General features: G+C 37.1%; 11 protein-coding genes and 1 long non-coding RNA gene across 23 annotated transcripts; 4 read left to right on the top strand and 8 right to left on the bottom strand.

Annotated features, from left to right (window-relative positions):
• Positions 1-2,083: 2,083 nt before the first annotated feature.
• tbx16l (T-box transcription factor 16, like) lies at positions 2,084-8,570 on the top strand (the record flags this gene model as incomplete). The annotated part of the gene is made up of 9 exons (XM_079816330.1): positions 2,084-2,162; positions 2,364-2,529; positions 3,230-3,332; positions 4,040-4,204; positions 4,336-4,485; positions 4,913-4,983; positions 5,339-5,409; positions 5,604-5,814; positions 7,323-8,570. 9 exons carry the CDS (start codon positions 2,084-2,086, stop codon positions 7,957-7,959), a joined length of 1,653 nt encoding a protein of 550 aa, XP_079672456.1. The 3' UTR covers positions 7,960-8,570.
• Positions 8,571-8,682: 112 nt separating this feature from the next.
• On the bottom strand, positions 8,683-43,468 carry LOC307126012 (flotillin-2a). Of its 3 annotated transcripts, none has more exons than XM_079816331.1 (11): positions 43,210-43,468; positions 35,616-35,697; positions 27,599-27,689; positions 18,247-18,370; positions 16,393-16,511; positions 16,153-16,266; positions 15,564-15,683; positions 15,209-15,423; positions 13,350-13,533; positions 12,465-12,614; positions 8,683-10,685 (listed from the first exon to the last, which is right to left on the bottom strand). In XM_079816331.1, exons 1-11 carry the CDS (start codon positions 43,256-43,258, stop codon positions 10,647-10,649), a joined length of 1,287 nt encoding a protein of 428 aa, XP_079672457.1. In that variant the 5' UTR covers positions 43,259-43,468; the 3' UTR covers positions 8,683-10,646. The 3 variants fall into 3 exon arrangements, with proteins under 3 accessions (XP_079672457.1, XP_079672459.1, XP_079672458.1); XM_079816333.1 differs by lacking the exon at positions 27,599-27,689 and adding an exon at positions 28,265-28,355 and having other exon boundaries at positions 43,210-43,430; XM_079816332.1 differs by lacking the exon at positions 27,599-27,689 and having other exon boundaries at positions 43,210-43,430.
• A 1,031-nt stretch (positions 43,469-44,499) lies between these two features.
• Positions 44,500-46,092, bottom strand: LOC307124804 (C-X-C motif chemokine 11-6-like). Its single transcript, XM_079814252.1, has 4 exons — positions 45,981-46,092; positions 45,763-45,889; positions 45,565-45,654; positions 44,500-45,411 (listed from the first exon to the last, which is right to left on the bottom strand). The coding sequence occupies exons 1-4, from the start codon at positions 46,036-46,038 to the stop codon at positions 45,390-45,392; spliced, it is 297 nt and encodes a 98-aa protein (XP_079670378.1). The 5' UTR covers positions 46,039-46,092; the 3' UTR covers positions 44,500-45,389.
• Positions 46,093-48,704: 2,612 nt separating this feature from the next.
• Positions 48,705-49,742, bottom strand: LOC307124941 (C-X-C motif chemokine 11-6-like). Its single transcript, XM_079814448.1, has 4 exons — positions 49,638-49,742; positions 49,416-49,542; positions 49,226-49,312; positions 48,705-49,068 (listed from the first exon to the last, which is right to left on the bottom strand). The coding sequence occupies exons 1-4, from the start codon at positions 49,693-49,695 to the stop codon at positions 48,975-48,977; spliced, it is 366 nt and encodes a 121-aa protein (XP_079670574.1). The 5' UTR covers positions 49,696-49,742; the 3' UTR covers positions 48,705-48,974.
• Positions 49,743-54,195: 4,453 nt separating this feature from the next.
• On the bottom strand, positions 54,196-55,257 carry LOC307125200 (C-X-C motif chemokine 11-6-like). The gene is made up of 4 exons (XM_079814885.1): positions 55,151-55,257; positions 54,929-55,055; positions 54,736-54,825; positions 54,196-54,578 (listed from the first exon to the last, which is right to left on the bottom strand). The coding sequence occupies exons 1-4, from the start codon at positions 55,206-55,208 to the stop codon at positions 54,572-54,574; spliced, it is 282 nt and encodes a 93-aa protein (XP_079671011.1). The 5' UTR covers positions 55,209-55,257; the 3' UTR covers positions 54,196-54,571.
• A 2,946-nt stretch (positions 55,258-58,203) lies between these two features.
• On the top strand, positions 58,204-59,847 carry LOC307124729. Its single transcript, XR_013816294.1, has 3 exons — positions 58,204-58,311; positions 58,863-58,996; positions 59,581-59,847. It is a non-coding gene; the product is annotated as an uncharacterized lncRNA (long non-coding RNA).
• Positions 59,848-70,393: 10,546 nt separating this feature from the next.
• On the bottom strand, positions 70,394-71,376 carry LOC307124727 (C-X-C motif chemokine 11-6-like). The gene is made up of 4 exons (XM_079814152.1): positions 71,285-71,376; positions 71,052-71,178; positions 70,842-70,928; positions 70,394-70,699 (listed from the first exon to the last, which is right to left on the bottom strand). The coding sequence occupies exons 1-4, from the start codon at positions 71,340-71,342 to the stop codon at positions 70,687-70,689; spliced, it is 285 nt and encodes a 94-aa protein (XP_079670278.1). The 5' UTR covers positions 71,343-71,376; the 3' UTR covers positions 70,394-70,686.
• A 4,263-nt stretch (positions 71,377-75,639) lies between these two features.
• On the bottom strand, positions 75,640-76,569 carry cxcl11.1 (chemokine (C-X-C motif) ligand 11, duplicate 1). The gene is made up of 4 exons (XM_079814494.1): positions 76,465-76,569; positions 76,230-76,356; positions 76,008-76,100; positions 75,640-75,896 (listed from the first exon to the last, which is right to left on the bottom strand). Exons 1-4 carry the CDS (start codon positions 76,517-76,519, stop codon positions 75,884-75,886), a joined length of 288 nt encoding a protein of 95 aa, XP_079670620.1. The 5' UTR covers positions 76,520-76,569; the 3' UTR covers positions 75,640-75,883.
• Positions 76,570-78,279: 1,710 nt separating this feature from the next.
• cxcl20 (chemokine (C-X-C motif) ligand 20) lies at positions 78,280-80,471 on the bottom strand. The gene is made up of 4 exons (XM_079814296.1): positions 80,359-80,471; positions 79,275-79,401; positions 79,023-79,124; positions 78,280-78,911 (listed from the first exon to the last, which is right to left on the bottom strand). The coding sequence occupies exons 1-4, from the start codon at positions 80,423-80,425 to the stop codon at positions 78,863-78,865; spliced, it is 345 nt and encodes a 114-aa protein (XP_079670422.1). The 5' UTR covers positions 80,426-80,471; the 3' UTR covers positions 78,280-78,862.
• Positions 80,472-85,195: 4,724 nt separating this feature from the next.
• rufy3 (RUN and FYVE domain containing 3) lies at positions 85,196-105,442 on the top strand. Of its 10 annotated transcripts, none has more exons than XM_079815100.1 (19): positions 85,297-85,675; positions 92,543-92,602; positions 93,991-94,164; positions 95,614-95,731; positions 95,815-95,916; positions 96,018-96,141; positions 96,228-96,292; positions 96,401-96,466; positions 96,572-96,641; positions 97,167-97,259; positions 97,447-97,530; positions 97,657-97,824; positions 98,369-98,466; positions 101,192-101,311; positions 103,259-103,382; positions 103,477-103,526; positions 103,612-103,636; positions 103,728-103,805; positions 104,719-105,438. In XM_079815100.1, exons 1-19 carry the CDS (start codon positions 85,336-85,338, stop codon positions 104,860-104,862), a joined length of 2,103 nt encoding a protein of 700 aa, XP_079671226.1. In that variant the 5' UTR covers positions 85,297-85,335; the 3' UTR covers positions 104,863-105,438. The 10 variants fall into 10 exon arrangements, with proteins under 10 accessions (XP_079671228.1, XP_079671233.1, XP_079671226.1 ...); XM_079815103.1 differs by lacking the exon at positions 85,297-85,675 and adding an exon at positions 89,665-90,211; XM_079815105.1 differs by lacking the exon at positions 85,297-85,675 and adding an exon at positions 91,807-91,843.
• grsf1 (G-rich RNA sequence binding factor 1) lies at positions 105,270-113,659 on the bottom strand. Its single transcript, XM_079815113.1, has 9 exons — positions 111,306-113,659; positions 111,088-111,229; positions 110,341-110,496; positions 110,084-110,218; positions 109,854-109,992; positions 109,180-109,298; positions 108,646-108,731; positions 105,911-106,046; positions 105,270-105,787 (listed from the first exon to the last, which is right to left on the bottom strand). The coding sequence occupies exons 1-9, from the start codon at positions 111,519-111,521 to the stop codon at positions 105,732-105,734; spliced, it is 1,185 nt and encodes a 394-aa protein (XP_079671239.1). The 5' UTR covers positions 111,522-113,659; the 3' UTR covers positions 105,270-105,731.
• Positions 113,660-113,996: 337 nt separating this feature from the next.
• Positions 113,997-126,055, top strand: mob1ba (MOB kinase activator 1Ba). The gene is made up of 6 exons (XM_079814364.1): positions 113,997-114,708; positions 118,714-118,880; positions 119,770-119,863; positions 121,681-121,814; positions 124,191-124,354; positions 124,481-126,055. The coding sequence occupies exons 1-6, from the start codon at positions 114,695-114,697 to the stop codon at positions 124,556-124,558; spliced, it is 651 nt and encodes a 216-aa protein (XP_079670490.1). The 5' UTR covers positions 113,997-114,694; the 3' UTR covers positions 124,559-126,055.
• The last annotated feature ends 18,124 nt before the right edge of the window (positions 126,056-144,179 follow it).

The following is a 144,179-nucleotide window of genomic DNA, read 5'->3' as shown; positions in this document are numbered from 1 at the left end:
AATGTAAAATAAATCATTTGTATTTATTTTTCATTTATATTGATATACAGAGACAATACAGTATAAGTGTACATTTAATTTGACTTTTATTGAATTTATGAAAACAAATATTACAGGAAGAACAATGAAACATAAGCTTAATTAACGCAACATTTAATTTTTAATTTTTTCAAAATTGTTTTGAGTTCAAACAGTGGACCCCCTGTTGAAGACCCATGTTCTAGACATGAGAGAGAACTAACTGCTATTTCGTGCAAAACATAATTGCCTTTAAAAAAAAATAAAAATTATTGTACTATATTTTAGTTCAATAATATTTTTGTATGTAATATTTTGTTCACAGACTGAAGTTCTCTTTTTAAAGAATACACTTGACAGATTATTGCGGCAGTGAAAAAAGTTTAAAAAAGTGAACTTTTACAGAAAGTTTACATTTATTGTAATGGAAAAAAATGACAAAAATACCATTTTCAATTTTTATATGAAATATATATTTTCCAAAACACATTTTACTCTAAAACTGTGAGAAATCTAAACAAAATGTGTTCCAAATTTGAGGTTAATATCTAAAAAAATATGACCTTTCAAGAAGACTTTGTTTGGAGCTGTCCCAAACATTTCCAATAGATGAAATTCGTCTCCCATCCTTTTTGAAATAGATACAAGTGTGACTATTTTTTTCAGGACCATTTAACCTTTTTCCAATCATGCCCATGATTTTTGTCTGTGTGTGTGTGTTAAATCAGCAAGTGCCAAAACTAAACATAACATTTTTCAATCAAAAAGGTCCAAACAGCAGCGGAGAGTTAAATAGTCTAAACTATTTAAAAAGTTTTTGTCAGGTGTTTTAAATTAAATGTGCATCATATTTAACTCTGTTTATCGAATTCGAATGTGATCTAGTCATTTTAATAGGAATTCATGCAATCATTACAATGAAAAAAAAAAAAATAATGAAACATTTTCATATTGGTCATGCAGAATTGAAAATGACAACAACAAGACAATGCTCCTGCCCAAATTGCAACAACAACCAAGAAGTGGCTGGTCCATCATGCTCATGTTTTGGCCAGATTTGAACCCTACAGTGAATATTTAAACTCAAACTAACTGGGAAACATTTTTCAACTATGAACTGTTTGAAGCCATCAACTTTGAGTGGAACAACTCTTCCTCCAGTAAAAAAGGTGTCTGCAAGCACACGGCTTAAACAAAACAAATGGGAAGGCTATTCCATGCTAAGTTAATTTATCTACAGTGTTTGTGCAATTCTTCCTAATTTCCTGACCAGTGATTTGTGATTAAAATGGATTAAAGACCACTAAATATTACAACGTTTGACATGGCCCACTTTTTGTTTTTCCCTGGAGAGTGCAACTAACCTTTTTTGCCCACAAAAGTTTGCTAGTGTCCACATGTTAAGAGTACAGTCTTAAGGTCTTTACTACTTGAAAATAAACTTGGAGGTGTTTAGCAAGATGGTTTGAAGTGTTTAACTGCCTAAACACATTAAAAAACAGTATATAATTGCACTTAAGTTGCCATACTGCTGTCCAGGATTATTCTGGCCTTTTTTTGATAGAGAAGAGAAGCCCTTAGCAAATGACCTGAAACCATATTTAATGCATGATTTCAATGTTCAAGATTGGAAATTACCCACTGAATGCGCAACTTGGACAGTTCAACCAAGAGCCAATAAATAGTGAAGACTTCCTGCAGTAATGAGGGGACAAACTGCTGGGGTGATTAACACCAATATGTGTGTGTCTGTATGGGTTTGGAGGAAGTGTTAGGGAACCCTTGGCCTCCAAAGTAAGATACACCCCCCTTTCCCCCAGATCCAGAGAATGTTGTTTCTGCACACCTTTGTTGGCAGGCTGGAGCACAAACTGGGAACTGGGAGAGACAAAGAGACAGATCAAAGACGCGACTGATGTTTTGACAGAAGTGCACATACACACCTCTGTCCTCTTTGAAGTGTTGGAAAGGTAGCAACCTAAGGAAAGTCCTAGCATGTCATTGGCTTTGGAAGCTACAAACCTCTGGACAAGTCTCTTTAGTTTGTTGCTCCAGGCTCATGGTCATGTATCTCCCAGAGGAATGGCTGGACTTACCTTACCAAATGAATCATTTGGCTAATAACTATGGATATTATCCACAAGGTAAGACTGTCTTTACATTACTCGCATTTCGAGAAGTTCAAATTCAATTTCAGGTATGAATTATGAGTTTTTCAAAAGACTTTAAAGAGGGAGAACCCTCAAAAAAGTGTTCAACAAACAAGTGTCATGCTGGACAACTAATGTTGTAAATATGTAACATTTTGGTGAATGAAAATGTGAAATGATTATATTATTGTTTAGACTGTAAGGAACCCATCTGCCGAACTCAGCACAGCACCAATGGCAGAATGAGCAGTGCTGAAGCGGAACTTACCTCACTTCCAGTTCACGTATCACTGCAAGATCGAGAGCTTTGGGACAAATTCAGCAGTATCGGCACAGAGATGCTGATTACTAAATCTGGCAGGTATGCACTTATTCGGTATCGGTGCCTTTATGTCTGGTTTCACAGATCAGACCTAAGCCTAGACTAGGGTGACCATATTTTGATTACCGAAAACAGGACACTCGGCCCGGCAATGAGATACTCAAATGATACTCGAAGTTTACTCAAAGATTCCTTATTAATTTCAATACATTTAAAGTATGCCCTCTCTGTATGGATAGAAAATTGTTATATTCGGGCCAGGACAGGACTTCAAAACAGGACGTTTGGTCACCCTAGCCTAGACTAAAATACATGTTTGAGCTGTCTTTTACTACTCAAACTTAAATTAAAATATGTCAGTGCCATTGTTTTGTCTCAAGATGCACACCAGTATATTTTTTTGTCCAAGGCATGTTTATAAAAGCTATAATTGTCCTAATTGAAATAAGGCCTAACCCTGGCTTAATCTAAACCAGGCCATAATAGTGATATAACAAATGTAAAATGGAATTATGTTGGGATTTACACTTATTTAGCGCAAGAAATATTTGTCAATAGTCAGGTTACAACGTGAAAAGGAGCTGTTCTTAAATGCATTCAGTGAACCGTTCATTTTGTTGAATAGATAAGCACATGAATCCTACAAGAATTACCGATCAAAAATTCACTTTATGGAGGGCGTCTTCTAATATGTGATGACTAATTGTTATGGTGTGTTTCCGGTGTACTTTTATTTCAGGCGGATGTTTCCCAGCTGCAAAGTAACAGTGACAGGACTGAATCCTAAAGTCAAGTATTTGGTGATAATGGATATGGTGCCGTTTGATAACCGCAAGTACAAGGTACCTCCCCTTCACCCCTCCCAAATGGCACATACACACGTATTCAATTCAACCCCCTCCATTCTCCCTCACAAACACACATACACTACCATTCAAAAGTTTAGGGTCAGTAAGAATTGTAAAAAAAAAAAAAAAAAAAAAAAGTATACTTTTGCACATGTTACAAAAGATTTAAAATAAATGCTGCTCTTTTGACCTTTTTATTTATCAAAGATTCCTGAAAAACATGTCTCACAGTTTCCACAGAAATATTAAGCTGCACAACTGTTTTCAACATTGATGATAATAATAAGAAATGTGTCTTGGGCACCAAATCATCAAATTAGAATCATTTCTGAAGGATCATGTGACACTGAAGACTGGATTAATGACTGATGAAAATTTTGCTTAGTCATCACAGAAATAAATGGTTTTACTGTATTTTGGTCAAAAACTTTAGTCTTGGTGAGCATAAGAAACTTCTTTCAAAAACATTTTGAGTTTAATATTAAACTATTTTAAGTCTCTATCTCCTTAGTTCTATTCCTTAATATGAATAATTTAACCGTACCACATGACATCTTTAGCTCCAGATGAATAACGATGTCCAGATGATATAGCGAATTTTTATCGAAGTTAAAACCAAAGACCTAAAAAAAAAAAATTATGAATGGACGAGTATTGATAGATTAACGATTGTTGTATTCTATGTTCTTATATTGTTACAGTGGAATAAGGATCGTTGGGAAGTGAACGGTTCAACTGATCCACACCTGCCCAATCGGTTCTTCATCCATCCAGACTCTCCAGCACCTGGAGAGAAATGGATGCAGTATCCACTCTCCTTCCACAAGCTCAAACTGACCAACAACACGCTCAACTCCAATGGCCTGGTGAGCTTTTAGAAATGGGGAAAATGTTTTGGTTGAAAGGTTCATAAAGAAAGCTTATTCAGAGAAAGTATTTAATGTTTTCAGGATTACATCTGACCGTTTATACTTCTGTTTCTCTCCACATTCATTAGGTGGTTCTCCATTCCATGCACAAATACCAGCCCCGTCTACACATAGTCCAGTCTCCAGACCCATATAACCCTCACAACTCTGGCGGTTACCTGCGCTTCACCTTCCCTGAAGCTGCTTTTATAGCCGTCACAGCCTACCAGAACCAGGAGGTGAGGACCGACATTTCACATGTGATGAATACTGTATGGGAAAAATAGGAAATTTAGAACTGGCCTTCAAATAGGCTATGCTTCTTTTTTTTTTGGAGTTCCACTGCCATCTAGTGGCTCGAATTCACGAATCCAAAGATTCAACGTATGCATGAAGTATGTATCCTAATTAAAAATGGATACAATAATATAATCTAGTATCCAGTGCAAAAGTATTTGAGGCTTGTATCTTGCATTTTTCTAATTTCAAATTTTTTTTTAATCTCAAAATAATTTAAGTGAAAGTTGAAAAATGTGCCAGACTTCAAAGTGTCTCTCATTTGGCGCTTGATTCATTATTTTCTATAAGTCTTTAAAAAAAAAAGTGTTAACCAGCATGTCTGTGGTTTTTGCTGATGGTACACTTTATGTTTCTTCCTCAACACAGATCACAAAACTCAAGATTGACAACAACCCCTTTGCCAAAGGCTTTCGTGACAGTGGACTGAACAGGAAAAGGTGAGAGACAATTCATTAGAGATGATTCATAAGGTCAGGTCAGTTAGAGATGATTACTATAGCAGGTCACCACAAAAAGTGATAGAGAGCTATTTTCATCATTTCTTTCTTTAATTCGGGAAAATTCATTCAAATGTCTCCTTTAGAGAATATGACAGTTTCAGGGCTGATTAATTATAATTCTTTTCAACCATTCGAGTAAATGAGCTAGATTTTCATAATTCCAAAGGGCATAGTGTATTTAATAGAATTTACATATTGTTTCCTGTCCTGACTGTTGAAATGACCTTCACCCTGATGAGTAATTCTGATATTTTTTTATTCATTATAACTTTATATAATTTCTCCTCATTAGGTTTAGAGTTAAAGAGACCCAAGAGACCCAGGATTCAGATGGACAGGTCAAACAAGATTTGACACCAAATGGTATGGTTTCCATAAAGATTTTTTTTATTGTTGCTTTACATCATGTGCATTAGTGTTGCTTGATGTTTCTGTTTTGATGACCTGTTGCCAGCAGCAAAGGGGATTTTTACCCTCAATCATGAGGGTCACCTTGATGTGCCCTACATTTTACTTACTTAATTATTGTGTACATTTTTTCTTTTGTCCAATACTAGTGGGACGGTCACAGAAAGACGAGGATGTGGATGTGGATGTGACCGTGTCCAGCTCTGTTGACTGCAGCAGTACCCTGCATTTTTCAGATGTGGCTTCCTCTGTCACCCCAAACCCTTTTATATCAGCCTTCATAAACCTCAGCACGACTGGAGGACCTTCACCCCAGCAGACCCACACCATTCTCAGCCTCAGTAACAGACACCTGAACAGGTGAGTCTGGCTTTGTGTGATGCAGTGAATATAGCAATATAATCATACGATAATATTTTGCTGCAGTCACTCACACTGTAAAATAATCATTCTTGCTCTAAACCTGTATTACATTTTATCATAGCTATTCAGAGGTGAAAAGGGTGACAAAGATGAAAACCCCCTTGGAAAGAAAGTATCAGCCAAGCTATAAAATGTGGACTTCCAGTAAATTTTAGCATGGAGATATAGGAATAAAACCCAGTCTATACCCCATATAAAGTAAAAAAAACAACAAACAAAAAAACACTTCTCTTCACTTCAGTTGTCATAGGCCACACTGTTGCATTTATAAAACCTATTTAATTAAATATGACAATACAATGCTACTTCTGCTTATACTACTACTACTACTACTACTAATAATAATAATAATGAACATGCAGACTTGTAAAACGTTTGAAATTTAAGTGTTTTTGATAATGGAACACATTGATTGACTATTTGCTAATTCTATAATAATTCTAATAATTACACAAATCAATAAAGAAATATATTACTAAAGTAATGAAACTATTGTACTGTAAAATATAATTTATTTATTAATAATAATAACAATGATCATTATAATTTCATTTTACAGAACTAAAATAACAGAGTAAAATTACAAGTAAAATGATTAATTTCTTTGCTTTCAAATGTTAAACCGGTGAACGTGGTACTACAAGTTCCTGGATCAGCATCCTTGTTGATCCTGGAACAACATTCCAATCAACCAATCAGATTTGAGGGACAAAATGTTCGCATGAGACGTTAAACCGAGGTCCTGACTCTCTGTGGTCATTAAAAATCCCACGATGTCCTTCGGAAAAAGAGTAGGGGTGTAACCCCGGCATCCTTGCCAAATTTGCCCATTGGCCTCTGTCCATCATCATGGCCTCCTAATCATCCCCATATACTGATTGGCTTTATCACTCTGTCTCCTCTCCACCAATCAGCTGGTGTGTGGTGGGCATTCTGGCACAATATGGCTGCCGTCGCATCATCCAGGTGGATGCTGCACATTGGTGGTGGATGAGGAGATTCCCCTCTTTCATATGTAAAGCTCTTTGAGTGCCCAGAAAAGCGTTATATAAATTTAACGAATTATTATTATTAGGTTTACAGTTTATGTCAAGTTCAGGCTTACAATCAGGGTTAGATGCTTCTACATCACAACATCAGTATTATTCACATATAATTTCCCTCTGATTTTATGAATAAGTTATTGGTAGGGTTAGGTTTAGAAGTAAGGATAGAGTTTGGAACATGTTTTTGGACAGGAATGTTGTTCCATGATCAACAAAATATGTTGATACCAGGCAAAAGTAACCCATTAAACCATAATGCTTTTATATGAAAGGAAAGGCTGAAGGAAAAACGGTGATATTTGCATCCTTGGAGATCAAAATTATTCTGCGTTTATTCCTTTCTAGACAAGTACTACGTACAGTAGTGTTCAAAATAACTGTCAAAACTTGTTTTTCCAGTCCCAGAGAAGCGAGACCCTCCAGCCTCCATAGTCTTTGTGCAGCTCTGCCCATGGCCCAGAGCTCCTGTGTCCAGGCCTCCACAGCAGATACCAACCTCAGCCGACTACCATCTCAGATCAGCAGCCCTCTAAGCCCTCAGCAGCACCATCACCATCACCACCACAGCAGCCCAGCTTCTCAAACCCCTGGCAGATCCATAATCCAGCTCCAGCCTTATTTTCGTACCCCTCCCCATCCCTCAAGGCCATGTCCCGACGTGGAGCTGCCTCTCCCTCCTAAACTGAGTCGGATGCAACTTCCCGAAAGTGCTCTGAGGAACCTGGAGATGACCCCAGTCTCCGACTACGTTAATCCGAGACCCCTCACCGAGATCCTCAACAGGATCCATTTTCGACCGTTAGTCTCTGGACCATCAGGGAAGGGCCTGCAAAACCCCCCCCACCCTGAGCAGTACCTCCGCGGGTCAGAACGAGAGCTGCGGCCGCAGATTTATCCAGCTGTTCAGGAATACATTGATCAACAATTCACATTAAACAGCATGCTGAACAGCCAGACTGAACACAGATCACAGATGGACTATGTCAGTGCCAGACCACTAACTGAATACTATTGTGAACAGCAGACTGGGAAATGAAGTTTATTGGTCATCATCTAATTAGGCCTCATTTTGTTGCTCATGTCCAGCAGAGACTGCACTGCTTCAATCTGTTCCCCTCTACATCATTAGTTTACAAACCAGATGTTGCACACTGACGGCCCAACAAAAGAATGTAAATATTATTTTCAGCGGGATATGAGGTTGTTTGCTGTAGCTGATGTCCATATTTATGCTTTACAATTACCTGAGCCAACATGAAACCAAAGTTCACTCTATTTACTTCCTTAATCAATGTTTCTGGTGTATGTTATATTCTTTTTTTTATGAACTCTGTTGCATTTAATCAGAACGAAATGATTTTCCTTTTATGTTAACATCATTACACAGGCTATTGAATAACACCGACCAGTAGCAAAACTGGCATCCGGCCCCACTCCATCTGGTATGGTACACACACTTTTTATTATCCAAACAATTCCCATCATACTTTTCCCCCCTTGATTATCTAGTTTCACGAGGAAATATGTCACATTACAAAGCAAGATGAAGTCTTTTACTGTCACTAAAAGACTTCACACTTTTACTGTCTCAATCATGTCTGATCTTCTGTTTTTTTTATTTTTATATTAAACCTAAATACTGCATTGAATTTTCATTTGTTTTAAGTCATTACAAACACAACTTTTCTTAGCACTGTAAAGTTGCCCTTTACAAAGCCCATAAAATCGGTCTAGTCTAAAAGATTTCACACACAAAAAAGACAAATAAACCAAGACAAATTTATTGTTTGTGATCAGAAACAGATTTCTCAATAGATACATGTTGTAGGCCTATACTACATATTCATTCTCTAACAATATATTGGCATTAACTATATGCACCGCTATATAGCACATTCTCAATATGCGATTGTTAGTGTGGAAACATTACAAACTCTAGAACAAACACAGTCAGCTCAGAAACGACAGCTTTTGTTAGTTTGGATTAAGCATAGAAAAGTTTTTGGAGCCTGAAGTTGAGTTTAAATGTGTGCAACATCTTATAAACAATGGCTACATATTCAGAGAATAATTCCCTTTCCCCAGCTGAAACAGATATTGACATCAAAATAAACAAACACTTCATTTTGAAGAATGAAAATTGAACATCAATTTTAATGAACTTGTTTCTGACAAACAGAACTTTTCCCCCCGCAAATACTTTTGCCAAAGTGTACTGTTAAACAAACAAAACAAAAAAAAGTAATATTTGGCATCTGATTACCAATGATCAAAATACCCAATTATTTATGATTCAGCAGCAATGTAAAATAAATGCTGATATACTGTTTGACCTACTGATGTTTGGCAAACTAATTTGCATGACAGAACGGCAAGCTGAAACTCAGAAGAAAACAAAACAGTAAAACATACTTCTCAATAGAAAAAGAAGTTAACAGAGTTAAAATTCACATACATCTGACAGAGCTCTCACATTATGTGGATGCTGATAATTAGTACTTAAGGAACAAAAAAATGCACATGACATGGGAAATATTGTGGTTAAAAAAATAAATAAAAAAGAGGAAGTCCTGTCATAATCAAGCTGCATCATTTAATTGAACAAAACTGATCAATATGGAAAAAAAGAACTCATTAAGACATAGAATATGGAAACCAATGGAGATGATAGACGTTCAACTTTAATTGCACAGCGTGCATCAATCTCTAAACTTCTACACAAAAGACTGCACTGAGTTCTGCACTGTCAGTTTGGCTGAAGACAAAGTTCATATTATCTGACTTGCAGCTAATGGAAGAGAACCAAAGATTTATCATCTGCATAAACATTAGTTGAGGTAAATTTTCTGTGGTTTTCTGCGATGAAAAATAAAGATACCATCCTATATCCTGCTGATTCAGCATGTTTTGGCCTATGCTCTGCATTTTAGAAAAAATGCACTTGGACCACATTTTAATATCCAAAAATAGGCAAAACATTCTCAAAGAATATACATACAGAAATGATTATGAATCACATGGAATAGTTCCACATGAAGGACTACATGGTGAATGTGTGACCTGACTTGTAACCCTAAAAGCAAAAATTTAAAAAAGCAACATAACGATCATTCATGTCCCACTATAAAAAAAAAAAAATTGAATTCATGTTTGAACTGTACAAAAAGATGTTTACAAATGGATATGTCTAAATGTCTTGGTTAGATAAAATAAAAGTCAGTCCTCACTCATGTGCCACTATTTGACCTGAACAGTAAAGTCTTCACAATGACCCAGTTGATCAATCCACTAAACATGCTGTAACAAACCTAATGGCTCTTCTACGCTATACGTTTATATATCTTCATACACTGCATAAACTTAACTGTGATTACAATCTTAGCCACCCATCAAAATGGGAATACATCCTTATTTTCTAAATATCTACTTACACATAGAGCTGCAGCTGCCCACTAATGAATTTTATGAAATAGTTCTGTGATTAACAAAATAATCGTTTTTGAGGTACATCAAAGGCAAATAAACAGACAGAAAAGGATATAAGTGATAAAACAAGAGCACACGCAGAGAATCTGGTCCTGAAGAGGTAAGGCACCAGGGGTCTAAAAAGGGGTTCTCATTTCCGTAAAAAGAAAATCTTTTGTTTTCTTTTTACGGAAATGTTTCTTTTCAAGGCAATCCATGTGGGAGTGTTGGAAAGGCAGCAGAGTGAAAGAAGCGTGTTCAAGCTTGAGGGTTGACCATTTTCTGCAGCAATGGGATCTAAAGAGAAACAACACATTTGTTTATGTTTATAATGACAAAACATAATATATTTGACTTATTCATTCACTCATCTTGTTCCATCTCTGAAAAAAATAGATGTCAGCACTGCAGAGTGCATGCAAAAAGTTATCAGGCTTTAGCTTTTTAAATCTTTTTTTCTCTGATCTGTGACCTAGCAGTTACTGCACAAGCTACAGGACATACAAGGCAAAAATAATATAGGACCCAATCATACACCCGGCGCAATCCGATGCCAGACGCGGCGCAAGTTTTTTCCTAGTTTCAGCCAGACGCAGTTATCATTTTCATGTCCAACGCCACGTTGTTTAAATAGAAAATGTACTCTCGCGCATCTGTTCGCCCATGGGCGTGTTGGTCTGAAAAACAGTATGTTCAGGCGCATTGTTGGCACGTTGCTATTTCGAGCCAATGCAAAAAACAACTGCGCCATTGACCAACAAAAACCTGGTCTAAAGTCAATAGCACAGTATTTTTTGTTTAAAGGTTGCGTTAGTAATATGCGCAGGCGGGTACACAACCTGAGTACTCTGTACTCTGCTTATTGCGCACACAGGGATGCGCAGTAGCACACAAACATTTTTAAATATTAAAAATAAAATCTCTCTGGATAAGCGTTCAGTCTATCCGCTAGCAAATTCTGCCATGCAAATAACGAATCCGTCATGGTGCAAGCGCAATTGGCTTTTAAAGGGAATGGGACATGAGGCACATTACGCCTAAAATACACCCATGACTCATTAAGAGTCTAGCCCTTTTGGACCATGCGCTTCGGACCAATCGCTCAGACCGTTAAAATAGGGCCCAATATGTTTAAAGTCCCTGTAAAGTCAAAACTAAACATGTGTTCGGAGTTCCTCACACCACAGATAAATGGGTTATTAACCACCCAGCCAAATTTGAATCATAAAAAAATCCGGCAAATACATAAAATAGCTTATCAAAAACTTGAAAAAATGAGCAGCATTCTCTGCTCTCAAACGCTGGGGGCGTGTCCGCTGTCGGCGCCAAGACCACGCCCACTCGCGGGAAAGCTGCAGTAGCACACAAGACGACACTCACGTAATGATCATGACCGTCTATGATCAAAACGCTCCAGATGTCGGCGGGACGAGGATGAAGGCCTGGGCGGGGGATAGTCGGTTCTGCAGCGGATTATCAGTGAATCCCAGTTGTCTCCGTTGAAAGTTTGTAAAACTATCCGGTCATAAAAAACTATCCGGTATAAAGTCACTTTAGAGGCAGGTGTTCACAAAATTAATCCACCTATTCTTGATCATCGTTTTTGTTTTGAAAGCTGTTTTGTAAGTTGTAGGCTGTATAACTAACGGTACTGACAGTAACTGGCGATCGAGCGGGCAAACTGATGCGAATTTGCTCTAGTTATGATCGTGTTAGGGGAGGAGCCAGACTCGGTGGCTCCAGTGCGTCATCGAGCCACCGTTTTCAACATTGACAATACTATGAAATGTTTCTTGAGCAGCAAATCATCATATTACAATGATTTCTGAAGGATCATGTGACACTGAAGACTGGAGTAATGATGCTGAAGATTCAGCTTTGTCATCACAGCAATAAATCACATTTTAAAAGATATTAAAATATTTATATATTTTTAAATTGCAATAATATTTTACAATAGTACTGTTTTTACTGTATTTTTGATCAAATAAAAGCATTCATTTGAAAAACATTAAAAAAGAATCTTAAAACCCCCAAAGTTTTGAACAGTAGTGTACTTGAAATAGTTGCATTCACCTTAGACAGATCCACCCCTGTGAGGGCGTTGACAGAAACAGGTAGTTCAGCCAACAGACGATTCACTTCCCCAGTGATGCGGCCACCGTCACCGCTCAGGATCACAATCTCATTGGTACGGCCCAAGGGTGCTGACACCTTTTCAGCAATCTGAGATGGTACAAAACACAACAAAAACACATTCAGCTTTATTCTTGAGCATCATCCTTTTTTTAAAAAGACGTCAAAATTGTATTTGAACTAGAAATGCACCGATGTATCAGACAAAATTCAGTATCGGCTAATAAAAGCTATTTTTACTATTGTTTAAAAACAGCTGATGGTCAAAGGTTGCTCTATCTGCTTTGTTACAAACATTCTTTGAAAATATCTTCTTTTGTGTTCAACTCATACAGGTTTGGGTGAACTATCCCTTTAATATAAATGATATCACGAAAAACATGCATGAATACCAGAAGATATTTTGAAAGATAAAGTACGACTTACCAAAGTCTATAAATAATCACTAAATGTATGTTTCATCAACGGAAAACTACCTTATGTGCAACTGATTTGTATACATTTTTATTTGAGTGTAATTATTATATCTGAAAATAAATAGCAGTTGAATATAATACATCTATTGTTAATTGTAACCTCTAATATTATAGTGTACCAAATGAGAGGGTTGATAATAATAGTATTATTTGCGAGTTTTCTTTTCCTTAAGAAAAAGCAAACTATTGGTATCGGCACATAAAATTCTAAATAATCGGCTATCGTTATTGAGATATGTTGTATCAGACAGTGTATCTCTAAAAAGTAAGCATAACAAGTTGGAAAATATTGCATCTGTAATTACTGTAATTTAATCCCACATATTTCTTTAGTCTGACTTCTACACACCTTTGGCAGAGCCTCCAGGACGAGGGCGATCTTTGCAGCCTCCCCGTACTGCTGATAGGCCTCAGCTTTGAGTCTCATCTTCTCTGCTTCAGCTTTACCCACAGCCTCGATGGAGCCGGCCTCTGCTTCTCCAATACGCTTGATCTTCTCTGCTTCAGCCTGTGCCGTCAACACCTTCTTCATTCTGATCGAGAGGAGCAGAAGTCAGATTGAGGATATCTGATATCTTAAGGCCCCGATATACTTCAAATGATAAAAGAATGAACTGGTATGATGTCATTTCGAACAAAATCAGGCCCAAAAACAAAGTTTGATTCGGGAGTTCGAAACAGTTTTCCAAAGTGAACTTTCCAGAAAAGTTCACTCCGGCTGGACAAAGACCTTCAAACTACCATTGGTAGGTAGGTTTGGCTCTGCCTTAATTTCTTCAGCTCAGTTTATTGAGGTCAGACATCCGTAAGTAAAAACATGAACACACTGGAGAGCTGCTTTATGGAAGAAAATGAAGTTGTTATTCTAACTGAAAGAGACACTGACACTTTTTTCATGATTAATACTGTAGAGCTGCTTGCTTTAAAGCAATCTATTATAAAGTGCTGTATAAATAAACTTGACGTGACATGACTGGAATGCTGTATTGCAGATTGTACAATAATATCCACAGTGCTATGATTAGATTAGGGCTGCACGATATTGAAAAAAAACTGACATTGTGGTATGTATTTTTTTCCTGCAATATGACAACAATTTCACCAGATGATTTGAATAGCTCTATTTGTAAAGAATCAATCATTCTAGGATGGTTGGGGTGATTTTTATAGCGGAGTCAGTCTGCACAGAAAATAATTAACAAATTACATAAGATAATAATAACAAATGGAGCAATTCAAAGAGAGTCTTCCCATCATTGGTGCTCGGGCCTTCATAAATACAATATAACAAAGATACAAATGAAATTAACATGTTTCTCAGGTAAATCTAACTCTATTCAGGTACAGAAATTGAATAATAAAATATAAAATAACACGGCATCGTATTCACTGTATAAATTAATTGTAATTAATATTATTGTTTAATACAATTTATCTTTGTTTGAGCTAAAAAAGTGATTTTCTCTTTCTCTATTGTTGTTTGATTAACATTGGTGACACAAACAGCTGCGGGTATATTAGGCTGCTGTCACTTTAAGACGAATGCACAGATACAATACAATGATACACATCCGTTTTCTCCATCAATTGTTCACAACACACAACCATGTTTATGATGATACTCGCAGAGGCAGACATTTTGACTTAATTGTGTCCGTTCATGCTTAAAAAATAAGAGAAAGAGAAATTAATTCAGTGTTCATGTGCTGTGTGTGCTCTATGATGGTTAAACTTTGCAATTAAGCCGTGATCACATGCGTTCCGAACCATGGAGCAGCTAGCCCGCACGGATCACAAATCAACTGTGATCCCTATACTTGACATTGCACATCCTGCAATGTGACTATCCCGCGATAGTCACATTGCACTGCAGGATGTGCAATGTCATGTGTACAACACGCTAAACCTGTATATATCATTCAGCCATAGATTAGATGATTTCTTAACTGCTGTTTTCTCACAGCTGTCATTTTTGTTATTGAGAGGAAAGCGCATATTCAGCAATGTGGGCGGTGTCAGGATTTTCGCCAACTGTATATCGCTGCTTAGATATTTCAAAGTTCTTTTTAAAATGAAAAATACATTTTGCTGTGAGTATCAGGGCCTTTACACAAAATATACCAATATTCTCATCTTTAAATAAGGACATCCACATCTATCTCAGTCTCCTTTTCTTTCCTCTAAGTCCCTCTCATTCGTTTTACTCACTTCTGTGCCTCTGCGAGCTGCTCCATCTTGTAGGCTTCAGCCTCAGCTGGTCTCCTCACGGTGGCGATCAGCTCTTTATCTGTCCTGAGGATCTCCTTTTCCTCAATGGTGATCAGCTTCTTCCTCTGAACCACCTCGATCTCAATCTCCTCCAGTCGGATCTTCTGCTGCTCCTTGGCTGCCTGAAGCTCATAGGCCAATTGCGCTTCAGCTTTCTGAAAATTAAGAATGATTATATATGGGTGTTGTGTTCGGCTGTCCACAAACTTTTGGCCATATAGTGTGTATCACTGATTGACCAGTGCATCGTCAGTGTTCACATCTTAAAATGACCAGAGGAATAACTCAGCTCTACCTTTGTGTTCACTTCTTGATTGAAGGCAGCCTTCTGCATCTCCAGCTCTCTCTTTGAGTCAGCCATTTTTGTATCCGCTTGGAATTTCACATCCATCATCTCCCTCTTACAGTCTGCTTCCTGTAACAAGAGAATAAGAGATGAGAGAAAACAAAAAGTTACACACCACCCACTCTTTCATGCGCTTACACAAATATTCTTTCCTGCCACTATCTAAGGATTAGGAATTAAATTAAAATTAAATTTGACAATCTGTTTAAACTGTATTTAAACTGTATATATACTATTGATGAATAGAACGTTCAAAAGAACAGCATTTATTTGAAATAGAAATCTTTTGTAACAGTATCCATGTCTATATTATTGTGTCCTTGCTGAATAATAGAAATCCCCAAAAAACTTATTGACCCCATGCATTTCAATGGTAATATAGATATCTAAAAATGTATAATCTTATATAAAATTAACATAAAATAAAACATTATTTATTTTGACATCCTAATTTTTTATATTTTCCCCTGACTAACAGTTTCAGTCCCTATTTTGAACTCTAGTCTTGGAATGTGACTCCTTTATTTCTTCAGCTCACCCTGATTCCAGCGTCTCTCTCTGCTTCAGCCACGCCAATGTCAGCATCTCTCTGAACAGCAGCAGTCTGGGATTTCCCCAAGGAGCTCAAATAGTCCACCTTATCATAGACATCCTAACAGAAGAAAACAGATAAGATTTTCACCCTGACAACTGCAGTGGGTTTGAAAGACATTGACTTATTGTTCAAATTTTAAAGCAGAGTAAAACAAAAACTCTATTCATATTAATGTAAGAGTACCTTAATAGTAAAGCTTAGGATCTCAATACCCATCCTGCCCACATCAGGTGCTGCCACCTCCCTCACCAGCTTGGCAAACTGATCCCTATCCTGGTAGATCTGCTCCACCGTCAGAGTCCCTGTGAACACGAGCAAATAAGGTAAGTGAGAACATGAAAACTGTGATGCGTCATCGTTTCCTGTTCAAAGGCTGCAATTATGAAGGATGGATCAATTTTCTAAATGCACTGAGAAGAGAAAGCTTTGAGACTACAACAGGGTTTCTGCAGGTTTTATGAAGGTACATTTAAGACCTTTTTAAGACCAATTAAGGAATACATTTGAAGTAAACATAACACGTCAATATGGTCACTAAACGAAAATGTCTAGGAACCACACAAGGAGTTGTATTAGCAACACTTCAACGTTTGAAAAAACAATTTCCAACAGATCTCCATTACTTTTTATTTAATTTTACAAAAATAGCTTAATGTTTGAATAGCTATGCTCCCAAACACTAGAATATTGAAGTAACTTTTTTACTGTACCTTCTGATCACACTGCAAAAAAGGTTGTTCTTTTTCAGTAGTTTTGTCGTGTTTTTCAGTGCTAATGTCTAAAAGATTCTTAAAAGATACATTTACATGTATTTGAGAAGCAAAATATAAATAACAAATATCAAATATAAATATCAAAATGAAAAAATGTTGAATCTTGTATAAGAGATTTTATGATGAAAACAAGAACAAATATCTGCCAATGGGTTCAGAAAAATCAACTTAATTCAAAATCTTCATACCCATTGACAGATACTTGTGCTTGTTTTAATCATAAATACACTTAAAGGGATAGTTCACCCAAAAATGAAAATTCTGTCATCATTTACTCACCCTCAAGTTGTTCCAATCCTGTATGAATTTTTTTCTTCTGCTGAACACAAAAGAAGATATTTTGAAGAATGTCTGTAACAGAACAGTTGTTTGAACCATAGTATTTTTTCCCTACTATGGAAGTCAATGGGGCCCATCAACTTTTTGGTTAACCATATTCTTCAAAATGTTCCTTTTGTGTTCAGCAGAAGAAAGAAATTCAAACAGGATTGGAACAACTTAAGGGTGAGTAAATGATGACAGAATTTTCATTTTTGGGTAAACTATCCATCTAATATTGTAAATGATTTCTCAGAAAACAAGACTTCATTTTTTCATTTTGCATCTCAAGTAAATGTATCTTGATTTAAGGATGTTAAGATATTTGTAACGGAAAACAAAAATCCTGAGGAAGATATAATTATTATTATAATTTTTTTGCAGTGCATGCAATTTAATTTAGTTTTACACAATTGTAATGATTCAATTAAATTATATAACTCAAAAGCAAGTCGAATTAATTAAAAGCATGAAACATACAATTTAACAGCAATTTAAAACATTTTTAATAAAAAAAAATATTTTTAGGGTCCTATTCGGTTTTATTTTTTATCAAATTCTGTTTTTTACTTTTTTGGGTGAGCTATTTACTCACAAAAGGGTATGCCTTTAAGTGTACTGATTCATCCAAATTCATTTTATGAATGCATTCTGCAATTCCGTACATATTTTCGCATAATTTAATGCCATGATATTGAATTTATGACTTTCTTTAAGACATTTTAAGGCCTTAAATTGTAGAAGGTCAAATTAAGACTTTTTAAGACCCGCAGAAACCCTGCACAACTACATAATGTCCCAATGATCTGTTGAAAAATTCATGCTGCTTATCTGGCAAGAGCTTGGATGTACCACTAACTGTACACGCTACGCTGTTTGAACTCTTCACATTGAGGATAAGAGTGCGCTCTATTGGAGATAGACACAAGTGTCCAGCGTCACTCACCCAGAATAGAGCGCAGGTGACCTTCCAGCGTCTGCAGAATCACACTTTTTATCTCTAACACGGTCTTGCCCAGGAACTGTTCACAGGCATAACCCAGCAGCTCATTGTCGGTCATGACTTTCACCTGATAGCAGAACACATACAGTTATGGTCCAACACTTGCATACACAGGATCACAGCATGCTATTGACACCTAGAGCTTAATACAATGTGTGTCAGGATAAGACATAGAACAATCAGCTGATGTGTTACTGAATTAATATTTTAGAGACAGACTATTCTATTCTAGAATCCAAACAATCTAAAAAAGGTCTTTCCCTGTGTGAGGGACAGACATTAAGCAATAAGCACAACCAAATCTGCTGGATGTTGCAAAGTAGTGTATAACTGAGGTTGTGGTTAGTTGTTGGGCATGCGTCAATCAGTATTCATGCCACTCTGAATTTAAATGTAAATCAGTATGTAAAAGAATCATGCGTTTATAGCGTTTATACTGTTGATAAAAAATTAAATAACATGCTTAAAGAGTCTAAATGTTGCATTGCTTTCAAGCAGCATGAAGGGCTGGGCAATAGATTGAGCATTTACAATATTTTTGTGGTTAATCAGTTACATAAATGTAAAATTAATAAAAAAACAATATTGTGATTATTGCAATTACTTTTTATTTGGTCACTATGTTTTCTAAAGACAGGGTGATTAAATGTTTTGCTATCCGGTCCGTGTACGTTGCATTCAGTCGTTTTTCGATTTAATATTGAAAGTTGAAAAATGAGAAAACGGAAATGTTTTTAAAAAAAAGAAAAAAAAAAAGTGAGAAAACGGCTTAAATGAGAAAACGGCTCATTTATTCATGTTTCGTTTTTTCAAAAAAAATTAAAAACGAGAATTTGGCTTGATTTTATATTTTCAGGTTCAGGGATAGAAAATGGATAAATGGCTTGAATATTTGATTCCCATTTATCCATTTTCTATCCCTGAACATAAAAATATAAAATCAAGCCAAATTCTCTTTTTTTTTTTTTTTTGAAAAAACGAAACATGAATAAATGAGCCGTTTTCTCATTTAAATCGAATATTAAATATTAAATTGAAAAACGAATGAATGTACAAGGACCGCATCCTTCCTTGTAAAACCTAAATTAAATTTTAAATTAAATTGTTTTAGTAAAATTAGATGCAGATATTTTTGTTGATATGCATTAATGCATTGATCTATAGATGCATATGAATGAAAATAATTAACTATTTCTTCTTGTGTTAAAAAACATTGTAAAACAGACCTTGACCAAGCCATCTTATAGTATGTATATTAGTGTTGTCACGATACTAGAATTTCCAACTTCGATACCTTGAAAACTATCGATATTCAATACCATTTTCGATACCACGTGGAAAACTGCCATATATACCGCCATACAGATCATTTGTTATCATCTCATAATTTTTAGATAATTTGGGTTATTTTGTTGAATCATTGAACTAGATTTTTTTTCGTTTTTGTCGAGTATCCTCATAAATTAGTCTAAAATTAGTTAAATAAAATCTTAAAGGTGCAGTGTGTGTATTTTAGCGGCATCTAGTGGTGAGGTTGTGATTTGCATCACCCACCACTCACCCCTCCCTTTTGGAGCGCATAGAGAAGCTATGGGGGCCGACGCAGGAAAAAAATGTTGAGAGAGCAGAGAGTGACTAGCGCTCTGTAGAGAAATTTGTCCGTTTAGGCCTACTGTAGAAACATGACGGTGCAAAATGGCGATTTCACTGTAAGGGGACCCGCGGTGTATGTAGATAGAAATGGCTCATTCTAAGGTAATAAAAACATCATGGTTCATTATGTAAGTTCTTTATACTCCACTGAAAACATAGTTGTATGTTATATTACATTTCTGTCAATAGATCCTCATAAATACCATACACTGCACCTTTAAATGAACGTAAAGAGTTGTGAGAAAATAGGATGTGTCAGATTCGTGTCATGAGTGCCAGGTCTTAAAGTGACAGCAGCCTAATAAACTTGTTGCTCTGATGTCAGTCATTAATGATAATCAAAGAGCAAAAGAAAAAGAGCAAATCACTCACTGCTCTTGACTGAATAACTTTTGTAGCTTAACAAAAAAAACAAGTGTTTGATAACTGTATTCCATTTCTGGATATTTCCTGTTAGATCAAATATTTAAAATATACTGTCTTTATATTGTTTCTACATTAATTTAGAGATTACATTTAAAATTATTACGATTATATATATATATATATAAAACTTTAATGTTAGGTGTAATTAATCACGATTAATTACAGAAAAATGTGCGTTTAATTAGTTATGAATACAAGATATACAGAATATTATTAAAAAGACTATACATATAGAGATATATTTGTATCTATATAACCCAGCCCTAGTGTGAATTAACAGAACTTATAATCAGTGTACAGGGTAATAAAACACTCTAAAATATTCATGTCTGTATGCAAAATAAAATAAATAAAAATGTAATAAATTTCAAGACATTTCCAATGAAACTATTGTTCATAGAGACTCATACAGAGCCACTACATTGTGTAAACTCAAGGACTGGACTTGCCACCCCTTCACCTAAAACAGTAAGTTAGGTCTAGGAGAGACACTTTGAAACAATCTCTCTCCATGGCTGTGAAAAGGAAAGGAGAATGAACTCATGCTGCAGAAAGAGAGGGGGAGTTTTTGTGGGTTTAATGTTCCGGGGTAGAAGCCGTCCCTCTGTACTGAACTACAACCAGCTTCCCATGAAAACATCAAAACTTTTTTTCAAAGCTGAAAAAAATTCTGCATGTGGCCTGGTTATTGCAGCAGTACGTGATTATGAAGAAAGCTGATTTCAGTGCAGTGTCAAAGGTGAACTTCAACCAACACTGGCAGGAGGGTGTTTGTGTATCCTCGCCATAGTCGAGCAGTCATCAAACAGGTGGTATATTACAAGCAGTACAATACACGGCAGCATGCAGCCAAAAATGTGGGTGGGGGAAAACAGTCGCAGACTGAATCTCAAAAGACTCCATATTACAGGAGTAATGCCATGTGGGAGGCATCAGGTAATGGCTGGTCTAGTATTTATGATGTTCTAGATAAATGTTTCACTGAACTGCTGTGATCCGGAACCATATTTCCACATACCGACACTGCATTTTTAGAGTAATCAGACTAAAGGTCTGTTCACACAACACTTTTTTTTTGAATGAACAGCTGTCAATGTGACTTTTTTTTTTTCTAATCTCTTATTCAAGTTGTACTTCAAAGAAAACAGAACTCACTAGATTTGCGCTTTTGGTCGCGTTCAGACACAGAGATGCTGCCGTTAAATAAAACCATGACATGGTGGCGAACAGAGATTTTGCTAAGCAACAGCAGAAGAAAAAAAACGGAATGGTCTCTCTTGTCTCTGTACTCTTGTATTGGTGGTGATTAACGCCATGGCAAATGCAAAAATCTAAACAGCTGTTTGAAAACATGTAAATAATGTTTTACTTCCTTTCTTTTTCATTCCAAGTGGGTGTCACACTCTGTTTTGAGGTGCGTGCTGCATTAAATACTTGGAAATATACGCCCAGTTCTATGATTTTGCATATTAAAATAATTTTCGACGTCCCTGCCACATGTCCAATTGTTTTGAAAACCTCTGATGTTGAAAAATATCTTGTTATATATTTGAAACATTTGCCAACAATGCGAAACATTTATGTGTATTACATATGCTTTATAAGTCTTGGTTGTGGCAAATACAGTTATAGTTGACAGAATAACTTCGGTATCGAAAACAGGGTATAATCGTTTATCCTTTTCAATAAAGTGAAAAAACGTATACATTGCCATTTGCAGTGTCATGTTTTAAATAAAATGAAACGTGTTGATGATGACAAATCCGAAGATGTCGCTCACTTGTGTTTGCATTTCTCTCGTATTTACTACTACATGACATGCATGAATTGGTGGGTGTGGCTAAAGAGGCAACGATGTAAAAGTAGGTGATTTTCTTCTGCAGAGGCGGTCTTTTGCCACACTGTTATGTCATAATGTGATGTGACAATCCAAAAATTTGGGCAGCTTGGTTTCAATAAAAGCTGTTTTTGGACTAACGAGGAAGTTTTGAGTTCTGAAACGTACAAGATATTTTTATAGTACAATGACCTCTTATACGGCAAAAGATCAAGGAAAATTTGATTTCTCAATTCATGACCCCTTTAATGCAAATTGACAAACTGCATGCAAAAACCGAACCAAATTTTCGTGCCAAACATTTGTGTTGGTGTGAACAGGCCTTGATATGCCAGAGGAAAAGGTTAATATTATGGAGTTTAGACAATATTGTCTGAGTCTAATTTGAGTTCTTTCAGAATCAGCGGCCGTTCATTTAAATAAAAACTGCCAATAACAAATCGAGTGTAGCATTCACAGTCAACAGGGGGAGCGGCGCTGTAACAAGCATTCAAATGAAGGCTGCATGCATGACCACCAAAACAAACAGAACCACTCATGGTGTGCTCATGGGAAACCACAGCCAAAACTCAAAGGAAGGAAATCATGCAACACATGAAAATTAAAGTAGGTCAAGACTGAAAACTTGTTCTTGGATTAAAGAAGACTTTCTCTTCTTTCCAGATGTGTTTTTTCTTGTTAAGGAAAGTTAAAAAACCCAACAAATCTAACATTATCTGGGTCTATCCATGTCTGCTGGTTAACATGTATGGTAACATGTAAGATATTGCAGAGGACTGGGAGGTCAACAGATAAGTGGGTTCATTCGTTCAACAGCTGCAAGGACTCTATTAACAAAACACACAAGATAAACTTTTTCTAAAATTAGAGGGGGTATAACATGCAGGGCTAAACAGTGTTTTACAAATGAATTCTTATTAAATAACCTTCACTCTCATGTTACAAAGGAAAAAATGTAATCATACAGTCTCTCTATGGTGAGACCTTGAGCTCAAGTCTCTATGGAGACTGAATTCAACTGTGGAATGTCTTGTTTAAATTCCTCATCCAATCACATGTGACTACCAGAGTTACATGCTCTGTAAGGGCTAGACTGCCTCTTCGTGTTACAATGCACTCATTGTTCAAAGCAACACCCGACTAAGTAATCACAGAGAAAATAACAGCTGAAGAAAGAGAATTAGGCTTTGAAAACTGAATGAAAGATTTTGCAGTACAGGTATTGCCACATGCTTAGTTGTAACCATAGTGGAAATATAAGTATTTCCTCTCTGAAGTTGGGTTTTCAAAAGAACAGAGAAATGTTCATGAGGGTAAACATGTGACTTCAGTTAAACGCTGCAAGTTTTGGCACAGTCAACCGAGAACAATCAAAAAAAATTGTCAAATCAAAGAACAAAACGAATCAGCATTCCTTCTGTTTGAGAAAAGCTTTTAGGTGCTTTAAAACAGAAAACCATTACAAACATGTACACTACAACGACATGAAGGTCACAGAATGTGGCAACATACCGGCTCTGTTCTAAAACCTTGTGGGCATCATAGATGCGTTCCCGATATGAAGGTTTCAAAATATAAGAAGATTAAGCACCTATTTTTTTGCCAAATTCTGTATGATTTGTGAAGACAGAAGTCAATCCCACGCTCTACTCAGATGGGCCCAGTGGGAAAACATCCAAGATGGCAGATAATACAAAAGAAATGTCAAGATTTCATATTTCTGTTTAAAGGAGTCAAGACATTTTAAAGACATTAGGGGTCAAGATTTTTTTTAATAAATCATTTTAATATGTTCCCGATGCAATGATGTATTCATCGATGTCTTGAATACATTCATCGAGGCGGCCATATGCAAATGTATTTGCCCATGTTACTTCAGGGATCCCACAATATCCAAATGAAACATTTTTGGAGCTTGGTTAGATAAATGCTTTTTTATAATAAGGAGGACATGTTAAGCTACGATTTAAAGACCTTTTATAAGAGAAAAGATCAAAGAGGATGCGAACATCGCAGAGTAGAACCATAATTAAGGTAATTACGACATGAGTAGCAAGCATCACATGCTAACTTAAAAAGCTATTGAAATCAATTGTGAGTCAAGTCTCTTATACACTTCGAACTAAAGGGACAATAGCCACGTTTCCACCGTCAGGCCAAAAGCGAGTGTGCTAGTGCGTGCCAAGGTCAGTCGCTTTTCCACTGTTACTTCTGGGGCTTGATCGGGCCTCAATGGGCTTCCTCTGGGCCAACGGCCAGAGGTTTTTGGCCCACCGAATACTTTGTCCAAAGTGGGCCAACTTGGGCTTGAGGAGTGGTCATGAATAAGTCAGTTCACCTTTGTTGATACTGGGCTAATGAATCCGCATATATGTCATGAAAAACATTCACTCCAGTTAACTCATAACTCTTGTTTTCTTCTCTTGAGGTCCCTCTGTTACTCTGGCTGAATGGATAACAGTATATGATATGATATCAATATTTTTCTAAATGTGTATGTTTTTGGACTTAAAAGCCTTAATGGAGTTGTTTGTGCATTCCTGTGATCGCAAATAAATGGAAGCAGGTGCAACTGAAAAGGTGTGTGTTCTTTTTATGTGAAATGGTAAATACAGTTTGATTCAGCATGATTGATGTACATTCCTGACACAAATTAATAAATTACTGTCACTGTAACATTTTTATTGCAAAACATTGGTCAAATATTGATGCTGGAATCTTAAGTTTTATCTTAAAGTCCCTGTAAAGTCAAAATGAAATATGTGTTCTGAGTTTGTCACACCACGGACAAATGTGTTATTAATAGGGGTGTAACGGTACACAAAACTGACGGTTCGGTACGTACCTCGGTTTTGAAGTCACGGTTCGGTACGGGTTCGGTACAGCAGTTTTAAGAAATGGCTTTTTATTTATTTTTTATTAAACAGTGGTTTACTGAAAAAATTGTGTCTGTCCTTAAATTAATTAAATTATAACAAAAAGTTTCTTAAAGATAATGCTGTAAACTATTTATAGGGAGCCCTTACTTGCACATTATTACTATATTAAAGGTTAACAACAGAGCCCAAAAACTATGAGCCATTCAGCTGATATTTATGTTTAGTTATAGGATAATCAACTCTCAAATAACACATTGTGTGCAAACATGTAAACTTCACATAAGGCAGTTTTTGCATTAACTCCTAAATCTAATTATAAAATTATGTTTTTTCTCCTATTCGTTGTTGAAATATAATCTTAGTGACTGTCATTTTCATGACAGATTTATCTAAACATAGCATTAAATAATCAAGACTCTACTATTCTACTAACAGGTTAAGTAGAAATAATATATATATATATATATATATATATATATATATATATATATATATATATATATATATATATATATATATATATATATATATATATATATATATATATATATATATATATATAAACAGTATATAGGCTAATATAGTGCATATATTTAGTGAAAGAGTTGATTTCTCTGGTGAATTAACAGCTGTGGACACTGACTTCTAACTCTGAGGTAAATAATGCTGCGTGACATTGTTAACAAGCTGTTTGACGTCTTTCCGCGATTGAAACACTGATTGAGCGATTACACGACATATGATATGTTTCAGTAAGTGTTATCCTCAACATACCTTAAGATATTAATTCATGTTTATTTTTCTGGAAGAGATGATCGCGTTCACTCGCGTGCGCCGCGGCCGCTTGAATTGAAGCGCCTATACAGTGATAGGTCGTCACATTAAAGAGCGTCAAAACGGCATTTATCGTTTGAATCTCGTGATAAAGTTAACTGAATACTCATTATGTTCGAGTGGGAACTAGGATTGAAGGGTGTTCCGCGCTTAAAACAAGCCAACTGTTAACTGTTAAAGATTGCATTCGTAACCGTTCGGTACACACGCGCACCGAACCGAGAGCCCTGTACCGAAACGGTTCGGTATGAATACGTGTACCGTTACACCCCTAGTTATTAACCACCTAGCCAAATTTGAATCATAAAAAAATCCGGCAAGTAAATAAAATAGCTTATCAAAATCTTGAAAAAATAAGCAGCATTCTCTGCTCTCAAACGCTGGGGGCGTGTCCGCTGTCTGCGCCGAAACCACGCCCACTCATGGGAAAGCTGCCGTAAATGGTGCGGGAGATAATCAGCCCCATTCTGCAGCGGATTATCAGTGAATCCCAGTTTTCTCCGATGAAAGTTTGTAAAACTATCCGGTGCAAAGTCACTGCAGAGGCGGGTGTTGGTGGTGATCCTCAGCTCTCCATCAAGGTAGCTGTTCACAAAATTAATCCACCTCATCTGGACAGCATCGTTTTTGTTTCGTAAGCCGTTTTGTAAGTTGTAGGCTATAGTAACTAACGGTACTGACAGTAACTCGCGATCGAGTGGGCAAACTGATGCGAATGTGCTCTAGTTATGATCGTGTTAGGGGAGGAGCCAGACTCAGTGGCTCCCGTGCGTCATCAAAAGTTATGATAGTGTTGGGGGAGGGGCCATATGCACAGTGGCTCCAGTGCGTCATAGAATCCTGAAAAATTCCTGAACACAGCAATAGTGAAAAACTGTTTAACGGTCAAACTTCACAATTCAGTACTACATAGTTCACAGTCTGTGTAACGTGTTTCAGCAAAACATTTCTAACATTTATAATGGGTTTAGAAACAAATCTCAGAATTGCCTTTACAGGGACTTTAAGTTAAGACCAAACGTTCCCGTCTGTCATGCTAATTTTGCGATCTAGCTAGTTTTCTGTCAGCTGATGAAACGGTGGGGTTGTGTGACGTCGTTCTATGGAGGCGTGTTAAGGACGGGTTTCAGGGTAGTGCTGCAGGGCTACTGGCCCGACAGTGGAAACGCAACTTGCTTTTGTCCTTGGTGCTAGAGGTCTGAGGCTATTGGCCCCGCCCGGCACGCTGTTAGTCCTTGCTTGCACTGGCCCGTCAGTGGAAAAGCGGTTCATTTTTATGTACTATATACTGCCTATGAAAGCAGTATACAGCAATATATCTTACTGGGTTTAAACAGAGCCATTGATTCTTCTATTTAACAGATCAAATTAATTCACAGCATAATGAGAAAGCGTTTCCCCCAAAAATCATCAGTAAATTAACTTTTTTAATCTTTGATTGACCGAACATGACCGATCATGTTAAGCACAAATCAGTGACCTTCAGTCTGATGAGAGATTGACAAAGATGGGCACAGTTTATCCCTGAGGGGGGTCAAATTCAGGGACCAGAAAAGGCAGCAATGAAATGAAAGGAAATGATGATAAAGGGGTGTTGGCTCTAACCAGTCTGGCAAACCTGAAAGAGGCATTTGGAGCTGTGGTTAGGTGAGGTAAGGTGGTTTACCTGTGCCACACCTGTGACAGCAATAGCTACCCCCTCCGCTGTCTCTACATCCTCACACTTGGGTTGCAGGGTCATAATCTCAAGGGTTATCCTGTGGAAAACGCAAAAAAGGGAAACAAAACAAAAAAGTTGGCTATGAACTACGGGAAGAATGTCAAGCGGTGTGAAAACAGGAAGAAGGTGGGATTAAAGAAAGACGTGAAGGTAAACAACACAAAATGAATCTGTAGGGTGAAAATACGAAGACACGACCACTTGGTCAGCACAAATCAGGTGTTTTGACCATGGGCTGTAATGGACTTGTCTGGATTCAGATTCCCCGAACCTCAAAGATTATTTCCCGACCCACAATATTCCCAAAAGCCTATCTAATCCATCCATCATCATCCATTACACACCCAACAGACAGAGCACGCTGACGTGAGCCATTAGTTACATGAGCCATGAGCGCGCTGCGTAGCCAAACATCAGACAAAGATAGTGAGAGATGACTGGCTCTCCTTCACTGCAGAGGAAGACCAACACAAGAGTGTGGAAGAGAGCATGAGAGCATGTGTATGTGTGTAACGCAGGAAATGGAACCAGGCCACTGCCCTTCATACCCTGAGCGCCTAGAATTGTTCTCATTGTCTCATTTGGTTGGCTTGTTTCATTCAGTGTGATTACCTGAGCGACCCCTGTCACATCCAAGGGGACACCCTCCGAAGTTTCGATATGCTCACAGCGACAGAGGATGGTCATTATCTCCAGAGAGAGTCTATGTGGGAAGATGGGGGAGGGGAGGAGGAAGGGGAGGCAGGACAGCACAATATTATCAGTGTTAACATATGTGAAAGGAGCGGGACAGAGGTTAGGGAGGATGGGTATAGATGTTGATTGCAGTTGAATCCAGACCATCAGGGAGCCACAGTCTGCTGCAGATGGAGAGATCTTCTGTATCATGTCATTTATCTTTGAAATCTCATCATTGAATGGATGTCTTATCCAGTATATCCATTATAATTAGCCTTTGCACTACCTGCCTCCGCCCCTTGACGACTCCTTTAAACATATATGACAAAGCAATTTCTTTAAGGTGTTCATGCTAAAAGTGGATTTGGATAAAAGGCTTCACGGTTTTTAAAAAAATAGATTTTGATTTAAAAAAAAATATAATTTGAACAGAATTCACAATAAAGTACAACTTTTGTGTAGGTGGAAGATTAATTGGAATCTTCCAGTAGGTTAACATCATCTCATATTCTTTAACAAGATGATAACTGTGGAAATCCACTTTTCGACTCTAAGACCCCATTGTCCCACACAATATTCAAAGGTCCCCTATATATATATATATATATATATATATATATATATATATATATATATATATATATATATATATATATATATATATATATATATATATATATATATATATATATATATATATATATATATATATATATATTAATATTAACAGAACTAGAACTATAATACATATAGCAAATATACTATATTGTTAACAGAAACTGGGGGTGTCGATATAAGTAAATTAATTAACCCAATTTATTAATTAAATTAATTAAAGCATATGTGTTTCAATCCAGTAACAATACAGCAGCAGAAGAAAATAAAGAAATATGATTTCAGTTTAGATCTTGATTATGTTTTTTTAATTTTATTTTAAGATTGTTTTAATACGCTAATAATAATAATAATATATTAATTTAAATAATTTTACATCATATAGAATTTTACATCAAATCAGTTAAAGGTGTCATGAACTGGCTTTTTTTTATACTGTTGTCTGAGGTCAACTTATGACATTTGCGTGGTTTTTACATTCAAAAACATCATAATGAATAAGTAATAGGCTATTTTCTACCCTGGTTTTGAGGCTCTCTCCTGCACTCTCGGATTTGATGGGCGCGCCGCACTGAAGACTTGAAAGTAAACGCCCACGGCTAGGATTGAATAAGATTTGCATATTTAATGAGCTTCGGCTACCCGCGAGTACACCGTGAGGGATTCTTTTGAAAGTGACAACTGGAATAATTTGTCCCACAGGGATCGCAAAATGTCTTTATCAAACAAACACAATGATTTATCTCTCATCCACCTGCGATTGATTGGAATGTTATTTTTTTATTACTTGGCCTGCCCGATCGGTGGATATAAGCGCGAACCGCGCATTGCACACACACACACAGACACGCGCGCGCCAGTACGTTGCAGACTGCATGATCAAAACTTCCGCGATTGTATTTTTTCTTCAAATATCAAGTCAAGAGAGTGAACAACGCACATCAAGAACCACAAATAAAGTATTCTCCAGCCTTTGACCGTGTGCTAAGGTATGTTTAGTTAGACACGTACACAATCAATAGATCTATATCAAACAATCTATAACAATGCAATAATATCACATATAAAAAACATGTTTTACTCACATTAGTGTGTTGCTTCATTCATTCATGTAATCTCATCCTGTCTATAAATCCAGTCTCTTGTTTACAAACGAATCCGTGATCAGAAATTAAGGAACAAACGCAAAGTCTTCCCCACGTGAGCTGGATATTCATTAAAAATAAAGTTCATCCATGCATTCATAATATTGGAATCCGAATGAAGCTTATATGGTATGTTTAGAAATTCGATGCGGTTTAGCTCTCTCTGTAGGCCTATGTCATGTTAGTGGCACGAGTCGGTGGGCGGGGCTACAGAATCAGGCGTTGTTCTTCTTCTGTTGAGGCGGTGCTTCACTATACTCTGATGTCTAAGCCGGGCACATTCTGAGATCGATCGTTTGCTGGGCCTGGTGTCAATAAAAGCTTTTCTTTGACTAACAAGGAAGCTTTCAGCTCTGAAACCTACAGGATATTCTTATATTACCATGACATTTTATATATCAAAAACACAAGGGAAAGTTGATTTCTCAATTCATCATCCCTTTAACAAAGATTTGACAGATGAAAAATAACTGTCAGTTTTACCCTTCTGGTCAAATATTGCACTGCAAACATCAATAAAAGCTTTAAGTTGTCAATGTTAGCAAGTGAACATGGTATAAGTGGGATAATTCATGGCTAGCTGTGCATTAAACTATTTTGATGCACAACGTGGAGGCAAAGAACCGCCCGATGTGAAGGAGGGTGGTTGCCCCCGCAAAGTGCATTAAAATCTTTTAGTGCACACTCTCTCTCTCTCACTAACTTATCAATGAATTTTGTAAGCAATAATCCATGGCTAACTGTAATCCATCCTCCTGCTCCTGTCGGGCGGTTCTTTGCCTCCACGTCATGCATTAAATTTTTTTAATGCACATCTAGCTGTGGATTATCCCTTACAAAATTCATTGATATGTTAGTGCGAGTGATAAACAGCATCATGTTGACTGTTCCAAGATGGCGGACACGTCAACGTGTCTGGAGCGGTCAGATGTGGAATCTACGTATACATATCTATGGTTCAGAACCATCTCTGTGCTAGGAGACGTATGACAAATGAAAACAATGTGTTCTACTAAAACTGTCTCAAAATATCAAATATGTTTGATATCCTGCAGGTTTACAATGTTTCACATAACTGTGGTCAAGGTCCCAGGTGGCATACTATTCTAGTGGATTGTTGGGCTAATATAGCTCACCCCTAATATAGCTAAAACCCATATAACATGGGACAGTTATTAGTGTAAGAGACCATAGTCTAGGATTCATCTACAAAGTTAATGTACCAGTATAGTTCTATTTGAAAAAGTGCTTTTTAATTGGATTGAAATGAAACAGGGCGTGTCTGAATGGGTAACATGCACAGGGATATGCAGTAGGATCCCTCAACTGAATGTTAATTTCAGCCCTTTTGATGCAGCAAGCCCTACATCTCTCTCAATCTTTTAAAATTAGATCAATGTACCTTTTAGAGCTGCCAGCAAACTAGATTACTACGTTCTTTATCAGGAAAGGGGGAGGGCAAGATATATCCCACTCAGCCTTGCTCTATTTCTAAGCTATGCACTCAACTGAACAACTGCTGTAACCACTGAATACAGCAACCCTTTATTCATACACATTTGACATTTCTTTTTCTGACATTTAATCTTTGACAATTGTTACATTGTTCTATTGACTCTAATAAAAAATTATGAAATATAAATCTTAATTTTAGCTGTAACGTTTAAAAATCATAGCTGCATTTCTGCAATATACCTTTTCCACACGTCCATGTGTCGTCACATCCCACTTTTATATATAACCAATTTCCTGCCTGTGTTCCAGGCAATGGTTCCCGTCGGTTTTGATAAATCAAATAAACTATGTTAACGAACTTTACAATAAACCTTTCAAATGGTCTCTTTAGCTTGACATGGTAATTTGCCATTTATCATATCCCAATTTAATGTACGACAGCATCTGAAGTGACAAATCTATTATCTAGCACTCAATCCTTCCGCTTTGCAGACTGGAAATGTGATAAAAGTCGATATAGCATAATAATCTTATGATCCCAGCAGAGAGATACCAGAAACAGGTCAGACAGACACACACGGGTGAGTCCAGCGTGTTAAGGCAGGTTAGCTCAGCAAACACTTAAACAAAATGAACAGGAGAGGTACATCAGAGAATAGGCAGGCTGGTTATTAGAGATTACACATGCATAATTTCAAAGTCAATAACGATTAAAAGAGGGAACAAGAAATGGAAATAAACTGTACATTTATTTCATACATTTGATGTGTTGTCCTCTTGCTAATGTTCTGATAGCTACAAGCCCTGTGTACACTACACAAACAAAGGTCATACTGAATGACACATATGGGATTTTCACACTGTGCTTAAAACCAGGTTATCATCTTTATAAATAACTTTTAGGGAAAAAACTAAATATCAAACTGAAATGTGTATATTCAGTAATAAGTCTAATGTGCAGGAGTGGGACAAGCTGTTATCTAAACAGTTCATCCAATCAGTGATAATGACATTGTAAATATGCAAATAAGAAATTTAACTGAAGGTTACGATTTTAAACCCTCAAAAACCTGAATGACCAGGATTAATTCCTAACCTAGGGCAAAGAATAAACTGTATGAAACATAACATTTGTAGTGCTGTCAAAATTAACACGCTAAAGCATGCAATTATTTTTTTCCGTTTAAAGGCCTGTACACACCGGAATGAATATCGCGCACGCTTATCGCCAGCGTTTTTCGTGACGTTTTTCGGCGCGTCTTGAGTTTTCAAACCCAAGCAATTTTCACCGGCGATACGCCGAGTGAACGTGCACATTCAGTAGATGCGCTCCCAGCACACACGGTGGTGCTGCGGCACTTTACGCTTCTGACACTCGCTTGTCACACAGAAGAAGAAGAGAGACGGTATTTACGTGCTTGCCAAAACCACAGATATATTATGTCTATGGCCAAAACCATTCACACACTTTTTGCTAACTGGCAAGCAGCATTAGCAGCTCATCTTCTTCTTTGTCTACTTACTACTTCTTCGTCGTATCAATGTGTGCTCGGCAAGACCATTTTGTGCTTGAGCGTCACCAAGCCGTGTTTTACTGTCACTTCAGCAGCTCCAGGCACGTGAACAAAAGCGCTGATCTCATGGGCAGTTTTTAACGCACTGCGTCAAAATAAAAAAACAAACCCGAGGTGTTTTTTTTTTTAAATGGTGCTTTTACGCTTGCCGTTTTGCGCGTCGGTGTGCACACTCACATTGGCGCCCTTTGTGTAGTCACAAGGCGTTAAACGTTGGCGATAAACGCACGCGAAAATCGTCCCGGTGTGAACAGGCCTTAACACATTAAAAATATTTAATGTAATTAACACAGCATCTGTTTTTGTTTCTGTCATCCTTTGGCTGTGCAATAGTATATGATCACGCTATCATTCACTCAAGTGCTATTAAACCATTCAAATTCGATAAGACGCAAAATATCTTTACTGGCGTGCATCTGTGAACAAACACGCTAAATGTGTGTACAGAATGCCGCTTCAGACAGCATGGCAGTGCCGTGTAGAGTTCTCTTTCACCCTTGAACGGACAAAAAATGACCACTCACTGCTCTTGACTGAATAACGCCTGAAAAAAAAATTACTGTGCATTCACACTGCCGCCGACGAGAGCGTCAAAATTCGCTCTGGCTGCCCTGCCAAAAATGCTGTAGAAGGAATTGTGGATGCTCTGACGTAGATCGAATGTTTTTTTAAAGGGGTGGTTGATTATGATTTCAATTTTTAAACTTTAGTTAGTGTGTACTGTTGCTGTTTGAGCATAAACAATATCTGCAAAGAGTCGCGTTCGGAGAGGGGCGGGGTCCCCCTTGGTAGAAATCACGTTCGCGGGGGCACTGCGGTGCGATCGAAAAGGTCACTTTCACTTTCAAAGGGCCAGGGGCTGTCCTGGTTGAAGTGCAGCATTAATGCAATTGGTCCAATCGGTGTTGTTTTGAGCAAATTAATTGCATTCCCGTGTTGCGTGCCTTCTTATCAAAACCGCCACAGCAATGATCAACCTCTCCTCCATTTTGTTTGGGAACTAATGTGGTCGGAACCGAAGATTACTTTACAGGACTGTGTTCTCTGGAATCCTCTCAAGCGCAGGACTTCTACATTCCGATTAGTTGCCGCCGAACCACGTCATATATCATTACCATAAAGTTGACTTGATTTCAACTCTCCTCGACACCCAAACTGTCCAAGACGCGCCGCTGCTCGCCATCGGCTCACATTGAAAATGAATGACTTCCAGCCACTTTGACGCGGTGTGAACACATAGCTAGTGTTGAACCCTGCTATACAGTATAAAAGGCACAGCTAAACGTAACATTTATTACAGTGGGTTTATGTGAAGATTCTTTTAAGTTCACTTAAATTAAATGTTATATTTTTTTTAATGCCTATTAAATGTTACAATCGACAGCTTTCAATTATACTGTAAAGTTAAATGGCTATAATTAATGGCTAAAATTGAGGGGAAAAATTCCATGTAATAGAAACATCAGTATTGGTATCAGTGATACTGGCCTTCATTCATAGTGATTAGTAAAAAGATGCCATTAAACAAATATTTAAAATATACTGTCTTTATGTTGTTTCTACATTATTTTGAAGATTAAATGTGAAAGTATTACAACAATAAAATATATTAAAAACTTAAATTTTAGGTGCGATTTAATCGCGATTAATTACGGAAAATTGTGTGATTAACTAGTTAATTTTTTTTATATATTGACAGCACTAAAAACCATGATAACCCAGGTTTCCTATAACCCGGAGTAAACAATGTTAAGTGTGAAAAACCCCATATATTTTAGTTCAACTGTACTTGAACTTGAAGATTTTGGAAAGACTACAGTACTATATATTTATAAGCAGAGGCTGCACCTCTATTTGTAACCATTGAAAACTGAACCTCACTCTACGCTCTAGTATTGTTAACTCTGTTTATTTTTCCAAACACTGGCCCTGAATACGAAGGACTTAATGAAGTGAGTTCATGCGAGTGGAGGGGGTTGAGTTCTGATATATTAGACAATGTTTGTGTATAACATTTGTAAGCTGTCTAGATTGAAGACTATATCACTGAACACATTTAAAAGGAAGAGTGCTCAATAGCCTAGCTAACAGGACTTGATATCACATCACAGACTCCTATCTTTTATTCATCCATTCTTGTAGTTTTACAATGCAGTGTGAGAACAGCTACGATATTTCCTTTCTGGCTAGGAAACTAGTTATTACTATATACTATCAATGATTTATCCTGTAGGCCTTAAGTCGACAGTGTTAAATGTGTTTGGGAAGCTAAGTTTCATGGACATATTATATTCACAAGAGGTTATAATAGTCTATCCAGATAAACGTGAGCATGCTGTGACATGTCTCTAAAACTGTCCTAATTCCCACTTAAGGGGAACTGAAAGGTACATAAATGGAGAATAGTCATTCAGTCAGTGGTAGAATGATTGTTTGTATTGTGAGCCGATAAACACAACAAAAGGAGTGAATGTGTGAATGAATGGACATTCTTACTTCTGTATGTCGGTGATAAGCCACCATGCCCAGGCCCAGCCGCCCACTGTATATCTCTTCTCATCAGAGCCACAGCAGCCACCTGAGAAAATAAGCACAGGCATATTTAGTACAAATTCACATTCCACATTAATCCCACTTTCAAAAGCATGTGTTTGAGGCAGTCATTTGTGGCAAACTAACACAAAAGTGAATACTTTGTTAATACAATTTCATTTCAAATTGTATTCGAATCAAACTATATATTTTCATTATAAAAAAACAAATCATTCAGCGCATTTCACAAGCAATCAGTCAATCACCACTTTCACCACCTACAAATGTTAAAAATCCCATACAAGCCTCACCAAACTGGTTTACAAACTGAACAACAACTTCATCATTAAAACCACAACCAATGAACATCACTGGAAAGCCCCAACTCACAGTTACAGTCTTACCAAACCACTATGGTGGTTAAATGTTTACAGAAATCAGCTCAAGTCAATAATCAACTAGGCTAGCTGCTCCAAACAAAACAGCTTGTGAACCAGTGAATGTCTTACTGTTCAAGAGTGAAAGAAATTTGTTTATGCTGGATTTAGAAGCGTAAGACATACTGTTTACACATAGGACGCTTTGCAGTTTGTATGTATGTTAAAAATTGCAGTTTGGATGCGTTCGTTGTGATTATAATGGCTGGGTTAACAAAAGTTTAGAAAATTGACAGCATATCTTTACTAAGGGCATTTGGAAACAAAGTTGTTATATGTTATATATAACAACTGCAAAGCATCCAATGTCTAAGCAATATGATTTACGTACTAAATCCAGCACAAACTCCGGCACAATACGCATATTTTTGAATGCTCAAGACAGACGTCACTACCTGAACCTCACAGCGATTGGTTGCTGACCGCGGTTTACTGCATAAAGAACAAGCCAACCTTTTGACGATCTCGGCTGCTCTAAATGCTTTCTCCGGTCCGCTGTCAATACCACAATACACAGTGCGAGCGTGAAGCTCAAATTCCATTGGAATGAATTGAAAACTCTTGCTCAGCTCAGCACCAGTGGGCACGCACCGTTAGCGCTTAGTGAAAAGTGTCAACGGTTTCTGTTTACGTGTTTTTTTCAGCTTGTTTTTTTGTAGCCAATCATATATCTGTTGAGCGCATAAATGCAGTGGCCAATCAGATGTGTTTAAGTTAGTCAGAAAGAATACGCTCAAAGCGAGTTTTTGTTTTGCGTGAGTTCTGCATGTTTACGAATCCTTTCATTATAACCAGCAAACTATTAACACAATATAAATAAGAGATTCATTGCACAGCGTAGAGAGCTTGAATAAATATAACGGGAGTTTTCGCAGCTTTGTGTACTCGCCTAAGTGTAAATGCAAAATAATCGAATTGCCACTTTTTAATATGTGTTTCTTTGTTGTAACTAACTTTTCAAATCAGTCACTCAGTGACTTTTTACAGACCTACTTTATATTTGAAAATCTGTAAACTTATGAGCAATTTGTCTTATGATCTGTCCTGACAGTGATTATTTATTCCATGAATAAATAGGATAAATTAATATTACAAACTATTACAAATTATTTTTGGATTTATTGTCAGTACTAGGCTCTAGGTAGGGTACTTTCTTTGTACTGTGTGTGTGGATGGCCATGTTCACCCGCCACCACCGAAGATAATTTCTGACCCAGGAAAAACCCTAATGATGTGGAGATTATATGTATATGGAGCAAAATATTTAGCCTTCTCGCCTATGCAGATATAGTTATCATTGGCTCAACTATGACGGGTCATCTGGAGTTCAGGGAGATAATCTAGGATGTTTTACATTCAGCTGTCAATAAAATCAGGTGCAACCAATGCAACTACCATAGTATTTTTTTCCCCTACTATGGTAGTCAATGGTGGCTCTATCTGCTTGGTTACAAGGTCCTATTTTGTGTTCAGCAGAACAAAGAAACTCTTACAAGTTTGGAACAACTTGAGAGTGAGTAAATTATGACAGGATTTTCATTTTTGGGTGAACTATCCCTTTAACGTAGCAGTTTTCAGCATATCAGAGTGAATGTTTGTGTATCTGTTTCCAGGCTTCAGTAATATCACAGTCATTTGAAAATGATTAATAAAACTCAAAATATTATTTTCACTAAAACATGGTAAAACTGGCAACTTTCATATTCAAGTAGCCTATGTCCCGTGAAGGAACGTGTCATATACTAAAATAACTATAGGCTATAATTTGCTAGTTAGTTGTTCACATGCATTATTTTACCCACTAGCAATAACAGTTTGAAATAATTAAGACTTTTAATAATTAAGACTAATGTTTTTGAAAGGAGAAGGCTGAATTTATTTGATTAAAAATACAGTAAAACACAATATTAAGAAATATGAATAACATTTCTAATAGCTGTTGTCAATATATAGTAAAATGTTTTATTATTCCTGTGATCAAAGCTGAATTTATCATTATTACTCCAGTGTCACATGGCCCTGCAGATATCATTTTAATATGCTGTATTTTTCATTAAAAAAAACCTTTAGGACCAATATCATTTTTAAACAATTGGAGCTCTATTCCATAAAATGACAGATGTCAAGCTCCTGAAAGGACAAATACTATAATCACTAGAAAGGCACCATAAAATAGTCCACATTCTGCACTACATACTAAGTCTTAGACCATAACATTGCTTTATATGGACTGATTTTATAGTAGATATTGAACTTTAGTGATATTAAACTTCAACTGTATGGAAAAGATTTCAAAATGTGTAAAAATCTAAATTATTTATTTTTTGCCATGTGGACCAGGAAAGACCAATTATAACCTAAAGAAGTATGCCTGTCATTCATTAAAGGGTTAGTTCACCCAAAAATGAAAATTCTGTCATTAATTACTCACCCTCATGTCGTTCGACACCCGTAAGACCTCCGTTCATCTTTGGAACACAAATGAAGATATTTTAGTTGAAATCTGATGGCTCTGAAAGGCCTCCATTGGCACAATGCACGGTACACTCCAGAGGTGGACAGTAACTAAGTACATTTACTTGAGTACTGTACTTAAGTACACTTTTTGAGTATCTGTACTTTCCTTGAGTAGTATGTTTTCTGGAAACTTATGACTTTTACTTCACTACATTTGAAAGACAAATATCGTACTTTTTACTCCATTACATTTCTATCAAGGCCCTCGAAGTAGAAAGTCGTAGCCGCTTTGAAAGTCAGTGGATGATTTGTTTTCTTCTTTAAAACGTGATTGTTTTTTTTTTGTTGTTGTTGTTTTTGTTGTTTTTTTGCAGACAGCCTATCAGTAATCACTCTTGTAGGATCACATAAAGTTCAATGATTTCCAAGTATTTTTTGAACACCAATCAATTGATGGCAAAATAGAAGGTGGCAGTTTCCAGACGCAGTGCGCGCAACCATGGTCATACTTAAAAGTTAAAATTCAGAAGAGCAGACGTGGATAAGTCTGAAAGTGCACACAGAAAGCTGCCTCTCAGACGCCAGACCACAAGTACTGAATTTTAGTCTATTGAAAACTAAAATCTTATTATAGTCAATTAAAACTAGACTAAAACTAAAACAATTCAGATGCCTAAAATGTTATAGTCAAAAGACTGACTAAAACTAAATCCAAATTTGCTGTCAAAATTAACAGATTTACCCGCCAAGTTCCCATAGCCTTGTGGATAGCGCGCTAACGCATAGGTAACGTTCGACAATGATGTTAGTTAGCATGTTAGTTAGTTAGCAATGCAACGATAATAAAATAATGCGTTTACTTTTACTTGGGATACTTAAGTACTTTTAAAAGCAAGTACTTATGTACTTTTACTTAAGTAAAAATCTATCTTTACAACTTTCACTTGTAATGGAGTAATATTTAACCAATAGTATTTTTACTTTTACTCAAGTAATGGAGTTGTGTACTTTGCCAACCTCTGGTACACTCTCAAGACCCTTAAAAGGTACTAAAGACGTTGTTACAAAGTCCATCTCACTACAGTGGTTCTACAATAACTTTATGGAGTGACGAGAATAGTTTTTGTGCGCAAAAAAACTCTAAATAACGACTTGTATAGTGATGACGATTTCAAAACACGGCATCATGAAGCTTCGAAGCGTTATGAATCAGTGAGTCGATTCAGCAGTTTGGATCGCCAAATTTCAGCAGTTTGGCGGTTTGACACGCGATCCGAATCATGATTCGACTCACTGATTCATAACGCTTCGAAGCTTCATGATGCCGTGTTTTGAAATCGTCATCACTATATAAGTCATTATTTAGGGTTTTTTTGCGCACAAAAACTATTCTTGTCACTCCATAAAGTTATTTTAGAACCACTGTAGTGAGATGGACTTTGTAACGACGTCTTTAGTAGCTTTTAAGGGTCTTGAGAGTGTACCGTGCATTGTGCCAATGGAGGCCTTTCAGAGCCATCAGATTTCAACTAAAATATCTTCATTTGTGTTCTGAAGATGAACGGAGGTCTTACGGGTGTCGAACGACATGAGGGTAAGTAATTAATGACAGAATTTTCATTTTTGGGTGAACTAACCTTTTAATGTTAATGATAAGCATTTCAATAAAATAGCATCTATATTTGTATGTTAGTAAGTGGTGATTAAAATTGCTCTGTGCATAATGAGCTAGTGAGTTTATGGTGAGATGAAAAACTTTTCTTCAAAAGCAAAATTAATTTCCTATTGTCACTGTAAAGCTGCTTTGAAGCAATCTGTGTTGTAAAAAGCGCTACATAAATGAAGGTGACTTGACTTGACGTGTTGCGGACTGGTTGTTACGGGCCGATTTGTGCCAGAAAGTCCAGGGCCACTTTTTTGCCCCAGTCCGCCCCTGGGTATGTGAGATATGTGAGGACATTTCTCACAAATCTATGTACATAGTAAGTCTGTTCCCTGGACTGGAAACCAGCAGATTCCCTGCTGGCCATCAGCTATTAGTGTGCAATCCTCAGCTGTTGCTAGAATCATTGAACAACTGAAGTCTCTGTCATGTGACTTCATTTCATAAAACATGACCAATGCGGACATAATGTTCAGGCAAGTTAAGAAAAGAGGAAATGACTCATCAGGACACTGTATAGTTAGAGAAAACAGAAGCTGGCAGACAATTTCAAAACAATGAACTAATTGTGTCATGACTATCAGATATGTTTGATAACAGCTAGCTATAGTTTTAAACACATCAAATACCTGTATCCTCCTACTTCAAATGTAGATATTGGCCTGATCAACATCTTGACCTTCTTGACTGTATCAAACAATTAAAATCAGACAATAATATAATTTTGACTAAGACTCTGTTCATATAATGTAAAAACTTTATATCGTGCTAAACTATTATTTTGTCCCTGACAAACCTCATTTTTAAAAATAATTTTTTGTGTACACAACCCCATTAATCCCTGATTTCCCCCAATTACAATTTTACAAATAATGTACGATTCTGTAAAAAATTCAGACACCCAGGCAACTTTTTACAAATATTTTTTTGTATACTACTACTAATAATAGTACATTTAATTTTGTTTTTAATATAATTTTTTACACAAACCTGTAGAACAAGTTTTCCCCCCATATAATTTAATGGGAAATGTTTATCACTAACTTAAAGTGTTAGTTCACCAAAAAATGAAAATTCTGTCATTATTTACTTACCGCCATTTCATTCGACACCGGTAAGACCTTTGTTCATCTTCGGAACACAAATGAAGATATTTTTGTTGAAATCCGATGGCTCAAAAAGTCCTCCATTGGCAGCAATGTAATTATGCACTCACAAGACCCATAAAAGGTACTAAAGACGTCGTTACAAAGTCCATCTCACTACAGTGGTTCTACAATAAATTTTATGAAGCGACGAGAAAAAAAAAAAAAAAAAACGACTTTATTCACCAAGTTCTTTTCTTCCGCCTGGGCCTTTGACGTGAACTCACGAAGCACCACGACGCATGCGCAAGAATATGACTTTCATTTTGCGGCTTTGATAAGGTACTTTTACGTGCATTTGTTCGTTTCTCACGGTTCAGGCACCCAGGAAATGCAGACTTTAGCCCCATCTTGACCACTACGCCAAGACCAAGACCTAAAGCTAGGGATGACTGACGCGAAACTAACGTTTCGGCGCTTTGTCGACATAAATGGATCGTGTCAAGGTTATTTCAGATCAACACATGTAGAGACGGGTGTCGGATTGATTCGAAGCTTCGAAACAATATGGCACATTTGCTTCAACTGTTTCACACGGGGCGTCAGCGTTAACACTTGACGGAGGGCGTGGCTGAAGCTTGGCGCTGATGAGACCGTCATAGTGACAACAGCCAATCACATTACTTGCCGCGTCTGCTCTAGGGTTGCATGAACGCAATTGGCTAGCGTCTGCTCTAGGGTATTTGCATAGGGCGATCTGATTGGATGACGCCTGCGTTGGTGCTTGAAAAGTTGAGAAATCTTCAACTTCTGCCGCTTGCAACGCGAGTGAAGCAATGCGACGGAACCCACAATTCAGTTCAGCAACGCATGACATCACCCATTCAAAGTAAATAATGCCTGGGGCGTTCCTCTGCTTGTAAACAAAGCTCCTCTTCCAGGTCATGTGTCAGAACGCCGGCTCTACATCATATTCTCGCGCATGCGTCGTGGTGCTTCATGAGTTTACATCAAAGACTCAGGTCGAAGACAAGAACTTGTTGAATAAAGTCGTTATTTGGATTTTTGTTTCGCACAAAAACTATTCTCGTCGCTTCATAAAATTATTGTAGAACCACTGTAGTGAGATGGAGTTTGTAAGGACGTCTTTAGTACCTTTTATGGGTCTTGTGAGTGCATAATTACATTGCTGCCCAATGGAGGCCTTTGTGAGCCATCGGATTTCAACTAAAATATCTTCATTTGTGTTCCGAAGATGAACAAAGGTCTTACGGGTGTCAAATGACATGACGTATTTTCATTTTTGGGTGAACTAACTTAACCCTTTAACTATGCTTGCCTACGCACTTACGTTGACAATTCAAAACAGGAATAGACTAAGGGATAGTGTAAAGTAAGCAGCACTTTTTCTGCCAAATAAGTTTATTAGTAAATCACTTGACTGTCTTGATGGATATTATTTCTATTATAAACACGTAATTACGTGTTTATAACAGTCTTCATCTTCATCACACACGACGTAGCAGTAACGAATAAAATGGAAATAAAATGCTCACAGTCAAAAAGCACGTAACTAAGTCACGTGTGTTTAATCTGAACAACTACAATCAATCGGTCGACATTAAGACCAAGAGGATTTGAAGAGAACGTGTTTCATTGCGCAAGCACGTCGAAATCAAACAGAACAGCGCACGAGTGAGACACACGACGCGTCGAGGCTGTGATAGATTGTCTTTTATCATGCAACACAAACTACAATGCAACAAGGCAAACACGTAAACACACTGTTACACTGTCGAATATCATACATTTACGATCGCAAACACATTCTACGTTAGGTCGGATGAATACAGTCAGATTATAAGAAAGTGTGGCGGATTGTGTTGAGGAAAAACAGAAGGCAGAGGATAGGTTACCTGATACCACCAAGGCTTCGTTTGGTCCTACCGTGTGGCAATTCCCCATATTTTGCTTGCCCGTCGCCTATAAAAAGCTATTCAGAATGTAAAATTGCTTCGTTTTTCCTCGAGGATGGCGGAATGGTGTGATAAAAACAGTAAAAACAGAAGGCACTCAATGTAGTGTTGTGTACACCATCAGATTTCTGCTTGCATGCAGCAGTAGTCACCGCCCTTTCAGAGATATGACGACTGTACTACGATACACAGTAAATCTGGGTCATTCTTCAACGTTCCAGTAGAGGGCGCCATAAGTCAGTATTTAAAGAGTTCGGGAACTATTTGATAAATTCTAGAATTCAAAGTTGTCCTTCAGAACCTGATAAACTCAGGTCAGTGGTAACTTTGGAGTCAACTTTGCTATGGATTTTTCACAAGAAAGTCCAGGAGAGAAATAACACCACCTTGCACATCAAAATATTACATTTGTTATGTTCTTATCTGACCTGTTTGACACGCTACATATAATTTTTTGGCGTTATGATCATAGAATAGTTTTCTTATCTTGCCCGTAAGTCAGTGTTAGGCAGTGACATCCTCGCATTCCACTTTGAGTTCGAGTTTCATCGAAATTATTGAGCGTGAGCTGGATTTAGAACAGGGGTTTTCAAACGGGGGTCCTCCAGAAGGTTCTAAGCGGTCCCCAGAAAATTTCAGAGAATAAAAAGACAAAGCAAAAATGGATAAAGTCTACCGAACATTTCAACTGTTTTAGTTCTAAAGGTTTATCTCCTTTTCTTGCCGTATAGATTTTTCTAGAATTGTATGTTTGCTTTGTATCTTTAGTGAGTTTTTCTTACTAGTCCCTTTTATCTCGCTCACTGGGGTTGTAAGGCAGTATTATTCTTAACACAGTACATAAACTGCTTACATACATTTATTGTGAAAGTTGCTTATGTAGGTAGACCTAAATAATTTTTAATTGAAAATGTTCTTCCTCAGGTTTAACATCCAACATTAAGTACAGCCAATTTAAGTTGGAAACAATATGTTGTGTTTATAATGTCACACTTACTATCTATCTAACAATTTAACAATTACAAATGGATTTTAGGAAGGGGGTCCCTCATAAAATGTCCATCATATTTGGGGGTCCTTGGCATCATAAAGTTTGAAAACCCCTGAATTAGAAGATGCTTTTACCCGACTTACAAATGGGGAAATTTGCCTTGTGTCAACATAATTCATATACAGAGCAGACACAGAGAGCAGATGTAAAATGAAAGAAAAAAAGAGAGAAACCTTTTTCAATAGCAAAACAAATCTGTTTACCTTCATCATACTTAAGGATTTTGTGAACATGCAAACTAAAGAATCTACTTTTGGCACATGTCATTTCTTGTTTATGAAAAAGTTATTAACATGACGGGGCTGAGGAATACAAATCATGATTGTGTGATTTTGGTGGTTCATATTATTCAAACATGGCTTGTCAACGATGGATCCAACAAATCCGTTTATTTTCATGGATGTATGTTGTATTAACCATTACAATAACAAGGTGATGGGCATAGACTATCAATCTCCATTTCCCAGCATCAGCATAAAAGAAACCAGCCAGGATGATGCCCATTGCAATGTAATATGAGGCTTGGTCTCATATTACCTGGACAGTTAAAATAGTCGCATAACATATCAGATGAGAGGCATGGGCCTCAACAGTTAAGTTTCATTGTTATCTGGAAAGATATAAAGTTCAAAACCAAAACATTCCCCTAAACTTTCAGTGTTGTATTACTCCAGTTAAAAATGTATATTAAACAATGAATAATATAGCATTACGCACGTTTGGATGTTCAGTTGTTGCATTGTTCATCTTTGCTTTCCATTTTTCTATTGAACATTTTATGCTCAAAAGAATGATCATAAAAATACTGAAATGTCACAAAAGCTATACACTGTAATCATGTTTTGCATTACGATTTTAAAACGTACAACAGTAATTAATGATCATGTTTATAAGCTAAACAAAGATTAACATGAATAAACATTAAACTGCATTAGGAATTCTAAAATATAGAATCAAAAATAGTAAGCAAAGTCTTTTTCAGGTCAACTCTTGTCACAAGGATGTTGGTTGCTGATTTCATGTGTTCTTCACTTAGCAATAGCTCAAATAGCTCAACTGGATTCATATTTCAAGCTTCCTTTTGCAGGCTCCTGAAAATAATCAGAAACAGTCGATAGTGAGTCTTCTCAGCTTATTACGGAAAATTATTTCTTACTCAGCAAGTTTGAGGTGTTTGTGTCTTTTATAAGCATAAAGTATAAACAAAATATGATATTAAAAAAGTATTTAACGGTTATGCTAACCTCTTTTTAAGAGCCTTCATGATGTATTTTTGTGTGAATTTAGATTTTGGATTCAAGCATTTTTGCTCTGTGCCATTTTTCAGAGTAACACTGCAAAAAAGCAAGACAATTTGCAGCATTATTACGTCAGTCAACATATTTCAACAGAAATGTATAATATTGAGAGAATTGGATTTGTTAATATTGATTTGTGCTTACACAATCTCCTGGTTTTCGCAAGACGGACTTGGTGGTAGGATTTCAACCTTCTCAATCAGTTTTGGAGGAACCATGTTTACACCTTGGTCAGCACAAAGACACCTGCCCTTTGGAGCTCTAGCCTGGCCTGAAAGAGAAAATATAAATGCATTTCACAATATAAATGCACAATATTAAAAACTTGTGCAAGACCTGCAAAGTTCAGAGATAAAACTCACTTTTCACCTCTACCGCAAGCAGGCAGACTATAACAACCATAGCTGTAAAAGTTTTCATAGTATTGATCTTCTGTGTTCCCCTCCCAAATGGCTAATTAATGAAGTTATGGATGATTGAGTTCAGCTGCTGTGTTTTTATGCTCTTAAAATGGTTTTCCCCCTGCATTTTCAGTTGTTGTTTCTATAGTCCAGCATCTGAACTGGTCCCATTTCTCAGAAACACTTTCACTCAGCCAATCTAATAGAGTTGACCTTTCCAAGAATGAGGAAGGAATTTGATAATTTCATGTGTCAATATTAGACTATAATTAATGCAATGAATAAGGCCTTATGATTTGTTTGTTATGAGCAATGTGCTCAGCAGACAACAGCAGCTTAAATCAAACAAGCTAACATTCAACCAATGCACATTAGTCATTTCAATAGTCTTTTCATTTATTCTACTAATTTGTTCAAAAACATTTCTCAAAAACAATTCTAGTGATGACTTTAATATTAAAGATATATTAACAGACAAACCATGGTACACAACTGATTTCTGGGAATGACAGCACATGTGTGTCACAAATAGCACTATATGCGATCATCCATCATTATGAATTTGCAGTGCATCAGCAACATTTCCGATGCGGTGCTTAGTCCGAATGAATGGTTCAGTAAATGTGCATCTTACATTCCTAATAAATTCACTATGAGTTTCTTCTTTATCTCTACCTTTCTCACACTGCCCTGCTCTCGGTTATTGAAGCTCTGAGACTGGCAATAGCAGCTTCCAAATCATCATAGCCTACTCATCTAGCTGGTTTTGTCTACTGCCTTTGACACAGTTAACCACCAGATCCTATTGTCAACCCTCAGGGCATCTCAGGAACTGCAATCCAGTGGTTCATGTCTTACTTCTCAGGTAGGTCATAAACAGCTAGCTAAAATGAATCCGTAAAATAACGGAAAAATGACTGGCAGCTTATTACCTGGACATTATCCAGTAATTTTACGGACATTTCCGTTACCTCAAAGAAAGCAATAAAGTTCAAAATTCAAAATTCAGGTAAAACACCTGTAAAAAATTGTACCCTATTTTTACAGATTTTATTTAGAGTGTACTGGGGTGCTTTGACCACTTCTCTTCTCCAACATGTCATCACTAGGATCTGTCATTTAGAAACATGGCTTTTCCTATCACTGCTATGCTGATGACACACCTCTCATTCCAGAGCTGCTCGAATCTCAGCCTGCCTGACAGACATTTCTGACTGGATGAAAGACCATCACCTTCAACTCAACCTTGTGGTCTCTCAGCCAGGGGCGCAGCTAAGGGGGGGGGGGGGTTAGGACGATTCTAAGGGCCCAAACACTTTTGGGGCCCCCAGAGATCGGTTTTATTAGTAGTAACAGTACTAGTAGTAATGTATTATAAATGTATATACCAAATAGTTACAAATATAAAAAAAAGATGGCGCATTTCCGGCAAAATCCAGCAAAACGCTTCACTCATGAACTGCTCACGCTCACCGGTAAAAACTACGTTCCTTCATATCCCACTCCGACATGAAATTTCTCTGTGCTATAATTGTTGCAGCCATTAAGGTATTTATTTTTATATTTATGTTTAAATATTATAATGTTGTTTTTTATGTCTATGTTGTCAATCTGTTAATCTATGTCGATTATGAAAAGTGAACAGCATGAGATAGGACACATCATAACATGAATGGAGTTGATCAGACATGATTGTGACCACTTCATTAAGTTTGTTTTGTATAAATTGTATCTTAATTTTAATCAATGTTTCATAAGCCAATTGGGGCATTCTGGGTTGAGCGAGCGGAGCTTAATTGGTCAGTATTATTACATTTCAGACAAAGATAGCTAGGTTGGTGTGGTAGAGGGCCCAATATCAAATTCTTTCATAGGGCCCAAAATTGCTCTCTAATGCTCTCTTGGCAGGCCTTCCAGCATGCACAGTCAAATCTCTGCAACTGATCCAGAATGCTGCATCAAAAGCGGCCTTTAAGAAGCTGAAGAGAGCGCACATCACACCTCTCTTCATCAATTTGAACAGGTTTCCAATAGCCGTTCACATCAAATTCAAGGCACTGATGTTTGCCTACAGAACAACCACTGGCTCTGCACCCCTATCAAAATCACTTTCACAGACCTTTCTTTGCTGGTGGAATGACCTGCCAAACTCAACCCGAGCTGCTGAGTCTTTAGCCATTTTCAAGAAACTGCTTAAAATGCATCTTTTTAGTCAACACTTGACCCATTAATTCTAACACTTACTATTGTATTGTATTGTATTCTGTTTCTCTATTTACTTAGTTAAAAAAGCCTTGTTACGTGTACTTTGCTACTATCTGGGACTTGACATAATACTTACATACGGTTGCCCTCTTGTTGATTTGATTGCTTCCATTGTGCATTTGTAAGTCACTTTGGACAAAAGCTTCTCTGAAATGATCAAATGTAAATGTAAACATAAAAGTCTTTCTACCAGCCAGACTTGTCAACAGTAGCTTATAACTGAGACAGGAACATTAAGTTCAGTCAATTTTGTCTAAACTATTCACTTAAAATGTATTTGTGAAACAATGTTTACAATAGTAACAATCTTGAAAGCTTTATTGAGTTTTGTGATGTTTTAGTGATTCCTGTGGAACTTTATCATAAACGTATCATGCGCATTTTTACTCAGAGTCTCAGAGAAAGAGGTCAGATGTCATTCATAGATAAAAAAAAGCTTTATTTAACACTTTGTGGACGATGAAAATAAAATCATACATCAAATTATAAAAAGACTGTACATATGACACATTGTTCAGTGGCCTTTTGAAAATATATTTGTGGAAAAAAAAACCCTTTAAGGCTTTTTACAACCCAGTGCTCAAATTGAAAAATAATTTATTCATTTTAGGCATTATGAAATGTTTTAAATATATTTTAATGTATTTATTTATTTTTTAAATTTAAACTCCAAATCTGAAGTATATGAAGTCATTTGAAGGATGTTGGTGCTGATGGTGTTGATGTCAGGATGTTCTTCAGTGGCACAGGAACAGTTGTACTGTGTGGCACAGACTGCTGGCTCCTGTAAAATCAGAAACAATTCATTTAATTTACTTGTATTTTCCCATGAATTAATTCATTTATTGAATTGCCATGTGTCTTCCTCTGCCAGAGGAGTTTGTATCTTTGTATTGAATATGTGAAGGATAAGTAAATAAACTTAAAGCAGATATTCTCACCTCTTTTCAAGAGCCTTTAATAAATTTTGAGTGAATTTTGACTCTGGATTCAAGCATTTCTGTCCTGCACCATTCTTCAGAGTGACACTGTAAAACAACAAAAGCGATGAGCCAAAACGTATTCAGAATATTTTGTAGAGTTGATGAAAATTTTAATAAATGAATGCATACAAATGTTGGCTATGCTTACATAATCTCATTTTTGCGACAAGATGGACTTGGAGGGATGATTTCAACCTTCTCAATGTTCTTCACTAAAACCATGTTTGCACCTTTGTCTGCACAGAAGCACCTGCCCTTTGAAGATCTGTCCTGCCCTGAAAAAGATATTTCATTATAGTCTGTTAGCTGCAGAACATAACCATAATCAAAGATACAAGATATGCTGATAACTCTCAGAGATCAAACTCACCTTTCACTCCTGCAGCGATCAGGCAGGCAAGAAGAACAAAAGCTGCAATAGTCTTCATTGTCTTCTTATTCTCGATGAACTGTGCTTGTCTGGGTCAGTGAGATTATGACCGAAGGCCTTCAGATCTCATTTAAATACTCTAGGATCAGGGGTTTCCCCTCAGTTTCTGTTCTCATTTTTTTTCACTACTCCAGCCTCCTCTTCTTTTTCTCTTTTTATTGGGATTTCTCGGAAAAGTACCTCATAACCCATCTTGAAAATAAGCTTTGATTTAGGGCACTCTGAGCTTTCTATGAATGAGGAAGTACATATTGCTTAATTAGACTGAAATATTGATGTTAATAATTATAATTTGGTGGGAGTATTATTAGACGGCCAAAACACTGAAAGTTAGGGCATGTCAAACATGATAATTGATTCATTTTGATGGCATTTATTGGCTGTTTTTAACATTTGTGTACATCACAATCTCTTGTATAGCCTATTGTGTGAATAATGAGCAAAACATTCTTTTGCAATATACAGTAACTTTCAATGAAGCAAACCACTATAATGGAGCAAACTAATGACCCATTGTTTTGAAGAGGTAAAAAGGTAAAATGGAAATGTTCAATGTAACCCCAAAATTATAGTTTTTATTTACTACCTTAGAAAATATAAAAATGCTTCTAAGCGTTCTTAAATTTCCAAATATTTATCCTCGTACAGTGCTGTCTTTACTTACAGTAAATTTTGGACTGTGAAATAAACAAAATTTATAATTACAAAGTGTGGTTGAGATCCACTGGTTTTGCTGGTGGGCTTGCGGATGTTGGATATATTTTACAAAGGCATTAAGTAACCACAAAATAGGATGTGGGACAAAACGGGTTTTCTGTGGAAGATGGTCAAACATTTTCACAACCTCTTTCAGAAAAATCCTCAGTGTAAACAATATTCGTCAGACATGAAGGTGAAAAGTTGAAGATGCTAACATAAATAATGACGATAAATGTGTAAGAGTTGTTTGTCTGGTATAGATTGCCAATGTAACCAACTGTGAGCCTATTGAGGTGGGACGCAGAGGGTTTGCAGCCCATCCTCTCTGTAGGGCCTATAACATGGTAGCCATAGACGAAGGGGCATTAAGTTGGCCTCGAAGGCAGCGGTAGTTGTTTCAAGGTGCTATGGATCAGAGGAGAGATATGGGTGGGACAGTGCTACCTGGGGCGAGGGTGTCTGATTGTTGAAAGACCTGCAACACCTGATAATCACAGGAAACATCACTGATGATGTGTCCAGGTGCATCATATGGCAAAAGTGTCCAGTGTAGGTTATTTTATATTTATTCTACAAACACTCTTGTTATTCAAATGAGACTTACTTGGTAAGCCAGATATGTTTCAGGATAACATGGCATGAACAAAACCTTTATGATTTATGTTTAGTCAAAAATGTCTGGGTCATACAGTTTAAATATACAGCAAAAGAATAGCTTTTATTTGCAGATTTTAAAATATTTTAATAATGTTGAAATGATTGGACCAGAGTTCAAAGTTTTTCACTGGAACATCATCAAATGTTTTCACTACCCCTTTCTTTATTTAGGATCTTAAACAGACGTGCTGAAGTCATGCTGATTAAAGACACAATAAAATGCCTGAGAAACTGAAAGTCTTGTTCTGGAAATGCCACTTATCTTCGGGAAAATAGAGTGATTATGCATGCACAATATAATATATAATAAGTTACTTCATTTTTTTGAGTTACTGTTGTACATTCAATGATCTGTATGCAATTTCTATTAATCAAACCACGATTTTAAGTAATCAGATGTGGTCCATATTTTGTTTTGTTATGAGTCAGTTCTCCTCAAACTCAATAGATTAACACTTCTATTCCTGTATTTTACTGTTGAAATTGTGGAAAGTATTTACCCTATAAAATAATTATAAGTATTATTGTTTTTAAATTCATAATATTCAAATAGCTCTCATAATATTTTAATCAAAATAACTTCCCTTTCAAGTCAAGTCCTGCCCTACCTTTTTTCCTTGTTCAAGAAGCCGCTTCACTCGTATATAAATCATAATCTGTTAGTTAAGTTTGTCTTCACGTTCCACCGTTTACATGGTCCAGAACGCTCTATCAACATCATGCCAAAAGCAAACAATAAACAGTGCTACTATACATTCATGGTGTGATGCACTATTACCGAAAGATTATGATCCTAATGTTTATCTCCATACTTAAATCTCAGATGGCCAGATAGTTATTCGGCTTTTTTAAATCGTTAAAATATTGGTGGCTGGGACACTATGAGCTTGGAGACTAGTTGTTTACCATGAGTTTAAAACATACTTGTGTTTTTAAAAACGTATCTGGGAATTCTCAATGGAAATGCGTAGAGGCCTGGACCCAGAAGCAGTAGGCCTATTCCTGACATCATGACTTATCAAGCAGATTGGGAAGAAAAGAATAACGCAACTTCCGTTTCAGGCCCGATTTAAAGCTTTAAGTTGTCTAATGTGGGACAGATCGACAGTCTTTACTGAGAAGGTAAGACGATAAGATTTTAGGCAGAAGCCTCCTGTTGTTACAAACTCATCAAGACTCGCGAAGGAGAACTTGAAACACGAACTTTAATTAACAATAAACTTAGAATACACTCAAACACACCAGTATACAGGAATGTCCACGGACAAACACTGAGGGAATGCTGAGAACTAAATACACGGGGCAAATGAGATGATTGACAAGACACAGCTGAATGAAATAACTAATTAGACAGACATGGGGAAAACTAGGTCACAGGAACAGAACTGAAAGCAATGAAAACAACAGACATGTAACACCTGTTGTTGCTACTCTTTGTACTGTTTCATATCCTAATGATAATTCATTGAATTATTAATGAATAATTCCATTACTTAAATGTACACAAACATCTTCATTGAGCAGAATCCTTCAATCTGAATTCAGGTTATGACATCCCTTCAGTCCGTTCAAAAATAGGCTTATATAGGCATGTTTATGATTCGTAGAGTTATAATGTAATTCAGATGTATCTCTTTGACTGGGATAATGTTATTTGATTTGTCAATTATTCTACTGTTCCAACAACTCATTCACGGAGATGTGTGACATTTTATTGCATGTGGCTTCGTTTCAAACTATTTTTGTTAGCTGAGGAATAGACAAAAGTAACTGACAATACTATGTCAAAAATGTACGTCGCACTCAATAATAACTCATTGCTTATTGAACTACGTTGCACATTTGGTTTGAATATCAGCTGCCTTGCACCGACAGCTGAATCACAGCATGGTGATATAAACCACAAACCACACAGACCCAGCACTTCTTTTTCAATAGAGGTTGGTCACGGTCTCATTACCTCTTTACTTTACATTGCATTTTTTATTTGAAAAGTCTCTGTACTGATCTGTACTAATTTATTGAAATTTGGAAATGCTAACATGCACAAATTACATCAGTGTGGAGAAAAACTGTTGTAAGACTGGTATATAACTTATACAGTATACATCTTTTTCCTTTCTTAATACAGTATATAGAAAGATTTTTATTTTGGGCAATGTTGCATGGGGTCTCAATGCCTGTTGTAATGAAAATGAACACTTGCTTTGTTGTTTATTTGTACAGTACTCACTGTTCACTCTTTTTCCATCACTTTCTGCATGATGAAATATGAACCATCGTCATAAGCTATCAAAGATCTGACGAGGATTCATTACTCATTGGTTCAAATTCTTTCTTCCATAATGCCAAACAACTAACAGTCAGAGCAGAAGTTCACATGTTTATGAGAGGACCTTTTGGTTTTTGTTTTTAATTTGGTTTTTGATTCTGTGAGATGTGACGGTTTCAGTCGATTTATCTTGTCAGGTCAAATGTTGTTGCTTCTTACAATATACATGGTTTCAAATCAGCTTTGTAGAAAATCATGATGTTAATGTTTATAATATCTGAATATCATCATGTCTTATAGCTGCTGCACTTAGCAGTTTAGAGTAATTTGGAAAATATAGTTTACTTTTTTGCGATTATAAAAGCAATCTAGCAGTTGAAATAGATCAACATGAGTATACTGATATATATGAAGGTAGAATTGGACATGCTTATATATCCAATAAGATTTTATAAGACCGACAGACAGACAGAGAAAGTGACAAAAACAACAGAGACAGAAAGAAAATGATCAAACCCTGATCCTGACAGTGTGTATGGTTGCTTCATATAGAATTATCAAAATGTATTTATTTAGTCAAACTTTTGTTTAATATGACAAAAAAATCTAGCTTGCACTGACAAAAGTGTTTCCAGCCAAATCAGTCATAAACAGCAGCTTATAACTGAAACAGGAAAGTCCAGTCAATTTTGTCTGAACTATTCACTTAAAATGTATTTGTGAAACAATTTATACCATAGTAACAATCTTGAAAGCTTTATTGAGTTTTGTGATGTTTTAGTGATTCCTGTGGAACTATTGCTGATATGCATTTTTACTCAGAATCTCAGAATGCAAGAATTATTCTGAAAAAGGACAGAAGATGTAATTCATAGATAAAAAAAGCTTTATTTAACTCTTCTTTGTGGGCAATGGAAATAAAACCATACATTAAATTATAAAAAAGACTGTACATATGACACATTATTCAGTGGTCTTTTGAAAATAGGTTTGTGAAACAACAACAACAAACCCTTCTACAACCCTGTGCTCAGATAAAAAATAATAATTTAATCAACTTAGACATTACTAAATATTTTAAATATTTTTAGATTTAGTTTTTCTAAATTTAATCCCAATTTATTTAGGCAATGTATGAATACATCTGAAGTATATGAAGTCATTTGAAGGATGTTGGTGCTGATGGTGTTGATGTCAGGATGTTCTTCAGTGGCACAGTGACAGTTGTACTGTGTGGCACAGACTTCTAGCTCCTGTAAAATCAGAAATAGTTAATTTAATATAATTATATTAATTTAATTAATTTAGTTAATTAGTTAATGTGTCTCCTTCTGCCAGAGGAGATTATGTCTTTTTTATTGAATACGTATATAAAAGATAAGTAAATAAACTTAAAGCAGATATTCTCACCTCTTTTCAAGAGCCTTTATTATGACATTTTGAGTGAATTTTGACTCTGGATTCAAGCATTTCCGTCCTGCACCATTCTTCAGAGTGACACTGTAAAACAACAAAAGCGATGAGCCAAAACTTACTCAGAATAATTTGTAGAGTTGATGAACATTTTAATAAATGAATGCATACAAATGTTGGCTATGCTTACATAATCTCATTTTTGCGACAAGATGGACTTGGAGGGATGATTTCAACCTTCTCAATGTTCTTCACTAAAACCATGTTTGCACCTTTGTCTGCACAGAAGCACCTGCCCTTTGAAGATCTGTCCTGCCCTGAAAAAGATATTTCATTATAGTCTATTAGCTGCAGAACATAACCATAATCAAAGATACAAGATATGCTGATAACTCTCAGAGATCAAACTCACCTTTCACTCCTACAGCGATCAGGCAGGCAAGAAGAACAAAAGCTGCAATAGTCTTCATTGTCTTCTTATTCTCGATGAACTGTGCTTGTCTGGGTCAGTGAGATTATGACCGAAGGCCTTCAGATCTCATTTAAATACTCTAGGATCAGGGGTTTTCCCTCAGTTTCTGTTCTCATTTTTTTTTCACTACTCCAGCCTCCTCTCCTTTTTCTCTTTGTGATTTCTCGGAAAAGCCTCATATCTTGAAAGTAAGCTTTGATTTAGGGCACTCTGAGCTGAACTTTTCATGAATGGTGAAGTAAATATTGCTTAATTAGACTGAAATATTAAATTATGTTTTGATTGGAGTACTATTAGACATTAGGCCAAAACACTAAAAGTTAGGGCATGTCAAACATGGTAATTGATTGATTTTGATGGCTTTTATGGGCTGGTTTTAAGCACAACACGGTTTCTTGTATATTTAGTGTACAAACTGAGAGAAGAAAGATAGAAAATGCACAATAAATCTAGTTACCAATGCAATCTTTTGCAATATACGGTAACTTTTAAAGGGGACATATTATGCCCCTTTTCACAAGTTGTAATATAAATCTCTGGTGTCCCCAGAATGAGTCTGTTAAGTTTAAGCTCAAAATACCCCCCAGATCATCTATTAGCCTATAGCTTGTCAAATTTGCCCCTATTTGGGTTATAGCAAAAACGTGCTGTTAATCTATAAATTGTTGTATAGGTGCTTGTGTGGGAAAATAAAAAATCTGTCACCTGACTATACAATGCATAATAAATGTGCGTTAATGAATTACGCAGACGCAATGAGCGTTTTCGGGATAAAACTAATGACATAGCTCTAGTCTCTGTAAATACAATCAGAGACTATGGTAACTTTAGCCATATTAGCTGTACAGCCAACACAGTCTCACTCCCACTCGTCACATATTGACGCTTGGTCAGGACCCCTCGTCGTCACTTTTATTACGTACAGGGTACCCCTTGAAAGGCATTTTTCGACGTTAAGGGTACTGCAGCAGTGATTCCAATGAGACACCTTTGGCGTCATACACAGACGTGTTGGGCATGTGAATGTTATCATGATGTAACTATTTATTGGGTTATAATTTTTCCATTATGACATGCTGGAGTATGATTCTCAATTTAATCAGCCAGCATTATTTTATTTACATTTATTAATTTGTATTTACGCTATTCAGACACGTTTGAAAGTAGCCCAACCCCGCCCCTTAACCTACCCATTTGCGTTATATGATATAAAACCCAGAATATAACTGACAACAAGCACACTTTATTGAAAAATGTCAAGTATTCCAACTGTTCCGAGGCCAAACGATTGATTTGTGTGAAGAAAAGACCCAAAAGCGATCTGCGTTTCCCTCCGCACCCCGGCGTCATAGTGAAGACGCTACAGGCACGGCCATACCCCTCGGCGTCAGTCTATAGACGAACTGGGAACTCCATTGCTTTCAATCGCGATGTTTGGCATCAGTGCACGTGGGCCACATGTTGGTGAGTAGCCATGAATATTTGATATAAAGTATTTTCTGTCGTTATTGATCAGATTATGTTCAGTCACTGCATTATATCTTTCATTTCCACTCAGGCTTCGCTTTTCTTTGCTTTCTAAATCAACACACCTTGCTAATAGGGCGATTAAACACTGTCACGTGACGTGCTATAGACCTTTTAAACAGTTATTCATATTTAATAATAACAACTAGTGTAGTTCCAACGTGGCATTTGTAGTAGAAGCACAATAAAAACAACCTTAGTTGTAATGTGATGTTTGTTGTAAATAGACAGTAACCACAACACTTACCATGCTTTTACCACAGTATCGGTAGTTTTAATGTGATTTTTGTTGTAAATAGGCAGTAACCACAACACTTACCATGCTTTTAATGCCTTTTAATGTAAAATCCAAATATTGTGATGTAAATAGTACTTTGTCCTGTATATAATGTATGTGTTATATTTTATGACTTTTTTACCTGAAACGACCAAAAGGGCCTTTCGGACTCAGTCAGCCCATTCTTGTTCATGGAAAAGTAATGGAGAAGACCGAAAGCAGCAACAGCAAATATTTGCAATGGTAAGTATGTGTTGGTTTGAACTCTTTATCAAGCATTTGTTGTTTCTTAAACATATTCTTACAAACCCCATGGCTCAATCAGTGAGAACATGTTCTCAAAGTCTTAATAATTCACAAGATTTAACAAGCTGTCAAATTCATATGATACTCGTACATATTTGTACAAATACTCGTACATAATCCTGCAGCTTTTACTCCGACTCCTGCCATTGGCTACAGCCTCAATTCCTGTACATATTTATCATGATTTTTGTAAATCAGTTGCGCCCCTTCTTGGAAAGCAGTCCCAGAAAGAAAAGTTTATATTATGTCCAATGTATTCTTTAAAATGATTACAAATTGGGCCATTGGGGAGGTCTCTTCACACCTCATGACCTACCTCTGTTTGCAAGAGTGGAAATGCTCACATAACATCAGATATTCAATTATTTTGTCATCATTTGCACTGCTGATAACGTCCCGTTTGCATGTAAATAATTTACGTGATCAAAAGATTAAGTGAATAATCAACATTTTTAAACAAAGTCATATGTGCTACTAAAAATATACTTTTAATAATGGAAATGCACACTTATCAGTGAACTTGTTTCATAAATGTATTTAACATTTAATTATGCAACACTTTTTAAAGAAAGAAACAGTTATGTATGAAATCACAACTTGCATGCAATGTAATGAAATTTCCTTTCTTTCTGTTTTGCAGGATTACTTGCAGATTACTTTTATGAGCCAACCCTCACAAGAGCTACTAGTTAGTTGTAGTGAATCTTGCCATAATCAGGTAAATAATATTTTTAGTATATCAGTATTTACTCATGAAATGCTCCCCTGAATCGTATGTAAATTCATTTTATTGTAACTGTCTTAATTTATATGTTTCAAAAACAATAGTAATTGCACATAGAGTAAGTGAGACTTTCTTGTTTTACAGCAGAGAAGAAAGACCAGACCCTTATATCGAAGCAAGCTAATCGAATAAGTCCTTTGTTTAGGGTGAGGAAGGAACATGGCCATCTTGTGCCCAAAGACGACAGAAAAGTGCGCAAGTCCATTGGTATGTCTTGTATTGATGTATTGTCTTGCTTTAATATGTAGTACAGAATTTGATGTTGATCTCTCAAAGGACAGCTGTGATCATTCTTTCTATACTCTGATAAAATACACACCATTATTCATGTCTAAATCTTTTTATAACCCCTAAAATGAGCAAATTAGGTTCTGTATCTTGGATTTATCTAAAATGGTAAATATTTGTTTCCCTTTTTGATACAATTATTATTAAAATGATTGCCTTTTAGCATAAAGGCTGGAACACTTTTGGCCTTCAATTCTTAAAAATGGCACCATCTGTTTGTCTTAGATAAAAGCAGACATGTATTGAAGGGTTAAAAAAAGCATTTAGTTGGTATAAACTCCAGGTATTTCTCTATTGTTTTGTAGACCATGGGTGGTTCTGTGTAGCTTTGGAAGATAATGAGTTGTGGCATATATTAGGAATCAAATAGTAAATGTTCTTTGAATTATGTGAAATATCTGGTTAGTTTTTTGGCTTGAAACAAGGCTTTATACTCCACAGACTAAAACACATTGCATTTGTGTTTTAAGATGGATAGCAAGAGAAGGCACACACTTCAGAAGATTCTACAGGAAAAGACTAATGTGCAGCCAAGGAGGAATACAAGAGGCAAAAACTCCAGTCTCTGAGAACTATGCATGGCCATGGGTGCTTCATAAGCATGGTAAGTCTTGTGCCTCTGTACCTATTGTATTGCCGTATTTTAACAATTTTACATTGTGCAGGCTATCACAAGTGATGCTCTTGAAACAAGTGACAGAAGAGTATGTTGTCTTAAAAGAAATCTAGCATCACTGGCAAAGGCTAAGAAGAGACCATGCCTTTCTAAAATATATTTTTAAAGATCTGCTGTTTAAAAGGTTGCTGTTGATATGGGTAAAATATTTTTTGTCAGTACTTGGCTAATATAATGTGCTGCAATATTATATACATAATGCTTCAATGTGTATATTATATAATGTACTGACTGCGGCTTTGTAAATTTAAATTAGGAATGGGCAACTCTGGGCCTTTTGAAATGGAGAGTTTGCCTCCAAGACTAATCGAGCATGCCTGGAATTTGTAACTAAAGTCTTCAGGTTTACTTATAGATAATTATAGGCAGGTGGGTTTGAGGTTGGAGCTAAATCTGCAGGACAATGGATGCTGAGGGCCAGAGTAGCCAACCACTGCTTAAATCATACAGAACATATGCTAACCTGACTACATTAAACTTAATTTGAATTGTGTTTTTTCTTTTACTTTAAGACCAGGACTGGAGAATGCCTGACAATGGGATGTTACAACTTCTTCCTCTGGTTGAGAAAAGGCTACACCACATCAGTGACCACATCATCTGTTTATCAATTATACACTGTAGGGTACAAGTGGGCAAACTGTTTAGAAGAAGAAGAACAGGATAGAACATGAACATGATAGAGGGAAGAGCAAGAAACCAGTCTAGCTGTGATAATGAATCATTATTTTTCAACACAATATCAAATCTGTTTTCTGTATCATAGTTGACTGGATGGGATTCTGTGGCACTCATTTGTGTGGCTTCAGCAGCTGTGAATGGATTAATATGATGTTAATGTATTTTTGAAGACCCATTTTTATTTATCTTGAATCAAATTTTTCTTTATGCTACTTTATCAACTGTATACTGTATCCTCCAATAAAGAGTTGAGTGATAAAGTATGGTGAATATTGTGTATGGTGTTTTTAAAGTAAATACACATTTTATGAGTTGATTTAGGTTATCAAAGTAATTAACAATATTATTTTACTTGAAACATAAACATTTTTCACCTGGTTATATTATATTTGGTACAACAATGCACCAAAAAGTTGTATTTGCATGCTGTGACAATATGCCAGTTTTTAGTGAAATAAAGGGAAGGATTTCAAACACTTCAAGCTTAACTGACGATGATCCATGTTGATAAATCTGGTACATTAACTACTGCAATAAAAATTAAAGCATGCACATTACCGATGTCAGGTACGTGAAAATACATACAATTTTGGCAATGTCTCTTGTTATTTTACTTAATGGTGCATTGTCCTATATTTAATAATAATAGTGAAGTGTAAATCTAAATAGTTTTTGTTTACACTGGAAACTGGATAATGGCAAGTTGTTTTGGGTTCATCCATTATATTTATGGGTGTTTATCCATAAAAGAAAATAAATATTAATAATTATATTACATTTCTTTCAAATATTTCTGTATTTCATCAGATGGTCTCACAATACCCATCAAAACCTAATACAAGCATGATGTTAGAATAGAAAAGAGAAAATACTCTGATATTTAAATGTGACTCAAAGTTTGTTGTCCATGATGAGGAAAATAGATCTGTGTATGTTGTACTGCCCTTCCGCCCTCAGGGACCCAGTAGAGGCCCCTGGAAGAGCAAAAAAAAGCACATTTCAAATGGCTGTTACTCAAAGTCTGGTTAGCGTATCACAGAGAAAATTGGCAGGACAACTGCTTATGCTATGTTTACTAAATAATGTTGGGCACAGTTTTCAGACAGATATGGAAAGCTGGCATAAAGGTTTTCTAAAAGTGCTCACAGTAAAATATCAAATTTCAGCCTGCCCCTCATATATGTCATAAAGGTTTACACAATGAACATAATTAGATATCCAGTTGTCCATTAAAGATGTCATTTACTTAACATTTATTGTCTCGTTATTAAACGTTTTAAACTACATTACCCATATACCTTTGTCAGTGTATCAATGCAATGGGAAACATGGCGCTGTAGTTCATTGAAGTGTGCAGAAATGCTTAGGGTTAGGGTTGGGATCTCGGTAAAGGAGTAATTTCTCACAACATAGCGACACTTTATAGTTAACTTAACGTATTACTAACGTAACAATAACACCAAAACATACTTTGTAACATGAAACGCCGTTTTATATCGGTTAAAAGATAGTCCAATCACAGCGAGTTCTGCGATAAAGTCCTAGCCAATGACAACGGAGCAGAACAGAGGCGTCACACTTACTTGTCCATTTATGGAAAATGATGACAGATCTCATCCGGTTCCAACTGAAGGGATATCCTTAAATACTTAATATTTAGGCTGCTAAATATTTATTTCTTCTAATTAATTAATACAACTCACATTTTAAAACAAAAATCTCCTTTGTGTGGTTAAACTGATGCATAGATATATATGGAAGAGAAACCTTTCTCTCTCTCTCTATATATATATATGTGCGTGTGTGTGTGTGTGTATATATATATATATATATATATATATATATATATATATATATATATATATATATATATATATATATATATATATATATATATATATATATATATATATATATATATTATATCACTTCTTTATGCCATCGTTCACCATCTGAACTCATGGAATTAAAATAAATGTAACAAAAGCATAATGAATGCACACAATTTTGTAAGCATATTCCAATATTTAATGTCAAACAGTTTAAATACCAATGTAGCGGCCAAACTACTGCACAACAGTATAAAATAACTATGCTGCGGTACAAATAAAAGAAATGAGGTTAAACTTTATCTGAAAATATATTGGTTTCTTGCCTTTAAGAAATAAATAGGCAAAAACATTAAGAACATTTTACATTCTCAACTTTAAAACTATATAAACTATATCCTTGTGAGTATTGTTCACTTCTATTGTAACTAAATGAAAGGCCAATTCAAATAGTTAATGATTATTATAAATGTTAACCATTTTCAGTAAGAAAATGCTTTAATAAAATACATTCCTGTTACATTTACATTAGCAAGGTAGTGATATAATGATACCATATATTTAGTTATGGTGGACATTTACTATAGTGAATACTATCCCACTGTAATAAAAGGTTTAATGAATACATATTGATTTCAAAAGGTGTTCACTCTCACTCTATCTTCATTTGTTCAAACACTGTTATACAAATGCATATATATGCAAATATACAAATGCAGATATATACATTGGAATATAGCATCATGAAGTCGATGGCAATAAATATGTCCTTTACTAAAACTCCTGATGAGCACTGATGCTTTTTTGATAAAGGCATAAGCAGACATCAAGTACAGTTTATGAATATTGGTTCTGCATATATCGAAGAGATCATGAGGAGGAGTGGTACTCCACGTGAAGACTTTGAGAAACTGTGACATAGCAAAGGGTGCGCCTCACTGGACATATCCTACGCATGCCCAAACAACAACACCCCAAAACAGTTATGAAGTGGACACCACCAGGAAGACGCAGGAGACAGGGAAGACCAAGGAAGACATGAGACAGATGTTTCGTGAAGACCAGAAGAATGCAGGTGTTCCATGAGAAGATGTGAAGAACGTGGCCACAGATCGAATATGTTGGAGGACACATGTTGCCCAGTGTGCCCAGGACAGGACAGGACAGGACATGATGATGATGTTGTTGTTGTCCCTTTACATAACTGTAGGATTTCCTTCTGTAAAAAGTGTTGCATAATTAAATGTTAAATACATTTATGTAACAAGTTCCCTGATAGGTGTGCATTTCCATTATTAAAAGTATATTTTTAATAGCACATATGAATTTGTTTAAAAATGTTGATTATTCACTTAATCTTTTGATCACGTAAATTATTTACATGCAAACGGGACGTTATCAGCAGTGCAAATGATGACAAAATAATTGAATATCTGATGTTATGTGAGCATTTCCACTCTTGCAAACAGAGGTAGGTCATGAGGTGTGAAGAGACCTCCCCAATGGCCCAATTTGTAATCATTTTAAAGAATACATTGGACATAATATAAACTTTTCTTTCTGGGACTGCTTTCCAAGAAGGGGCGCAACTGATTTACAAAAATCATGATAAATATGTACAGGAATTGAGGCTGTAGCCAATGGCAGGAGTCGGAGTAAAAGCTGCAGGATTATGTATGAGTATTTGTACAAATATGTACGAGTATCATATGAATTTGACAGCTTGTTAAATCTTGTGAATTATTAAGACTTTGAGAACATGTTCTCACTGATTGAGCCATGGGGTTTGTAAGAATATGTTTAAGAAACAACAAATGCTTGATAAAGAGTTCAAACCAACACATACTTACCATTGCAAATATTTGCTGTTGCTGCTTTCGGTCTTCTCCATTACTTTTCCATGAACAAGAATGGGCTGACTGAGTCCGAAAGGCCCTTTTGGTCGTTTCAGGTTAAAAAAAAAAGAGAAAAAGTCATAATATATAACACATACATTATATACAGGACAAAGTACTATTTACATCACAATATTTGGATTTTACATTAAAAGGCATTAAAAGCATGGTAAGTGTTGTGGTTACTGCCTATTTACAACAAAAATCACATTAAAACTACCGATACTGTGGTAAAAGCATGGTAAGTGTTGTGGTTACTGTCTATTTACAACAAACATCACATTACAACTAAGGTTGTTTTTATTGTGCTTCTACTACAAATGCCACGTTGGAACTACACTAGTTGTTATTATTAAATATGAATAACTGTTTAAAAGGTCTATAGCACGTCACGTGACAGTGTTTAATCGCCCTATTAGCAAGGTGTGTTGATTTAGAAAGCAAAGAAAAGCGAAGCCTGAGTGGAAATGAAAGATATAATGCAGTGACTGAACATAATCTGATCAATAACGACAGAAAATACTTTATATCAAATATTCATGGCTACTCACCAACATGTGGCCCACGTGCACTGATGCCAAACATCGCGATGTATTCTGAATGAGACTTCTTCAGCGAGATTTCATACCGATAGAATACCGGCAAAGGTTTCCCATTGAAAGCAATGGAGTTCCCAGTTCGTCTATAGACTGACGCCGAGGGGTATGGCCGTGCCTGTAGCGTCTTCACTATGACGCCGGGGTGCGGAGGGAAACGCAGATCGCTTTTGGGTCTTTTCTTCACACAAATCAATCGTTTGGCCTCGGAACAGTTGGAATACTTGACATTTTTCAATAAAGTGTGCTTGTTGTCTGTTATTTTCTGTGTTTTATATCATATAACGCAAATGGGTAGGTTAAGGGGCGGGGTTGGGCTACTTTCAAACGTGTCTGAATAGCGTAAATACAAATCAATAAATGTAAATAAAATAATGCTGGCTGATTAAATTGAGAATCATACTCCAGCATGTCATAATGGAAAAATTATAACCCAATAAATAGTTACATCATGATAACATTCACATGCCCAACACGTCTGTGTATGACGCCAAAGGTGTCTCATTGGAATCACTGCAGTACCCTTAACGTCGAAAAATGCCTTTCAAGGGGTACCCTGTACGTAAAAAAGTGACGACGAGGGGTCCTGACCAAGCGTCAATATGTGACGAGTGGGAGTGAGACTGTGTTGGTACAGCATTCAGCTCATTCAGAAAGAAAATTTGCAAATATTCTCAAAATATGAACTTGTTCTGGATATGAAGTTAGAGCACGAAGCTTTGGTTTTGACCCATCCTTCAGAAACAACTTTTTCACAAATACAGCGTTGTACTGACCCTCGTTGGTGAAGCAGTCATGTGTAAAATTATTTGCGCAAATATATAAAATTTTACCGATATGCCGGCACATTTCCTTTCCTTTCGCCTATACTCTTAGTAGGGGGAAATCGGAAACAGCGCATCATGAGAGATTGAAAAAGTATTGGGTGGATTTTTACCATTATAGGCTGGTTGTTTACACACACTGAGGACACACATCTGTGTTCAAAAACACCTTATAAAAGTGAATTTTGCATAATATGTTGCCTTTAATGAAGTAAAACACTATAATGAAACAAACTAATGACCCATTGTTTGAAAGAATAAAGGTAGCCTAAAACACACAGTGGTAGCCACCAGTTTAGCTACACTTTCAGATTTCTCAATGATCAAGTAATAAATATGAATCACTCAGCAGCAGAGTATTTGCTTTTGGTCATCATTAAAGGAAATGTTCAATGTAACCCCGAAATTAACTAGTTAGACTGAGTCACTAACAACCTTAGAAAATATGATAATGCTTCTAAACTTTCTAGATAAAATATACAAATATTTACCTTCAGACTCAGTACTGATGACAGTGCTGTCATTTACTTACTTATTCAACACTATTCAATAAGTCCTTTTACAATCATTTTTGGAGTGGAAAATTAAAACATAATTAATCACAAAGTGTGGTTGAGATCCACTGGTTTTGCTGGTGTGCTTGCGGATGTTGGATATGTTTTTCAAAGGCATTAAAGGGTTAGTTCACCCAAAATTGAAAATTCTGTCATTAATTACTTACCATCATGCCGTTCGACACCCGTAAGACCTCCGTTCATCTTCGGAACAGAAATGAAGATATTTTAGTTGAAATCTGATGGCTCTGAAAGTCCTCCATTGGCACAATGCACTTTACACTCTCAAGACCATTAAAAGGTACTAAAGACGTCATTACAAAGTCCATCTCATTACAGTGGTTCTTCAATAACTTTATGAATCGGCGAGAATAGTTTTTGTGCGCAAAAAAACCCTAAATAACGACTTACAAAGTGATGATGATTTCAAAACAAGGCATCATGAAGCTTCGATGCGTTATGAATCAGTGAGCCGAATCATGATCCGGATCGCGTGTCAAACCGCCAAACTGCTGAAATTTGGCGATTCAAACCGCTGATTCGACTCGCTGATTCATAACGCTTCGAAGCTTCATGATGCCTTGTTTTGAAATCGTCATCACTATGTAAGTCGTTATTTAGGGTTTTTTTGCTCACAAAAACTATTCTCGCCGATTCATAAAGTTATTTTAGAACCACTGTAGTGAGATGGACTTTGTAACGACGTCTTTAGTACCTTTTAAGGGTCTTGAGAGTGTAAAGTGCCATTGTGCCAATGGAGGCCTTTCAGAGCCATCAGATTTCAACTAAAATATCTTCATTTCTGTTCCGAAGATGAACGGAGGTCTTATGGGTGTCGAACGACATGAGGGTAAGTAATTAATGACAGAATTTTCATTTTTGGGTGAACTAACCCTTTAAGAAACCACAAACTAGGATGTGGGACAAAATGCGTGTTCCCTATCTGTCAGTCCCTACAACGTAATGTTTACTGACAAATGGGGTCTCACTTGGTATCCCCAATCACCTCTGAGTTTTAGAAGAAGAAAAAAAAGAAAGGTAAATGGAATTGGGAAGTGGAATTTGCACGCATCCACTTATTTCGATTTTTGCTTTGGAGCTGTGTGATTACCTCTCAGCTATCACTTTTCCATTCTCCTAAAAGAGCTCAAGAAAACCTCTTGCTGGAATCCAATAAGGTGCATTCAGTGGTTTGCGCTTTCTCAACACCCCCATCTCGCAAGGTGGCCTCTTCGGCAACACTGTTGAGGACTTTTCCCAGCAGTTCTCGGCAGTCCAGAATCAGGCCATAAAGCACATCCTGCCCAGCACGATACCACCACCACCAGGCCGCCAGCATTCGTCACAGACAACACTGCGATACACCAACCGCCAAATCGTGTACACTCACGCCCATGTCACAACTCTCCTGCCATCTCGTCCTCTGGAGTCAGCACAGCAGCGGTTTAGGTCGCTCCACGCCATTCACATTCCGGGCAAGCTCAATTGTGTGGCCAACACACTCTCAAAACAGCTCATGCTCCCAGGAGAATGGATGGAGATTCCATCCCCAGGTGGTCATGCTGAACTGGAGTCGATTCAGGGATACACAGACATGTTTGCCTCCCAGGAGTCCTCCCACTGTCCGCTCATTTACTCCCTGACCGAGACATCCCTCGGCACACTAGCACACAGCTGGCCCTGGTGCCTACACAAATAAAGGCTGCTATATACTCGGCAAGAACAGAGAAAAAAGTTCTCGCTCCCAGGGCTGCTTGAACAAAATGACGTAATTTTGTTCTCTGAGCCCTGGTTTGGGAGTTCTCGCAGTTCGTTCTCGACACATCGTCTGAGCAGAACTTTTTTCTTGTGGGTGTCCGAGAACTATTGTGTGATTGGTCAGACTTTTAAAGTGGGCGGGGTTAATGCGGAGATGTTCGGCACCTGCTTTTCTCGTGAAGTATGGAATGTACTGGCCAGAACGAACTTTGTTCTTATTCTTGCCACCTCGAGAAAACGAACAAATTTCTTTGTTCTTGCAGAGTATGTACCAAGCTTAAGCCTTTCTTCCAGTGAGGTCTTGATGGTTGCGCCTTTCTGGCCCACTCTGACCTGGTTTTCAGACCTGATGCTTCTTTGTGACAGCCTCTCCCTGGCGAATTCCCCTGAAGAAGGACCTTCATTCTCAGGGACAGGGCACCATATGGCACCCACCTCCGGACCTCTGGAACCTCCACACGTGGCTTCTGAACAGGATGTGGAGGACTTAATTGGCCCAGTCTGTCTGTTTGCTGAGTGGTGCTCTTCCCACCGGGAAGACTCCTGGAGATGCCCCATCCACCTTGAAGGTGTGTTGCTTCCAATACTGCACATCACATTGCAGTTGAGCTGCACAGCAAGTTCTTGAGAGGCACCAGGAGGTTAAATCCTCCCAGACCGCACCTCATCCCCTTCCTGGGATCCCATTGAGCAACTGGAGTCAGTCGAGCTTAAGATCAATCCATCAAGAGGGTGAGGGACCTGCAAAACTCAGTCAACATTATGTCAGTCAACATAACCTCTCTGTTCCCTCTATCAGGGAAAGAGGGTTACATCATAAACCACAACATTTTCTGTGGAACATGGTCAAACATTTTCACAACCTCTTTCAGAAAATCCTCTGTCTCGACAATATTTGTCACACATGATGGTGAAAAGTTGAAGATGATGACAGAAATATTGATAATAAATGTGTGTGAGTTGTTTGTCCAGTATAGATTATTATTTATTCTATAGGCACTCCTGGGTCGTGTTCTTCAAATGAGACTTTGTTTCAGGGCATGTTTCGGGATAACTTGGCTTAAACCAAACCTTTAGGATTTAAGTTTAGTGAAAAATGTCTGGGTCATGCCATATGGTTTTATGGCAGGTACAACAGTTTGCAGATTTTGAAATATTGGAATGATGAAAAAGGCTTTAATTATGAAATTCATAGTTGTAGAAATACCAAATAGTTTGAGATATAAACAAAATCAGGGCATTTGACAAAACTGCTCTTTTCACTGGAACATCATCAAATGTTTTCACTACCCCTTTCTTTATATAGTATCTTAAACAGACTGTGCTGAAGTCATGCTGATTAAAGACACAATATGCTGATGAAAATGCCTGAGAAACTGAAAGTCTTGTTCTGGAAATGCCACTTATCTTCGGGAAAATAGAGTGATTATGCATGCACAATAACATACAGAGTTACTTTATATTATAGAGACTTTTGTCGTTATATGAGTTACAGTTTACACCATAGATACATAACTAAACCATGATTTTAAGTAACCAGATGTGGTCCCTTTTCCTGAAACTAAAGAGATTAACACTAATCAAATCCCCCCCTACATTTTTTCATTGTTTGAGAAGTTTCACTCATATATACATCACAATCTGTGTGTAAAGTCTGACGTCACCATTTCCCAAACACTATCAGATGCCAAAAGCAAACAATAAACGGTGCTAATATACATTCATGATGTGATGGGAAGGGAAAAAAGACAGGAATTATTCAAGTGAAATGAACAGTTGATAGAAACATTAAGGTTGTTTTAAATGAATAAGAAATGTTGTAAATAACTTGTTTTTAAAATAAAGGTTTCAGAGTCAATGATATCAGACTGTGTATGATTATTTATTTTACTTACCCTGTAACTACATGGAACAAAGGGGTAACAAGCACCCCTTTAGTAATTATAAAGTAAAATGGTTAAAAAAAAATAGTTTACTTGGTTTGAAACATGGAAGACTAAACTAAAACAGCTACACTTTCTATCAATAACAGAATATGTACCCCGTACTAAAAAAATACCTACAGTAGCCTATGTACACTTTTATTAGCAAAAGGTAGCCTTTGGTTGGCTGTAGTTGATAGCTCACGAAGACAAGAGATCATTGAAACAGTCTTTAATCAAAAACTAGTTTCTAATGTTAAACAACAACAGAAAGTGAAGGCTTAAGTAGAGTGGCAAACAAAGGAGCAAACTAGATGAGAAACACACCTGAACTGAGGACTCAAATCAATCTGTAACCATAGAAACAAACAGGCAGGGGACTGATTGGATGACAGGAATAATTAGTAAACTATAAGCAATTACAAACTGCAAACAGAAACAGAACAAAGGAAACTGAATCAAAAACAGAACATACATGTGACAAGTGTATGTTCTAGCTAAATTGCTCCCAAACTTGTTGCCTAGCAGGCACATTTAACGTAATAATGAATATTATAGAATAACCCCTTAGTTATTACATACTACATAAATAATTTCTATTCACTGCTTTATTCCCCAAACTTTGCATATTGTTCCCTTATATACACATACGTACTGCAAAGGTACACTATTATCACAAAAAGATACTCTCTAAAATCCGTTTACTTAACGCTAAAAATTGGTGCTTCAGTGGTTCTTCAGCGGTTCTTCAGAGGTGCTATATAGCACCTTAGTCAAAGAACCGGTGAAGAACCTCTGAAGAACCGCTGAAGAACCTCTGAAGAACCGCTGAAGAACCACTGAAGCACCAAAATTGGTGCTATATAGCACTAAAAAAGGTTCCCCTATGATTACGAGCCAAGAACCATTTTTGGTGCAATATAGAACCTTTTTTTTTTTAGAGTGTATCTCTTTGGATAATGTTATTTTATTTGTCTGTCAGTTATTGAAGAGGCATATTCTATAAAAACTGACAGTTATGACAGAGGCTTACAAAGTATTCTTGTCCCAGCCAGGTTCATCATACCCTAGTGGGGCAGTATAACCTCTTTTAATGTTCAAATTTGGGTTTTAAAAATGAAATTAGCAAATTTTTCTTCCCTTGATAATATATTGAAAGATGCATCATTGTCCTTTATGATGCAAAAAATGTTGCTTTATATTGACCTGCACAGTAGGTAATTCAGTTTTGAATTAACAGAGCACATTCATGTAGAGAATTATTTTAATTATTATTTATTTGGTAACACAGTAAACACAGAGGGACAATACGATAATTAAACACCATAAGTGGATCGTAACAACACTGCACAAAAGATGCACATAAAACACAATTAAATCTGAAAAGAATTAAAACATTTATCAAGCAAATATTTAGACTACTAAACAGATGTTTATACAGAGGTTTTCTAGTAAAGTGCAATAACTTTTATCTACAGGTTATACATAGTTTCATGGGTATCAGGATGTTCTTCAGTGGCGTAACACAGCAGTTAATCCAGATTCACACTGAGCGAGACCTACTGCTTGGCCCTGTAAAGATCAGAAACATTATTTTAGAAATGTTTATATTAATGTTTATATAATTTATTAATATCAGAAGTTGCCATGGTTCTCATTTTTAGTTGAACATATAGCAAAACTCAAAAAAAAAAAAAGAAAAGGTTACACTTACATCTTTCCAACAGCCCACTTGATTAAATTCTGGGTGAATTTAGACTCTGGACTCAAGCATTTCCGCTCTGCACTCTTCAAAGTGACACTGGGAATAAAAAAAAAGAAAAGAAAAGATGAGCATCAAGAGTGAATGTGATCAAGAGTGTAAAGATTTCACTATGACCATTAATGTGTAAATATCATGTAAAATCCTTGTTTTTGTCCTTACATAATCTCTTGTTTTCCACAAGATGGACTTGGAGGGATGATTTCAAACTTCTCAATGTTCTTCCGTAAAACCACATCCACTCCTTTGTCAGCACAGAAGCACCTGCCTTTGTGAATCCGGTTCTGCCCTGAAAGAGAGATTGGGATTTTTTAATTGCAGAACATAAACTAATATTTAGAAGAGTAACAGTTGCAATATAAATAGGTATTAGGTATTAAATATGCAACACTCACCTTGTACTTCTGTAGCAAGCAGACAGACCAGAAAAACAAAAATGACAGCAGTCTTCATTGTGTTTAAGGTTTTGATGATTGTCTAAGGCTGTTATTACTGAAGACGATTAGCTGCTTATATAACAATCAGAGGATCAGGGATTTACAGTATGGGCACAGTTCCCATTTTCATTTTCATAAGGAGTTTCGATTTCCCATTTCTTTGAAAATGCCTTTGCGCAAAGCTTTGGATATGTGGCTTGGTCTCCTGTTGTTTAGTGTCATGATTGTTTTTGCCAATAAACACAGCCCAAGATAAATTTAGAGACCAAATGTAATACATTCCTGCACAAGTACTAAACCACCTATAATATTGACATTCATCTATCATTATACTATTATTTGTTCAAACAAATGTCAACAAACAATCAAATGTGCTACAAATGTGTTCAACTCCATGTGCACAAATAAAATGTTTAAAATAATAATAATAATAATAAAAAAAAAAAACACTAACAGTTTGGATGATGAAATGAACACATCAAACAAGGATGTGAACCAAACTTCTGTTTTCAGAGGAACCGAATCAATCATCAGTTTTCACTACCCCTGTATCTGAAATAGAATCTTAATGAGAAGCTCACATTTATTTAATAAAAAAAAAAAAACATGTTGCAAAGTCATGCTGATACTGAAGCACTATGAGAGGTTACTTAGATCTTTTTGTCTTAACATCTCTAATGCAGGAGCAGATGCCTATTGCATGAAGCTAGTTGAACAAACTGAGTTTCAGAGTTGAATGCTTGGCAGGGCTGGCTTGGGGATAAAATTTGGTCCTGACAAATCCTATCCGGCCCACAAGTTCACCCGTGAATGTTTTGCAGGGGTTAGGGCCCTACATTTGAGTAAATAAATTAATAAATAAAATAGGACAGAAACAAATATGATATATATCATTGAATTTACTGCAAATAATTTTTCATTTTGCCACATAGAAAGGTAAATGACAGTAAAGCAGTGATTTTGAGCTAGTATGCCGTAAAGTAGCTACATTTACTGCTCACCCTAATGTCCTTCTAAATGTATGACTTTCTTTCAGAGGAACATAAAAGATCATTTGAGAATGAAGTGATTTAAAAAAAAATAGAAGTCAAGGGTAACCCAAATGGTTTGGTTACCAACATTCTTCTAGCTACTTTACGGCATCTTCTTTTGTGTTTCACAAAACATACAGGACTGGAATGACACGATGGAGAGTAAATTATACTTTTTGATGATCTATCCCTTTAACAACAGTAACATTGATAAAGAGTTAACACTTAATTTATGCAAGACACTGATATTGATATTTCATCAAGCTCTATTTGAATTAACATTTACGTCAATTTAAATTCATTAGAAATGTAAAAAGATTAAAAAGTTTAACTAGAGTAAGATCGTGGTTGTCACAGGTAAAACCTCCTCGTTACCATGATACGGTTTCTAAAATAGAACAATAGAAATAAATAATAATAAACTAGCCTATAGAATTTGTAATAAAAACAGTGTAAAGTGTAAACATGTAGAAACTACTTCCCAATATTTAAGTAATAACAGCAACATTTTAAATACATTTCTGTCAAAACACCACCATTTCTACTGTGTTTGTAGCTGCAAGGTAAATTATAATGAGGGAGCTGGCTGACAATTGACCTCGTCATGTAGCCTAGCTAGTTTACATGGTCCTGACTGTTTTCAGCTACTTGTAGATTCACCACACGACTGTAGGCTATAACACAAAATTCTGAGTCAAATCTGAATGGAGATTGCTTGATCCACGATTTAATAGCGGAGAGCGCCATTTTGTCACACATTTGGAGTATTTGCATTTTGCAGTTACACATGCTGCATTTTTTAGGGGTCATGAACTACATTGTTTTATTGTTTTAAGATGTTTCCTGGGGTGCACTTATAATGTTAGAATGCTTTTTACATTCAAAAATTGTCATAATTTATAAATAAAAGGAATTTTTCCTACCCTGATTTTAGCCTTCTGCTCTGAACGCTCTGTTTTAAGGGGCGTGTCTGCTGTGAGAGTTCAGTGTAAACACCCACTGCTGTGATTGGCTAACGTCTTTCCATTTGAAACATTATTACTCTCTCTTTTAGCACGTTTTTACTATTACGGCTCTCATGGTTAACTAATCGTGAAAAGTGTTGCATTACATTTACGTTGTAGATCTATGGCATGATATTGAGATCTATGGCGTTATATTTAGATTGTTACATGAAGGGTTGCAGTGATGATCATTGTAGCCGACAACACTCACATCGAGCGCATGAAAGCAGCGATCTCGTCATTGCAACTCAGTTTCTTTACACTAACGAATGCTTTCATCTTCACTAACAGTGCAAACGTGATATAGTTAAGAGATTTGTTGAATAAAACGGGAGTCACTGATAAACGCGTCACTGACAAACTCTCGCAGTTTAATTGACACTAAGAGAAACAACTCCAAGTTGACGTTTAGTCACCGGTTTGATTTACTGACACACAGACAAAGAACATCTGACAACATGATTCATTACATTTCAGATCAGACATTAGAATGAACACAGCTACTTACATGTTACATTACTGTCGAGCCCAGGCACTGCACAATATTTTGTAATCCTCAGCATGTTTATTGCTTGGTAGCTCAATCTGGTTTAACACTAGGCCTATGTTACATGCGCGAATTGGTGGGCGGGGCTAAACAGCCAGTGATGAAGTAGGCTTTTTTTTTTTTCTGCAGAGGCGGTGCTTCACCACACTCAGACGTCACAGCCTGGCACATTCTGAGATCGAGCGTTTGCTGGGCTTGGTGTCAATAAAAGCTTTTCTTTGACTAACAAGGAAGTTTTCAGCTCCGAAACTTACAGGATATTCTTATATTACAATGAACTTTTAAAGGCTGAATGAAAAGTTGATTTCGCAATTCATGACCCCTTTAAAAATCTTCACCGACCGGCCCGGTGGCGTGCTCCCTATGGCCAGTGCCTGATGCTTGGTACGTTCTGTCAACAGAGTTTGTGATCAACTTTGAGTTTGTGATTAACCTGAAAATGTGACGTGCAGTGAAAAGCAAATCCCACAGCACATGAGATTGTCAGTTTGATTCGTGACTTCTCACAAGAGATAGACGACGCAATGAACTTCTCTGCTGAAGATGAAGAGATCGTTATGAAAAATAGAATGAATTGAAACACATTTACAAGGCAGGAATAAACTTTACTGCTGCAGAGAGAGTTTGAGAAAGTGACTTATGAAGTTCCTGCTTATTACTACCAGTTTTTGTTTTTGTCTTCTGTGAGTGCAGGTCATTTTTGTGGTTTCCCCACGACTGTTGAATGCTTTCCCACCGACTCTTTTACAGTGATGTTATTGTCCTCTTCTATGGCATTTGTTGTACCATTACAATGTTAGTAATTTGATTTCTGTGTTCACCCTTGCCTTGTTCTCTGTAATATTTTCCCTTGCATGTGGACTTTTCCCACAATGTTAAAAACTAGCCTATTTTAAAATAAATAAATAAATCTGAATTCTCAATTATGTTGAAGTTACACAATGTTTCTCAATTGTAAAGTAGACAAGTAGCATATTATTAAATTATGTGGGAAAAATGAATAGGTCAGATGCTGTCTGTTGTTATCATAGACTGTAAAAAAATATTAAGTATTTCCAGGGGCTCTCCATGGTGGTATCTGCCTAAAACCCAGGGTTGGCACATAATAAACTATGTAAAAAAATAAATAAACAAAAACCCCTGGCTATCCACCTAAACCGGCTTCATGGTATGGGCACTGCATGTTTTATGGAAATTTGTCATAGATATAATGATTTTTACACTGTACAAACTGTATATTATATCCCCTAAATCCTACCCATCACAGAAAACGTTCTGCATTTTTACATTTTCAAAACAAAACATTTAGTATGATTTATTAGCTGTTTTCCTCATGGGGTCCAAAAATGTCCCCACAAGGACAAGGATTTCAGATATTCAGATATTGCCATCTTTGATAGGGTATGTCATACACCCTAACCACACACACACACACACACACACACACACACACACACACACACACACACACACACACACACACACACACACACACACACACACACACACACACACACACACACACACACACACACACACACACACACACACACACACACACACACACACACACACACACACACACACACACACACACACACACACACACACACACACACACACACACACACACACACACACACACACACACACACACACACTCTACAGAATATAACCTATGGCATAACTAATATTTGTCCAGGAACCAATAACAGAGACTCAGAAATGATGAAAACTTTACAATATTTTATTTGAAATGTTTCTCTAACGATAGACAAAGACACAAACAGAAGAACATGGTAACATGTTTTGTTAATAAATTAAACTATTTATTACTTAATGTGTACAAATAATATATACAATATTTTATTTTAATACATAAATAATCAATACAGCTTTTAAGGACTGTTTAATGAAAGTCCACACTGGCCACAACCTTCACACTTGAAAACGCAGTTGAACCCCTCCACACTTTTTATTGAGTACTCCTAAAAAGAATAAATATTAGTCATTATTAAACATTATTCCATATTTTTATATATCCTTTTCTTCATTTTTAACATATGAAAGATGTATCAATTGTAATGTCACTGACTCACCTGGTCTTATTTGTAATCCTCTCAATGATGTTCTTGGTAAACAATGACTCTGGGTTTAAGCATCTTTGCCTTGCACCATTCTTCAGGGAGACACTGTTCAGACACAGTCAAGTTATTTTAAGGGAATATATAGATAGATTTCTATTCAATTATGATAAAAAAATGCATGTATGAATAGATAGATCAATAATCTATAGATAGAAGAATAATCAAAGTACTTACACAACTTCCAGATGTCCACAAGATGGACTAACAGGGTGAATTTCCACCTTCTCTATCATCTTTGGGTTCACCATTTTGACACCAGCACCCCGACATAAACATCTTTGGGTTCCAAGCCTTGGCTGCCCTGGAGGATGATAGAAATAAAAAATGATGAAAACGATTAGTCTGAAACAATAGAGCAACAGACTGTGTTGAGTTAGTAAAATATTAAAATAAGCAAAAATAATAGTACCTTCAATAGCAGCAATGGCCAAACTGACAAAAACAAGAGCAGCCACAGTCTTCATTGTTCAATCTCTTGATGGTCTTCACCTTAAACACTTAGCTGGCCAAATGTGAGTAGATGAGCTGATTTCCTTCATTTTATAGTCTAAGACATTCTGGGCTTTCCCTATTTGATGTTTTAATGCTTGATAGTATCTCACTGCGTTCCAGTTACGCTTCCTATATCTTCCCCAGTTTCTGGGAAATGAATAGTAACAACAGTGCAAATTATATCTGAAACATTTTTAAAAAGTGTTTTAAGTGTTGAGTCATGTTTACACACACACACACACACACACACACACACACACACACACACACACACACACACACACACACACACACACACACACACACACACACACACACACACACACACACACACACACACACACACACACACACACACACACACACACACACACACACACACACACACACACACACACACACACACACACACACACACACACACACACACACACACACACACACACACACACACACACACACACACACACACACACACCATACAGTTTTATCTATGTCAAATATAAGATATAACAAAGGAAGTAAAACAGTTTTGTGATTTACAAAGTTGATAAACTCATATTGTGCTTTATTGCTTTGTCTTCACTATGTGTGTGTGTGTGTGTGTGTGTGTGTGTGTGTGTGTGTGTGTGTGTGTGTGTGTGTGTGTGTGTGTGTGTGTGTGTGTGTGTGTGTGTGTGTGTGTGTGTGTGTGTGTGTGTGTGTGATGGGGAAAGAATCATAAATATTATGAAGATAAAGCAATAATGCACAATATGAGTATCAAATGACTGTTTCTCTATTTATAAGTGGAATATTTATTTGCTTCTGGTTTAAGTCTAAATCACAGAACTGTCTTGATTTACTATTTTTATATCTTCATCTAATATATATAGAACTGATCAATATTATTTTATTTATATGTTAACTATTCTTATAATACAAAACTGTAATCTGATATACCGGTAAACGCGTCATCGGTTTGGTCCTTATTCAATACAACTTTTTTTTCTCCCCAGTCTAAAATGACCTTATGACTGTAGTGTCCTTTTGTGCTTCCACTTTCTGAGAAAAGGGTCTTTTCTCATAAACCGCACACTTGGTGGGTGTGTGTGTGTGTGTGTGTGTGTGTGTGTGTGTGTGTGTGTGTGTGTGTGTGTGTGTGTGTGTGTGTGTGTGTGTGTGTGTGTGTGTGTGTGTGTGTGTGTGTGTGTGTGTGTGTGTGTGTGTGTGTGTGTGTGTGTGTGTGTGTGTGTGTGTGTGTGTGTGTGTGTGTGTGTGTGTGTGTGTGTGTGTGTGTGTGTGTGTGTGTGTGCGCGCGTGCACAGCAGGACATTTTCCAAGGTCTTCAGCCATTAAATGTACTATTTAGCAGTCAAGTCACATTTATTTTTATAGCACTTTATACAAAATAAACTGTTTCAAAGCAGCTTCACAAAAAAACTAAAAACTGTAAAGTATGAGATTTAATGATGCAAATTCTGCTGTTAAGCAGCTGTAACTAGATACTTATTGAGCTCAACTCTGATTCCAATAGCTGTCTTCATCAATTATGAAACACCTTAATTTCAGCTATAAGCAGTATACTGAAGACGTAGTGTTGTTATTCGACTTAATTCAATTCAAGATTTGTTCTCATCTGTGGCAGTGCAGTTATAGTTAACTAAGCTAAAGGCAAGAAAAAATAATTATTTTTATTTACAAAATGGAGAAAATAAAAACCATGGAAGAAACCATGCTCAGTCAAAGTGTTCAATTCACAAACAATTTCTTTATTTTTCATAATACAGTGTGATTCATTATAGAGCATGAGCATGACAAAATCTGCCCTGGCATTGTTCAGTTCATTGAAATCTGTATCAATAGATAGCAAAAGATTATTGCAAAACACACAGATGCTGTAGAAATTCATACTGTAGTAAGTCCACTGGGATTCATTCTTATGTCATCAAAACATATTCATTGTTTCATATAATACTCTTAAGTAAAAACAAAACTTTTTAAAAATTATTTGTATTTCATGGTTATATCACACAGATTTCCTCCGGATCAGAAAGGTTTGTATAAAAATTAATTAATAAAACATTGAAGTTGAAGTGAATAGAGTAATAATTATAGACACAAGCTATCCAATACTTTATCCAAAGCAGTGTTGATTTCTTACAGGTCAAAACATTTACTGCCATCAATTAAAAGGAGCCTGTAACATTATAGTTTCAAATCACAAAACATAAAGAAAAATAAAGAAAAAATTACATTTATGGCTAAATGGCTTTGAAAACGTGTGTTGTAACATGAGGAAACAATTTCACGAGACATCCTTGTCGTCAGACTTCTTATCCTTCCGTTTTTCTTCCTTTGTTCTTTTGCTTTTTGTTTTGTATTCTAGGAATGATGGCACAGTGACAGAATTTAGACATTATAATTGGTTGTTATACATGCAGAAACAGCGAAACTGAAAGCGAAAATGAAACAGTGGTGTAGTCTATAGCTTACCCTTTGCCCTTCAGTGCTCTCCGTCCTTGCTTCTCATTTGGATCCAAACACACCTTTAACCTCTTTTCCTTTCCTTTTCCCTTTCCTTTTCCCATAGTCAGTCTAAATTCAGCAGGGGGACAAATCAGAAACATGATCACTTCAGAGGACATGCATTGCAATATTCGTTAATTATATTGCAAAAATGAATCTGTAGAAGAAATAATGATGTATAAACATTATATCATGTAACAGGAGAGGATCCATACTTACATAATCTCGGTCTTTGAGCAGGAGGCACTTGGTGGGAACAATTCAACTGCACGAATGTATCGAGGCTTCACTGCTTTAAGCAGTCTGCCTCTGCATAAACACCGCTGAGAACGTCCTGCTCCGTGCCCTATATTTAACAACAATAATGATACGTTTAAGGGCTAATAGCCTACACGGATGCAGAAGACTATTGTTCTATTGTTCTAAGTCACTGATTGGATTGACAGAAATTCAGCCTCATGCCACACACACACACACACACACACACACACACACACACACACACACACACACACACACACACACACACACACACACACACACACACACACACACACACACACACACACACACACACACACACACACAGGTTTGTTTTGATATCTAAGTGAGGACATTCCATAGACGTAATGGTTTTTGTACTGTACAAACCGTACATTCTATCCCCCTATACACTACCCCTACCCCTAAAACTACCCATCACGGGAAACATTCTGCATTATTACATTTTTTATAAAACATTGTTTAGTATTAAATATGAGGACATACCCGTGTCATTATACAAATTTGTGTCCTCATAAATCACAAAAACAAACAGAAACTTAACAGCTTAACAGAAACGTTTTACAATAACTTTCTTTCATCAACATGTGATTATGTTTTATCCCATGGCTTTCTCTAATACTTAATTCTTATTGCACAATCACTGCATTCTGCAGTCAAATATTTTTGTATAATGACTGATAACCTGATCACACTGCAGGCTTTATTTTTCAACGAGGACAGTCAGTAGATTTTCCAGAAATGTCATATTTTGATTTTATGGTCATAAACTTTCTTAAAAGAAACATGACCTCCTGATCTTTTAAGTTTTCATATTTTCTTAATGGGTTTTAACTGTGTGTCAGATTGACCTCAAACTGAAATTTTGTTTTTGGACAATGATTAGCTTTTAAAAAAAAGATTATTAAATGCAAAGTGAAACTCTAAAGATGTTTTTATTCTAAATAATTATTTTTACACTTGTTAACAATAGGTAATGTAAAAGTAAACGTGGAATAAAGGGCAATAGAAATCAGCTTACCTGCAGAATGTGTAAGACTCATCGCAAACAGCAGAGCGCACAGCAGTGTGAGAACAACCTGATTCATGATTCACCTCACACGCAGCTGCAGAGAAATGTTTCTTTCTTGTATGGACTTTCCTTTGTAAAGCACAGACTTACTTTCATTTTCCAATCTTCCAATGAAATGCTCTCAACGACACATCCTTCATCCTTAGGGATAAATGTGACTAGACGGAACAGAAATAGCCCTTTGTTTTTGACATTTGAAAATCAATGGTATTTGCATTTTTTGAATCCCTGAAGAAAGTGTGGGAGAAAAAAAAAATGTTATTATTAAATGTGTTGTATTAACAATGTCTTCTTGGCACTAGTCAAACATTAATGTTCATAACCCTCAAATGAATGATAAAAATATGAGCTTAGCAAATGTTTGGTCACGTAGTTTGTAATGTTTACCTTTTGGAAAGAGACTGTATTTCCTCAGGGAGTTCTTTTCATACAGGGAATAAAGAAACTGTGTTGAATATGGTGAAAATATAAAATACTGTTTAAGTAATTTTTAGGATTGGATCAAATACATTAAGATCACATGATTTTCTGTTTTGATTGTTATATGTACAAAGGTTTTTAGTAAGATATGGTATTATTAGTGGTGTTTGTGCTACAGACAAAAATGATCAAATCATGTGGCATGTTATGTAAAGATTTGATATTACTTTTCTATGTGTTCAGATTTTTCACAGGTATGTAAAACAGGCACATTTTGCAGCTGAAATGACTAGAAAAGAAAGGTAAAAGGTGAAAAGTAAGTGGATGATTTTTAATCTAATTTAATCTAGTTACAGTTTTTTTTATTCGCTTTGGTACTATTTTCACAAGTAAGGTGTACATTTTCAAAACTCTTAGTACAAAAATCCAAACTGATCACACTTGTAACACAGCTAGTCATTCTTTCAAAACCTGATGTAATGCTTTCATTCAGTTGCACATATCTTCAGTCCACATAATCATTGTTTCAAACACAAGATTATTGTAATATGTAATGAGAACATTTGGTTAAATCACCGAAACACAACAGTGTGATCTTCTTTCAGTTTAGTACTTGCTACCGTATGTTTTTTATGCGCATTTATAGAATTCATGCGCATCTTGGTGTTTCCATTCAGCATTTTTTGGTGCGATTTCCCAAAATGCACATAAAAATAGGTGGATGGGAACATAGCTTATTGACATTCAACAGTTGACAGTCATTCAAGCTATCCAAATTTGCTAACAATGTGGGACCACAACCTCAACAAACTTTCAAAAGGGTGAAACAACAGTAGCCTACCTTTACCCTCCACGGTAGTTGGGAGGATGACGTGAAGAAGTGGCATCGTATCACATACGGTAGCATTTTTAGCTGTTTCTAGATTCAGTAGCCTGTGATAGTAAGGCGATGAGCAATTTGAAAAGGTCAGAGGCGTATTTAGTATCTGTTGGAAACGATCTAAAAGCGGACATTGAGCGGAGCCTGAGCCTATACACGTATCCCATCACAAGGCATGGATGCTAGCATCAGTGACAGGTGAAGTACAAACAGCGTTCTTCATGTATTAGGGCCAGGACGCTGTTGTAATCATGCAGAAGCACTTTTGTGGAAGGTCAGTAAAGTAAGGACAATTAAGGACACGGAAATTGTATTGTTTATCGTATTGTGATATTATTAATTAACTAATAAATGTACTAAACTGAAATGTTTAGTGTGTGTCATTCATGTTGCAAATGTTGCTTCACAGTAACCTTCACTTAACCCTTGTGGTACAATAAAATAGTAAAAATTATCATTTTGAAACCTTGCCAATGATCCGAAAAACACTTCTTCACTAACTCTAGCACACAAAATAGCATTGGTATACTACTTCCGCCGCCTCACCGGAAATTGTACCCACGTTCTTTTTTACAGAAAAAGTAGGTAAAAGAAGGTAACGGTCAGGATGCTGCTGCTGATTCCTTTGTGGCCTCCTTGTTTTCGTTTCTGGTTCTGATTTCATGATAATGGGCAAATTCAGCTCAGTCCACCCTGTTCCAAGGTTATCGGGGGGAGTGAGAGGCTTAAAAATTAACTGAACTGGCACTGGTCAGAGTTCTTCCGAAATAACACTAAAAAGGAGGTGGCTTACTATCAGACAGCGTCATTGAGTAAACTAAAGCAACAAGCCAAACATAACCCAGGAATCAAAGACATGGGAACAAAACATATGAGCATATAGGATCACAGAACAGAACAGAATAACTAACAACTACAGGGAAAAAAAATATATATAATTCAGCATAAGAAGTGAAATGCTCAACTGCAACACTTTCTGTGTCAAATGACACAATTATTAATAATAATAATAATAACAATGCATTTTATTTAAAATGCGCTTTTCTTACTCCCAAAGCATACAGTAAAACAGTAAGTCAGATAGCCACAAGGTTAGTTAAAACAACCTTGTAAATGTATCTTAATCAACTTTTAAACCATTCCAAATTGTAGCATTTCTGATAGTGAAGGGAAGGGCATTCCATAACTTGGGGGCTTGAATGAAAAAGCTCTTTTTACCCATAGTCTTAAGTTGTAAACTGAAGGCTGATGAAGTGAAAGAGTCTTAGCAAAACGGAGAGAATGTGACGGAGACTAATGAGATCACAAAGATACTCTGGTGCCGTCCCATTTAATGCTTTGTATGTTAAAATGAGAATTTTAAAATCAATTAGCGTGAATGGGAAGCCATAGTGCAACTGTGAGAGCAATGTGTTCATGTGGAGAATATATAATGAAGCCTATTTAAACTTATGGAAGCCTATTTATTAAACTTATACAATACTGTAGCCTATCTGAAGGCCTCTATAGAATTAATGTTTGTTGAAGGAATAACTGCAATATGCAATCCCCCCCAAAAAGAATCTTCAAGACATCACGATCACAGACCTTAAATCTCTAGAAAACTGACAGCCCAGCTCTTGTTTAAGCATGGACTATACCTGCATTATCCAAAGATTATGGAGAGAAATAAAAAACCCAAAATGAACAAACAGGGAAAGTCAAAAAATATAATAATTAATATTTTTTCTGTACTACATGGGCAGATACAATTAATTCCTTGGCTTGTACGTCAAACAAAGCCATGTTCTACTAGTGCAAACGCTCTATTATTACTACGAAAGATACCAATATTGAGATCTATTTTAGTCTAAATTTTTCAACTAAATATCCAAATAAATCTAATTATTAATCTAAATTAACCATATAAACTAAATTACTGATCTAATTACTGATCTAAAGCCCACACTGTCACTGTATGATAATTGAAATGAACTGATGACATAACCGTTTTCTCCAGAATGGCTATACGGCTGAATAAAATTATGTTGCATTATTTTCCTGTTTAACACTGTAAAGCTGCTTTGAAACAATCTGCATTGTTAAAAGCGCTATATAAATAAGGTTGACTTGACTTGACTATAGAAGACTTTGGCTAACACCTGAAAGGATGAATAACCAAAACACTGCTGATGGCGCTCTCTAGTGGTGCATCTACACACTTGTAAACATGAACTGTGGTCTATTTTGTAGTTTGTCCTTGTAATCATTATTTAAACGCTTATTCATTCCCTACTATTCTATCCCTATTTCTGCATGTCTTCATCATTTATTTTTGCTACTTTTCAAATGCCTTTATTTTATCCTTGTCTCAAATCTAGACCTTCAATCTTAAACAATGAAAAACTATTATAAAAATATGAGGCTATTACAGGATTTAGCCTAAAACTATAATGGCGTTAACCAAGAGTGAAATAAACATAAGCATAAAAGTTCAATATGGTTCCAACCTCCACCACAATTATCCAAAACATTCTTTAATTGTATGCATTAGGATATTTAATGCTAGCTATGAAATAAGCCATAGCAAGCGATTTGGCCATTGTATTCCAAATTTTTTTTTAAATGTCACATCACGTAATCGAAGATGTGGTAAATGGGACTGCGGTAGTTTAATACTAATGAAAAATAACAGAATTCTCTTGTGGTGCATAGTCTATATGCCCACTCTGTATAAAAATAAATACATTTAAAAAAAAATAGTTAAATTTATGGTAAAAAAAAGAAAAAGAAAAGAGGCAGCTGCCAGATATTTACCATAAAAAATCAACAACATTTTATTTTTTACTGATATAGAGGTTCAGCTCATGGACAGGTTGGGGACCCCTGCATTGCATGTACATTTTAATGACATGAATTTGTACATTTTAATGCGTTTGAAAGACAAAAGCCTTCCAAAGACAGTATGGTAAAATGACTCACTGAATGATAATTAAATAGCTAATAATAAATGTGTTTGTCAGGAGTTCATTAGATATGCAATGTTGCAATTTCACTTCTTAAAAGTGAAATGATTTCTGTATATCCAGTGTTCAAATGTTGTGTGGGTGTCAGTTTTCAGTGATAGGCACATGACTGTGCCTGAGTATGCAATTCCACGAACCTGAAAGACTTTCTGAACGTATATAAGCAGTAGGCGTTTTTATTAACCTATAAAGGAAAATGTAAAAGATTAAAAAGAAGTAGTGGGTAGAATCAATGAATTTTGAATCATTTACTGCCATTTTGTGAGAACAACAGGGTAGGCAAATAGTAACCTAATTACGAGTAGGCTATTTTAAAATGTAATAGGCTATCTAATTACAATTACATTTTTGGAATCAGATTACATAAATCAATTACTATTTAGAACTGCACACATAAAGTATAGCCTACTGCTGTGAAGTTGTTTGTCTCAAGATGTTGAGGTAGTTGCAGTTGGTGATGATGCAGTTCCTTTAAATGCTCTCACTCAGCTGATCTTCTACGTCACACCATATGACCAACATTTTTTATTTCTTTATTGTTTGGCGGAGAATTTAGAAACATCACGGCTGAAAGGCGTCGAGTCGTAATGTATACCTATCCTAAAACTGTCTTGGATAAACATGAGTTTGCATCACACGAGAGCTGAATGCGATGACGCAGAGTGGTCACATGAATTTGAACTGAAGATGGCGGACCAGAGCTCAGGAGCAACGGAGCAGCTAAGCACTGAAGTTTCCGAAACTTTAGTGCCATCTAATGAATTTCTCAAACCCCAGATGAAGGACAGCGAAGGACATACAGTCAACAGTCCAGAGGAGTCGCTTTCTCCAGCCTCGGTGATTTACTTTAAGGAGGCGCTAACTTATAACTCAAGTATACAGTTTACAAATACGAGCTCATCTCTTCCTGCACCAGTGCGATATGAATTCCAGATTGAGAAGACTAACAAGAAAACAAGAAGTGAGTATACAGTATGATCGTCTGCATTATGGGTTTGTTTAACATGATGTGATGGTGTCTGCTTCACTTGAACATGCAGCAAATTTGACCGCCTAAGCCTTGTGTTTCAATGTCAACAACACTGCACAATGACAGCCACTGCAGCGTTTATGCAAGCTTGCATTTTGCTGTTCAGTTTCAGAGTCTGGTTGTTTTTTCTTGAATTTTTGACTTCTAATTAATCCGCAATAAATCATACACCGATGGCACAAATTGTCATCAGCTCGCATGGAAACAACAGCTATTGTAGATGAATATCCACAATCTTAAAGGGATAGTTCACTCAAAAATGTAAAGGGTTACTTCAGTGATTTAGCATTAAAGCTACACTGTGTAACTTTTTTTAGTTTATTCTTAGCTAAAAACACTTAGTTCTTTCAAAAATATGTGCTCATTAATGTATATTTACTTCTTTCAAGTAATAAAGTATTCTCGTAAGTTTATAATATGCCAGCTAAAAACACTTAGTTCTTTCAAAAATATGTGCTCATTAATGTATATTTACTTCTTTCAAGTAATAAAGTATTCTCGTAAGTTTATAATGCCATTGAAAATACATATAGGGGTTTGAATGCGGGTCGCCATGTTGCCCCTCCATCTTGAAAGTACATTAGCCAAAGAGGGACATACCCGTAAATTCAAGCTTCGCCTTTCGCGTTGTATCACTCGATGGCACTGTGTCGAATGTGGACGAGGTCGAACTGGAAGCCATGTTAATCTTGGACTAAATCGGCTACCGTAGGAGTTAAAACGAAATCGGAATTGAGAGGAACAGAAACTAATATTCACTGGATGGTCATATACCTTTTCACCGCTAGATGGGGGAAAATATCACACAGTGTAGCTTTAAGCTTTGTATAGAAAGAAACCCGGTAGTATATTCGAATTATCGTACTTTCCCCCCATATGTCCCCCTGAGACGAGAGAATTATGCATTTTATTTCTGGAAAAAATCCTCAGCTCAGATGACGCAAATATCGCGCTAACCTCAGCTCTTCGCTCTCGTGATGAAAGAAATCTGACTCCTGCTGCGTCTGCGCCGTGACTTTCGTTCGGCTCACTCACACTTTATTGAAAAGACACGTTCAGTTTTTAATTGTAGTGTCAGTTCTCTAACTGAACAAAATTATTTTATTACTATGAAAATCAAAACCACAGTGGGGGCGGTGTCATGGTGGGCAAGTGATAACCAGTAGTCGTGGCTTTGGGAGTGGCCTCATTGGGCAGCGAAGCAAGTGCATTCTGGGAGTTGTTGTCTTTCATCCACATGAGACAAAAATAAATTTTCTGTCTTTTCTCAGTCCAGAAGGCACCAAATTAAAAAATAAGTTCACATTTCTACTACATAAATTACCCAGTTTAAATATACATTCATCTTCCCAGCGCTGAAGTACCCCTTTAAATTCTGTCATTATTTACTCACCCTCAAGTTGTTCCAAACCTGTATGGTTTTCTTTCTTCTGCTGAACCCAAAATAAGCTATTTTGAAGAATGTTGATGGACCCCATTGACTTCCATAGTATTTTTTTTTTTTCATACTATGGAAGTCAATGGCTACCGTCAACTGTCTGGTAACCCATATTCTTCAAAATAGCTTATTTTGTGTTCAGCAGAAGAAAGAAATGTATACAGTTTTGGAACAACTTGAGGGTGAGTACATTTATTTTCAGTGAGAATTTTCATTTTTGGTTGAACTATCCCTTTTATCCACAAATAATACACATTTCAGATAAACTCTTAATCTTTGAGGTCACGGTGAGAACTAATGCATTATGGGTTTAGTCTGGCGAGTGTGATTTATCAGATGGTTGTCTAATTGCTAGTGATCTGACTACCGTGGCAGCATTTTTGGGTTTCACGGTTGGAATGCGCATGTAATGCCCAAATCTGCTATCTGTGTAGTTTTTCACTTGTTTTTCTGTGTTTTTAAACATGCTTTTGCTGTATAACATTGATCTTTTTTTTAACCCTCTGATGTGTGGTGGCCATTACACTGGACAGGTCTTTTAAATGCCATTTTTAATTATTCATGGTGTGTCACATCCAAATCACCAATAATTATTTTCTTTTGCCCACCACATCCAAATATGCATGCTGCAAAAAACAACATGAGTATGTTAACAGATTATGGCTATCTATATACATAGAATTCATGAAACCGCTGAATAGCTGTCACATTTGAGAAGCTAAAAAATAGAAAATGCCAGGTTATCATGAGCTAGTTGTTTTTATGGTTAAATTGTATTTGTTTAACAACACCTGAGTCAATTTTTTCACAGCTTGTATTAGCAGGCTACATACATCACAGGTCAATGAACATAGTGATTGAAGCAGAATTACTGCATTGGAGACTATCATATTGTGTCAGGGTTATGCAAATGTTCTATTTTTAAAAGTATAAATATTAATTTTGGATGCATTGCAATGCATTCACTTTGTTTTTAATTTATGACAACATAAAAAAAACAACAACAACAACAACATGGCTGATGATGAACTAAGTACCAGTACCTCTGGAAAATTCAGTTGCAGTGGACTGAAGTGCAGATTTCTAGAAATGCATACATTTGAAGAAAGGAAAGATTGGAAATTGATATATTCTTGTTTTGTGAAATAAGTGGAAATGAAAAAAGAAAAATATTTTGTGATTGCATGCTTCAGAGGGTTAAATCGGAGATAATATATCTTTGTTGTTTATTGCATTGTGAATTAGCAATGCCGTATCATGGTTCAATATCTGTAATGACATCTCACTTAGAACTGCATTACTGAATGATGGCATTTCTCTCATCACTGAAAGTCAATTTGGTATTTTCAATTACATGACTAGTTTTAAAGAGATACAACACTATGCAAATGTTGTGGGTCGGTAAGATTTTTGAAAATGTATTTTTGAAAGAATTCTTTTATGCTCACCAAGGCTGCATTGATATGATCAAACAGTATTGTGTAATATCATTATAGTTTAAAATAGCGGATTTTTAATGTGATTTATTCCTGGCAAAGCTGAATTTTCAGCATCCTTACTCCAGTCTTCAGTGTCACATGATCATTCAGAAATCATTCTAATATGCTGATTTGGTGCTCAAGTAACATTTCTTATTATTACCAATGTTGAAAACAGTTCTGCTGCTCAAATTTTTTGTAGAAACCGTGAAACCTGTTTTTAAATTTTTATTAGAAAGTTCAAAAGAACAGGTATTTATTCAAATTATACTATCAAAAAAGTAACTTTTGATCGTTTTTTTTTGCGTCGTTGCTGAATAAAAATATTTATTTCTTTAAAATAATTAAAATTGTTTAAATTGAACGGTAGTGTATGTCTGTACTCAAAGGTGTTTCACAAAATGTGTTATAAATGGATCGTTTTCATGCATGAGTGCTTTTCTTTTGTAAATAATTAATGAGGTTTAAATAATAGATTACTTCTAATATTCAAACCCCATTTCACATTACTTTGCATACGAGTTTCTTTTTTCAAAGGCATTGATTTAAAAAAAGGCCTACCTCATCATGTATTTACAACACTGCCCCAAATGGTCAGCAAAAATGGTCTCGCATATCAAGCATTGAGTGTCTGTAGAATTTTAGCACCATGTTTGTTTCACACACAGTTTAATTTTACACTAAGTGCCAACTTGCTCCTCTTACACATGTTAACAGCAGGTTTATAAGAAATGTTCTGGTTCTCAATCAGTAGGGCTTCCATACTTCTCTTGTTCAGCATGGATCATTGCCTCCCCCCTGCACACACACATCTGACAGGCCTCTCGGGAACTGTGCCCCCTCCACCATGTGCTCACGTGACTCCCACAATCCTCCTCAGCATCACGGCAGCCATCTTGGTCAACACCCTCCCATTTGCAGAGCATGCAGCCAATCCGGTGAATGCGAGCAGCTGGGCTGCAAGGGAGGGAGGGAATGAGAGAGAGAGAGAGAGATACGTCGCTGATTGTAGCTCCGCTGAGGTTCATACAGCATCTCAAACCCCTGGCTGTGCTGAGCCAGAGACCACTAAAGACTTTATTCACACAGAGGATTTTAGCTGTCACTGCTCATTCGCAAGACGAAGCCGTTAAGCCCTAGAAGAATAGCATCCTTTCTGACAAATTTGCCGTGGACTGCTGGTTGTTGTTTTTTCCCTTTCTTTGTTTTCCTTGTCTCTATTTTTTCCTTCCTCCTTTGTGCTGGAGAAGACTCGTACTTGGACTGGATTTTTAAAAACAAGTCATTATTTCTATTCCCTGCACCTGACTCTTTTGCTGACGGCCGCCATTGTAAGTGTTGTTGTCGTCGCAGCAGCTATCAGCTGAGTCACTATGTCTGATCTGACGCCCCAGAGCGAGGCCCCCACCCCCACTACTGACAAGATCACACAGGCTGCCAGAGAGACCATCTACCTATGCAACTTCCGCGTGTCGGTGGATGGCGAATGGCTGTGCCTGCGTGAGCTCAACGATATCTCGCTCACACCAGATCCCGAGCCGGCTCATGAAGGTAGGCGCGCACAGCATCACTAGGCCTCCGTTGCTCTTATCGTACTGGGCGGTGCTGGCCCAACCTTCCACCATCATGCTCTCAGCGTTCCCACAGGCCTGCCTGGAAATGTAGTTTTTACGGAGCACAAGTGGTTGTGAAGGTTTGTTTCACACTGAATGAGGCTATTCATATACAGTTTTGTAGTTAAGTTGTCCAATTAAATTGTCACGTTGAACAAATTAAGCATGTGCATCACACTGTTGGGAAAATCCACCAGAATGAAAGTCCCTCCAATGTAATAATAATAATAATAAATCAGTTTTTGACACTAGCTCTGTTAAGACTATTCCATTGATTGTAAGATATGTGGATTCTTGATCATATATTTTTAAATAACTATAAAGGCCTTGTTCACACCAAGCATGATGACTGTAAGGATAACTTTAAGGATAATTATAGTAGCATTGGACGGTAACATTCTGTTCTTAGAGGTTCATCTTAGACGTGTCCGGTTGATTCTGACAATCAATGTCAAAGTCAATATTTTTTATTGTCAGCTGGAAAAAATAGTTCTGAAAGTGATTCCAATGATATTGTTCCTCTGCGTGGTTATTGATATAGCTGTGCTATGGACTTCCCTGTTCTCAGAACTGGAATGATTATTTCAATTTTATAGTTATCATCCTTGATGTGAACAGGCCTTAACAAATGACTTAATATAGTTTGATGCCCCCCCTCCCCCCATTTTTGTTTGTTCTTTAATAAAAAAATAAAAGGCATTTTACAAAATTGCTTGCCATTTGTTTTTTTTTATTTATTCACTTTTGTAAAGAAAAAAAAACATATATAAACACACATATATAAAAGGCACTATATTTATTTATTTTTTTTTTTAGAATAGTGTTGTGGTCAGAGCTCGCAGTTTTTCTGCTAATCTAGTGCATCGCTGGAGAGTCACGGCTTACTGTGCCAAAGGTTAAAAGAGGACATCAGGAAACAGTCATATGGACACAATACTGTTGCCTTGGAAACGGGTCTGAAATTCCTACTCGATCTAATGTCTGGAAGGGATGTTATCAATTGGTAGTAGAGAGATATGACCAGAATCTACACATTAATAGCAACCGTTATCTCAGTCTAATGTGTTTTTTTGTGCATTGAGTTGCATGTAGCAAGACAAGGAATAGAAAACATTATCTGATAGTGTCTGTTTACAGATTTGTCTAGTAGTTGTTTGTTGGTCATACATTTCCAAGAATTGCATCGCCTTTGCACTGTGGCTTATTTGTATCCACATCATCACATTGCAATGAAAGTATGACATAAAAATGTAGATTTTAATTTCCTGTCAGCTTTCAGAGCCAAATAAAGTTGAGTCAGTATCTATTCTCAGAGATTTATCCAGTATTTTCTTTATAGATGTTTTATAACATATGTTCTCTTCAATGAATACATTGCAAATCAGTCAATATTGGTTAGTTTTTCCATTGGTCTGTTTCACTGCATGCAGATGTTCTTTGTAATGTACTTGATGTGCTCTGCCTCATTAAGTATCATTTATGGTTTGATTTTTGTCTTTTGTTTTTCTTTTCTTTTTTCCCCCACAGCTAAGCGACATAGAAGATCTTAAATGGATAGCTCATCCAAAATGTAATTCCTGTCATAATTTATTCACCCTCATGTTGTTCCTAATCTGTATGACTTACTTTCTTCTGTGGAATTTATAAAATAAGATATTTTGAAGAATGTTAGTAACAAGATGGTTTTGCTTACCATTAACTAAAAAAAGACAATTTGTTTTCCACAAAATAAAGTCTCACAGGTTTGGAGTGACATGAAGGTGAATAAACTTTCCCTTTTTTGTTGAACTATCCTTTTAAAGCTCTAATGAAAATGATATACTTTCTAGTGCTGTGGATAAAGAGGAAATATTACATTCTTTCCTGAGGCCTTCTGTCAAACAAATCGATATAGATAAGATGCAATGAGTCTTTTAGGACAAGAAGAGCATTATTTGATTTTATTTAAGATCCTTTGTCTAGTGTAGTCAAATGATTTCATAGTAATCTCTTCCAATCCAGACACATTATAGTGGCTCTTAATGACCATCAACACTACGGTTGCTATTATTAGTCTCTGTTATAGTGATTCTGAAGTGATTCACTAGGACATTTTTTGCGCTAATGTATGACCGTGAGAAGAGAGTGAGCTTGGCTCTGTAGAGAAGAGCCTACTCCCAAATATCCTACAACATGATGTGTCTCTTCTTGTTGCTTTGGTTTACTCCCATGATGTGCATGACCCAATCCTTTTCTGCTTTTTTTCTGTTTTCCATTGCCTTTTGCAAAGACTCATGGGAGGATTTCACAGATTTGGTGGAGCAAATGCAAATGCTTGATGAGTTTAAAGGTGCGTATGGTGGCATCACTCTCCCCAGTCCACCTCATCCCAGCCTTGGGCACCATCCTAAAACCACAGCAGGCGTGGCCGTGCGGCCCTGTCTTTACCGAACCAGCCTCCCTGAACAGCACATTCGCACCACAGCTTCAGAAGCTTTGCCTTCTTCATATTCTTTTGTTGTTTTCTTTATCTGTCTCTTTTTCAGTGTCTTATCTCCCTTACTGGCTTGATGTTTCCGTCAATAGCTTTGTGTATGTGACTTTTTTTTTTATGCTAAGCTATCCTTGTAGCTAGCAAAATATCTGGCTACCCATTTGGCTGGATTGCTCTTGTCTGGCCTGTTTTTTTGTTTGTTTGTTTTTTGGCTGTTTCACTGCCCCACCCCATCCTCTGGCTGATTTGACTTGTTTATCGCATGGTTTTACCAGCATTCATGCTATCAATTGTTGGTTAGATCAACCTCAGATTTAGAGTTTCTAAAAGACATTAAATATTTATGATTCAGAGACTTCTTATACATATGACAATCTCGGTGTCCTTACAGAGACAGACTTTAGTTTGTGTAATCTTTGGCTTGAGTAGCTCTTGGCTCTTTCCTGTGTGACTGTGTGAAGCTACACCAAGAAGGTCTTTCATTCATACCTGTTGAAAGCTGTCTGTTGGCTTTCCTGTTAATTTCATGGATTTTGAATGTCTTTATTTTTTGTTTTTGAATTAGCAGTTCAATACAATAATAGCAAGGTTGAGTCTTCTTGTGTGCGTCTGTTTCTAACGCATCTTGACTGCCGTAGTCTGACATGAATGACAACTGAGATCCCACAGTGTGACATGACTTACAGCTGGGATCATATTCCTACAGTCTGACAAGCAACAGTCATAAAGGACTATTATAAATCGAACAGTGAGCACCCGGCTTAAAAGACATAGATTGAGTCCTGATGATGAAATGATTGCATTACTGTGGGTGTGTTTTGGATCAGACAGGGTGAGGCTTGAGAACTGAAACTTGAAATTGAATTCAGAAAAAAATGATTTACTGTAGTTTATGTAAGCTGTGATGCATTGTAAGGTTGAATTGAGATGATCCTGAAAACAACCACAAACAAAACGATAATCTGTTCTGTCAAGACACCCTTTTAATTGAAAATTTCATGACATGTTGGATTAATGTCAGTCCGTATCTGATGCATTTCAAATGGCATAAACCAGAATTATTATTTTTTTTTTTAATTGCCAGGTTTAGAGGAAACCATGTAGTCACAGTCAATGGAAAGTTCTCTAGTCAAAACTCTCATATACTGCTCTCATATCACGTTAAATACTGTGTGTAGGAGAAGTCACAGTGAGAGAATTGCATCATATCTTAACATAATGTTTGTATTTCTTTTTTACGCCAGATCCTAAAGACCCCATTGCCATCGAGAGGCTTAACCTGATGAACATGGCCAAGCTGAGCATCAAGGGCTTGATCGAATCTGCATTGAACCTGGGCCGCACGCTGGACTCAGACTATGCCCCGTTGCAGCAGTTTTTTGTCGTCATGGAGCACTGCCTGAAACACGGACTTAAAAGTAAGCGGAAAATCCCAACCACAATTTCACTGTCCACAGAGTAACCTCTGGTCATCATTTGTGTCCTTTATGTAATAATATGATCATCTATTCATTAATTTTGACAATTACTGATTGCACGGTACTTTGGTGTGTTGTTTGTATACATTTATAATCCCTTAAGTGCAGTGTACCAGTATGTTTTGTTTTGTAATGCCTAACCTTGACAGTTCTTTTGCAACTACACAGGGGTAGGGACATTTAAAGGAACACTCCTCTTTTTTTGAAAATAGGCTCATTTTACAAGTCCCCTAGAGTTAAATAGTTGAGTTTTACCGTTTTTGTATCTGGCGGTAGCACTTTTAACATAGCTTAGCATACATCATTGATTCTGATCAGTCACTAAGTTCGTGTAGTTGCAGAAAAAGTTTCAGGCTTGCAGCCGACAAATTGTGTTGTGGATTTACCTGTGTGATTAGCCATGGTTCTGTGTGTTGTAAAGGGCTGTGATAGTAAGTCGAAGGTGTATACTACCACCATGTTTCACAGAATACCAACGAATCATTGCGCCGCTGCAGCCATGGTACGGCCGCGAAGATCCGCGACTATTACGCAGGAATGAGAAAGTAGTTCCTAACCATATAGGTGTAGAAAATTGCAACTTTTCATTTTCAGTTGGTCTTATCACACGATGTAACTGTAGAAGAGTCAAGTTTTAAAGCTACACTGTGTGATATTTTCCCCCATCTAGCGGTGAAAAGGTATATGACCATCCAGTGAATATTAGTTTCTGTTCCTCTCAATTCCGATTTCGTTTTAACTCCTACGGTGGCCGATTTAGTCCAAGATTAACATGGCTTCCAGTTCGACCTCGTCCACATTCGACACGGTGCCATCGAGTGTTAAAACGCGAAAGGCGAAGCTTGAATTTATGGGTATGTCCCTCTTTGGCTAATGTACTTTCAAGATGGAGGGGCAACATGGCGACCGGCATTCGAACCCATTACCCGTATGTATTTTCAATGGCATATTATAAACTTACGAGAATACTTTATTACTTGAAAGAAGTAAATATACATTAATGAGCACATATTTTTGAAAGAACTAAGTGTTTTTAGCTAAGAATAAACTAAAAAAGTTACACAGTGTAGCTTTAAATAGGAAAAATATTGAAAGTGTCTTTGGTCATTTTTTGAATGAGATGCTAATGGACTGATCAGAATCAATGATGTATTCTAAGCTATGTTAAAAGTGCTACCGCCAGATACAAAGATCGGCTGAATGGATTCAAAAACGGTAAAACTCAACTATTTAACTCTAGGGGACTTGTAAAATGAGCCTATTTTCAAAAAAAAGTGGAGTGTTCCTTTAATGTACAGTACAATTACTATAAGTCTTTAGCAGGTTTATTTCTTTGTCTCAGTCTGTCTCCAGGTTTTCTTTTTCTAAAGATCTCCTCCTGTTTTTTAGGTAAGAAAACGTTCCTTGGTCAAAATAAGTCTTTTTGGGGTCCTTTGGAGCTTGTAGAAAAGTTGACTCCAGAAGCTGGTGAGATCACAGCCAGTGTCAAAGACCTTCCTGGGCTCAAGTAAGAAAACGTCTTCAACCTGAACGTGGTATTTATTTTACGCATGCTGTGTATCGAAATCTGACGTTGTTCTTTTATCTCAGAACCCCGTTAGGAAGAGGCAGGGCATGGCTTCGCCTGGCCTTGATGCAGAAGAAGCTCTCAGATTACATGAAGACCATCATCAACCGAAAAGACCTGCTCAGGTACAGTTTCTGCTTTTGGTCTTTAATATAAAAAGCTGTAATTGTGGTCTTGCAATCCAGCTTTGTAAACGTTTTATATTTGCTGTTGTTGTTTTCCTCAGTGAATTCTATGAGCCCAACGCTCTTATGATGGAGGAGGAAGGAGCCGTGATCGCTGGGCTGTTGGTGGGCCTGAATGTCATTGATGCTAACTTGTGTATGAAGGGAGAAGATTTAGATTCTCAGGTTAGTTACTTTCTACTGAACATGATCAATGGAGGAATTTATTTGTTTTTGCAGGGTAATAAGATCTCTATTTACTATTTTTATAGGTTGGAGTCATAGATTTTTCCATGTATCTGAAAGATGGTGCGCACAGTAGCAAAAGCACAGAGGGGTGAGTCTGTTCAACTTCCTCAATGGAAGCTAGTTGTTTTAGTCTGACAGCTTTTGGACTCATTGTGAAAAGCTTGGTGCTGCTTCTAAAGCTGCTCTTTGCTTGCAGCGACGGACAGATCACAGCTATTCTTGACCAAAAGAATTACGTGGAGGAACTGAACAGACATTTAAGGTGCAGTTACTTTACCCAACATCTTGTGGGTTGTGTTTATAAGTAGTTGCTCATTTGGAAAGCATTAGTAATCTCACATTGTCACTCTAAATTCCCCTTTCTCAGTGCGTCAGTGAATAATCTGCAAGCCAAAGTGGATGCGCTGGAAAAGTCCAACACAAAGCTTACAGAGGAGGTGGGTTATAATAATTATAACTTAATGGATTATTGAAGTACTGAAATACAGACTGATAAATTATTTAAATGAATCGGAACTGAATTCACACTACCGTTCAAAGGATTCTCTAAAAGAAGTTTCTTATGCTCACAAGGCTGCGTTTATTTGATCGAAACTTCAAAAAATTGTGAAATACTATTACAATTCAAAATATCTGTTTTCTGCAATGGCAAAGCTGAAATTTCTTCAGAAATCATTCTAATATGATCTGATTTGCTGCTCAAGATTTTTTCTTCAAAACAGTTACCTCATTATTATCAATGTTGAAAACACTTGTGCTACTTAATAGTTTTGTGGAAACTGTGGTACATCTTTCAGGATTCTTTGATGAATAGAAAGTTTTAAAAAAAACTTTGGAAATATTTTGTAGCATTATAAAGTGATTTTACTGTCACTTTTGATAAATTTAATGTGTCCTTGCTGAATAAATGTATTACTTTCTTTCCAAAAAATATAATAAAATAGAATGTTCTTGTTACTTAGCTTGCTGTCGCAAACAACAGGATCATCACTCTGCAGGAGGACCTGGAAAGAGTGAAGGAGGAAAGTTCCTACTTAGTGGAGTCTAGTCGCAAGGTGAACAACATTGTGTTGAACCCACAGTTAACAATCATTCAGTCAAACAATGATTGACTGCATGTTACTCATTATTTAAAGCTTACTTTTGTAAGCACAGACTGAGTTTACAGTCTGCAGTCATAACACACTGTTTTGGTTGCGGTTTGCTCTGTGGTCTGATATTTGACCTTTGTTCCTCCTGAAGGCATCAAGGGCAGATGGTACTGCAAACGGTCAAGTTCTTGGAGAAACTCGGAAACAGCTCAAAGAGGAAACTCAGCTCAGACTGGTGAGTAAAACATGAATCCCTGTGTGAATTGCTCTGTTCAGCTTCTAAATCATTTCTGATGTGGGGTCTTCAAAGAATCGTGTCAGAACTATTTTGAAGGGAGAAGTCTTACGAATCTGTGTGTAGGATGTGGAGAAGGAGCTGGAGGTGCAAATAGGGATGAAGCAGGAGATGGAGTTGTCCATGAAGATGCTTGAGAAGGACATCTGTGAAAAACATGATGCTTTGGTGGAGCTCAGACAGCAGTTAGATGACCTGCGTACACTCAACCATGAGCTCTCCGTTAAGTCACAGGTATGAAAGACACTTTCATTAAAAAGCAAGCTTTTCACAATTTACGGGTTTAAGTGAGGAGCTGCTTCTCAAGTCCCAACAAAACACGCTCTCTATCATTTATTTATTTATATAGACATACAAAAGCATTGTGTAAGCACCCATATTAGCAGTTTACTCTATGATGGAGACACAACAAATTGATTTGATTTAACACTGTCAATTTAAAGTAAAAAGTAGAGTAGATGAATTGGGCCAAGTGACACAGTGTGTTGAACTTGGCAGGAAGCTTTTTAAAATGTACTACTGTAATCTAAATAGTTTATGAAGCAACATTAAATAATGGGGTACACTAACCATCCATTGTTTAAAATTTTTTACTTTTTTATTCATTTGTATGAATCCTGCTGCTGCTTCACATGGCTTTTATACTGTATGTGGAATTGCTAATAAGATTAAGAACATTACAACCGCATTTATACCGCTTTCATCTACTGTAGCAAAACTTTATTTATTTTTGATGCAGCATGTTATTGGTGTGTGTTTGTGTGTGTCTGGCCTGTAGAGCTCAGAGACCAGCACAAAACAGAAGAGTGACATCATCAGCCGCTTGGAGGAGAAAACAAACCAGATGGGGAGCATTATTAAACAGCTGGAGAGCAGGTGAGAGAGTCTAAATACATCAGCACAGCATTTACACATGACATGGATACTGTTAAACATCTGGTTCTAAAATCTGATTAAATACACCCTTTTTCATTACAAATTATATTATTAGCATCATAAATTTAAGTTAAATTGCAGAACATCGGAAGAACATGTGACTGTCTGTACAGAGTCAAATGATACATTTGTGGTAACACTTTACAATAAGGTTCATTAGTTAACATGAACTAATAATGAACACTTATAAAGAAGTTATTTATCTTTGGTAATGCTAATTTCAACATTTACTAGTGCATTATTAAAATCTTGCTAACATTAGTTGATGCACTGAGAACTAACATGAACAAACCATGAACAGCTGGGTTTTTATTCATTAACGTTAACAAAGATAAACTAATGCTGAACAGATGTGTTGTTCATGTTAACTAAAGCATTAACTAATACAACCTTATTGTAAAGTGTTACCAAATTTTTATTTGATCCGTGACCTACAAATAGTAATACTAATACATTTTTAAATAGTTTTTTTTATTTCATATATTGTTGATATATTATGACTGAACATTAATTAAAGAACAATTTATATATTTAATATTTATGTACTGTATATATTTATAAATGAACATTTAAAGGTGCAGTATGTAATAGTGGTTGAAATGGGTACTGCAGTCCAAATTCAAAATACTGGAGAGAGTTGTTTCTCCCGCCCCCAGTTTGAGGACACGCAACAGGAATGAGCACAATTGACAATGTAAGGTGATGAGCCTTACACTGTAAGTTTATGAGTTTTTAATATGCCTCAGGTCATAGCTTTTTAGGTCATAGCTTCCATGGCTACAGTATGCTGTGTTTTTCACCGACTGGCAACCTGGGTTGTCAAAATACTATTGGGTAAATCGTCAGTGGGCGGGATCACACGAACCAAAACAAAAACAGACATTTCGACATGGAACGCACATTTCAAAGTGGAATAACTGGCTGTGGCATTGTTTTTCTTTGTTTCTTTCTATGTTTACTTGGCATGTTTCCTAAATATCTGCAAAACATGGTATTTGTATGCTTTAGTAAAAATTACATACGGCACCTTTAACCTACATTAATAAATGCTTTAAAATGATTTCTAGTTAACAATATTAATCTAAAGTTAACACATTGAACCATCTTGTAAAGTGCTACCAATTTTTATAGCAATCCTAGGTTTTGAATCACAGATTTTCAATGTGGACTTTTGGATCCCATTGTTAATAACAATAATTTTCCAAGGATGGATTATTCAGGGTGGGCAGATTTCCTCTGACAGAGAGAGTGCAAATCACATATATAGAGCACAAATCAGGGCACTTATAAGACAAGTTTACTCTTTCCTGTTTCAGTTCTTAGAGAAACATTGCTGCCTCCCACAGGTCGTCAACAGTCTGTTTCTAAAATAACTTCTGCTCTCTGTCTCTGTCTTCTCTTAATTCCTTCTTTGCTTTTACCTGTTCATTTGACGTTTTTTCGCATGCTCATTCTCTTGTGTTTCCACTCATTTTTCCTGAGCAGTGAGAACGACATGGCTAAACAGGCACGAAGCTTGAACTCAACTGCTGGGAAACTCCTTCAGAGGCAGCAATAAAATGATCGCAAACACCGGATAGTTTCCAAAAAAAGCCTAAATTAAAGAAAAAAAATCAGATCTTCAGTTTGATTTCGCATAACATAGATGACTAGGGTATTTATTTTATTACTGAGTTTCAGATCCATCGCTGTTATTTTGTCTTGAAACCGGACTGAAAACTACAGATCTTGCTTCTGTCACCCCTCATTTTTCAATATTGTACGCCTGATCCAGTGCTCCTGTCTCTAGTTTCCCTCTGTATGTTTTAACCCAAGTAAAATGCAGCTGTTTTGGCCAATCTTAGAACAAAGATGGCAAACGTACATTTTAAGTAATGGAAATGCATCTCTCTTATATCTCTACTTCTCAATACTGTAAAAAGCGGATAGCAGGATACTTCTCAAAGTTATCATTATAAAAACCCATAAAACACTTCAGTCCAGCACGGGGAAACATTCCTTACAAAAACGTACAATCGTTTTATACTCTATATGATAGTATGCAACACCATATTATTCAGTTAATATTGGTTGATGCCTCAAAAAACTTGGACCTGAATATTTGACCAACTTGCTTAAGTTTGATGATGTTGAGTGCTTTGATGGAACTGAATGTTTCTTTCAGGCATATTCAGGAGGTTCTGTTTCTTTTTTTTTTTCTTCTTTTTTGTTGTTGCAAGAAGTGATGTTGAGTGCAAGATTGCGTGCCTGAATTATTTCACAGCTTATTGTAATCTGAATTTGATGCAGTGGTAGTTGATGCCAAATGTCAAAGCTTTGGAAAGATATTTGTGACACCAAGCTTTACAGATTCTGCAAAAAGTCTCGGTGATGAAATCCTCTAATTTGTGAACGGACTGAAGTGTATGTAGACTTAATATAGATGTGAACTGTAGTACAAATATAGCTTAATAAAAAAAAAAATCAGACACTTGTCAGACTGCTTTGTCTTCTTGAGTATTTACAGTTTCTGCTCTAGTCATGTTTCCTCCTGTCCTCTCTAGCTGTCTTTTAAGTTCCTCCCTCAGTTCTTTTTTTATGCTTTTATCATCTTCATTTTTCCATGGCTTTTTAGTTTAGTTAAGTTTTCATTTCACCTCATTAAGTTAATGTGGCCCAACTTCAGATGTAAGAAGGCAGAACGAGAGCGGGACCTGGCGGATGAGGCCAATCGACTGTTCAAGCAGGAGTTTGGGGACAAGATTGCGAGTCTGCAGCAAGAGGTTGAGCACTTACGACGGCAGAGGTACTGAGATTTACTCACTGTTGCGATGTTACAAATAGTGGTCAACCATTATGTTTTGTTTCATTGACTAATATGTAGAAAGCAAAATATCTTGTTCGTTGTTAGTTGATTCATTAAGCATCATGAAGCATTGAATAATATTTTCACAGACATTATTGATCCAGGTTAATGGTAATTTCTACATACAGAATACTGTTCAAGAGTTTGAGGTTAGTCAAATTCAAAAATATTAAGCAGCACAACTGTTTTCAACATTGATGATGATGATAAGAAATGTTTCCTGAGCATCAAATCAGCATATTAGAATGATTTCTGGAAGGTCCATGTGACTAAAGAATGATGCTGAAAATACAGCTTTGTCAAATTACATGTTACAATATATTTAAAGGGTAACTAAACCCCTGCTCAGAGCTTAACTCCGCCCACTGGCAAATTTTGAAAAATGCTGGAAAAGTGGGCAGAGCCCAACGGAGACGAACCTAGGGCGGGGCTGACGGACGCCAGCTTTGCAACAGAGCGGTCATTTCTCCTACCTTCACCTGAATTGATGGAGGGTGAATTGTCTGTAGACACAGACCCAGAGCCTTATCAATGCGAGCCGCTGCTCAAACTGCGTTAAATCCCGATGCCGACGATGCTAGTGAAGCAGCAGCGCAAGAGAACTGACCTAATCTATGAACAGTCAAATCCTTACACTGAATGCCACTAAAAATAGATCAGATAATAGATCAGGGTTTGAAAGCGCGTCTCATGTATGAAAATTATCTGTACACATGACGGGCGGCAATAATATCGCAAGAAAAGCCTGACGTGTACTGACAACTGCATTATTTAACCGTATTTTCTTCAATACAATGTTAAAGCAAGTGTCAAGTCAGTTTCATTCATAATGTCTCTGCTTCATGTAACATGAGAGTTCATTCTGGAGTGAAGCCGTTCTCATCGTGTGATTGGGGGAAACATTTCTGAGGGCGTGGTGAGCTCGTGCCAGGGGCGCGGATAGTGAGCCGTTAGAGGTACCATCCTACGTCACGATGTACCACAACGTCCAATAGGAAAATTCAACTGCAGTAGCCACCGTTCAACCTTAAGAGGGCATCACTTTGGCGGTTTTACACCATATTTTATAGAATTAAAACACTTTATACTCAAATGTCAAAACATTTACTCGAATCAATGAACAGCATTTATAAAGCCCCAGTATTACAGATCATTAACTAAAAAAAGTTGGTTTAGGGTTTAGTTACCCTTTAAATATAAAAGTTATTTTAATATGTAATAATCTTTTACAATATTACTGTTTTTACTGTATTTTTGATCAAATAAATAAAAAAATATTGGTAAAATATACATTTAAATATAATATAAATATATGGTACCTGATGGTTTAACTAATGTTAACGAATTTAACCATATCGTACATTTTACAATTGAATTATAACAAATAAGATAGCTTTAACATGAAACTGATCTTATAACAGGTCTTTAACATTGCTTTCCTGATCCCTGACTGAAGCACATGAGTTAGTTTTCATTATGATTCTGTCAGATGATTGCACAGCCACCGCTAATGATATGGAAATTATAATCAGTGTCCACTAAATGAAAATTGTCATTATTTACTCACCCTTGTGTTGTTCCAAAACTATGAATTTCTTTCTTCTGTTGAACACAAAGAAAAGTATTTTGAAGAATGTCGGAAATCAAACAGTTCAAGGTAGCCAATGAATTCCATAGTATTTTTTTTCCTACTATGGAAGTCCATGGCTACCATCAACTGTTTGATTTGCAAAATTCTTCAAAATATCTTTCTTTGATCAATAGAAGAAAGAAACGTATACAGATTTGAAACGACTTGAGGGTAAGTAAATGATGACAGACTTTTCATTTTTGGGTCATTGGGTGAACTATCCCTTTAACAAGCCCACATCTTTCTTTGTGTGATAGGTGGCTTTTGGAACAAGAGGTCAAGAAATGGAGAGAGCTTCCTGGAGGCCATACTTCTGAAGCTCTGTTAGGAAAAACGCCTCCGCAGAGAGACATGAGGCAGCACACGGAGGACATCAGAAAGGTGAGACCTGCTTTACACCTATAGCCATTCAGTTTCTTTCTCTATATGTAGAGCATGGTGTTCCCTGAAATTCAGTATTTTTGTTTTTAAATAGGAGTTAGAGTCTGTCAAAAAAGAAAACGAGTCAAGTCTAAGTTCCAGTTTGTAAGTCTGATCTTAAATGCTGAACCAGTTGCATAAAACTGCAATGATCTACTTCAATGTTATTAAAATTGATTATTTTTCTCAGGACACTGTCTCATGAAGATGTACAGGTACATTTCATCAGTAATTATTCTATTATTATTATTTATTTATTTTTTTTATCTGAGAGGTTCCCTGCAATAATTTATTTCTCTTTGATAGGACCAGTCTCTTTGTAAAGATGTTGACCCTTCCATCTGCCTGATGTGTGAAAATCAAGACTCCCTGACTACACCCAAGGTACCAAAGCAAAGCAATCCAACACTAGTCTTCATTAACCCTCATCCTTCCCTCACGGGTCAAAATGAACCGAAGCCCTAAAATTATACTTAATTTTTTCTTTGTCCAGAAGAAATGTTATTTCATTTTTATATTTTTTAATGCAATTTAGAGTTTATTTTATATACCCTTAAATTGCTAGATTTGATCTATAAATAATAAATAAATAGTCATTTAAGCACATTCTTTCCAATTTCATGCATAACCCTTTTAATTCAGCTCAAAATATCTTATATTGGGTGTCTTTGCTGGCCTCTTGTGGAAAAAAAAGATAAAACAGTATAACATGTTTCATGACTTGTGCCACTAGATGGCCTTTTAGCACTATATGAAGCAAATTAGCATTTTTAGGTTTTTCTCTGTGTATTGAAGCATTCCTTGTATTCTATTCACTCCTATGGGGGTCAAATTGACCAAAAAACTCCTTTAATCCGGTCAAATAATTGTGCATTTTTGGTCAAGTGTGACAAAAGTCCTAGGGTCTTGTACCACTCCGATGAACTCTCGAGGGAAGGATGAGGGTTTAACAAGTCATTGCTTTTTAAAAGCACATCACTACCATTCAAAAGATTGCTGTCAGTACATTTTTGTTTTAAAGAAATTAGTACTTTTATTCAGCAAGGACACGTTTAAATGATCAAAAGTGACCGAAAAGACATTTGTCATGCTACAAAAGATTTCCGTTTAAAACAAATGCTGATCTTTTGAACTTGTTAATCAAAGAATCATATCTATCTATCTGACTTAAGCACAACATAATACATATTGAGCACTGTTTCTATTACAGTACTTTTAAGGAATCGTCATCATCAGAACTATGGAATAGAACTGTTTTACAAGTGCATTTAGTGGTGTGTCTTTTTAACCATTTCAGAGACAATGCAAGAACTGCAGTGGCGTGTTCTGTGAGAACTGCATGGCTAATGAACTCCCTCTGCCCTCCTCCATCAACCCTGAGCATGTGTGTGACGACTGCTACTCACAGTTACTGCAGCAGTACGGGTCCTCCCCATCCTGAGGTCGAGCACAGAAGCTTTAACGCTTTATCAACGGAAATGGTGCTGTACAAAAATCGCACATCGCATTATGGATCATCAATCAGTGTCGGGCATCTCAATTTATACAACATATCCATAATTTGTTTTGCAGACATTTGCCAAAAAGGGATGATTTTTTTTTTAACCAGCTTTTTGTTAGAAATGCTTTAAGAACGATTGTTTCATGATTTCATTGAATTCTTGTGGATGAGTGAAGCTGTCCACCAAGTGGATTTATGCAGTTCTTGTACTTGAATTGTCTCCGTCAATTAATATTGCAAGTAAGGTGATACAATAACTAATATTGATGTCTTTTTAAAAAATTAGGAGTATTTTCAGCTTTTTGAAAACTATGCACTGAAGAAAGCACATTAACATTTAAACTCTTGAGTCAAACATTTATAAATTGTGCAAAAAATGTACAATTCAGACAAAACAGCATATTATGGAACACTACATTAAAATGTTATGAAATAATGTAAAGAGATAAAAGGTAGTTTTATGCCTGCCGTGTATTTTATTCTTATGCAATAAAATGTTATTAATGAATGTGGATTCTTCAGTCTAAGCCTCCATTTTATACATTACCAATATATAAATGCATGAACAAACATACTTGTATATATATTGGAAGTGCATGAAGTTACAGGTACTTTTTCAACAACATTGGGCACTTCCACTGAACAGGACTATTCTGTTAACATTGCTTCGATCTGAAATCAGAAGTTAATGTCCGAAAAGAAACAACAGGACAGGAAATATCTGTAAAGTTCTCTTTTAATGTTGGTACTATGTATTCTTGTAATATACTCATACATTGGGATGCATTTAAATACAGTTTACTTTCATCCTATTGTTCTTCCCTTGATGCTGATGAATTCAGGAACAACTCAATATATCGCTCCTCTGGATGACAGAAAAACATACAAATAATAAATAAAAAAAACAGGTTAATCACTTCCTGTTTATCTTAAACATTTTGGGCCACATTTGGGTTATTTCAGAAGATCACACATATTCATTGCTTACTTATATACTCTCTGTCTTTGGACATGGCTGAAACGGCATCCTGATGTGTTTGGAAATAGGCTTCTGCCTCACCGGTGGGTCGTCCGTTAGGACTGTACTCTACAAGAACCTTCATCAGTCTGATGGGAGTAAAAAACTGGAACACAAATTACACCTCAGTCATTCAGTATAGATGAGGTTTTAATAATTACTTAACTTGTAACACCTGTAATTCATATTACACTCCTCTTGGCTACCACATTGACAGTGAAGCACATGAAAAGTAGGGCTGGTCCGAATACCATTTTTTGAGCTTCGAAGCTTTGGTAGTGATCAACATCGAATATTCGAAGCTTCGGAGGGAAGGAGCTGAACATATCCTTCTCTCTAATAAAGGCTGGACTCTGGAGAAGCGGCGCGCCTCACGCGGGCAGGGCTTTTATGCTCCGCGAACGGGCAATGAACTAGTGATACAAAACACACAGATCTGTTACGTCCCAGTTTTGATATATTATAGTAGCTAGTAAAAATAATTCTGTTCAGTTATAGAACAGACTAAGAGCCCCTATTTCTGCTCCTGGGGCCGGGCTTCGGGCCAATTTTCACGTCATACCTCAAACGCAGGCTTTTTCCTTCATTTTATATTTTAGACATTCATTAATTAAAAGAAACAATGAGGTGTGCGGCGCTGGTGGAAACAACATGAGACTATGACAACACGACTGTCAAGATGGCTCACAGTGTTTAGAGTATCGCCGCAAATGAGTAAAGCAAGCCAACACGCAAACTGCCGAACCTCTTAGATGCTCAAAAACACAATCATCTTCATTAATGAGACTCAATGCTCTTACAGTGCTTAGGTCACTCGTTCTGATATTACGGTCTTTGATCTTGAAATGAGCTGATGAATAGCCTATAATGCAGTTCATATCTGTTGCTTTCGTTGACATGAACTCCATTAAATGTGCATATAGCGCAAGAATTGAAGATCGGATTTATATTAATTTTGCGGAGAAGTGTGAGTTAAGACAACCTGCCTAATTTTTATTTATTTCTTTTTGAACACGTTTCCTCAAAAAAAAAAAACGTATTATAAGCAAGACAAGTTAAGTGTTGATTTAAGAGGATAAATGGATCAAACATGTGTTGTTAACTCACTCAGTCCGCTTGGTCGTTACTTAAAAAAAAGAAAACTTTAATTTAACAATCAAAAAAATGCTTTAAACATTTGTCTAAATTAACTTAATAAAGAAACAAAACGAAATATAACTACTTTGACATTAAAAACAAAACTGAACTATTTTAATGGCTGCAACAATGTGTAATAGGGAGGAATGTTTACTCAAAAAAAAGGTTCTATATGGCACTAAAATAAAAAAACTAATTAAATAAAAAATTAATTAATTAATTAAAAAAACACGTCAATTCACGTCACTTCATTTTATTTGTTTCATTTGCGCCGTTGCGAGCAGCATCAGCCTCAGCTTGTCAAAAATGCCTTTTTACTGTGGTGGTGGTGGTGATAGTAGGCTAAATGTTTAAACCAACATTGTGATGCTTGAAGTGTTTTATATCTATGGATTTCATTACAAGTAAGACAAGTCCAGTGTTGATTTGAGAGGCTAAATTGATCCAACATGCGGTTAACTCACTGTCAGCTGCTGTCCGCTTGGTCATTACTTTAAAACAACTAAAACTTTAATTTAACAAACAAAAAAACGCTTTAAACATTTTTCTAAATTAACTTAAAAAAGAAACGAAACAAAATATAACTACTTTGACATTAAAAACAAAACTGAACTATTTTAATGGCTGCAACGATGTGTAGGCCTAATAGGGAGGATAAAAAAATAAAATAAAAAATAAAAAATCACGGTACTCAGGCCGATAGTTTTGGTAAGCTGTAGGACACGGCCGGGCTAGGGTCTAAGACTAACTACAATTAAAAAACTGAACGTGCCACTCGAGCCAAACTAACGGCCGTCTCAGCACATCAGCAGCAGCAGTCAGATCATATTCTACACGAGAGCGAGGAGCTAAATTACAAGATGATCGCGGAATATTTGGTTTTAAAGCGATGTAAAAGCGCCTACTTAAGGGAGTTTGTCATTGTAGTGTTTTGTTGCTATGTTTTTCATTATAGAATAATAGCTAATGAACCCACAATTCAAGCAACCCGCCCCTGAATTGGCAAACCGAAAGTAAACGCGGCACAGAGCTGCTTGCGTTCAGCCGCTCAGCGCACAAGCACAGCATTGAGGGAAACGCTGAGGGAATATTTTTTCACCGTCACATCCCTAACGTATAAAAAGGATAAAACATTTTGATTATATTATTCTATTTTCCACAATGTCAAACGAACGCAGTTTAACCCAAAATGCAAGCTCAGACACGGCTTCTGCCACATAAGCTTGTGCAGTTGTGCGCTCTGGTGCACTGAACACTAAGAAGAAGCAAATATATTTAGTAAGTATAATGAGGCTATTAAAATGGCTTGGCTATAAGATAATTGAAAAAAAGTATTGTATTTTATAGTGATTTTATAGTGTAAACATATGCAAGCGCGAATGAGAGCCGTTTTGAGCGGGATGCCAGGTGTTCACGAAAAAAACAACAACAACGAATATTCGAATCACAAATTTTAAAATCGAATACCAACCCATCGAACGAATATTCGAATATTCTGGTCCAGCCCTAATGAAAAGCAAACAAAAGTGCTATATCTTAAATAGAATATATTAAATACAACACTTTACCTTTACAATGTCCTCTCCTGTGGCTTCATATGGCAGACCTCTCATGTGAATGAAGTTCTGTGTTGCTGATATAGGGCTGCCGTTTGCTGTGCACAAAATTAAAGTCAGGGTATCTGCAGGGTTTTTACAATCACATTTGAGGCTTTTCAAGACCTGCACAAATAAAACTGATACTGTATGTGCAATGTCTATGGTAACATACTAAACCGGAAAAATTATTTAAACTACGTTACAACTCAAACACAGGTTTTATAAAATCATAAATCTCACATTTCAGCTTTTAAACCATTTTTAAGAAAAGGAATGCGTTTAATACATTTAATTTATAATGTATAATATACTCCTAATTGTTTAGATTTTTGGAATCCCCATTAGCTTCCATTTAGCATTTATGACACATATAAATAAAACTGAATGCAAGACTTAAATGACCCACAAGGTCCCTGAAATATGCATGGGAGTGCACACAGTATACAACATATGCATTATTATTTAAAGCCTGGTTGTAAAGGGACACTGTAATAAACATCTTACCTGTTTTCATTTTGCGGGGCGTGTCCTCAGCTCCTGGTATGGAAGCTGAAGCCTCATTTCGCCCTCTTCCATACTGGGCATGGATCTCACTTTTCCTGCTGGGAAAAATCTCAACATACCTGCATATGAAGGGGAAAAAACCTTTTGTCAACACAGATCTGAAACATTTAAGTACATATTCAATCTAAAATATTTTGCCATCAAACAGCTAAAAGTTGGCTGTTTAATACCAAAAGTGTCACCTGAAGATGATAACATACTAAAAAAAAAAACTATTTCACTGTGAAATTATGCAAATAGTCTTGATTGGGAAAATTCCTTTACTCTTTTATAAAGGACTTAGGGGCCATTTTCAACTAAAAATTAAAAACGTATGTGTTTTGGCTGTTAATTTACACGTCAAACTAAAAAAAACACAAATTTGTGTTCCGTCTATGGGCATGTAGTTAAGTTTTTCTTTACAAAGTGACAACTTCTGACCTCGTTTTTGCGTATCTGTGTGAACGGGGATCGTTCTGACCGTTTTTAGTAGGATCTTTGTAATTTCCCTAAAAAGACTTATTCAAAGACAGCTGTTCAAACATATTGAACTGTTTCAAAGGAAAAACACATAAATGTTCTTAAAAACTATATATTTGCATTCTTTTGCTTCAAGTATTACTTGATATACCAACCTGTTTCCAATGACTTCTCTGTCTTTCTTTAGGGCATTTTCAGCCATTTCCTTTGTGGCAAACTGCACAAAAGCATCACCTGAGTTTCTTCCTTTCCTGTTCAGGACTATTGTAACTCCATCTTCCACAATATCCAACCCTGTTTTCAGAACATCAAAACAGACAGATGAAACATGAGGCTTTTATCAGCGCAATGGTGTTTAAATGTCACATTTTACATGATCTCTCACCAGAGAAAAACTGAATGACGTCTTTTTCAGTACAGCTGAAGGGAAGCCCTCTGAGTCGCACCACTCCATCTGACTCCGTAATCGGCTGTGTAGCCTTTAATATGGCTTCAGCATCTTTGTTTGTTATCTCATACACTGAAACACATGACACAAGTGTTCACTATATATGAGCTCTATGTACAATTGGACACATGAAAACACACACACACACACAAAACATTTTTAAAGCATAGGGTATTCATTCAAATTCTGCTTACCCTCAACATAGCGCTGCCCCAGGTAATGCTTGTGCTGATCCAATGCTTTGCAAACGTCCTCCTCGTGTTCCAGCTCAATGAACGCCTGTCCTGTCGGCCTGCCGTTCCTGTTGTGAATTATATGGATCCCCTGAACTCCACCTCGAATCCTACAATCTGGAAAAAAATCGGATTCAGGACCTTGACATCCATACAGTGAGGGTATGCTGACTTAATTTCTGAATTACTTGAATTTCTAAGGCCTCTGAATTATAATAATAATAATGATAGTTCATACTTTTTAAGCAAGTAAAAGGCCTTTTAGTATAATTTTAATGACATCCACATTCAGGTTGTGGAACATGTATCTTCTTGCTGTTAAATCTAATGATTTCAAAAACTTTTATATTGCTATTAATATTTCAAGAGGAACATTTAGTGGACTGAGTCAATTTGATTTTCTATACATACAAATCATAGAAAAAAGTAAATATCAAATGTGGTATAACAGACTTCTGAGGAGTGTTTAATTGTACACCTCTCACTGTCTCATGGGCCAAAACATAAAACACATATTCAAACTTTTTTAAAGATTTTCTTTTGTATATTTTGTTCAATAAACCGTTTCATTTCAAAATTAGATTTTTTCTGACTTATTTCATGTCCGGCTTTTCAAGGTGAACAAATCTTCTTTTGACCTAATCAAGTAGGGGAACAACATAATGTCTCCAAAATTACTTCTGAGACTGAAAGATCAAAAACAAGTACCAGAAAAGAAGCTAATTAAGTCCTCTGAAGTACATGACCAGGGAAGCCCCCTGACCTGGACGATGAACACTTCCTTTGCTTGGACCACTTCATTAGGGGTGTATTCGGGTAGAGGTGGGTACTCATCGTCTTTAGATGGTGCCTAAAACATTCAAGGAATAGTGTCAGGAGAAAAGAGTTTTGACAGTAAATTGTTTGTACATAAATGGATCAGGTACCTCAGTAGACAGGCTTCTTTGATATAATGTCCATGGATGCTTGACTTCACGGTCTGCCAAATATCTCGCTGAACATGAATGGACATCTCGACCTCGTGCTGCTGTAACCTGCGCAGTTTTAATATGATTCAGAGTCTCCAGGCATGGGAACTGCTGCTGTCTCCTGACACAACGAACAAGAGAGAACAACAGCGCGCTTCTACTGAATGCAGACATCTTGTAATGTACACAATTTCAACATAAAACATGCATGAAACCTAAAGTAAATAGACTCCGTTAACACGGTGCGTGCGTTCAGCTCAGTTGCCCCACAAATCACGTTGACCTACTGCGTCAAAGGACACCATGACGTCACCAACACGCGCCCCTGCAGGGTTGACAGTCCTTTCAAAATAATAGTTCTCTGTAATTGTAGTTCAAAACAGCAAAATAAGCTTTGGATTTGTAAAAGAGCTAAAACAAATTATTAAAATATTTTCTGGAAATTATTTACTTTTATTAAGATGTAGTTTATCTTTTGTCTAAACACGTTTTTTTTGTGTGTGTAAAATTAAATATTTGCCTTTTGATTGTCATTGTACTGAAGGTAAAAGATTAGAATATTATCTGGAGAATATTTACTTAACTAATGTGTTAAGAGTGTATCTTATTGTCTGTCTACCTAATATTAGATACTGTTAGATGTCTTTTTTATAGTCTATTAAACATTATTTGTACAGCCCTTTTCACAATAAACACTAAACAAATTCTCCAATCTTATCAGTATATCAGGGATATCAGTGGAATAAAATAAGCACGAATAAAAGTCTTTGGAATGAACAATGAAACCCCACATTTGTTTTTAAATGTTCTCTGTTTAATTTTCCCAGTAATCCAAATGTAGAGTTTGTGAAGATTATTGGTCTGCTGAATACCTGTATAATATATATTATTTATTTTCTGCTAACGTGACTTTTATTAGAGGAAAAAGGAAACCGAGGCTGTAGTTTCAGGACCGCAGTTCTAGGACCTAGGTGGTTTAGCTTGTACATAGTATCAAGATATTTAATCTCAGGAGTATTTATAAAAAAAAAAAAGAGAGAGAGAACATTCAATAAGAAACATTTGTTTAACATGTTCAACTGAAATTTATATCTCTGATTTAAGACTTATGCACTGTTGGAGTTGTAAAGACAGAAGGCCAAACAGAATATTCATGTTACTGACGTCTAATTCCAAACTCCAAATTTGTAAGCATATAAGAGCAATACCCACCAATTGTGACCATGGTAGTGGTATCATATTGCAGCTGCATACAGCGTGAGGCAACTATTGTAAACATTTCCTATTTACCTTATTAGCTAAATGGATGATGGCTGACAGTCATTCATTATACTTATCTGGTGAACATGGTAATTTTGATATAAATGAGCCATGGCACAAAATGAACAATTAACTGCAGATGATAACATAAAACAAAATGAAAGGAGTCAATTAAAAAAAAAAAAATTATACTGTTGTCTGAGGTCAACTAATGATGTTTGCATGGTTTTTACATTCAAAAACATCATAATGAATAAGTAATAGGCTATTTTATACCCTGGTTTTGATCCTCTCTCATGGAACAATCAGTTTTTATGGGAGTGCCGCACTGAAGACTCGGAAGTAAACTCCCACTGCTGTGATTGGATAAGCGTTGCATATTATAATGAGCTCCGTCTCCTCCGTGAGTACACATGAGGAATTGTTTTAACCGGAATGATGATTTTCCCACAGGGCTCGCAAAATGTCTTTATCAAACAAACACAATGATTTATCTCTCATCCACCCACAATTAATTGGAATGTTATTTTTTATTACTTGGCCCGCCCGATCGGTGGATATAAGCGTGAACCGTGCATCACACACAAGCCTCACTGCAGAGTCTGTCAAAACAGCATGATCAAAACTTCTGCGATTATATTTTTCCTTCAAATATCAAGTCAAGAGAGTGAACAACACACATCAAGAAAGGAATGATATTTCACTATTTAAGATTCACCGGTCTGCTGACGGGCTTCCGTTTTGGTAGCCCGTCTGGAAAACACATAGCCCCGGGACATTGAGCTTTGTGAGCCCTGGCCCATACATGTTCTAGTTTGATCCTGAATCGCAGCACAATGAACCAACAACATTCTCTAGCCTGTGACAGCGTGGTAAGTTATGTTCAGTTAGACACATAATCAGTAGATCTCAAACGATCTGTAACAATGCAATACTATCAGATATGAAAAAACATTTTTACTCACATATGTGTGTTGCTTCATTCATTCATGTAATCTCATCCTGTCTGTCAAATCCAGTCTCTTGTTTACAAACAAATCCGTGGTGAAATGAAGGAACAAACGCGCATGTCTTCCCCACGTGAGCTGGATCATCATAAAAAAATAAAGTTCATCCATGCATTCATAATATTAGAATCCAAAGGAAGCTTTAGCAGCGAGTGTTCTTCCACAACCAAAGAAAGAAGCCATTAGAGAATGGCAACATTGGACAGGGAAACTAAAGGGAGACATTTGTATGCTATTCAAAATTCAAAAAGTTGGGGCTGTGAAGAATAGGGGAGGAAATAGAAAAGAAGAAATAGTTATGACCAGATTAAGGATAGGCCTATGTCACAGTCATTTGAATGGCACGCTACACATTATAAGGAAGCACCCAACTGGTTTTTGTGGCTATTGTCAGGTTGCAGAAACTATAGAGTGTGTTCTGATGAGTTGCAGACATGAAGAACAGAGGGGGAAAAATGATGGAAGAATTATGAAAAGCTGGAATAACAGGGATGAAAGAAATACTGGAAAGTGGGGAGAATTTACATTTACATTTATGCATTTGGCAGACGCTTTTATCCATAGCGACTTACAGTGCCCTTATTACAGGGACAATCCCCCTGGAGCAACACGGAGTAAAGTGCCTTGCTCAAGGACACACTGGTGGTGACCGCTGGGATTGAACCAGCAACCTTCTGCATATCAGTTCCATGGTTTAACCCACTGGACCACCATCTCACACATGAACGAACAAAGCAAGGTTTTTTTTTTTTTTTTTTTTAACAAGAACAGGACTGACGAGAAGAAGAATGGACATTACAGGAAAGTGAACCCGGAAGATGGCAGTAGTGCAACGCTAATGGATGCAAGTTGCCGTTAAACCCTAAAGAAGAAGAAGAAGAAGAACTGTCGTGATCTCGCGGGATTTTGGTGCCCTGGAGAGACTTTGAATGGGAAGGAGAACTTTTCCACGGGCAGGATCAGTGTTGTTGGACTGATAACAATATTAAGGCTCAAATACATTGCTTTTCCACCCTTCAACAGTCAAAATAACGGATTAGTGTCTGTTTCTCATCCACAGCGCATTTTCCTCAAGGAGAGATGAGCTTTTTATTGTAAGTATGAGTGGGTTCTTTAAATGGGAACACTGATGGCTAGTTAGCAAGCGTACAAATCCTGCTTTTGTCCAGAAGCTGCCTGTAGATTAGTAATCCTCACTCACAGCCGACCTGTCACTTATTACACAGTTATGACATTAAAAAGATGATAGAAGCGCAGTTTGATCGTATCTCAACAGTTTAGTGCGTGACCATCATAACACAAGACTGTATTCTGGCTAATGAAGAACACTTGGCCAGTACAAGAGGCCATCAGCATGAAATTGGATTTGATTACTCATCCCTTATGATTTTACTTGGGTTTATACTACAGTAATCTGACTGTGAACAGAGCATTATTTTCCAACATCATGTCATTTATATAAAAGGAATATCGTGTTTTGTGGATCGACAGTAGTAGTTTTTTTCCTCAAAATTGTTCCTCCAGCAAAAGGCAAAAAAGAGTTCCCAATAATTGCTACCTAATAAGTGTTTTGTAGCTTTCACGACGTGTACCCTAATGATTTGGCATCAGAGTGCAACCTCAAATCCAGTCATGATCAGTCTGGATTATCCCACTATAATCCTTGTATACTCTACACTACAGTAACCCAGTGTAGTAAGTCTCTATGCAGTTCATTTTGCTTTTAAATGTTGATTTGTGCTCATGTGCAACATGTGTTGATTTTCCCATTTGTATTTTTAAAGTATTCTTTTTTGGCTGTATTTATTTTATTAAAATATTTCACATTCTGCCCATTGTTGTCCTACAAACAATGTTCATGTAAATGGCTTAATATAACTTGCTAAATTGGCTATGAAAGCAAACATAGTGAAAGTAACCAAACATAGTGAAAGTAACCAATCTAGGCTATGCTACAATATATATTATTTGCAAAAAAAAGTTAAAAATCACATTACATTCTAACATTGTAACAACAACATTACAATCTAAAACCAAAAAATTCGCCTTTTTAGCAGATGTTAAATTCACTCAACTAAAAATGAAAACAAATAAAAACAAAAGCACAGACTGAATGTGAACAGTTTGGCACATGTGTGTGTGGCAGCACTCCTTCACTGAAGTCTGTGATGTTTAGTGGAGATTCGCTTGAGTTGTCCACTCCTGACAGCAAAATGGAAATATTTGCATGACCTTCTAACATTTACAGATGGAGAACTGAAATGTGGTGTTTTCCTCAGTGCATAACTTAAATCCCAAACGCATTAAAAAGCACAAGTATCTGTCAGAGCATCTGACCGGGCAAGCAGTTTTAAACTGTACGCTTGAACTGTATCTTATTTCAGAACCCTTAATATAAAGCATGTCTCATGTTTAGGACATATTGGATGGATTATGCATTTTCCCCTGCTATTTTTCCGATGTGCTGCTGCTGAAACAATATCGTAATCAAACTACTGTATGTCGATTTACAATGTATTGCCTAATCCTATTTCGCTGATGAAAATTCATGTACCCACTGCCCTCATAATCTTTAATCAAAATAACTTCCCCTTCATCTTGCAGAGACATCTGTTCTCTGATACATTTTTTAGGTGTGATTACACACCCAGGGACAACCGGTCTCTCCCATGACTTTAAATTGATCTGTGCAAAGAGTGTTTTTCACCAGTGTTTTGTTGCTATATAAAAAAAGCTTAATTATGCCCTCAAACAATTTGTGCTCTTGGTCTTGGCCACGTGTTTTTTGCTTTGTGAAGACTGGAATTTCCCATCTGACTTCTGCTTGATGGCTCTGATGCAGTCGCTTGACTCTGGGAAATGTCATTAGGGGTAAAAGATAATGTCATTTTGGAGTGCCACGACCTGAAAAGGCGTCGCAGGTCTGCTCTGATCCTCTTTATTGCTGTCTTGACAGACACATGCTGGTCATTCAAGTGAGTTTTTCAGAAGGTTTGTCTGTATTTGTTGATCACTTCCAGTTTCCTCTTGTTCTTTACTGTGAAAACCCTGTCCTGTTTGTGTCTAAACAGGTGGACACACTAAACAGAGCAGCTGTTGAATTGGTGAAGACAGGCTGGCTTTGTGGTGTTGATGGACCAGTAAAGGCACATATGCTTGTATGGTCAACTCAGAGGAGGAGTGGCCCAGCTTAGATGTCAGGCTTGGGAAGTTTTACCTGTATATGATTTCTTCAAGAGGTGTTGAACACCTCCATATAGCTCTCTACTAGGGGTGTAACCGTTCTTGGTAAAACAAATCAAACAGACAAATTCACACACATTCTGCTAGTTGAGACCTTTTCAATGATATATGACACAAATCTATCTGTTGTGTACAACACTTGTTAAAGGTGCACTGTGTAAATTTTAGCGGCATCTAACAGTGAGGTTGCAAAATGCAACTGTCCACCACTCACCCCTTCCTTTCGAAGCACATAGAGAAGCTACGGTGGCTGACACAGGATAAAAATGTTGTCGGAGAGAACAGAGAGTGGTGTGTTGTGAGACATTGTGTGTTTGTTCGCTTCATTTCACCACGGAATCAATTGTAAACAAGATAGAGGTTGAGATTGGATTTGCAGACATATTGAGATTAAAACACAGTGCCTTCTATATTGGATCCAACAGGAACGGTGCAACACACTTATGTGAGTAAAAAACATGTTTTTATATGTGTTAGTATTGCATTGTTATTACTTCATTCGGGATCATACTCGGACTTGTAACGTTATGGGCCAGGGCTCGGACTTGACTTTTTTTTTAAAAGCCCAATGTCACCGGGGCTATGTGTTTTTCAGCCTCCCGACGGGCTATCTTAAATAGTGAAATAACATTCCTTTCTTGCGCGTGCGTGTGTGTGTGTATGTGGGTACGGTTTGCGGTTATATTCACTGATCGGACCGGCCAAGTAATACAAAAATAACATTCCAATCAATCGCGGGTGGATGAGAGATGAATCTTTGTGTTTGTTTGATAAAGATATTTCGCGAGTCCTGTGAGCGTTTCCCCAGACGCTTTCAAAACAATCCTCCCATGTACTGAGAGGAGCTAAAGCTCATTAAATATGCTAATCTTATCCAATCCTAGCCGTGGGCGTTTACTTCCAAGTCTTCAGTGCGGCACGGCCATCAAAATCGACCGTTTCTTCAGAGAGCCTCAAAACCAAGGCAGAAAATAGCCAATTACTTATTCATTATGATGTTTCTGTATGTAAAAACCACGCGAACATCATAAGTTGACCTCAGACAACAGTATAACAAAATAAAAAAGCCAGTTCTTGACACCTTTAAACGACGCCTATTTTGTGTTGGTTTAGCAAGTGGATGTAAGGAACATGATAACTTAGTAGCGTCACCCGCATCGGATTTAAGAGGTTAATGATTAATTGATAGTTAATTTAAACAACGATCGATTGTGGGAATTTATGTTAATTGAAACCCCTAATTGTAACATAGAAATGCTGATACTGTGGTTGAAAAGACTGTTTGTGGAGCTGTTTCATATCTATACATGACGACTGCTTTCTCTGGGTCAGCGGCAACGCCAAAGCAGATTTTAATGTTCACTGTGATCGTACTTGTCAAAGGTTTAATAGACATAGCCGAATTTCTGTCATTTAGGATAGGAATAAGTCTGTGTGGGTGTTTGTTTCGAGATGGTGATCTTTTAACAAATAACCATGCTGCTCCACAATAGTATTCATGGCAGTATACCAGCATTAATTTTTCCCAGCAGCCCGGAAACGTTGAAGAATATTACCCCTCATTTTTGTTTGTAATTTTCTTATCTCATTACTTTACTGTTTAATCATATACAAACAGTTTTCGAAACTAAAAATAAAGAGTATTTCATGTTCAATATGATATAATTTTGACTGAGCAGAGTTGTCACTGACCGGCTCGCTTTTTTAAATAATCCAGCTATCCAGTTGCTAAACACTTCCACAATAAACTCCACGAAGGTGCAGTTTATGAGGTTTAATAATTTTTTGGTTAAGTGTGCAGCAAATCATTAAAGCGTGTGAACATCCTGCATTCTTACTCTTCTGTTATTCCACAGTGGAAGCCGCTCGTCAAAGACGTTCAAACCGAAGAAGAACATTCCCGAGGGCTCACACCAGTACGAGCTACTAAAGCATGCAGAGGCCACACTGGGCAGCGGGAACCTGCGAATGGCCGTTATGCTGCCCGATGGAGAGGACCTCAATGAATGGGTGGCAGTCAACAGTAAGCATGTGACTTTAATCTTGGGGGGGGGAATTCAGTTTGTATCCTCAGTGTGTGTTAAACTGCAGTGATTGAATTTTTTTAAATGTTTGTCCCCTGTAGTTCTTGATTGTAAGTAGGTCTGTAGAATTATACATTTAATTTCAAATTTGATAAGGAGGGGGATGTTTATAGGCCTTAATTATTGATTCTAATGAATAATGTAAATAACCTAATGATGTAGACATATCATCATGCATCATTCCTTTCTAATCGCATCTCAGACTAAATTCATAAACACGTTCAGTGTTGTGGCTTCAAAGAAATAGCTTTCCCCTTAATATTAAAAATGTTTTTTTTTGTTTACAAATATCCCATGTGTACATTATGCTAACATCTCGGATTTCAAAACCCTTTAAAATAGGTCAAAATCAGTACTCTATATTAATGCTATGACGCTCACATGTTTAAATGGATCTTCCCAGTTAACATCCATTTTATAAGGCCTGTTTGTAGGTCAGTTTTACAACATTTCAGAGGCAGTTGCTTGGATTCATTGATAGCGCCTGGCCTTTTTCTATTTTTAACAATAGAGACAGTGGAGCTTTCGTGGGTTGTTAGCCTCAGGGACCGAGGGCTGTGTACAGACTCTGGCAGCACTGACGTTGCTAAGGTTTAGGGTTTCATCTAATTACTGCAGCTCATGAAATATTGGGTGTACCCAACTGCTATTATATAATTACAGCAGGGTTTCCAAAATCTCTGGAGGTTTGTGATGGAACTGCATAGGGTACATATTTATGTTGTTATTGTTTAGGTCAAAATAAGATTCATTTCAGACCGTGGCTTTTTACATGTTTAAAGATGCTGGCATGAGTTTGTACTATAATGCTGTTTCTTGTGCTCGTAGCTGTGGACTTCTTTAACCAGATCAACATGTTGTATGGGACCATCACAGACTTCTGTACTGAGGAAAGCTGCCCACTGATGTCTGCTGGACCTAAGTAAGTATTAACAGGGATTTATCATGTGAAATATTTTGAGCATTACACTACCGTTCAAAAGTTTGGGATCTGTACTTTTTTTTCCGGTATTATTATTTTTAATTGTAAGGTAGTTACATGTTACTATATGTACTTACTATAGTAATAACAAATAAATCAATAACAAGTAAACAATAACATGAAAATGTATGCATAATTTCAAGTAACTAACCCTAAACTTTAAAGTAGTTGTTTATTTCAGAAGGAAAATTCTGATAATTTTCTCACCCCCACATCATTAAGGATGTTCATGTCTTTCTTTCTTCAGTCGAAAAGAAATTAAGGTTTTTGAGGAAAACATTCCAGGATTTTTCTCCATATAGTTGACTTCACTGGGTTACAACGGTTTTGAAGGTCCAAATTGCAGTTTCAATGCGGCTTTAAAGGGCTCTACACGATCCCAGGTGAGGAATAAGGGTCTTATCTAGTGACACGATCAGTCATTTTCTAAAAAATATAAAAATGTATATACTTTTTAACGACAAATGCTGTTCTTGCTCTGATCTGCAATGCGCCACACATTACGTCTTCATGTTGGACAGGTCACACGTGACGTAGGTACGGCGAAGTACCTCAGGGAGGGTGAAAAACTCCAACTTCAAAATAGTCCGACATCGTTGCTTTACCTTTTTTTTGTGAAGGACTTAGTCTTTGCACGTCCTCTTTGTAAACCCTTGATTGGTACTTTTGCATACATCACGTGGTGTGACCTTTCCAACGGGATGACGTAATGTGTGGCGCATCACAGATCAGATCAAGAAGAGCATTTGTGGTTAAAAAGTATATACATTTTAATATTTTTTAGGAAAATGACCTATAATTTCTCTAGATAAGACCCTTATTCCTCGTCTGGGATCGTGTAGTGCCCTCTGAAGCTGACCTTCAAATCGTTGTACCCCATTGAAGTCCACTATATGGAGAAAAATCCTGGAACGTTCTCATCAAAAACTGTAATTTCTTTTCGAGTGAAGAAAGAAAGACATAACATCTTGGATGACATTGGGCTGAGTAAAATATCAGGAAATTTGAATTCTGAAGTGAACTACTCGTTTAAGCCTAAAGGCTGATTTATACTTCTGCGTAGGACCTACGCCGTATCCTCTATGGCGCAAGTTACACGTTGGTTTTTTCATTTATACTTCTGCGTTGTTGTCTGCGTCAATGTGCAATTCAACATGCAGACCGCTAGTTGGCAGTGTCCACGGGCGTGTTGATGGTAACCCACAGTATCAAGGCAAAAGCCGAAGAAGAAGCAGCTTGTTTATATTGTCGGAGTATCAGCAGCCGATTAACATCTTTGGTTTTAATGAGAAAATAAATAAACTATACACAGCGGATCTATGTATTTATTCACTAACATAAACAATCTGTCCACTACAAAATATTGTGTTATATAGCAGATATAAGGATGAAACTATCATCCCATTTCTGGACACACACACACTCCTATCGCAGATTTATTTATTTATTGACCTGAGGGAAGGGTTCTGGCAGACCAATCACAGCGCTTGCGGTCCGCGTAGAATTGACACGTTGTTACATTTTTGGAGAGGTGCGTGTCAGGGTACGTCATAGGGTACGCGCGCATCACACAGCCTACGTAGCTACGGCGTACACTCGACGCAGAAGTATAAATTGGCCTTTACTGTAACTCTATAGTAAGTACATGTAGTTCATTAATATTACTCAGTACTTGAGTAATTACAATGTAACTACGTCACCTTAAAATAAAGAGTAACCATATATTCTTTTCATTAGTTTTTTGTGTTTATCTGCAGGTATGAATATCACTGGGCTGATGGAACCAACATAAAAAAACCAATAAAATGTTCAGCTCCAAAGTACATTGATTACCTGATGACTTGGGTCCAGGATCAGCTTGATGATGAGACCCTTTTCCCTTCAAAAATAGGTGTGCTACTCCTTTAATTTATTGTGCATGATATAGAAATGTACCATGCTTTTTTTCTTTGTATAGCTCATCATGAGCATTATGAGGGAATTGTCCACATGGTGGCGCTTTTAAAGCATCAACAAAACATGCTTCAAACTATTCAGTCTTCTCAAGGAACTTAGTTACCGCATCTACAGCATCTATTCTGCTGGTCATTTTTCCACCAATTCATTTTGCTTGGATTCTAAAGCAGATTTTAAATTGCCCCTGAAACGGTTCGATAAAGTGAAATGACCATTACCATATCGTGAAGAAGCAGCAAAATGTCAATACTGTAGTACCAACTTGTCTATAAAACATAACATTAAAAATTGGGCAGTCCAAAACAATATGAGACGGTGCTTTATATCAGGACAAACTTTTAGGGACTTTTTTGATGGATCCAGAAAAACTAATTTTAATTCGAGCCCAAGTCCTCATCCTTTGGAAGCGCATGCAAAATGGATTTGCTTTCAGAAAATGGCATCATCTTGACAAGTGACAACACAAACCAAACTTTTCCAAGCCTCCGCTACAACCACAGGGCGAGTCAAAGTAAATGTTTTTTACATGCATCCAATGAAGACCACAAACTGGCATTATGCAAATTTGGAAGTAATTTGCAGTGTAGAGGCCCTTTCACACCGGATGCGTAACGAAAAAGCGAATATTTCGCGTCACGCCATTCACATCAGCCACGACACGCATTTGCGACTTCTGTGACGTTTCAGTAGCCTGACGTTGTCATACTCAATTCTAGTGAGAATATGAGTCCGATACTGCTCCGTTGGGCTGTGATTATGGGGCGCGTCTCAACCGAACCAGGAAAGACCTCAATTGGATAGCGACCTACAATCAATCAGAGCAACGCATAACGTTAGTTGTCAAATGTCAACAGAACTCAACTGCACACAGTGTTGCCAAGTCCGCGGTTTTGCTGCGGGCTGTTTTTCCATTTCCGCGGGTTGAAGCGACCCCGATTATGTGATATTTAGACCCAGGAACCCAGGCAACCCAGACAAAAAAACACATATTTTACCCCCAAACGCCTTTTTTTCCGGAGAACCCCCCCCCCGGCAACCCTGTGCACGCGCGATGGAAGAAGTAAGTGTAAACGATGTTTGCCTGTGTTTTAAAAAAGAATTTAAGGATACACAGAGTACTTACTTATCAACACGATCATCATTTCTGAGAGAAATAGTAAAGGTGAATGCATATACGAACAAGTTCTCCGTTTAGGATTAGAACAAATTCAACCTAGGCGCTCTTTGGTGACGTGGATGCTTACGTTACTGTTTATCATCTGTCCATCATCGTCTAAAGCCCGCCCTGACAATTTGATTGGTCCGAACAGCTTCTGTTCGGGCATAGTTGCTCCCCAACGGATCGAGTCCAGACCAAACTGCCGACTACAAAATGTTGTGGGCGGGGCTAAGTTCGGCTGGCATCCAGGCTAAAGTTTCAGAGCTCCAACATTCCAAAACATTTGCGGCGACAGCTGAGAAAACATGGACACTTCAGCATCCAGTGAAGACGAGCTTTTCATTTTCTTTAAAAGTCCGAAAAGAAGGTTTTGGGTGCACCCAGTCTTAAAAGAACAGAGAGTCTGAAGGGGAGTATGCTAGTCTTGTACAGGAGTTAAAACTTTATCATGCCGGTTCCACACTTACTTTCGGACAGTAGCACCGCATCTGATGAGACAAACCACACACTTCAGGAACCAATCGATCCGGTGCTGCTATGTGTCCAGCTGAGTCACAATATAAATATTTAAGTGCCACAGTCGTACTGACGGAAACGCATTCACTTTCCATAGTCGCGGACACAAGGTTTAGAAAAAAATCTACGAGTTTTAACTCAAAAGGTTGTCTGTAGCCTACAGTGGGCAAACACAGCTGCATCTGTACAGCTGTAACTACAACTACAGCTGTAATCTTGTTAGAAATGCGAGGTTAATGTTGATTGAATATCTAGTGACATCAACTGGACATTCGTCACTTTTGTTTCCTTGTATGTGATTGGTTGAAGACTTTTCTGTTAAATCAACATTGAAGCGCAAAAAATAAACGTCGTTTTTTCGTTCGGTGTGGAAGCAGTCATTACACAAACAGCTGATCAAAAAATAAAACCATCGCGCAAATTATTTGCACGTCAGAATCGCTGGAATTACTGACTAATCTTTTCAGGAAGTTCAGAACCTATTTATTTTGGGAGACAATAATTCCATTGTGCACTTGAATCTTTGAAACTTTTTTACATTCACAAACAATGATATTACACACTACATGTAAGGTAGGATCTGAAAAAAGTATAATAGGATCATTTTAAAGTTGCTCTTCTGTGTGACTTTTATAGGGGTCCCTTTCCCAAAGAACTTCATGTCGGTGGCCAAGACCATTTTGAAGAGACTCTTCCGTGTTTACGCTCACATCTACCACCAGCACTTTGACTCTGTTATCCAGCTGCAGGAGGAGGCGCACCTCAACACCTCTTTCAAGCACTTTATCTTCTTCGTTCAGGTGTGTACATGCGTCATTGAGGTGTGTGAGTTTGTGTTTGCCTGGGTGGTTATGCTTATGATAAGGAGATGAATTGTATGTTTCTCAAATGAAAACATTTCTCTCTGTACTTCTTTCCCCCCCCAGGAGTTTAATTTGATTGATCGGAAAGAACTAGCACCCCTTCAGGAGCTGATCGAGAAGCTCACATCCAAGGACAGATAAATCTGCTCTTCCTATCAGCATCTTCTCTAGTTTCTGTGTACAGGCAGCCTGGCTTTGTTCTCTCTGTGTTTGACAGGTGTGTGGGAATGTTTCCTTTGAGAGTTAGGAAAAGGCTGACTCCAAAAAAATACCCTTGATAAGCCACAGCTCAACTATAGGTCAAGGTTATAGTGGAATTAAACTGCAGTCTTTTTGACTTCGTCTCAAACACTATCTAAGTGCCTGATACGTCCACTTTCAAAATTGCTTGCGTTTGTATGAAAAGCACTATCACTACTATAAAACTTTTTTTAAAGAGTACATTGATAATAATTAGTGGTTTAGCTTTTTATTTAGAAGTTCATAGATTTAAAAATACTGAATGAAGCTTTCATTGATTTTTTTTTTATTTTCTTTTCACGGAGATGAAGATAAATATTTAAGTCTTGGCTTCTCTTAAGTACTCATTTTAACTGCTCCCTGTGTCTCATGATGTATTTGGGATTTCCGTTATCAGTTTCCGTAGTAGTTGACTTGAGATTTTATCCAGCCCTCAATGAATCTTTCCTTCTTGCAACACATTTCACCCATTACTGAAGAACACTGGGCCCACAGTTTGCCTGCCAATGCTTTTATACCACTACATTACTTTTGAATAAGTACTTATTGTTGAGACAGTTTTTACAGATTCACTCCCAGAGGTCAGGGGTGTTTGTCTGTTGGAAGATGGGATGAATGAGCTGACTATGCAAGATCAGTATGTACTATTTAATCTAATTTTCTCATACCCTATACAATACACAGTTTACATTCTGTTCACAGATGTGGACACCTTTAAAACATATATCTTTTTAATGTAAAAGATCTTAATTTAGCTCCTCCCAATCTGCATCCAGAAAAAGAATCTTTCAATTAAAACGCAAGATAAATTATGAGGTGGTTTGCAAAAGTCGCATAAAGTCTATGACAGATGCTATGACACAAACTTTATGCTAGTTTAATAACAGCTTCTTCAACACGTAACAATTATATTGCTGACAAAATAGTTGGTGGTCCTTATTATAATTTAAGTAGTGCATACGTTTGGTCTTTATGAAGTTTCACCCCATGAATGTTTATTTTTCTGAATGTTACAGAAAATGTGTTGCTCTGAATAACTCACAGCTAAAATGTTTCTCAGAGATTTTCACATCACTTCATTTCAGAACGGTATGAGATTGATTATAGACAAATGTGATAAACATTTTTGATGGCAAGTTGTAAATACTGTAAACAGAAAAGGTATGCAATTGGAATAACATGAGATGCGTCACTTGCTGAACTTTTGTGGTACAATGCTGAATACTGTTTATAGGATAATAAACCTGTTTGAACAAAATTTGGGTTTGGGTTTTTTATTTTGTTTATAGTACGGGCATCAGTATGTAATTGCCTTTACAACAATATATGCATATGCATAATACTAGTATTTTTGTACCTGCTTCATAAATAAGGTTCCTCCAATACAAAATCCTTCACATGAAGTGTACTCATTATTTTAATACTACTTTAATTTATTTTAATACTGGCCTTTCCCATAACCCCTCCTTTAATCAAATGCATTTTAAAAAGGACTGAGCACATTGTCCTGGTAGTCACATTTGGGTGTGATATAATATTCCGTCTGGTCAGTAAACTTAGTCATATGTGATCATAATTTGGTTCATCCCTCAGGTCTGTGGTGTTGGTATTAATTTTCTTGTCCTGAATGATGTTTGTTGAAATGAGACAAAAACACAATCATCAATCACAAACCTATGAGCCGGTATTAACCAATTACAATTAGAAAGTTACTTCGGGTGTGTTTCTGAGGATTAAAAGTCATTTGTCAGTTGTTTTTTCCAAATATTGCAACAATTTCTATTGAGTTCTTTCATCATTTCAGCACTTTTTGAGAGTACTGTGAGCTCCCTGCACTCAAAAATAAAGGTTCTTTATTTGTGTCTATAGTTCCATGAAAACCCTTTAAGATCCGTTGAACCTTTCCATTGCACAAAATGTTCTTTTATAGTGAAACGTTTTGTTATATAATTAAAATGTTCCTCACACACTAAAGGTGATGCTACACAGAGAAACCTTTTTGATCAATGTTGCAGAGTGATGTTGCTTGAGCACTTTTCCATGACATTCCAAACTTCCAAACATTGCTCAAGAAGTTGCCCCGTGTAACCTTAAGAAAGAACTGTTCACTGAAAGGTTCTTTGGGGAACCCAAAATGGTTTTTCTATGGCATCGCTGTGAAAACCTCCTTTTGGAACCCTTATTTTTAAGATTGTGTCAGTACTTCATTTCTAAAACAAGGGGATACCAGCACTTAAATTCAGGGAGGTCAATGTTCTTGTGAACTGTAACCTTCTACTTTAAAGATGACAGTAGCTATTGGCATTTGATAGGAGTATTTGGAAATTCATCTTATTCAGCCTTCCGTTTTAAAATGGATAAATGGGCGTCTACTTCTAACAGCAGTCATAAAAATGAACATGACCTTTTGAACTATCAGTGAGAGCAAATACACACCATAGCTATGGTCTCAGAAAACCATAACACCAGACCATTTTTGAGAACTCTTGATCAAAATAACACTAAAGTAAACCCTTGTATTCTAGATTTCAGATGCAAACCTACAACTGCAGATGTAAAAGCTCACAGAAGAGGGAGACAAAACATCTTTGATTGAAACCTGAGTCATTGAACCACATCCTCTGACTGGCCTCACGCTGACGCTAAATTCATAACGAGGTTCAGAAAAAAGGCAGAAGTAGCTACGAGAACAGAAAGACCATCTAAAATCTTTCCCAGAGTTGCTTTTGTTTATAAAGGTCAACGATTTCAATGAACCTGACTGTTAAAGTTTAGAGATTCAATAATAAGAATAATCTGATTCTTTCACTTTCTTAAATTGTTGTTCGAAAAGAATGGGTTAGAATTAATACCAGCTGATATGAGCTCTGTTAAATCAAGAATTAATGCGATCATAAGTTGTCTTGACATGTGAGTTGTATTAAGTGAAACCAGTCTTAGACCAGAGAGCTTGTCTTGTTGATTTGTCTTGTGACTTCAAGAAAATTAAGACTTGGTTTCTTTTTAGTCCAGGCCCTCGCTTGGTAATTGTATTGTGCAAATGTCCCCATTGCTAAATATGGTGATTTCTCAAATGTCATATGTCTGCAGTATTACTGGAAGTGTACGTTTTTGTCATCCATATTGCAGCTTCGCATTGATTCAAATGTATAGCCTATGTGCTTGACACATGAGCTTTTGACTAATTATTCACCTCCGAGCGACAGCTCATCTTGACAGTATATTTATATTCAGTCTGTTTTCATTCCCTGAAGGTTTGGTTACATGCCATTTCGAATGGCACCTATTTAAATTGTTAGCCTTCTTCTTCCTCTTCCTCCTCCTCCTCCTCCTCCTCCTCCTCCGCCGCTCTTGAGTCTATGGCAGCCCACAGAACCATATGGTAAAAAGTTGTGAAATTTGGCACACTGATAGAGGACTGGCCCAACATTATCCACACCAATTTTGGAGTCTCTAAAACAACCCCTCTAGCGCCACCACCTGCCAAAGTTTCACTCATGTTTATGCTAATAACTTTTTTGCCTTTGATTCCTTGGCTCAAGCCGATTCGATTGCACCCTATGACATCATTTCCCGTCAAGTAAATTTTCCCGCAATTTTGAATTAACCGAAAAAAGCTATTTTTACCAAATTCCTCCAAGGCCGTTGCTCCGATTTTCACGAAAATTTAAGACGATCATCTTCAGACCCTGCCGACACAAAGTTATGTAATTCAAGTTGATCCGTACAACCATTGGCAAACAATGCGCAAACAAATTATACGTAGCGGTTGCAAAAATACACTTAAGGCTATATCGCCATAACGCTTTATCGTACTCAAACCAAACTTGGTACATGTCATCAATAGCATGACCCGAGGCAACATGCTGCATTTTGGCGCAGCACCACCTACTGTTAGATTCAGGATGTCATGTTGAGTCGACTGATATTAAATTTTACTATATCGGCCATTTTAGCTGTCGGCCATTTTGAATTATGTGCTAAAATGCTGTATTTTATGAACACAAATGGATTGTTACGAAACTCTGTATCGGTCATCACCACGATGCCCTGAAGGAGCCTGATAATTTTTTTTTTTTCAAATGCTTATAACTTTCGGTGTGGTTGACTTATTTTTATAAGTCATCTCCTTAGACTCCTGAATAGTTTCTGAGTCCAACGATACCAGACTTTCCAGGTTTCAGCATATGGTTTGTGCAGCGTTGTAATTTAGCGCTTAAAAAACGTTAGCTGATATCTTCGAAACCATTAGTCCGATCGAGTCCGACAAAACATGAAATTCCCATTGACTACAATGCAGTATTATGATATAAAATGCTATGCAATGCTATACTTTACGAACGTATTGGTGTATCATTACGAAACTCTGTATTTGTCATCAGCACCATGCCCTAAAGGCACTCAAAAGTTTTTGAGACAGTTCCACCTTGTGGTCAATTGTTATAATGAAATTTTTAAAAATGCTGATAGCTTTTGATAAATTTACCCTGTTTTCATTAGACTGGTCTTAATAGATTCGAACATAGATACCAATACTGCCATATTTGGCAAAAGTTCCTGTCCGCCAATTTGATTTTCTTTAAAAACTCTTCATAACCGTTTGTCCAATTAATGCCGAATAAAAGATATGGATTTCATGTCGATAGACAAAAAAGTTTTTTGTATAACGCAGCAACAAATTTAAGGCAAGATGCCGAAAGACCTCTTGAGGCTATATCTCTTCAATGCCTTAACATATTTACACCAAACTTTGTATGTGTCATTGTCACCCAGTGTTGGGGAAAGTTATGCATTACAATATTGCGTTACTCCCTTAAAAAGTAACTCATTGGGTTACTTAGTTACTTTTTAAGAAAAGTAATGCATTACGTTACTTTTGCATTACTTTTTCTTAGTTTAAAAAAAGCGTAAAACTTACTTCACCAATAAAAACAAAAAATCTAAAGTCGTTTTTTTATTATGGTTTAACTAAATCATTGAATGTCAGCAGCAAGACATTGGAAAATAAAGTCAGCTTAAATGCATAAAAATATATTTGTTTTATATAAAATTTCATTATATGAGTTTTGCATAGTATTCTGATTTTGCATTTGACTGATTTAATTCATTTTGAGGAATACTGAATCTTTTTTTGTTCAAGTGAGATAAGTAAATTTATGCCCACATTTAGTCTAAGTTTACACACAACGTCTCTGCACTTACTCACAATTTCTCTCAACATGGGGACAGGAGAGCTGCCAGTCAAATACATTTGAAAAAAGTAAATTCAATTGTAAATTTGAAAGTAATGCGTTACTTTACTAGTTACTTAAAAAAGTAATCTGATTACGTAATTCAAGTTACTTGTAATGCATTACCCCCAACACTGTGGTCACCTCACTCTGACGGCACTACATCAATTTTGTAACTTCACCAACTATTGGTCAAAAGTGATAAACCTTTAAATCCTAATATTAAGGACTGTTTATATGATTTAGCAGACATTTTGCCCAAAATCATCTTAAAATGTCATTTGCTCCTTATGGCAGTTGGTCTGACACTCCCAGCCGTGTTGGAATGTCTTCTCATCTTCTTTGCGCTTGGCCCCTTAATTGCTGCTCGCAGCTATACTTTTAATTGATATTGCAGAGCCCTATAATAACACTACTAATCTTTTTTTTTTGTAGGCCTAATCCTTTTTATGCCCAACTAATGTGTAGCTTGGTAAGGATGCCATCATTTATTCTGCAGAACTCTCTATGTTCACAGCAGTTCACTATTATGACAGCCAAACATATTTTGGTTGTTATATTTATCTTAATTGAATATCACATGACTCATGTATGTCTCTAACCAATTATCAAGAACAAGCGAGTACAACAACAAACCTAAATTTATTCAAATCTGGGTATGATACTAGTGTGGTCATTACTTTTCAAAATTTGTGTTTAAAAGAAGGCTGCATTTATTTGATAAAAAATACAATAAAAACAATATTATAATAATATGAATGTGTAGAAACATAAAATAGACATTATACATTTATTTATTTTATAATGTATTTATTGATCTTTTGATCAATTTAATGAATCTTCGCTGAATAAAACTTTTAATTTAAAAAACAAAACACTTTTGAGTGGTATAGTGTATATTATTTTCTAGTCTATGTGGACATTTGTTTTAGTTCGCACACACAAGACATAACACTTAGATTAGATGAACCTTTGGATCAGTCATGAAAATAAATACACAAAACAAGACACGGATCCTCCTGTTTGCCTGCAGCACAATGAATAGGCTGTCATAAGTAAAGAAGTTCACAAGTCCCTATATGTGGCCTCACTCTGAGTGTTGTACTGGTTGGCATTTTCTTGTTCTCTGCAAGTAATGAGAAATGATACAACTCTTGCCACATCCTTAAATGTGACAGCTAGATCTTCCACCCACTGTAAGTACTTGAGCCGGGTTTGCAGACTTTCACACAGACGGAACTCTAATACCACTGGTGTTTTCTCAGGAATCGAGCTTCACTGAAACAAACCATTGCCACTTCAGGTGCAAATCATAATAAACCTTCTTATCAACAGATCTCTGCTGAACAAAGATGACATTTTGTTCTCTCTGTGATAACGAAAGCATGATAGTGGTTATTATTAAAGTTATAGGCATTCTAAATGTTAACTATCCATATTAAAATAAACTTTCATCAACCAAAAGTGCAACACTACAATCTGGCAAGTAATCATATGAACAACAGTTAGAGCACATACTATGAGATATGCACCGGTAAGACAACAGATTGAAAATGCATTTGAATAACTACATTCAAATTAACAGACGATGACTAACCTGGTTGTCTATAACATAAATCTTTTAAATGCTTCTGTAAACTAAAATGGAAGCATTAATCAGTTAAGCAATAATACAGTTCATGTGTGGCAATCATTCTGAATGTATGTAGTCATTGAGGTTAGTGATGTCTTTTGAGATTTGACTTGCTGAATAAGTACATTTAGTTTCTGAGAACTAAGGGTCAAACCCTTCGGCTTAACATTCATGGAAATACACTGTCACAGTGAGTGACATCAAGGATGTAAAAGCAGAGTGTTGTCACTCTGAAACGATTACACATACTGGGGCTTAAACATCCTGTCTCACACAGTGTCATGATATACACTCAAAAAAAATGGTGCTATATACAACTAAAGTGGTTATTTGGTTCATGAACCACTTTAAGTGCTGTATAGCACCAGATCTTGGTTCTTCAGTGGTTCTTCAGCAGTTCTTTAGGGTGGTTAAGGTGCTATATAGCACCACTGCCATACTAAGAACCTTTTAAGCTCCTTTAAAGGTTCTTTACAAGCCAAAGAACCACTGTTGAGCACCATTTTTGATGAAGAAATAAAATGCTATATGGCACCTCTTTTGGGTTCTAAATAGCACCATTTGACAAAGGTGCTGTAGAGCACCTTTAAAAATATGGTGCTATATAAGCACCAAAAGCAGTTCCCCTATGATTACGAGCCAAGAGCCACTTTTAATGCCATATAGCACCATTCTTTTTAGAGTGTATAATGTCTTGACATGAACGATCTCAGCTGAGATTGAATTAATAAGGACATTAAACACACTGTTTCCCATTAGATTACTGTATATTAAAATGCATGCAATTTATTAGAAATTTGTTAAATTTGAACTTTTTTTTCCCCAACTTTTCTGTCGAAAGGACATACACCAGACAAATACCTCATTTCATTCCTTCTCTGTTATTGTTTGACTCCTGAATCTCCATGGTAATTCAACCAAGATGTTTTATTTTTATTTTTTCAATAGGAAAGTCAATAGGTGAAGACTTTTATGTCTCCTTTGTGTTTGAAATCCCCCACAAATCATTTTGGTTCCACAAAACAGCAATGAACAGACTTCTCCGAGCCTGCCAGAGGATAAAAGTATAAACGAGATCAAAAAACTTATAGCAAGGATTGATCTTCGTGTGTATATGGGGCTTTCTTTTTTGTTATTGACTTTTTATTTATTTTTATCATCCCTGTAGCGTATTTTACGCAGAGGCTCACTTTTAAGAGAACTGGCCTTTCACAAATTCTTAAAAAAGTGGCTGGCAAAGCAATATAAAATCAATTTCAGCCCTTAATGCTGCAACATTGCCCTCGTGTCTATATGGACATGCTTTCATGACATTTCTTCATTGCAGTAATGAGCAGGAAAAGCACTGAACAGATGCAGTGTTCTGTGAATGTCAGTGACCTGAGGCAGTGTGCAAGCGCTCCGTCCAATTTTAACGCCCAGCATGAGTCTCAGTGCTGTATATCTTAAGAGAGTCAGGGACAAGTTAACCCAAAAATGTTTCTTCGTATTTTATATTTACAACATATGCATTATTTTTTTTTGCAATTTTTAACCACCAACTTTAATAGAACACCATGTCACCACAGTATATTTTAAGAAGAAGGACATCATAAAATAGTTTCATAATTGTGCCAACTTTCCCCACTTGACAAGATAATTATGTTTGGCATAAGAAGGTATCAAATGTACAAAGCTTTACAAGTACAGGCTCATGGATCCCTCTGAGGAGAACGGGAGCATAAAATAATAGCTTTTGCCATGCTGAAACGTGAACCTGAAACACCCATTCAATAAAAACAACAACATAGAAATGAGTAAGAACGCACAAGAAAACATTCCTGGCTTTACCTCAGTAGCCTATGTTTAATAACCATACTGTCTGATGGTCTTTAGCTTATCAATGAACACCTGATGGTTTGGATTTCTCAAGGCCTTTAACAAATAAATGTTGTATATTAATTTCAGAGAAATCTGAGACTTTTTTTTTTTTTTTTTAAAGAACACTACTTCCTAAGCCAAAGAGATTCTCCTGAGCCATAGAGCAACAAACTTTGTGATGACTAGAACTCAAAATGAAGAACCTCCTGCCCAATCACACTCTCCAAATCACAGCTGCACATCTTTATGTTAATTAGCTTGAGTTAGCGTCTGAAAACATGCCCACTTGTGGGTGTGCTGTGCTGTGCTGTGAACTGACTGAACTGATTATTGCATTATGCAGCTTTACCTTAAGGCACAAACAAAGAGTTCTGAAAGGGGAAAATAAATGAGTGTGATATCCTCCTCATTCCAAATGTCCACTTGAAAAAAAAAAAAAAAGCTTACATGTACACTGCCTGCCCCAAATGGCAATCGAGCTGCGCTGTGCTGAGCTGTGAGCACAGGTCCCACTGGGCCCTCATGCCACCCTCATGAAGTCTGTTTCTGACAGTTTGGTTAAGGTAATGTTTTAGGGCAGTGCTCTTTTTGTTTCTCCTCGCACAAAGGAGCAGATACCGGTCCTGCTGCACTGTAAAAAAAAAAATCAGGTCTCCAATTGAAAAATTTCTAGTCACATCTAAATTTTTGCAATTTAATTTAATTTGTTGCCCTTGATTCCTGTCCAGCTCTCCTCATGTAATGGCCTGTCTCCCGGTATCTCCTTCATGCTCTTAAAGTGATGTTTTATTAACAAATTTCCAGAGGAGCACGTTCAGATAATTAAACCTAATTAAACACGAGTGGAGCACATTAAGTTAATCAATTTAATCAACGATAAGAGGTGTATATATACTGCAGATTACCTTCTTTTCGTTGACAGTTTTTTAGCATCCCTCCACCACCTCATCTCCTCACTTTGATTTAATAAACTCAATGTCAACACAATCCATAATACACGGTTCCTCATATCTTACCCTGGAGGTCCAATGCGCTGCAGAGTTTAGCTCCAACCCTAATCAAACTCACCTACCTGTAGTTTTCTAATGAACCTGAAGACATTGATTAGCATGTTCAGGTGTGTTTGATTAGGGTTGGAGCTAAACTCTGCTGCGCATTGGACCTCCAGGGTAAGATTTGAGGAACCTTGCCATAATACAATGCAGTCTTGTTCTAGACCAGGGTTATTCAAATCTTGCCCTGGAGGGCCAATGCGCTGCAGAGTTTAGCTCCAACTCTGATCAAACTCACCTACCTGTGATTTTCTAATGAACCTGAAGACATTGATTAGCATGGACAGGTGTGTTTGATTAGGGTTGGAGCTAAACTTAGCAGTGCATTGGCCCTCCAGGGCAAGATTTGAATAACCCTGTTCTAGAGTCTAGACTATCTCTATCAATGGGGGAGGGGGTACTCTGGGTTCAGGGCAAAATTCGGAGCCTGGCGCCCTCCCCAGACAGCACGCCAAATACGCATAATCTTTACTCTATTTAAGTTGATGTAAGCGTGAACTCGTGAAACTGTGCTGGGAGACACACCAGATCTCCTTGCGATGGCATGTATGAATGTGCCATCCCGGAGGAGCATGTTATACTGTGATGATTAAGTGTCCCCTTAATTTTTTGGGGCAGTGTATTTTTGTCTTATTGTAGTTATGTTGTCAGAACCAGTTCTGGGTGTTTCCACACAACTCATTGAATGTGTGTGGAAACATATATTTTAGTCAGCTCATAAATTCAAATCAGATTTGGCAGCATGTAAGAATGACATCAGATTTTCTTTTGTTAAAGTGATCCTATATTGTTATCAGAAATATCTCTGTACATTTGTCAATATGTAATGTGATGAAATGTGAGAAAGCTCAATTTATTTGTCTATAGCAAAATAATTTGAAATATGCTCCAGGAAATATTTAAATAAATTTTTATTAGTAGTTCTCATTCTTCACTCACACTATAATGTAAACTAATTGTGTATTAAAAATAATAAAATTGCACTAAACCTAACCTTAAACCATGTAGTTACCTTATATTAACCAGTACTTTCTTAGTACACGTAAGTATGCATACTGTAAAATAAAGTGCAACCATATAATGTATTAAATATATGTTGTTAATTACCTTGCCTTAATTACCTTATTGTTTTATCTGATAAACCTGTTAGTTCAACATTTTACATGCAGTATAGAAACAGGAAATGTGAAGTTACTTTAGTAACTAGGTAAAAATCAGATTTTGTGTGCTGAATTCTATAGTTTCTTCTGATTATTGCATTATGCAGCTTTACCTTAAGGTAAAACAGCACCATTGTATTGTGAAATTTCATTATCAGTTACCATTTTTAAGACTAAACTTGTTTGCAAAGTTTCCCTCTGGACTGAAGAAGTTAAAGAAAGGAAAAATGATCAGTATTATACTAATGAAAGATTAGCTTAAAGGTCCCATGGCATGGAATTGTCATTTTATGATGTAAAAATCATACTAACAATATAAGTACACCTCAGAATACATTATAAAATAAAATAAAAAATCCATGCCATGGGACCTTTAATGTCAAACACTTTTTTAAATTTCCTTTCCCGCACCTTGACCCTTCAGGGCAAGCTGTTTGAAGAATTGCTGTACATGGAAATGTCCTTTCTCGGAGTGTAAGAACCCTGTTGTTATGAATGAGTTTCGGTTCATGCCATGTTCAGACATGCTTAAACCAGGTCATCATGTCTGTATAGTTCCTCTCTCCACACATTTGATCACATGATATTGCCTCAGGTGTTTTTTTCTCTAAAGAGGGAGAGAGATTTCTTGGAAATCTGAACATCCTTTCGGTTTGAGAACAGTAATGAGTACATTTAGGTCCCAAACCCCCCTCCTCCCCTCCTCCCCTCCATCTCCCCATGCACATTGATTCAATCTTGTTAGAAATCAGTATGCTGGCCTGTTGGTTCAGGTATGGTATCTTGAAAACATTTATTTTTCCAGGAACACTTCATTCCATTCCATGTCTGTCAGGACAGAACTTTGGAAGACTCTTTAGAGCTTGGATGAGTTTCAGGTGGTAATATAGTTTATGTAATCTCTGTTCTACAGTGAGCTCAGCTGTTATTTATATTTAAAATATATATAAAAAAATATAATTTTACTTAATGTTGGATCTAGATTAAGGAGGAAATCTTATGGATGGATGGTGCAGATCCATCCATCGACAGATGACATACTCATCACTAAATCTCCAGACATGCTGGGATTCTGATAATGACCAAACTTTTTCCACTGGCACGCCAAAAAAAAAAAAAAGAAAGAAAAAGAAGACGAAAACTATAGGGCAAAAAAGTAGGGTATAGTGGGCTCGGACAATCAAATTTGAGGATCAGAACTAACTGTTGTATAATACATTATTTAAATGTGGACATCTTGTACCTATAGAGACAATTCCAGAGTTTGGGTTTGATAACAAAGAATGACCAGGAGGAGAGTAAGTGCAGAGGTGTGTATGCAACAGCAGGCATAATGAAGCAGGACAACTGGTGGTTGAGAGTAGTATTTACTGGATGAGATGGGAAACCATTGTGAATTATCTGAGATGAGCTGACTCTGCAGCATGATTTAAAAAACTATAGCTCCTCATATTATAATCTAGCATTGTTTGTTTTTGGATTAGACAATAAAATAATTGTAATGAACGAGGTGGGAGGTAATGAGAGTACCAGTGTTTGGGAAGCTACTTTAAAATTGTAGGCTAGCCTGCCAAGATACATGCTACTCAAAATGTAATGTAAAGGTTAAGTATAGGTATGGCTTTAGTTGACTAAAGGAAGGTGAAGCTACTTAAGGGGCCAATAACTATACAATTATAGACTATAATATACTGTGTGATGTAATCAGAGCCATAAAGAATAGCAGTTTTTTAAATAAATTAATTTATATTTTTGTTAGAAACAACTTAACAGTAAAAAGCTACAACTGTTGAGCAGCAGCATTTCACAAAGTATTCCATTAAACTAAGACGTAAAATCAGTGTTGCCACTCAGAGAAAAGCAAAAACAGAAGTTATTTTATAAAATGCAACAAACCGGGAGGGCACGCGTTATCCTCCAATCAGCAATGAGCAGAATAGGTTTGGAGAAAAAGACAAGAGCCCTAAGGGGAGCTGTAATATAGCCAATAAAATGTATTTGAACCATATGCATCTTGTTTTTATAGCCTGAAATGATTAATACATTATACAATTGATTTAATAATTCAGGTCCTAATATATATATTGAAAATGCTTTATTTTCATTATTTAAAGTTTAACACTATTAAATTAAGTTATTGGTTAATATTATGTTATTAATTACTTCCTTATCACATAAGGTTACTTGCAATTGTGTTTCAATTTACAAGGATTTACAGAACAAAGCAGACAATGCAATTATAAACGGTCTAAATAGGTGGTAGTGTGTTGATAGAACAGAATATAGAGTATTGTGTGCTGTTTGTGTGAGTATCCCAGCAGGCGTGGGATACTCAATGTCCAAAATTTACAATAATTTAAAGCATGTATCATCTGCTTGTAAAAGATGGTCTTGCTTCAGTGCCATTCCTTCCACAATAACAAAGGATTGATTTTATCCCCAAAACTGCAGGACATGGGGGAATTGCCTCCGTTGCTCTTCCTCCTCCAAATACTGAATGATTTGTTCAAACCTTAAAACAAAAATTGAAAATGGTAAATATGCACACATGACACAGAATCAAATAATACCCAAAAATGTATTGTATATATATAAATGGTGTACTTACACACTTTGTACGGCAATGAAGGAAGGATTGCTGGCAAGGTTTAATGCAACATCTCCAAGAGTCTCTTAAACAGAAAGAACAAGTGATACATCTCTAAACAAGAATTAAATAAATGCTGGGAAGAATCTGCAAAACACTTTTGTAAGCCATGGTAGCAGTCTTTCATTTGACTTCTTGCTGCTGTTGTAATAATGGATTAATGTCTGCAATATATCAATTTAATTGGCCGGGTGTTACAAGAGTGGTTTTACATCATTACAGAGATTTGTGGGGATTTTTAAAATCTTTCTGGATGTTACATTGTTATGCTTGTGGGTGGTAATGTAAGTGATTTAGTGAATGACATTTAAGTTGCAGTATAAAACAATATCACACTCGTAATTGTGCTGTTCGACTCTTATCAGCGTGCTGTGATTACCTGTGGCCTTGTACCTGGTACAGAGTTTGATATAGAGTCTAATGCCAAATTCACACTACAAAGATGGCACAGAAACACTTCTGAAAGGGCTGTTTATGTGTCTTTAATGCTGCTCAGAGCTAGCTTGCATTTCAAGAGAAAATGATACTTAGATTCTGAGACAGGTCAGAGCTGGAATCATTTAGTCTGACTTTTATGCTGCATTGCGTCGTTACACTCGGAGTAGGCACAAAGCAAGGCACCTGACTCAACAAGACACCTTTACAGTACTTTTTGTGTGATGTTGCTAAAGGAATAGTTCAGCAACAAAAAAAGAAAAAAACATTATGCCATAATTCACTCACCTTCAAGCCACCCATGGCTTTGGAAACCCCAGCCAGTAGAGTAGCCTATTGCATAATCACTGCAGGAAAATGTTGATCAACGTTTCAGCCACGGAGAATGATAAAAAGGGATGTCATCTGGCTTCTAAGATAAAAAGAAAATGATTTAAAAGTATTCTGGACATAGGGACCAAATGTTAAATTAGCAGAAAAAAGACCCAGCTTTATGTAGCTGACGGTGTGAGCTAATTAGCATAGCATCAGTCTTGTCAATGTTAAACAAAGACAATTTTGAGAGATCCATTTTTTTTTTTTAATCTCAGAAATACATTGAGAAAGAAAGGCCACAGCCACATTCTCATCAGGTTTTGAATGTATGTTTGTAAAAAAAATTATTACACACACAGGGACGCGCAACAGCACATATTTTTAAATATTACAAATAACAGGATTCCTCTTTTGGAGAAGTGTTCAGTCTTTCCGCTCACAAATTCCGCCATGTAAATAGCGAATCCACTGTTGTGGTTGGTAACCAGTTCGTTATTGTTATCGTAAATTCATCTGTTGTCGTAATACTGTTGGGAAGTCATGCTTGTGCGCATGTCTCTTGGGGGTACCGTATTCTGTGCCGCCTAAGTTTCATTGAGTAAACAAACTAGCGTTCAACCAAAGCGCTGTGTGTGTGTGTCTTTTCCTGAACATAACATTTGGCGACGAGGATGGCTTTATCTTTACCTCCCCCTGAGCCATTTCTGCCCCACGCTGGTGATCCTGTCGTGCCGTGGGAGCGCTGGTATGTGTCATTTCAGACGTACCTTATTGCCGCGGGCTTGGATGATGTCTCGAATGAGAGGAAACGCGCGCTTCTCCTTCATTGTCTCGGAGCAGAGGGATTACGGATCTTCCAAACACTCGGCGTCGCAGATACATACTCTGACGCTGTTGCGCGATTGGAGGGACAGTTTCAAAAGACTCATAGCGTGCTGTTAAAACGCTTACATTTCAGACAAAGATCCCAACGATCGGGTGAGTCAGCCAGCCAGTTTGTCGCTGATTTAAGAAGCCTTGCTGAGCCATGCAAATTCGGTGCTCTCCGTGACGAATTAATTAGAGACCAACTTATTGAAAAAACAAACAGTGCACGAGTCAGAGAGAGATTGTTAATGGAAGATGATAAACTTACACTGGATAAGGCTTTCACTCTGGCACTCCAAATTGAGGATGCCACTCAGTGTGCAGCTAAAATAGTGGAGAATAATGCAGCTAAAACTGATGTCACAACTATACCTGCAAATGCAGTCACTGATGAGGAGCTCCACTCTCCAGGTGCAATCATCCAGCAAACACAGCCTCAATCAAGCCAACAAAGACGAAAGTGTGGCAACTGTGGCTCCATTCGTCATGCCAACAGGTCCCCAGACTGCCCAGCTATCGGTCAAAAGTGTAGGCATTGCGGTAAACTCAACCATTTTGCAAGGTGGTGCAGATCAAAGTCCAGCTCAGGCTATCTTACCTCTCAGCCCTCACCAGCAGTAATTCACACAGTTGGTCCTCACGCAGTCACTTTCTCTACATGTGGCGTACAGCTGAAAGACTGTTGCATTCCACTTCTTCTTGATACAGGGGCTAAAGTGTCATTGCTTAATATGGCCACCTACAATACATTTTTCTCTGACGTGGAGTTACAACCATCATCTCTGAAACTCTGTGGTTATGGCCAAGCCAGCATTGTAGTGACTGGAGTGGTTAAGCTGCCAGTACAATATGGGAAAAAACGTCTGGTGGAGTTCCCATTCTACATCACACAACACGGAGCAAATATTCTGGGTCTGGACCTGTTCATTAGTCTCGGTTTTTCTCTGCATGACAGCAGCGGAGCAACGATCCTTCAGGTGGACTCTCCATGGAACACACAGTTTCCCACTCTGTTCAGTGGTTTAGGCTGCCTTTCTGCTTTCGCCCACAAACCCTTGCTTAACCCGGATGTACCGCCTGTCATCCAACCACTACGAAGAGTGCCTCTTGCCATGCGTGAAAAGGTCACCACTGAACTTCAGGGCATGCTAACAGCAGACCTCATTGAGCCCATCGATGCCTCTCCTTGGGTCTCAAATCTTGTGATTGTACAAAAACGGTCAGGGGGCATACGTCTCTGTGTTGACCTTCGGGGCCCAAATAAGGCAGTGGTGCCAGACAAATACCCGCTGCCGACAATTGAGGAACTCACAACACTGTTCCATGGCTCCTCAGTGTTCACGAAGCTGGACCTAAAGCAAGGTTACATGCAGATACCCCTGCACAAAGACAGTAGAAACCTGACTGCATTCGTGACTCACATGGGGGTGTTCCGTTTCAAGAGGATCCCTTTCGGCCTTAGTTCAGCACCTAGCTGCTTTCAGAAAATCATGGCCACTGTCCTAGCAGGGCTCCCGGGTACGGCCGTGTACTTGGATGATATTGTTGTACATGGAAAGGATGTGGCCACTCACGATGAATGCCTGGGTCAGGTGTTCACAGCTCTGTCTAGACACAATCTGACATTGAACGTAGAAAAATGTGTGTTTGCAGCACCAGCAATAGATTTTGTTGGTCTTCGGGTGTCCAGCTCAGGTATCACACCACTGCAATCCAATGTGGAGGCCATTCTCAAACTTCCTGTACCAGCCTCAGCTGGAAAGCTTGCATCCTTCCTTGGCATGACTGCATACTATCTCAGATTTTTACCTCAGTATTCAGCAATCACTGCCCCCCTACGACAGCTGCTCAAACATAACACCCCCTGGGCATGGACAGCAGAGTGCGAACGTGCTATTCAACAGCTCAAGCACCTCCTCACCTCACCACCAACACTAGCTCATTTTGATCTCTCCAGTCCTACCCTGGTGACATGTGACGCATCAGCAGTGGCAGTCGGAGCAGTCTTGTCACAGATGCATGGCGGAATTGAAAGGCCTATTGCGTTTGCTTCGCGGGCTCTGAGTACAGCTGAGCAGAAGTACTCAGTGGGAGAGAGAGAGGCACTGGCGTGCATTTGGGCATGTGAGCGCTGGCACATGTACTTATATGGACGATCCTTTACACTCAGAACAGACCACCAGGCGCTTACTGCTCTCATGTCTTCTGCGGGAACTGGCCACAAGCCACTCAGACTCCACAGATGGGCTGACAGGTTGAACCAATACAATTACCAGTTGCAGTTCACCCCTGGAAAAGACAACGTGGTTGCAGATTTACTGTCACGTTCAGTTGTGGAGTCAACTAGCACAGTCAAGCAGCCAGAGTCGGACATAGAAAGTGACCTTGTGCAGCTAGTGTATGAGCCCTTACAGACCTCAGTCGCTCTTGAGGAACTTCAGAGAGAGTCTGCTGCAGACCCACTCTTCATTACTCTCAGCACCTACATTCGGTCAGGATGGCCAGCTCAGGTGAGCTCTGACCTGATCCCCTACTCACGAGTTAAGACAGAACTGTCATGTTGGGGTGAGTCATGCATTGCACGGGGGCACCGAGCAGTCATTCCTCCGCCCCTTAGGGAGCGGGTTCTATCAATGGCACACGAGGGTCATGTGGGGATAGTTAAACTGAAACAGAGATGCAGAGACTTGGTTTGGTGGCCAGGGATTGATAGAGAGTTAGAAACTCTTGTACGTGACTGCACACCTTGTCTGCTTAGTGGCAAAACAGGAACTCCAGCCCCCCCACCCTTGCAACCTGTCGACTGGCCCGTCAAGCCATGGGAGCATCTCCAGATGGACATCTGTGGGGAGCTTGTTTCTGTTCCCCACCATCAGCGGTTCCTAGTCGTGGTGTATGACCTCCACTCAAAGTGGCCTGAGGTTGTGCCTATGGGCTCAGTTACAGCCTCCGCAATGATTGATTTCCTGGAGCAGCTCTTTTCCCGTTGGGGTATCCCACGGGCCATTACCACAGACAACGGGCCGCAGTTAATTTCCAGTGAGTTTTCATCCTACCTGTCAGCCAAAGGAATAGCCCACATACGTACTGCCTACTACCATCCCCAAGCTAATGGTGGCGTGGAAAGATTTAACCAAACTCTGAAAAATGGCATACGCGCACACCTTGCTCAAGGTTTTCAATTTAAAGCTGCTCTCTCCCAGACACTCCTGCACTATCGCGCCACTCTTCATGCCACTACGGGAGTATCCCCTGCAAGTCTCATGCTCGGCAGGGAACTAGAATTGCCATTGACCAGGCTTCGTCCACCTCGTCAGCCCCCAGTGAGCACTTCGGCCCGGGCGCGGGTTCATCAGCACCAGCACAACATGAAGGCCAGATATGACAGCAAGCATCGAGCTCGGCCTACCAAGATACAAGAACAGGATTGGGTAAGAGCCCGGAGGCCACACCGTAGCAATAAACTGGGATCTTTCCTGTCCGAGCCCCTCCAGGTCAAACGGCAGATAGGGCCAGTCACTTTTGAGCTTGCTAATGGGTCCCGCTGGCATGCCAGTTGTCTTCGAAGAGTGCCCCCACCTTCCGCTATGGACAAAAGCCTAAATCGAGCCATGGTCATGGACTCCATTCTTCCCCCACCGAATCTGGATCCTGATGAAGTCATCAGACAGGAAGTGGGAACTGATCATTGTCAAAGTCCACAATCTGCAGATACCCCTGTGTCAACTCGTCCTGTGAGGGCGAGGGCCCGCCCTGCACGCTTCCAGGACTTTGAAGCTACATTTAATGCTTAAGTTTGGTGGGAGGGGGGAAAATGTTGTGGTTGGTAACCAGTTCGTTATTGTTATCGTAAATTCATCTGTTGTCGTAATACTGTTGGGAAGTCATGCTTGTGCGCATGTCTCTTGGGGGTACCGTATTCTGTGCCGCCTAAGTTTCATTGAGTAAACAAACTAGCGTTCAACCAAAGCGCTGTGTGTGTGTGTCTTTTCCTGAACATAACATCCACCATGGTACAAGCGCAACTGGCTTTTAAAGGGAATGGAAGATGAGACTTTGGTTATTGCACATTACGCCCAAAACACGACCATGACTTAAGAGACTAGGTACAACCTTTACCTAGGAACATGTGCCTGAAGTCCTGGACTTTGCGCCTGGCACCCTGACCACTTTTTCCATTGTTACACTAGCAAAAGTGGATGTGCCCTAAGTGCACCTGCACCATGCACTTCAGGCCATGCACTCAGAACGAGACATTCAAATTAATTAAACTGAGGAATAGCCATGGGACTTGGTTGATTATGCAACACAATGATACCCTC

Source organism: Gobio gobio, assembly GCF_949357685.1.
Source record: "Gobio gobio genome assembly, chromosome: 4".
NCBI lineage: Eukaryota > Metazoa > Chordata > Actinopteri > Cypriniformes > Gobionidae > Gobio > Gobio gobio.
This window is presented reverse-complemented; position numbering and strand designations above follow the sequence as displayed.

Excerpts from the sequence above, each read along its gene's own strand:
- LOC307124941 (XM_079814448.1), bottom strand. The coding sequence starts at position 49,695 with ATGAAGACTATTGCAGCTTTTGTTCTTCTTGCCTGCCTGATCGCTGCA. Across the intron at positions 49,543-49,637 it reads GATCGCTGCAGGAGTGAAAG|GGCAGGACAGATCTTCAAAG; the intron begins GTGAGTTTGATC and ends TATCTTTTTCAG. Across the intron at positions 49,069-49,225 it reads TTAAAGGCTCTTGAAAAGAG|GAGCCAGCAGTCTGTGCCAC; the intron begins GTGAGAATATCT and ends CTGATTTTACAG.
- cxcl11.1 (XM_079814494.1), bottom strand. The coding sequence starts at position 76,519 with ATGAAGACTGTGGCTGCTCTTGTTTTTGTCAGTTTGGCCATTGCTGCT. Across the intron at positions 76,357-76,464 it reads GGCCATTGCTGCTATTGAAG|GGCAGCCAAGGCTTGGAACC; the intron begins GTACTATTATTT and ends ATCATCCTCCAG. Across the intron at positions 76,101-76,229 it reads TGTGGACATCTGGAAGTTGT|TGTCTCCCTGAAGAATGGTG; the intron begins GTAAGTACTTTG and ends GTGTCTGAACAG.
- LOC307125200 (XM_079814885.1), bottom strand. The coding sequence starts at position 55,208 with ATGAAGACTATTGCAGCTTTTGTTCTTCTTGCCTGCCTGATCGCTGTA. Across the intron at positions 55,056-55,150 it reads GATCGCTGTAGGAGTGAAAG|GGCAGGACAGATCTTCAAAG; the intron begins GTGAGTTTGATC and ends TATCTTTTTCAG. Across the intron at positions 54,826-54,928 it reads TGTCGCAAAAATGAGATTAT|TGTCACTCTGAAGAATGGTG; the intron begins GTAAGCATAGCC and ends GTTGTTTTACAG.
- cxcl20 (XM_079814296.1), bottom strand. The coding sequence starts at position 80,425 with ATGAATCAGGTTGTTCTCACACTGCTGTGCGCTCTGCTGTTTGCGATG. Across the intron at positions 79,125-79,274 it reads TGCTCAAAGACCGAGATTAT|ACTGACTATGGGAAAAGGAA; the intron begins GTAAGTATGGAT and ends TGCTGAATTTAG. Across the intron at positions 78,912-79,022 it reads AGAGCACTGAAGGGCAAAGG|AATACAAAACAAAAAGCAAA; the intron begins GTAAGCTATAGA and ends CATCATTCCTAG.
- rufy3 (XM_079815100.1), top strand. The coding sequence starts at position 85,336 with ATGAGTTTGCATCACACGAGAGCTGAATGCGATGACGCAGAGTGGTCA. Across the intron at positions 101,312-103,258 it reads GAGCACTTACGACGGCAGAG|GTGGCTTTTGGAACAAGAGG; the intron begins GTACTGAGATTT and ends TTTGTGTGATAG. Across the intron at positions 103,383-103,476 it reads ACACGGAGGACATCAGAAAG|GAGTTAGAGTCTGTCAAAAA; the intron begins GTGAGACCTGCT and ends GTTTTTAAATAG.
- LOC307124804 (XM_079814252.1), bottom strand. The coding sequence starts at position 46,038 with ATGAAAACTTTTACAGCTATGGTTGTTATAGTCTGCCTGCTTGCGGTA. Across the intron at positions 45,890-45,980 it reads GCTTGCGGTAGAGGTGAAAA|GCCAGGCTAGAGCTCCAAAG; the intron begins GTGAGTTTTATC and ends TTTCTCTTTCAG. Across the intron at positions 45,655-45,762 it reads TGCGAAAACCAGGAGATTGT|TGTTACTCTGAAAAATGGCA; the intron begins GTAAGCACAAAT and ends GCTTTTTTGCAG.
- mob1ba (XM_079814364.1), top strand. Across the intron at positions 121,815-124,190 it reads CCTTTTCCCTTCAAAAATAG|GGGTCCCTTTCCCAAAGAAC; the intron begins GTGTGCTACTCC and ends TGACTTTTATAG. Across the intron at positions 124,355-124,480 it reads ACTTTATCTTCTTCGTTCAG|GAGTTTAATTTGATTGATCG; the intron begins GTGTGTACATGC and ends TTCCCCCCCCAG.
- LOC307124727 (XM_079814152.1), bottom strand. The coding sequence starts at position 71,342 with ATGAAGACTGCTGTCATTTTTGTTTTTCTGGTCTGTCTGCTTGCTACA. Across the intron at positions 71,179-71,284 it reads GCTTGCTACAGAAGTACAAG|GGCAGAACCGGATTCACAAA; the intron begins GTGAGTGTTGCA and ends TCTCTCTTTCAG. Across the intron at positions 70,929-71,051 it reads TGTGGAAAACAAGAGATTAT|TGTCACTTTGAAGAGTGCAG; the intron begins GTAAGGACAAAA and ends TTTTATTCCCAG.
- grsf1 (XM_079815113.1), bottom strand. The coding sequence starts at position 111,521 with ATGTCTGCATTCAGTAGAAGCGCGCTGTTGTTCTCTCTTGTTCGTTGT. Across the intron at positions 109,993-110,083 it reads CGTCATTCAGTTTTTCTCTG|GGTTGGATATTGTGGAAGAT; the intron begins GTGAGAGATCAT and ends TTCTGAAAACAG. Across the intron at positions 109,299-109,853 it reads AGAGAAGTCATTGGAAACAG|GTATGTTGAGATTTTTCCCA; the intron begins GTTGGTATATCA and ends CTTCATATGCAG.
- LOC307126012 (XM_079816331.1), bottom strand. The coding sequence starts at position 43,258 with ATGGGGAATTGCCACACGGTAGGACCAAACGAAGCCTTGGTGGTATCA. Across the intron at positions 27,690-35,615 it reads CTTATCACCGACATACAGAA|GATAACCCTTGAGATTATGA; the intron begins GTAAGAATGTCC and ends CGTTTTCCACAG. Across the intron at positions 12,615-13,349 it reads TCCTGGAGGCTCTGCCAAAG|ATTGCTGAAAAGGTGTCAGC; the intron begins GTGTGTAGAAGT and ends GTACCATCTCAG.